A 144,179-nucleotide genomic window follows, 5' to 3' on the forward strand; every position below is an offset into this window, starting at 1 on the left:
GAAAGCTATTTGAGTTTATCGCGCCATATATATATATATATATATATATATATATATATATATATATATATATATATATATATATATATATATATATATATATATTACAAAATACGTCTTTCCCGAACACCTTGGCCTTGACACATTGGTTGTAAATAGATGTTAAACACAAAGTCTCGTTGTTGTTGTTGTGACAAAGACAGTTGTTGTTGTTGCTGTTGATGTTGCTGTGGCAAAGGGACTTGTTGTTTTTGCTGTATCTGTTGTGTTGTCGAAGGCAGTTGTTTTTGCAATGGCGAAGGCAGTTGTTGTTGTCGTCGTCAAAACTTGAGCATAAATTACAGACATGGATGTTGACTCTTTGACGTCTTCTGTTATGATGGCAAAAAATGATTTTATTTTATAGACTATTCCACGTGATCTCATTTACATTTTGCTCTGAAGTGAAAATTGTTAACAGAAAAAGAATATCTCCCCCTCATACAATTTCTCTGAAGTACATGGACTCCGGAATAGTAGTTTCCGGTGTCTTTGAACTTCGGAATCAAAGGTCTCCGGAATCCTTGGACTCCTGGTCCAGGGATTTGGAAACCTATCCATCAACGGAGGCGCCCCCGGGGTCAGTTGCTGAACCATGTTCGAATAAAAACATCAGGTCCTTGTTTTTCATGCACACTGAATATATGTTATACAGACTTTTAATGCATTACATGTGATGTTCTATAATGGACACATGAACAGTTTTATAACAGACATATGAAAATAAGAAAAATGCACTATACATCAAGTGTCGTACAGCGTCCATGTGCTAAGGTGTGAATACATCCAAGATATGTCTTTTATCGGCAAAGGGATTAAGACTAGTTTTGTTAAGAACAACAGTGTGCAGTTGGTGATGGAAATATCTATTCCATTTTAAACAGTCATGTTTTGTTATCGTGTTGAATATCAGATTGTACGACTGTCCTACTGACACCCTTATAGCTCTTTTCTTTTCTTTCTGGCGATATATTTCTTTGTCCTCTTGAATGATCTTTTTTCTCGAATATAAAGCTATACATCTTAGGTTTTAGACCTACAAATTCCATCATGACATGTCAATGAAATTCGTCTTTTCCCCACCATTTTTTTTTTGTTCTCATCGCTATGGAGAAAATGTGTGACTGTAAAGCAGAAAGCAGCGCAAATATATTGCTTTTAACTGACATTTGTGTAAAAGCTGTATCCCGTTACCATGGTCATGGTATACCTAAGTATAACTATCCTTCTATTCGAAACTTCCATACCCCCTCCCCGACACTCCTTAAGTTAACTGGTATGGATATGATTTTTTTTGAATATCTAAAATGTATAAATTTGCTGGTTTAGAACATTAAATTGAACAATTCTAAAAGAAACGTCGACGTCGTGGCGCCAGGAACAAAAAGAATTACAGGTAAAGTAAAATAGTTTTGTTACATATAGAACTTGATGACCTTTGGGGGTGTTACTTTTAAAATGTATGCCGCAAAATACAATTCAGTTGAATACGTGGATAAAACAGGTACATGTACGTTTAAATGTTCCATAAAGAGATTTTTAATTGCATACACTCTATGAATCAGTAATGAAAACCTCACAACCAGAAATCTGATTAAGGTGACGTACATGTACATATATAGAAGCAGTCAAACCACTTTCAAGACCTCGCCAGTCTTAGTATTTTACAAGATAGTTTGTACTTATCCTTGAAAAAAAAACTCGATATATTTATAGAAATAATTCTAATAGCTATTAATTTAGTCATTTTAAATTTTATCTTTATCGTCATTTAATTCATAATTATCATATTTGTCTCATATAGTTATTTAGAATTCTGTTTAATCTCATGTCACTAATAAGGCAGCAATCATATTCTTTGCTTATATATTTACTGTAACATTTCTTTCGGGTGGGTGGAGAGGGGCATTCTATTGAACAATCAATATGTACAAAATCCGCTTCAATAAAAAATATCAATTGCATTGCATCCAGGGAGGGGGATGTTTCATTTCGAAGTCGATGTGAAAGAATTCAATGCGTATGTATTACATACACATGCATTAATTTTTTCTTTCTGAAAAAAAAAAAATCGGAGCACCTAATTAAAACTGTATTGAACAAACAATCAATTCATTTCTATCTCTATCTCGTCAATTACGCTGCTGCTCATTTTTTTAAATATGTAAATTTAAGAAAAAATTATATTTAATCTTTCTGGCAAATGTATCTGAATGTTGTATTCTTATCATCTACGCATAGTCATTTGATAAAATACATGTATACAACATTGATGTTAGGAACTATTTCCCCGTAAATTACTATCCCCGAGATTTTTTAATAACCCTTATTTACGCAGTTGTAAAAAAATGATCTACAAAAAAAAAAAAAAAAAAAAAAAAAAAAAAAAAAAAAAATTGTCCTCTCAAAAGATTTTTATCTTGCCGCATCCATTCTCGCTTAGTGATAATTCTCAATAGAAAATTTATCTAGGGTGAAATTCTGGTATTTTTTTTTAACGTCCATCGTTTGTCGCTTACAGGTGCATGTATTACGTGTCTCCTATCGCCAATGAGCAACAACGAAATATTTCGATTACTGTGAATTTCGAATATATAAGGGGCGGTAAGACTTTTTTGAATAGCATACCCCGAGCAAACATGAATCGAACCCTGGTTCGCTTTTGGGGTTCGCTCTGGTGTTAGGTTGTGTCTAGTCGGTTATGAAGTTGTATTGAAAATCATACATCAAGACTTTTGACATGTCCGGATCGTTTAGTAACTCGAGCTCCACACCAGTCTTTTAGGAGCGGCCTGCCAAGCTAATCCCGGGGCCGTGTAAAAATGTGCCGCATCCAGACCAACACAGACTACGAAAATTTTCGAAACCATCCTCGAGCAAGTGAATGTCCATATTTATAACTGTAATATATCGTCTGGTCAATGCTTTGTTCTCTTTCAAAAAACAGATACTGTAAAGAAAAAAATGAATATCAGTGTTGTTGTTAACATTCGACAACCCTGATATTTCATATTTATACTTGTAATGTTGTAATGAGGTGGCATCTGTTGTGTGTTTTTGTTACTATTGGAACAAACAAATGGGGGTGGGGGTGGGGGTGGGGGGAGGGGTGAACAATAGAACAGAGAGTTTGTGGAGAAAAATTGTTCAAAGGATTGGGTGAATAATGGGAACAATAGAACAAAGGGCAGGATGTTTGTTTCCATGGTTACTTACGATGTCATTGACTCCACATTGTTGCTTTGTTATTTACTATGTTGCATTGTTATTTACTATGGTTATGGATGGTGTAAATGATTTCATATTCTTTCTATTATTATTGCTATGGTTATGTATGACGTAGAGTAAGAGGTTCCCGATTCCCACCTATATCTCATGCCGACTAGCTGTCATCCCCCACACACATTCAAGGGTGTGCCTAAGTGTCTGGCTACCAGAATTCGTCGCATCTCTTCATCCCCTGCCTTATATCAGGAACAGAGCAATCTCCTAAAGTCCCATTTATGCAATAAAGGCTACAAAGCCCACAACGTACAAACTGCTATTGATGAGATGACAGGACACGACAGACAAAACCTCTTACTTTACAAGGAGAACGAAAATAGCAGCAGGGTCCCTCTGGTAACCACATACCATCCCGTCCTTAAGAACCTCAGCGGTATTCTTAAAAAGAATCTGCCAATTCTCCACTCTAACAAAAGAATGGCAGAGGTCTTTAAGGAACCTCCATTGGATGCCTACAGGCGCCCGAGGAATTATAAGGACATGGTAGTTAGAACCAGATTGGACAATCCATTACCTAACATAGGCTTTAGAGCTTGCTCTGGCAGAAGATGTCTTCTCTGTAAGCACAGCTCTGACACAGACAGCTTTAAAAGCCCCGTTACAGGCCGCAGCTACAGATTTCTAGGGAATTTGTCTTGTCAAACAGAAAACTGCATATTTCTCAGCAGCTGTAAAGTTTGTTCCAAACAGTACGTTTGGGAAACGGGAGATATCCGCAGGAGAATCAATAATCACCGTTCGACCATTAAGACCAAAAAACTCAATGAACCCGTTGGGGAACATTTTAACCTTGAAGGTCACAAATGGGAGGACATGACAATAGTGGTTATTGACCATAATCCGAATTGGACCGATGCTCAGAGAAAAAGCAAGGAAAAGTTCTGGATGCACAGACCGAAGTCATTCCGCCCTAATGGCATCAACAAACTAAATGACTTCACCAGGATGAACGTGAATTAGACCCAATTCATGATTGTAACAAACAAGTTCATTATCTCTTTATAGTGTTAACTGTACCGGTAATTCGCTTTATCAATTCTGGAACAACCCACGCATAGATTTTTTGCTTATATTTTTGTTTATTATTTCTTTTATCCGATAAACATTCTAAAACATTTCCAAATTACATTTATAATAATTTGACAATTTCTATTGTTCGTGTCGTTGGTCATTTTTAATGCTTTATATAAATTTCCATCCTTGACCTTGCATCTATTTAGTAGATCCGACACTTAGGAGATACAGTGTACAGTGTTGTTTTTTTGTTTTTTAGTGCTTTCTATATATATATATATATATATATATATATATATATATATATATATATATATATATATATATATATATATATATATCATACACATATTAAAGTACATATTTCTTTGCATAATTTATCATAAAACAGTTCACATGCCTCAGACTTTTCTTATGGTAATGCTTTTTGTAAAAGTCTTCCAAGAGAATTCAAAATATCTAATTCCTCACAATTTAGAATCCAGAATAATTTTTGTTTATCGGGCAATTTTGTAAAATGTTTTGCTTTAGATGAGATTAAGTTAAATAGGTCTTCTCTTTCCTTTGTGAATTTGCTACGGTGAATAAGGAAATGTTCTTCATCTTCAATTTGATTAAGCATACAATTTTTACATATTCTTTCTGTTCTTGGTGTGTTATTATATCTGCCTTATTCTATAAAGAGTCTTTGTGCTGATACACGTAATCTACAAATTGGCTTTCTGTATTCAGGTTTCAATAAAGTTAGATATTTTTCCAGTCTAAAATTGTTCTTCAGAAACAAATAAGTGACAAGTTTACCCTCTTTTAGTGTTTCATTTAAGTACTGCCAATCCATAGAGTATTTTTTTTCTTTGATTGTTTTAATGAAGTTACAAATTTACTCTTACTTTATGACATAATGTTTGGAATATCAAGAATTCTTAGTAATTTTTTAATTGAGGAATACCATGTTGTTCTTTTTGGTGAGATGAAGTTCCTTACTACATATGAATGCATCTTTTAATAAAGGAAAAACTGATGTCAAATGTTCTAGTCTGTAGCAGTATTTAAGTAATCTGTTAAAAATATCATAATGTAAAGGATATCTACCCAATTCTGAAAGAGAAGCATGGTTCATACTTTTCCTATTCAAACCTAATATAGTTTTACAGAATTTGATTGTTTTTGTAGCATAGTTGCATCAATACATCATCAGATTGCTTTATTCTTTTAATTATTAACATTAAATATTCCCCATATTTCTGAGCCATAAAGTAATATAGGTTTAATAGTGTGATCAAAGACATTTAGACTGGTGGATATCCCGGGATTTAAGCTAAGGTAATCTTTTCGAAGTTTGAAGAACGCTTTTAGTCCTTTTTGTATCACTCAAGTTTAGCCATTGAGAAAGTCCCCGAGGCTGTGAAATGGATGCCTAAGTATTTATAACTTGATACACATTCAATATTGAAATTTTTGTAGTGAAAGAACAGTGCACTTATGGGCCCCGGTAAAATGTGAAAAAATGAAGAATCAAATTAAGCATAATTTTTTATCTCAGATCATTAATTGATATCTAAACCATAAGATTCAACAAATTTTATCGCTGAAATTCATGATTATATAAAGAGCAAAGCCGTGCAATATGGTAGGGGTCAGCCGACATTCATGATTTTCTATAGTAAATCGAGGACGGTCACTCATTTCAAAGCTTTTGTTTACTGTCAGCCTAACGTTGTACAAACTTGTGCAAATAACAAAAAACGCATTATACATTCATAAAACTTGTGTAAAAGTAGGAAATTTGTACAAGATTAGGCTTTTACTTAAAGTATTAAAAATGCATGAAAAGTTCAATGTTTTTTTCTATAGCAAGCGAGAGCTATTTACCTGTATGACTTTTGTTGAACCCACCCGTGGAATAAATTATGTAAAATACCGGTAGTCACGTGAGTTCTACCCAAGTAAACATTCCTCAAAGGTGCTCACTGTAAAGATAGCCACGTTTTGTATCATTATATCGACGACGTGCCGCATAAAGAAGTTTGTATGTATTTGGATTTATGAACACGGGAGGGTTAGGAGAGTTTAGTGTCGTTAAAATGTCATCATACATAAAAGAGTCAAACATTTTTAACATTCATGCAAGACAATGGTACCGGTATTGAAAGCCACCTAAAATACACTTTTTTCATTTTGAAATTTAAAGGAGCTAATGTTAATACTTATTGTATTATTTCAAATGCAAGCGTGCAAATTTTTTAGTTTGATCACTATGGCTACAGGCATTTATACAACTTCATTCGATTTTTTTCTCAGGTAAAATAGCGCAAGAAGTATCATTCGGAAAACGTGCCCGTCAATGATCCACCATCAGATTGTTCAAGCGTCCGCTTTAAATGTCTCCCCCCCCCCCTCCCCCCCCCCCTTGATTTAAATAAACGAAACTCAAAATAGGTTCGGTACGACTTTTCCGGATTTTGGGTATCTATAGGCATTTAAAAATCATCATTTGTTTCAAATCCATGCTGATTTAGGTGATGTTTTAACGTGATTTTAATTAGAAATATCCACTTGTATTTAACTATTACCAAAAAAGAACAATTTGGTAATATATTCTAAAGTAAAACGGCACTGAAAAAGGGTCCATTAAACATTGCTTGAGTGCACTTGTCCTTTATGTTTAATTGTTCTCCCAGCTTTATTAAAAATAATAATTTTAGTTTTATTAGAATTTACTTTCATACCCCAGTTATCACAATACTTTTCTAAAGATTTTAATTTTTGCTGAAGTCCTTGTGGTGATGAGGAATGAAATATATGGAGATAACGAACAGTATTCAAGCTCAAAAGTCCATTATACAATACAAAAAAGGAGCAGAGCAAACACGGACCTCCAAACATCAGAGATGTCATGAAGGTGCCATGAAGGAGTGAGCATCCCCTGCCAACCGGTCACACCCGCCGTGTGCTCCTTGTCATGACCGGGAAATAACGGAAAAATCCGTCGACAATTCAGTGTGTAAATAATGGCCTAACAATTAGTATGAAAAACGTCAGTCAGCATTTGACTCAATGATAAATTGTATTTGCTGACAAGGTCATTGTATCGACCATAGAACTTACGAAATGATGACTTTAAACGAGACAGCTGATATTCTTGTTTCATCAACTTATTTGTCAGTAATTTACCTCGTTTAAGAAATTGAAAAAAATTACTTTATCATCTGCATACATTAAACAATCTATATTTTTTGAGTGTAACTTGACAGAGTCTATACAACTTTGTAAATATGATGGGAAATCATTTATAAACATTTTAAATACTACGTGCCTGTCAACTCTCCTGTTAAATTGACCTTAAATTTTTGAAATTTAAAAAATACATAAATAAATAAATTAAATGTAAGGCAATAACAGGACTACACTCTTTCAAGCAAAAGTTTATCAGTTTATTAAACCTTTAGTGATCGTATAGTTTATATACAACATTTTTTTTAGGAATCGCATCTGGGTGTCCTCCCATAGCAAACATTTTGAAAAACTACAGGTAAATGGCTGAGTGGGAAAGGGGTGCAGGTAGAGAACAAAAGAATTTAATTACAGGTAGGCTATATAGTCTGTTTTTTGATATCAAAGAAAAGAAGTGAATATTAATAATAATATTTTTTTTTTTTTTGTAAAACTCTTCATGAAATATGTATTTAACAAAGTATATGCATGGATTAAAAGTTTTTGTGTTTTTGATCTAGTAAATTAAAAAAAAATCAATACATTTTATCACTTGTAAAATTAATTATTGATTAGGCTATATATAAAAATTATTTACAGTTTTATTCTAATAGTACTGATTTTAGCTGTGCTGATTATATCACAATTTGTCTTTTTATGTACTTCCTGTCTACATTTCATTAATAAATCACCTGTCCTTAATTCATAGCTAGCTTAGCTTAAATGTATCCTAGAATGCAAGAATTACTCATATTTTCTAAGTTCCATATCAAGAAACATTAAATATGCTACAACATTCATTATTGGATTTTTTTAATCACAAATATATGAAAACTCAATTTACAGTTATAACAGTAGAAACTGTCTATTTTAAATAGAAATAATAAATGAAAATTTCTCTGATCATTTAATACTTTACTTCTTTTTTTTTTTATTCATTCTTATAAAAATCATCTTCAGTTGAAACCATATTTTATCCACAAAACTTACAAGCATACAGTACATTTATTAAGTGAAAATCAAAGAGGATTCGGAAACAAGTTTGGAAACTTTTATTGATCAGTCTCCGGATAATTTGTGGAAAGACATGTAACAGATCCTTTTTTGGGGGGTATATAGTACAGAATAATGCGCTTGAGATGATTATAATTGAAAAAAGTGGAGTTTGAAATATATACCCCCAATTTTTTGTTAATCGGATTTAAGCGATCGAAAGGCCTGTGGGCGAAAGTAATGAATACATATACACTGCATGTATAATACAAAATGATGAGAATTCCAAAAAATTGTTTATGAGAACATACACTTACCGTAAACTAAACTGACCTGATAGATTAAGCTATAGATTAAAACAGGAAGAAACTAGACCTTTCAGTTAAAACTGAAAGACGGCTTCAGTGACTTTTCAGTGGCCATTCAGTCACTGAATGGCAGGTACATTCCAGTGACCTTTCAGTTACAATTCAGGTACCTTTCAGTCACAATTCAGCGACACATTTCAGTTATCTTTCAGTGACTTTTCCGTCGTCTTTCAGTGACCTTTCCGTCAACTTTCAGTGACCTTTCAGTCGTAATTCAACGACCATAGGCATTTCATCGGCTTTTCATTAGTTTTATCAGTAATTATTCCTTAAAAATTTTTAAATAAAATTATTCACATCTTTAAATGTGTTTTTGTTTTCTTATTGTGATACAATTCAGATACGTAGTACTGGTAATGGTTAGATGTTCAATTGTCTCTAAATTGTTTACTAAAATGTTAAATTGTGATCATTAACTATAACATTTATGTCTAATTATAATTTTATTAACATTAAAGATTCCAATTGAAGATGAAAATTGATAAAGAAGAAGAATTTATTCAAATGATGAAAAATAATATTCGTATCAGAATTTAATTAACGGGAATAGAATTGTCTTATTTTTTCTTACTGTAAAATTTCTAAGTCTGTGATGAATATTTTCACAAGCTCATTCAATTTGATAAGTTGTTAAATGAATAAACAGACAGTCAATCTGAAAAAAGGATCGAAGATATCCGTCAAAATGCTCTTAAAATGAAGAGGAAAAAAAGTTTTCTTATTTTTTCAGCTTAAAAATAGTTTTTTTCATTATTTTATATCCATCTAACACAGTGTATAATGCGGTTAGTTTTCAAGGAAATATCTAGTTATGAAAGACGAGACAAAATTATTTATTAATGCCTTTTCTGGAAGAAACTTTAATACGTACTGTAAATTTTCTTTCTTAACTGTTAAGATCGCATAATATTTTAGCTTCTAAAAGATATCGTTTTAAAATTATTTTACATAAACAGAATTAATAATTTATGCCTCTTGTGGAAGAACCTTTAGTTAACATTGTAAATTTTGTTTCTTGATTGTTAAAATCGTGCCATAATTTAGCATGTTAAAAGATATCGTTTTAAGAATTTACTGGAATCATTTCTTTGGAAAAAAAAAACAACAAAAAAGAAAAACAGGTGCCCGTCGCCGATAATTATCATCATCCCGACAAGAGATGTGTACATAATTAGTCAGCCCCCAAAAACGCACAATTAACATAGAATATACAAATGTATACAAGATATATACACATTCCCAGCTCCTCGATACAACAGGTGAACTGGGTGTCCCAATTCGATTATTGATTTTAAATCACACGTTATTGAACAAGACGCCGTGGCGTAATGGATAAGGTCACGGACCATCAAGCGGGAGGCTGCGGTTCGACTCCTGCTCTCTGCAAGAATTTTTTTTCTAATATTCACTTTTTTTCATTTTTGTTGTTATTGGAAATAGATTACTTTAATACCATTATAATAAGAAAAGTGAAATAAAATTTCTAAGTTAAAAAATAAGCCCATTTTTTAATAAAAAGATACAACTGAAAGATAACTGAAAGGCCACTGAAATGTATCTGCCATTCAGTCGACTGAATGGTACCTGAAAGACCACGGAAAAGTCACTGGAAAGGATCTTTTCAGTGACCTTTCAGTGGCCATTCAGTTACCATTCCGTCAACTGAATGGCGTAATTTCATCCCGTGCATGCACTTGACGCTGTAAACCTTTGTATATTGGGGACATATTGGGGACATTATTTATCAATGAAGAGAAAAGTTTAGAACGTCAAGTGCCATTCATTTAAAAATATCTTGAACCAACTTGCGAAGGTTTAACCCATCGGAAACCCCAACACCGTAGTAAAATAACTTTCTACTTTCGTTTTATGGAAAGATAAAAATGTATATTTTTAACATATCTGTGAGCAAGAGAACCCGGTATTGTCCATATGTAGAATGAAAAATAAAATATCTGTGGTTCAAAATAAAATTCCTCAATTAAAAAGGTCCTTGTGGACATTTTGAATTGAAATTTTCCTTTATAGACCCCCTGATTTTAATAAACAAACATGGCGAAAAATGTCTCTTGGTAATATGATTTAGATGCATTGCTCTTCAAACCAATATATGTACAGGTAGATGGAGATTAACATTTTATTGCATGTAGTTTTTTAGGGATAGAAAGAAACGAGATAGAAATATTCCGTGCTATATAAATTGATTATCGTTTTCTTTGAAAATCTTAATGTGGTTTTCGATCCACTAATTGATTCAATATTTTTGTCACTGTTTCACAAATCTTGCATTTTCACGAGTATCTTTTTTTATAGTATTTATACCTCCATTAATATTCTATCTTATTATGATATTGATATATATATTTAATTGTGATCGCATTGAAATAATTGTGTGTGCCATTTGTGGGCGCTTGATTGGTGAATAAACACATACATATATCAAAAATAGATGAGAGAGAGAGAGAGAGAGAGAGAGAGAGAGAGAGAGAGGATGAATGTGAGTGAGCTATTTTACTTAATTTTCAGGAAATGATACTTCTGAAATGATAATGATTAATGAAGATGTAGTGAAAAGCGTAAATTCTTTTATAAATAAATTACTGTTCACGTCTTATCAACATTATAATGTGTCTCATGTCTCATATAGTTTTATTGGTTTTACATTCAATATAAGTATGGTCGTCCGTCTTATTCATAAGAAGCGCATAGATCTATGACAACTATATTTATTGTATCCGATTAGATTGTTTTGTTAATTATAAGCTCATATGGTATTATAACTGTCAAATATAATTGAAACAGTGATGCGTTAGTGATTAGTGATGCAAAATCTATAGACTTTGCGCAGCATTAGCAGTGATTAGTACTTGTAATTAAAAATACCTTTATGAATCTTATAAAGCCATTGTTTTAAATTTAAAATATTTCCTTTCAGATTACCATTGAGCGGTACATGTGTATGCAGATCAACCTTGACCAATTAGAATGAGTAAATATGTATAAAAATTTACTTATTTTATGTTCATGTTCAAAGTATAAAAAAGACATAATCACAACGGACTAAAGAACAGAGTGATAAAAAAAGTAAATGAAATAAATTCCTAGATATCTTTTTTTTTATAGTAGTTGTACCTCCATTAATATTCTATCATATAACGATATTGTAATATTATTTTAAATGTGATCATGCTGAAATATTTGTATATAAATTCCTAGATATATACGTTTATTTATTGATTAGGTCACATTAGATTTATCATCTTGACTATCACCTTCTTGAATAGTTAAATGATGGCGGAGAAGAGAGATTGTGAAGGAAGGACAGGAGATGAGGGAATTGTAAGTGTGTATTTTAAGACAATAAGACATCGGAAAAAAAATATTTAATTTTGTGATTAACCAGTTAGTTTTTGTTCTAAACCTACACATGTATGCTTAAATGATTAAAATACTTTAGAATTCATGTTCCATGCAAGGTTATCAAGAGTCAGAATACATGGAGGTTTAAGACATACGTGTATATGGAAAAAATAACTAAAAATTCTAAAACGTTTTTGCCAGCCACGGCATGATAACAGCATACTTGTTCATATGTAAATGTACAGAAAACACAGTCAATTATACGTAAAACTTTTCAGTAAGATACAGGTCTTTATTAAACAAACTGTAAATTATGGCATAAATTGGTATTTAATCAACAGGACGTTAAAAGAAAACGATTGAAGACAAACAATTCTGCTGGCACTAGTAGCAACATTTCTGATGACACCAGTCGTATGTCCGACATTACCGAGCATCAGTCTGGACATGAAGATCGACCTCTGACCCCTGGTGAGTATGACCTTTGTCATCTGTTCAACAATTTGTTGAGTATTTTTGAATTATTTCCATTAATATTCAACCAATTTCGATTTTTTTTTATTTGTAAATATTTTTGTTTATTCATCTTACAAAGATAATAATTTAGAAATAATAAAAACTATTTTTACATTTAAGTATAGAAAATGTAGAAATTTGAAACTAAAAAAAGATTTTTCTTTCTTTATTCCAACCCATCATATATGATAAATCATTCAATATTTTTCCCCCTTTGGAAATTTTGTTGTCAAATATGAAATATGATATTTTTTTTTGTAATATTTAATATAATGTTAAAGTTTTCTTTGATATTTTGTGCTTTTTATTCATAACTAAGACAATTATTTTTCTCACAGATCCGTTATCAGATTTAACAGAGAATCAGCGTATCATTCTCTACACCCTGTACCTGTGTTGTAAGGACGGAATTTTAATCCGTCTGAATGATGACGATGACGTCTCTATGGGAGACATTGATGTCAGGAAGACATTGGAGGAGCTGGAGGACAGAGGACGGATGGAACATGTCAGAGAATCGTTTAACAGATACAGAACTCTGTATAACATCCCACTTGACAACCAATATGAGATAGAAGAATCTTACAAACAGAACTGTCTGTTGAGTGACATAGACAAAGACTTCTTTATACATGTGGCCTCAAATTACCCCTTATGTCATTATATAACAGAGTCCCCTATCATAAACCGTGATGTTTCAAGAAGTCAGCAAGACAGTAGATCCATAACATTGATGAGACTGATGATGGATGGGAGGATGGACGCAGTACTAGAAAGTATGGCAAGTACATACCCTTCACTTACTTCTTTAAAGTTATATGTAAGAAAAAGTAATTACATGTAAATCTGTAGCACATATATATTTTGATTACGTTTTAATATTTCCATTTCTATTTGTTTTCTTCGTGATAACTCTTTGAAAGTTAGATGAGTTGATTTCTTGATTATTCTACGGGAATGTAAATTTCGCCAAAGGAAAGGTCAGGAGCCAAGAAGGCATAATATGCATGTAATTCTCGTGCGGCTGTCTTTGTGTCTGACGCTAAGGAGGCCTAATATGTATGTAAATCTCGTGCGACTGTCTTTGTGTTTGACGTCAGTGGGCGGGGATTATTGAAATTGACATGTGAGGCCTCGTGTAATTTAAATCTATTAGTCTACATTTTTAAAATCTAAATTTACAATTTTATTTCACAATGAAATGGAAATAAAAGGAATCACTGTCTAGTTAGAAGAGTATGCCAGGGACATCAACGATACTTCGAAACGTAATGAATCCGAGATGTTTCGCGCCAATTATGTTTCTCCCCAATATGGTTCTCGGCAGGATGTTTCGCGTCCATTTCGCGCGAAACATCTACGTTATTTTTACTATATTCTCTCATATTGTAATCTATCATAAATTATTTATTAGTTATAAAAGAACTTTATAACGTTGTTATACAATTTCATGACTTAAGAATATGTATTGCCAGAAGTAACGGATCGTAAGGTGCTTGTTAGGTCTTTCCACCTTTCTGTGGGAAGACCTATTGAAATTGTTTTGCTTATTATTATTATTTTTCCGCAAAGTGCGTTTTTGAGTTTCAAGATTTATCTAAAAGATTCTTAGTTGATGAGAATGTACTCCTTATATAAAACATTTTTGCGGTTTAGCCTACGTATATGAACTTTGACCCCTTGAAGAGTTATTACCCCTTTTGCAATAGAAGCTTGTTATCGCTACTCCACCGAAACCGTAAACCGCAGAGATACCAAACTATCACAAATGCCTTCGACTTACTTCAAAGACGCTCTGACCTGTTCAGTGCAAAAGGATCCATCGACCCCTTTAAGTAGTTATTGCCTCTGAACGTTTTTGATGTTTACAAAATATTAAAAAATAATCTACGATAAGTCATAGAGACATTGGGCCAACTGCATTAGATTCTTTGACCTTAGACGTTGAAATTTGGGTCAAGGTCAAAGATCAATGTCATTGAAAAGATAAGAAATTTAGCTCTCTTTTTATCTTTTTTGTCTTGTAACATATGTAACATATCTTTGCCCCTTAAATATGTCCTTTTAAAACTAATTGAAAGATTTCATTCTTGTCCGTAAGTCTGACCCCTATAATAGCTATTGCCCCTTTCACTATACACCTTGTTATCGTTACTCCTCCGAAACTGTAAACCATAGAGACACCAAACCTTCACTAATATCTTTCGTTTCTCGAGACAAAACTTCGATCTGTCAGTGCGAAAGGATCCCATGACCCTTTTTGTGAGTTACTGCCCTTTTATATATTTGCACTTAATGTTGAAGCCAAAAACTTTAAAACAGAGAGACATAGAAACATGGGACCAAAGTAATGTGATTCTTGACATTTGACCTGGAATATTTTGTGAAAGTCAAAGGTCAAGGTCACTCTAATTTAAAAAAATGATTTTTGCAAATTGTTAACAAAAGTCATTTCTGGTTTCTTTTTATATGAAATTTAACTGAAGAGAGTTAAATATGAAAAATATATTAAATCTAAAGAAGGTGGAAAGACCTCTAATTCTTCGAGAACAATTAGTCTACTAGTTTGTTCAGAATGTTTGTTCAACAATTCAATGAGGATATGTTCCCGTTGAATGGAATGTGTTCCCGTTGTAGTTTTGTAATTAGGTGGAGATCAAAAGGTTACAATTATTTCATTAAAGCGGTTATCTGCTTGCACTTTACCGTTAAACTTGATTAGAAATTAAGAAGTATACTGTAAACCAACTATTATTCGCGTCATCTTTTATTCGCGATTCGGCAGTTGAAAATCAATCCGTGGCGATTAATTTCCGCGTCTCAGAAAGCATTCTCTACAAATACAAAGCAAAAAAATTGGTTCGCGGAGATTTATGTAGGTCGCGAAACTCGCGAATATTTCTCGCACGCGAATAAAAGTTGGTTTACAGTATTTTTACGTCACCTGAGTTTACTCAGGTGACCTATTGCTATCTGTTTTCGTTCGTCGGCGTGCATCGTGCGTCATCATTCGTGCGTTAACATTTGAACATTTTCAGCTTCTTCTCTGAAAGCGCTCAACCAATTTCAACCAATTTTGGCATATAACATCTATAGGGGAACAAAATTTGTGAAGGGGAAGAAATTTTGTGAAATTCATAGCCCCTGCCCCCCTGGGGCCTGAGAGGTGGGGCAAAACCACTAAAATTAATGTAATCTTTCAAAATCTTCTTCTTTACTCCTGGACATCAAGCAGTCAAACTTATAAGCATTGAGCCGTCTACCAAAATTTTGAAATTCATGGCCCCAGGGTCAGGGGTTCAGATGTAACTCTGGTAACTCAGGGGTTCTGCTAAGGCGGGGCTCTGTTGAATATATAGTGAAAATGCATTTTTTCTTTAAAAGTCTTCTTCTCTGCTCCTTGGTATTAAGTCGATGAACTATGTACATAGTAATCACCAGGAAGTATGCCTCTTCCAACATTGTGAATTTCATGGCCCCTGGGTCAGGGGTTCTGGTATTAGGGCGGGGCTCTAATGATTATATGGTGAAAATGTATAAATTCTTTAAACAATCTTCTCCTCTGCTCCTGGGTATTACACCAATGAACTATGTAGAAATAGTTATGATGAGGAAGGGTGTTAGGGTGGGGCTCTATTGATTATATTGTGAAAATGCATTAATTCTTTGAAAATCTTCTCCTCTGCTCCTGGGAATTATGCTGATGATCTTAGTATATAGTTATGATGAGGAAGGGTGCATCTTCCAAAATTGTGAATTTTATGACCCCTGGGTCAGGGGTTCTGGCGTTAGGGCGAGGCTTCTCCTCTGCTCCTGGGTATTATGCCGATGATCTAAGTATATACAATGTAGTTAAAATGAGGAAGGGTGCCTCTTCCAAAATTGGGAATTTCATGGCCCCTGGTTCAGGGGTAACATGAGTGGGGGGGGGGGCTCTAATGATTATATATTGAAAATGAATTAATGCTTTTAAATCTGCTCTTTGGTATTGATCAAACATTTATGATGAGCAAGGGTGCCTTTTCCAAAACTGTGAAACGTGTGGCCCCAGGGTCAGGGGTTCCTGTGGGGTGGGGACACTACTGATTATATAGTGGAAATGCATTTTTTTTTTGTTCCTCTGCTCTGCCTCTGGGTATTAAGTAATCAAAATAAGCATGCTAACTGTAAAGTTATGATAAGCAAAAGTGTAAGGGCGGGGCTCTAATGATTATATAGTGAAAATGCATTAATACTTTGAAAATCTTCTCCTCTGCTCCTGGGTATTTTGCATATGAACTAAGTACATAGTTATGATTAGGAAGAGTGCCTCTTCAGAAGTTATGAATTTCATGGCCTAGGAACAGGGGTTCTTGTGCTTTGTTGGGACTCTATTAATTCATTAGCAAAAATGCATCAATACTTCGAAAATCTTCTCCTCTCTCTCTGAGCTAAGCAAACAAACTAAATGCAATAATATAAATGTAAATGTATTAAATTTTATTGTGAGTAAATATGCTTTTTCTTTGCTCTTGGGTATCTAGAAAGCAAACAGAGTATTCAGTTGTAATAAGTAAAACAAATGAGAGTTACTCCCCTTTGCTAGCTTGTGTTAATCAAGAATTCCTTGTATATAATTTAATTAACAGGTTATTTGATTGAATGGGAATACAATGAAGAAATATATATATATATATATATATATATATATATATATATATATATATATATATATATATATATATATATATATATATATATATATATATATATATATATATATATATATATATATATATATAAACAAAATTAAATACGATGATTTATTTTAATGCGCAAAGCATGCTCAAAGTCAGATTCTTGCATGGAAAGCAATATGAAAGATTGACATGAATTTATATATTTATCAAAAGTTGAAAATGTACACGATATGTTTATACTGAGGTGATCTGTTTCATAGTGGATGAATTATTATTAGGTAAAGTAAAGGTTGAAAAGATACTGGATAAAGTTGTTTTATATTTTATCAAAGTGAACAAAGAATCACAGGGAGCCATGGTGACTTGTTGTAATCAGTGACAAGTGGCAAATAGAAACGTTACATAGCCAAGTCTCTATGTACTGAATAGTAGCACTAGGCAAGTGACACATATTGAAAACCTTACACAATAGAATTCTGTTTTATACTTCTATGGATCCTTTACAGTGTTGTATTATACTCAGGTGACCATTAAGGCCCTTGGGCCTCTTGTTTCTTTATATCTCTGTGAACAGTTACGAAATAGTTGTAATAACCAAATTATTGTTTTTTTTTTCTTTATCACGCATCCTAAGACGAAGAAGAGAACTTAGTGATTGATCAAATCTTTAATAATTCTGAAGAATTTGTCCAATTTTGGAAGAACCATTGTATCCGGAGAAACATACATCCTACAGATTGGTCCAATGGAGTCTGTGATACAGAAGTCACAAGATATTTCTCAGTATACTCAATCATTTCCGGATACGAAAATGGTAAAAAAAGAACATATTTACATATATAAAAATATATATAGCATATATAAATATATTATTTATAAACGATAGAAATTGTTGAAGGGGGAAAAAAATAAGGAAATATCCCGATTTTTAAATACTAACTTTCTTATAGTTATGTAAACCTGGAAGCATTTTCTGGTTGTTTAGACTCAGAATTGTTCAATCCATAACTTCCAGTGTAGATTTAGTCAAAAACACGAATATTTTATTGGAAATGTAGGGAATAAAAAAAATCACAGTTATGTAGATAAAAAATTATTCAAATTATTTACCCCGGGTTAGTATGAGACCACAATGGGGAGACAAGTTTACAAGTGAATATTCTGAAAAAATCTTTGTTGATAATTTCCGAAGGAAGAAAGGTCATATCACATATGGCCCACATATAATTTTTATATGCAAACATCCTTAGGCAGTACATTTAAAAGTTTGCTTAAAACATTACTCCAGGTACATAGGGCAGCAAGCATCGAGCATTTCATGGAAAGTAAAAAAAAATATTTTGTCAAAAGCTTTTGGTATATAATTGATGTTGTCCTACCTAATGCTCAAACACAATTAGAAATTGTTTTGGACATATTAAGGGACTGGTATCCAAGGAAATCCATTTCCGTATTAACAGGTTCATAAATCCTCATGAACATCAATGATTTTTAGCCATTTTTCTATGAATGTGTTTTCTGTACATGATAAGATAATGTATTTTGATTACCTTATTGAATAAAATAATGAATCACCTTATTTCCTAAAAACTACAAAAACCAAATTTCTGTAGTGATGTTAGAGAGGTTAAGCATTTGAACGTGTGCTTGTAGATGTATGTGTAAACCTAGAAATGTTTTTACAAGTACGCGTAACTCACATTGTGTTCTGTACAACAGACTGTACGTGTACCGGTAAGCGTAAAACGTCATTTCAACAAGTCACTTTACAATTCATTTTTATCAAATAATTCTATGACTTTGATTAAAAAAGATACATAGATGTACGTAATAAATTCTCAACATCATAACAAACACCACCTGAAAAATATATATTATATAATTTGATTTTTAGAAGCTACACGTTCTTACCTCCGTGTACTTATGAATCTACACGCTGTGCACAACTTGTAGAATTACGCGGTAGGCAAAACTGATGACTTAAATCGCAATTAATTAGGGGATTTCCCTAGCTACACGTACACGTAGACGTACACGGTCATCTGCTTAACCTCTCTATCATTGGCATGACAACGGGAATAGAACATGACATCAATGCTTCTTAATTTTGAAAAAAAAAAAAAATTACATATCTTTATCACTATATATGCAAAATCTACAACCACGGCTTGAACAATGAATTGTGTGCTCTTATTAGGGGTCATCTATATGTCATGTAGAAAAATATATTAATAGGTAACTTTAATAGAAACTAGAGTGTTCCAAGGAAAGCATGTGTCGCCTGCTTTGTAGCTTCATTAAAGGTGTGAATAAATCTAAGGTTGGTCAGCTTTTAATTTTCTATAGGCATGATAGACTGATAGTTCATGCATTTCCCTGCAAAGTAAAAATGGCATCCATGGATAGTATGACTACGATAGAATCTGACAATCAAAGAAAATATGGTTCAATAACCCTCAAATGAATAATCAAATTAGAATTAATAGAAATAACTATTTTGTCACTTTATCAATATGTGTTTCCAACAGTCCTCCAAAAGAGATTTCAGTTTGTCTTTACTACAAAGCGCCATTGTTCAATACCGATCCCGATGTATTTTATGGTATTAAAATATGTTTGTGTGGTAACTGAATATTATACAGTCTCCAAGTACTTTTCATGAGCTAAACGTGTTTCCAATAATCATTCAAAAGAGATTCCAGTCTGTCTTTACTGAAATTCTCAGTCTGCACGATTCATTGTAGAATACCGATCCCGATGTACTTTCATACTATTTAAAAATAAAAGTTTGTCGGGTAACTGAATATCATACGGTTTCAACAATAGTACACTATCATGAGTTCATAAACATGTATTAATGCTAATCATCTATAGCCTACCTCTCAAAATTCAAAAGTTATAAGTTTAATTAAACTGCCCGAGATATTTCTTGCAAAGTAGGTCAAAGGTCAAGGTCAAGTGAATTGTAATGCTAGTATTTTTCATAGTGTCTTATGACAAACAGTGCACATGCTATAAAGCATAGACTTACCTCTTAAATATAAAAAAATATGCTGTATATCTGCACTATGAGCTTTTTTGAAAAGTATGTCAAAGGTTAAGGTCAGAGGACACGAAGTCAGTAACCATGGTAATTTACAAAAGCCATAGTGCCAAGCAATCTCTTACAGTTTTTTGAGATATAGGGTGTGACAGACGGAGAGACGGAGAGACGCCGGGTAAAGTGATCCCTTAGTGCCGATCTGCTCTGCATGCGACACAAAAAGTTACAAAAGGTAAAAATGTGTATCAATCTGGCATTTAGAATCTTTTTGAAGGGGTGGGGGTAACTGAATACACGTACAGTATCCATTATACTGCTTCTGATCAAAGCTTACTTAAATATTTACTATTGTTGAGTAAAAAATGCACATTCAATTTCTGAGGGAATGTCTTACCCCCAAAAACGAAACTTGAAATGGGGGTATAGTAATCACCTTGTCTGTAGTTTTTAGGTCCATCCATCCATATGTCCGTACAATCTTGTCAGGTCCATAACATTTCAATAAGGAGTCATTGAAAGTTCAAGCTTGATATTAAGATTGCTTATGACCTGGAGATGTGTCGTGAACTGATCCAAGGTCATTTGAACATGTTCAAGGTCATTGGTAGTAGAATACTGCAATTTGTGCCCACTCAATAACATTCCTATGAAAAGACTTGAAAGTTTATACTTAATTCAAGATTTATTTATGAGCTGTGGGTTTGTCATGACGTTGACCAAAGACCATTTGTGCATGTTTGACCTTGACTGAAGGACATTTAGCGTATTCAAAGTCACTAGTAAAAGTGTACTATTTGTGTTCGGTACATAACTTCGAACGAAGAGACATTGGCAGTTTGTGCTTTACACAAAAGTTTTACTACCTATGACTTGAGTATATTCGATTGTCATTTGGGTATGTATATGCGCATTGGCAGCAAAGGTGTTAAATTAATGTCATATCTTTGTAATAAAAAGCATTTTATTCTAATGAATAGTTTGAAAGAATATGCTGCAGAAATTAGGGGTTGTATCATTATGAGCTTGCTCACAATAAAACTAAATTGTTCAGATATGATGTGCTCAAGGTCACAGAATCAGAACATGGACACAAGGGCAAATATGAGTGAAAGTGGTATATCTTTCATTTAATGTAATCATGATCACAAAATGCCTTTCAAAACATACATTGATTGAAACTGGGATATTGACACTTAAATGAGAGTCACTATGGGAGCTCAAATAATTAAAGTAGAACTATTTCAAGCAGGCATGTAGTATTAGGGTTGAGGTTAGGAGGGGCAGGAGGCTGCAACCCGCCTACATTTTTTTCCAAACATAACCTTTATAATTGAAAATGTTCAATGAAAGGCTAATCAATTTGCCACCTCCCCTTACTTTTTGTTGTGGCATAGTTAAATATGGTGGTTTATTAATGTATTAATGGAATTTGGTTGTGAAAAGAAGTTGGAACCTGCATAATTTTGAAACTAATTGATCTTTAATATCCTTGTTCTATGATACTTCAAAATGCAGAATATAAAGATGTGTCTCAAATTCATCTACTATCTTATTACGAAACTGCATGCCAAGTATTAATTAGTTATTAATTTTGCATCAACAAAATTGTGCTTACAGTCAAACAAAGAATGTAACTTTTGGATTGAAAATTTTTATTTGATCTACTTTCATGAATACAATTTATGGATCTGTTTTCTGGCTACCTGAGGGTAACCACTATCCACCGACTTTCAGCATCACTGGTCTGTACTGTTATAATTTATTCTCTGAATCTGAAAAAGTGAGAAAATTAAAATGTAATAATATTATATAGATTTGCCTTCATATACTAGGCACCATTTCCAGTTGAGCTTGTTTTAATTGTTTGTTTTTAATTCTTTTAAAATTTTAATTTAAAGTCTGAATATCAATTGATTTGATTTACACGATTTTTTGGGGGGATATAAACAAAAAAGATGATGAAATATGTTTCCCATGTATTCTGTATTTCAAGAATTTTATGCCTTTACACTCCTATCTAGCTCCTAGAGAAAAACATCTAGCAAATCCTATTTAAGCGCATAGTGGCAAGCCAAAGGTTTTGTGTCATTTCCATTTCCACAAAACCCAGGTAATTGTGCAAAATAGAATTGACAAAAAACCCTTTGCTTGTGATGATGATTAATGCAAAGCATCTTTATTGATATTAAATTCTAAGAAATCTCAATGTTTAATTGTTTTATTAAGACAAGTTTATGTTTGTACTATATGTGGTAACATGTTCTTTTTTCCTGTCTAAATCTATATCAACACATCCCAAATGTAAATGTAATATGTGCATAGCTTTGCTTTTCTTACATCATCCAATTGACTTCAAAAAGCTGAATTTCATTCTACAAACAGAAGTACAGAGCACAAAATTGAGATCATATTGATTTTAGATATTCTTGAATTTAAAAATCCTGCAATAAAAGGTCAACTGGTTCTAGGTTTTAAGGTTGTCAAAACACTAAATTATGTTTTCATTTCTTTCCATTAACACCCCCCCCTCCCAGGAAAAAGGGGGTATAGTTATTCATTTTATCAAACTTAAATGCTTTATATCTAAAGATTTCTTTCCATTAACACAATGCTTTTTTTAAAAAAAACTGAATGGTCCTTTATATACTTATTGTACACCAAAATATTCGATATGAAAGTTTGGTTTTGGATGTTTGAACTTAAATTTTGGCACAAATGGCGATCTGTAAATGTCGCAGATAGTGCACTACCGAGTGTACAATATCATAACTATGAAATAAAGTTTTCGAATGAAAATGATTATTTCCTCAATAAAACAAGTTTTATAAAAATTAAATAAATCGCATTGAAGCGATTATAGTATTTTATGATATCTTTACAATCCCTTGTTTGACATTTGGCATGCTTGAAAATATTAAGAAAAACCCATATAAAAAGTGTCAGAAGTTGAATAGAAAAAGCTACGTCGGTCATTCGAATGGAACAGCCTCAAGATGAAAATTATATTTTATAAAGTTAAAAGGACACCGGAGAACAAAAAATGTTAATATACTGAAACGCAACATTCTATTTTAGGGGGAAATATTATAAATAGGATGTAATTTTGTATTTTAAAAGTAAAGACATCTTCAACTTTGTAAACATCGGTAATTTAATGGCTGTATGACTTTCATACCATTACCGGAAGGCAAGATTTAGTCCGCTTAACAGAAATAAAAAATTGCATGTTTAAGGTTTTGTCAAAGGTCAAGCTGTCCAAAAATTTATTTTTACAATAGCTCAAAAACTATGTGAGGTATAAAGTTAAAACCATTACAGTTTATAAATATATCATTGATTAACAGATAGAAAGTATCACTTGAAAACAAATATTTAGATGATATATTTTTTGAGAAAAAAAATTTCAAAAAATTGGCAAATTTCTAAAGAAATACACCTGCTTAATTTTGTACTTTTAGTGAAAACCATCATTGCAGAAATAATATATGTTTATCAATGAAGGGCAAGTTGGACATGAATGGTCTCTGAAAGGCTGTTATTGAAAGTTTGACATGTATAAAGACAAGACCCCTATAAAATCCGCCATTTGCAATGTACTTTCGGTTTCATATCTTAACATTTGGACAAAATAAACAAGGAAAACAACTTTCCAGAGGCTATCGACGTCAAACTTGCCCTTCATTGATAAAACATATATTGTTCCTGCAATGATGGCTTTCACTAAAAGTACGGAATTAATTAGGTGTATTTTTTTAAAAATATATGCATTTTTTAAAAAAAGAATTTTTCTCGATAAATATTTTTTTTAAGTATTTGTTATCAAGTGATACTTTCTATCTGTTAATCAATATATTTATAAACTGTAAAAGTTTTAACTTTATAAACCACATAGTTTTGGAGCTATTGTAAAAATAAATTTTTGGACATGTTGACCTTCAAATCCTTAACAAAACATTTGGCAATAATATGGGGTTTTTAGGGTTTGTATCTGTTCATCATTAGTAATGCAGCAATGTTCCAAAAAACAAATTCTCCTTTCTTTTCCGTAAGCGATGCTAAGGCTTCGTTAAAATGACTTACTACGCATTTCCATTGCTGTAGCTGGAAAATCTCAAAATAAAGGTGATGGAGAGTTGCAGATGCAAGTGTGCACTACATCACGCCTCAAGAGGCTCTTACGTATTATTAGCATGAATAACAGTCCTTGGACCTGAAGTCCGATGGTTACTACACAGCGCTTGGCTAGAGAAAATTCGACCTTATCATGTGAAAAACGGGCATTTAAAAATGGCAAAGATTATTTCTTTCGTCAGATCTCGAGATTGATTAACCTACTGCATCATAGAAATCAAGCTGCAATTTTTTGTGCATGGCAGTCTTGCACGCTGTAATTGAATGGCCGGAATGGGGGTGTTTTAACAGTCATGTATTACTTTCTAAAGTTAAAAGATAATCATTTAACATTTTTATCAAATCTCTGATGTTTTTAAATCGAGTATTACCTTACTGTATTCATTTTTGAAAATTAATAGATGAAAAATTCAAATATTTGTAGAGTTCTGCTTGTTGCGTTTCTTTTACGCTTTAGTATATATTGAAGCAATGGGGAGTTATTGAAATATATTTAGTACCTTGATTTGAAATTGGTATTTACAATTTTTCAACAGTGTTTAGAATTTGCGAGACACTACAAGAAGTAAAAAAACAATTTTTTTTATGAAATAGAATAAATATATTTATATTCATGACTTTTAAAAAAAATCTAGAGCAACTTCGGCTATGCAGCCTGTGTATGCAATGTGTTTATACTGATGACGCTTATATATTATCGTATTTTGTTTTAAATTTTAAAACTTTACTCAATTATTTTCTATATATAAATATTATGGTAATCACTTGGCAATGTGGAATAATAAAGACAAAAGCGTGTGTCCACGGACATAAGAAAAAAAGAAATTGAAAAATTCATATTACTATTATTATAGACGTTATAATGTAACTAGCTTTACATCATAGTGGGCCATGCGGTTATTCAAAGTATTTACACCTATCAATAACATAAGTGTGTATTGTTGTAATTTTTATACATTTACTAAATCATTGTCTATATTAAAATATTATCGTTAACGTTTGGCAGTGTGGTCATTATTAAGAAAATAATGTCTACAAACTTTATGGAAAATTCTCGTATTTTAGTGTGTACAAATTCTGTAGACGCGATGCTTGTCATATGTTACCTCTGTTAGTGTGTTCAAATGTCGTGATGCATTTCAACAGACATTTAACAATTAAGTGGAATACTTAATCCTTTATCCAGCGTTTATTGATTGAATTTAAAACTGCACCATTTTATTTTCAGAATTTTGGGATTTGGTTTTAAACAAGAAAAAATGGAGCATACTTATACTCATTTTGTTGTCAGAGAAATATAGCATTTTATACGAAAAGAAATTGCTGGAAGAGAAAGTTGAACAAATACAACAGACCTTTTTCACACTGAATGGCTCAGATGATGGAATATCTGACAATGCATTGCTTATACAAGAATTGATAAACAAGGATAAACTACAAACAATGAATAGAGAGAAGACACTAAAGTTTAAATCAGAGGACATCCGTCATCAGGTGATGGGATACTTTATCCTGAATTGTTGAAAAAACCGATGAGGACTATAAAAACTACATCCATCTATCGTCCTTTGATTCATTGTTTGATTATGTCCGTACATTGGGTTATAAAGGGGGAAAAGACGAAAGGTGTGTGTTCTTACCGAGGACTGTGGAGGAGACATTAACCAGCAGGATTGGAATAGACATCGTAAGGCACGTCACATTGAAAGATGACAGGATGAAAAGCAGGGTGTATGTTACTTGTAAGTTTGTCATAATTTTTTATTTCCTTTTGCCATCTATAAATGTAGTGCCACTTTCGAATAGAAATATGCTTCCAGCTTTGTAGAAAATAATTTACATATTTGTTCCTGCTCTCACATCGTAGAAAATAATATTCATGTTCGTTTCTGCACTGCATTCTAAACTTGAAACTCATTTAGTAATCAGATTGATGTAGTAAAACGTGGATATAGAATATCATTTGAGACAAGGTGGACTTCAGATTTTCTGTTAATAAGGTATCCTTTGCCCATGACATTGTAAAACCACCTGCGTCGTTCATAATACAATTGTATAGAGTTGTGTTGGAGAGCAATGTTTATTAATGATTTCATACCATACTTAACAAATATAATCAGTTTAAAATAAAAGATCAGAAATTTTATTTCTAAAGTAGACGATAACTTATTTTTATTTGGTTCATGCCTTCTTCTACAATTGGTATTGAAATAAAAACCCAACTGAATAAAGTCTAAATGGTTCAAAATAAAGCAATATGAGCTGCAATTTTGATGGGAATTTTTTTGTTATTTTAAATTGTTATTTACTATTACATTGACAGAAAAAGAAAGTTTAAAACTTTTGATGTTCATATTTGCAGCGGAAGAACTATTTAAAAGCTTTGATTGAAGCAAATTAACGTTATTGTCATCCTTTACTTTCGTATGTAATACTATACACATTACATTGCACAGAAAAGTGTCTCTGAAGCAATTTCGTGCTGCTTTATTTTGGTCTAATTGATCAAAAAGGATTAAGTTACATACAGATTTATCATAACAGCACAATTTAACAGGAAAATAAAAATCTCAGTAATGTACCTCCTACATGTGTATTGCTTAAAGACTTACGGATAAGATTCGAAGTCTACGAATTATCATGACTGTTTTGAATTCCTTCGAAACGAAATGCACTGTATTTATGTTTTTCGTACTTTGATGGCAGCAGTAATCTTTGAACTATTAGTGAATATGTCTCTAGAGTTTCCGATCTTCTAATTATTCCTTTTTAGTAAATATTCCAAGGGAAATTCTGAATTGGGACTACGATGCAAGGTGCAGATATGTAGAATGTGCAAAGAAAGGGACACAAACGATTCACAGGGCTCGTGCTATGATTGTTGGATGTGCTGGTGCTGGAAAAAATACCCTGCTAAAACGACTAGAAAAGAGATCTCTTGAAGAATTAAAACAGGTTAAATCTACCGTAGGCCTAGAAGTACATGAGGACATCTTCGAAATTTTGGAGGACAAAGATTTCTTGAAAGGTATTTTTGTTTTCTTTCTATAGTCTAAATATGAAACCTCATCTCCATAATAATTTCACCCCCCCCTCCCTCCCCCCAAAAAGAATGATATTTAACATTGCATTCTTTGAAATACATATATTTTGTTGTCGAATTTAAACAACAAAAATATATTGAAGGTAAATGTTTTTTGCAAAATGTTGAAGTAAACCTAAAATAACGAAAAAGTAAATATTTTATCTTCAATTTTACCTAATTTACTGCTGATTTATTCCCAATCTGATTTTAAGAGTCAGGAATCGATGAACAGAGAAATCGTTTACTTTTTGTTAAATGTTTGAGATACTCTTAAACCCTCTAGGCAAGATAATTGTTATAATGCTACATCAAAGAAACAACTTACATTATATTTTAACAAATAGAAATTAATTATCCCCGGAGCACAAATGAACTTTTCATTTTTTATATAGGCATATTTTTCTATTTATAAACATCACATGATGACTTCGTAGTAGTGCTTCTCTTTTAGCCTATGACGAATTGACGTCTTTACAAAGGGTTTTGAAAGCTTCCTTAACATTTACTTATATAACATAACATAAAACGTTTTAGCTCACATTAATTGAAAGCTTATCCTGTTAAAATTTTCTCCGATGTCTTTCTATAAAAAGCTTCAATTCAAGAAGCAAGAAGCATTTAAGGGAGCCGACTGGGGTTTTATTGTGTGAAAACTACAATAAAGAAACTCTTTAAATTTATACCATAGGTAATTTACATTGACTTTAGTGTATATGCCAAGTTTAGGGAAAATATACAGTCTGGGTATTTTAGGGACCGTCTCAAAATACAGGTACATTTACTATAGCGTTATATTGGAAAATGCCCTTTTTGTTCTTTAAAGCAAATTATACAAAAACTACAATAGACATTTTGCTCAAATTACAATATGTGATAAGTAATATTATATTATACGTCAACATTTTCCTGTTTTTATGGAATGCTACAAAATACGACAGATAGAATGATTTCTACAAAAAACGAAATTACACGAAAATATTTGAGATATTCTCAGATTCCTATGCTTAAATTTTCAAGAGCTTATATTGTATAATTTTGCTTTAATAGCATTTTATATGACCGCCTCATAAAGAGCTTCTGTTTATTTTAACGTCAAAAACACACTATTACGACATTAGTTTAACTATCGATTGAAAAGTCGTTTTAAAAATCAATTATATAAAATCGTAATTACATAGATTTGTTGACCTGTGATTTCTCAATTCTGTTAAATTTTATTGATTTTGGGGGAAAAGGTGCTTTGAAAGTATAAATAAGCTATATTTTACTATGATGCGCGAAGTATTGCGTGGGAAACCCTAGTCGGCCCCCTTAACTTAGTCGAATTAGTATAAAAACATCCCCATGTAGTGCAAATTGAAGTCGTGCAAATCATGCCTCTTAAGGCGCGTTACTCATTTTGTTTGCACATATCGTTGCAGTTATGAGACTACATCTTTTTAAAACACAAATTCAATGCTTAAATGGTTAAAGTATGGTTAAAGTATGTTATTACTATTAGAAGTGATTTCATTGGCACCCATTATGTTCACCACAACTTTTAGTCCATGTATTTACTTGACCTTGTATCATTAATCATGATACAATTGTATGATCCTGCATCAATATGGTTTCTGTTGTGCCAACTTTATGATACTAATGTATTTTCAGTCTTGTATATGTTCGAAAGGTATATTGCTTTGCGATATATTAAACTTGATATTATATAAGAAAAAATGCATTTTTTAGATACACGATTGAGTATTCCTGGAAGATAATTACATTCTTTATAAGATTAAAATTAAAAAAAAAAAATTGACGTGAAGGTTTTCAAATTACTACGAATTTTAGCTGTAACAGAAGAAACAGAGAAGGAAGGGAAACAACTTTTAAGTGTCATGGATTTTGGAGGACAGTGTGCCTACTACGCCTGTCATCAGGTGTATCTCAGCAGAAGAGCTTTCTATCTCCTGGTGATAGACATGTCTAAGTCGTTTGAAGAAAAAGTTGACCCAGCGATGTGTGAACAAGAGGGGACTATGTTTGCTGATTGGACATACGGGGGTAAGAGTCCAATATTTAATCAATGGTTTATTTAAAAATAAAACATGGATGGAAGTGAAATATCTATTCTTCAAATTTTCTGAAAATAGAATTAATATTGTTATTCTTTCAGTGTGCTATTCCTAAAATCTTGATTTTTTAATTTCTTTGGTACATATTTACAATATTAATTTTTGCATTTTTTAAAAACTTTAATGTAAAGATTGAAAACAGTTATCATGTTCAAAACAATCAAATTGTGAGAAGATCAAACGAGGACCTCGAAAACAGAGGTGAGGTAAGGTACAATGGTGGAGTGAGTATTCTCAGTCCATCAGTAACACCCGCCGTGTGCTTTTTGTCCTGATCGGGTATACACAAAAATCATAGAGAATTCAAGGTGTAAATACATGAAAGACGTCAGTCTACCTTCGAATTAACGATAGGTTGTATTTGCAAACAAGATCATTGTATTGACCATAGCATTTGCGAATTAACAGTAAACAATTTCTTGATATCCGCGTATCAATAACTCATTTGTCAATAATCTGGCTTGTTTTAAAAAATTGATCGTATGTAGAAAAAGCTGTTGCGTATGGAATCAAATGGAGAGAAAAAAAATATAAACCCCATATGCAGGTGATTATGATAAATTGCTACATAAATAGTTAAGATAATAATATATTTTTATTTTACTTTTCTATGTGTTTAATCTCATATTCTACCTTACCCTTGTCTTGTTCAAACTTCAGTATACTAAATAGTTTTTGTGTCGCCTGCAGAGCAGAGTGGCACTAAGTGATCACTTTATCCGGCGTCTGTCTGTCTGTCCGTCTGTCACACCTTGTATCTCAAGAACTGTAAGAGATATGGACTTGATAATTTGCAGATAAATTGCTTGGCACTATAACTTTTGTTAATTGCCATGGTAACCGACCTCGCGACCCTTGACCTTGACCTTTGACCTACTTTACAAAAAAGTGAATATTGCCAATATACAGCATATTTTTGACATTTAAGAGGTAAGTCTATATAGCATATGCACTGATTGTCATAAAACTTCATGAAAAATACAATCGTCACAATTCACTTGACCTTGATGTCTGACCTACTTCGCTACTAAGAAAACTACCTCGGACAGTTTAATTTAAGTTTTTTGAATTTTGAGAGACGGGATGTTGATAAGTAGCATATAAACATAAGGCAATATTTCAGCCATATTTCGGCGACATAAGCATTTATACATGTTTATGTTGCCGAAATATGGCTGAAATATTGCTGACTCGGCGTTAAACAATAATAATCAATCAAAATACATGTTTATGAGCTCTTGATACTGTACTTTGAAACTGTATGATATACCACACAAACAGATATTTATAAACTAGGAAAATACATCGGGATCATGTAGCATTACAGTTAGAGTAAGGACCTTAAAACATGTATTAATACATGTAAAATGATAAGTAATTATTTATAATAAATTCAATTTAATGATTCATTTTAGGGTTGGGAAACATATTTTCTTTGATTGTCAGAGTCTATGCTATGCATGGATGCTTTTTTTTCTGCATGAAGTATCATGCTAGTAGTAAATAAATAGCTAACTACACTTAGATTTATAAAATTTACATCTTTAATGAAGCTACAAATCAGGCGACACATGCGTCCTTGGAACACTCTAGTTTTCAAATAAACCAAATCATGAAACAAATTACTTGTCGACCATCAAGGCCCATGGACTTTGAGTTTTCATATCCGATGTACTATTGAGAGGTAGAAGTTTAAATAGTTTTGATAATCTTAGCTACAGACATATTGTTTAGCCATATAATTACAAAAATACATAGGTATTTTTGTAAGCTTATTTCCTGATATAAAGCGAACAATGAGACCAGGTTTGAATATGTTTGTTTGGGTGCTGCGTAAGACCAATTCTTTAACCTTAAAGACAGAAAGAATGATTTTTTTTTCGCAATTACAAACAACATATTACAACATATATTGCTAACGCCTTTTGGTGAATCCATTTGTGTTTGTGTCCATTGTTATTCAATATGAGAAGAATGAGGGTGTCCCCAAGGGGCTACTCTTATCCAGTTTCTATTCTATTCTCCCTTTGAAGTATGACCGATTCAGGGTCGATAGAATAAGGAGCGCTCAATTTAACGTTGAATTTACTACTTTGATATAAACCTTACAATATTGTTACAAAATATAAGGAATAACTGTCTTTTTTTGGTATGCCAATAGTTGAAAACGTGAGTTGATTTGCAGAACGGTTGAAGCATTTCCTGCCGTTCATGTACTTGGACTACCTAACAAAGTAGACAGTGGTCCCCGATTAACATTTATACATGAAATAGAATGGTAAATATTATTAAAAATAAATCGTCCAATAGAGATAAAATACACGAGGCATTCCTTATCAATTTCTATAGCCATTACACGCTGGCTTCAGACACAAAGACAGCCGTGGAAAATTGACATGCATGTAAGACACTTTGAGAAATGTACATTCAGTTGTAAATATCGAGAAATCAATACATTTAATACTCACAGCAAAATCAGTTGGAAATGTAAATATAGTATTATCGACCTTATTTTTACACAGAGTACATCCTGTTTTGGCTGAAGTCTGTCCACACCTATTGTGATAGTAATGTTTCAGTTATCATCGTTGGAACTCATCTTGACGAAGTCAAAGGCCAGGTATTCATGCATAATTTTAACCATGTAAATATTATGTTTTCTATTCATATGCAGTTATTATTACATAAACTGTTACACTTTAATTACCGATTTTAGAAAAGAAACAAGCTTTGCTTATAAACTCCTTTCTAGAAAAAGATAATTAAACATACGAATATTTACAATGTTTGCAGAATTCAAACACGTTCTACAACAAAATACTGGATCATCTCAAGTTCAACAAACATTTGAAAGCACATTTGGACCGAAAGAGATGCTTTGTTCTGGGTTTCCATGCAGCTGCTGAATCTTTTAATGATACACTTAGAAACTTAGAAAAGTGTATTATTGAAATTTCAAGAGAGGAAAGATGGAAAGAAAGCATCCCCACCCATTGGGCTTTATGTGAAGTTGTTTTTCAAGAACTGAGAAAAGGGGGCTTCAAAATGATGTCAGTGATGGAGTTATCAAAGATGTGCTTCGGTAAAAATGAAGCAAAAAGTGCACAAATCGGCGATGTCCTAAAATTTTACCATGATATAGGGGTCATCCTATACTTTAATGAGGGTGCACTTTCTGACACAGTAATCATGGATATTCAGTGGTTTATTGATTCCTTCAAGAACATAATAACAGACCCAAACCACGGTAGGGATATTTCAGAAAACAGCCGAGATTGGTTGGATTTTTACAACAGTGGTCAAATATTAGACAGACTTTTGACAAACATATGGGTTTTGAGATACGCTGAAATGGATTTCTGGAATAGATACCAGTACAAAGAAAATATTCTCCGATATATGGAACGTCTTGGTTTAATTGCTGTTGGTACAGTTGCTCATTATATTCCTTGTACGAATAAGCGCACATTTGGAAGTGCCGAGGAAAATTATTTCCACTCTTTGGAATATAAAACTCCAGTGTTGGTCTTTCGATTTGAATTCCTGCCATATTTTTTCTACTTCCGTCTCATCGTGTCCTGTTTAACAAAGACCAGCACAGAATGGAGAGTTTTACAAGACAATGGACTTTGTCTTTACAAAAATGTTGCTTGTTTTGCATATAAACAGCACGCAGTCGCTTTGGCCGTGAACAATTCTTCTATACAACTACAGGTTTTTCAACCTAGAATTACTCCGGTTGCAAAGAAAGTTGCATTGGAAGTTCGTGACACAATCAAACATTTATTAGATGATTTGCTCAAGAATTTTCACAAAAAAAATCGACATGTATACTGTTGGGTTCCAGTGTTCAAAGCAGGAAGTATTTCACGAACATGATGATTGTTTCGTTAAAGAAGAAGAGTTGTTAATTAAGGGAACTATGGGGTGTCCAAACCATGAACTGATGAACAGTCACACACTAAGTGAATCAGCTCTTCTATTTTACTGGAATCTGGTAATAATCACTCGTGTTTTAAGTATATGCACACACTCACACACAAACACGCGCACACTAATGCACTTAAAAAACAATAACTTGTTGAAAACCTTGCACTGAAAGAAAATAACTTTATAATAAATAAATGTATTACGTGAATTTGGATACTGATTTCTTTTTAAATATAATTTTGTTCACTCGATGTATTTTCCTTTAGTTTCATATCATACGATTGAGCCCATAAATGAAATCAACATTCTAACATATATGGTTTCCTGATATAAATTCTTTTTTTTTGGTTGATTTATTGTGAAATCATGACTATGCAATATTACAATTTCAAAAAGTTCTACACACAAATATACCCAATGACAACGAAATTATTGTTCAGCAAAATCTATATATATTAAACGATGTTTGAAATGTATACGGTTCATTTGTACATCTGAAATTTCCTTTTTGCAATCCAAGCATGCTAAATAAATATTAACACACACTTTGCTATTATTAATACTCATCAATTTTATTTCGATTAACAATTTTGGATTATTTAATGTGGATAAATTTTAATTGTGAAATGCTCATTTCTTAAATATATACATATGTAGGTCAAAGGAAAACGTATTTGAATCACAGCCTCGGTGCCTTTTTTATGTGATATTGTTTCATGATATATTGTTTTTTTTTCGAATATTTAAGAGTTCCTATTTCACTAAACAGTATTTTAATTATTAGTTCTTATATGCCGTGACCTTATATACAGTACATTTTGCAGCATAGATTAAGTAGGTCTTTAGCTTTATATTACAAATGTTTGGAGTATTATACCAATGAAAAAGATGACACTTCAAAAATCTTATTGTTGATATTTCACTCTATATTCTTAAACAACATTTGGTTTTTGTTAAAAATTTATGACATGCTAAATAATTACTTGATGTCCTTAAAAAAATGATTCTTATTTTTTTAGGATGTACTTACTGAGTCAACAGGTGATTTTTTTTTTCTATCGAAAGAAATTGTTTATATTTCTTGTCTAGAAATTCATCATTGACCTTGAAATTTACTTTGAAATTGTATGTATTTCTTATTTACATCAGATCCAGACACTTTAGTGGAAAGTGGGGTTTGTGGGAATCTTTCCGGGTCTAAATTGAAAATATATAGATTTCAATGTTTTGAAAAACTCACGAAAATCGGCAGAGAGGCTCTTCAAAGATACTTTGACAAAGTGTTTCCTCCGGCAGAGCTATTTATGCTAGTTCAGAAGAAGAAAGAGAACTTAAGTAGACAGCTCAATAAAGACCAGTTTGATCTACTGTTTCCAGGTATTCCAGAATTTGGATTGTTGTTGGACGGATTCCTTTTTTCATCAGCAAAGAAAATGCTTAAGTTTGAGTTTTGATCAAAGTTTGTTCTGTCTGTCTGTCTTTTGAGTGTTGTATGTCATCATTTAATTTCTTTATTACAATGCTAAATTTCAATAATTTCAACAAAAATGTCACAATTTTTTTTGAGTGATAGGGAATACTACAACGTAAAAGACACCATTCTAACTGAATTCAAATCAAGTCAACTTTCTAGGTTCTGCACAGATATTTATATACGGATAATTTTCAAAATGTTTTCTTAAAATCCCCTGGCATATAAGAGAAGACTAATATGCACTGAAGTATTCCCATATGGTATAGAGTTTTCATTTTTATTTTTAAATTTATAATCTATACAATTGTATGCCTATTATTTTATACATTTTTATTTGTATTTTTTTTTATATATAACCTTTTTGTAAGATACAAAAATGTGTCCTTTATAAAAATGCACGCTTTAAATTTAAGCAAAGAAAAGCCATAGTCAATTATGTGTATTATTTAGAAGTTCATTGATTTAAAAAAAAAAAAAAAAAAAAAAAAAAAAAAAAAAACTTTTTTACTGGCTATAGCCAGTAAGGTTCTTAGATTTAACCAAAGTTTGGTAGGTCTTATTTTAAAATAGTTAAAATTTAGAATGTCAATTTTTACTCAGAAAAGAAGAGCCACATATAGATATGACAAAATAAATCAACCTTATGCAAAATAAATAAATAAATAAATAAATAAAAAAATAAATAAATAAATAAATAAATAAATCATTACATTATAAAGGGATCTTTTACATAAGCAGATATTCTGAAATCTTAAAGTATTAACTTGTAATCATTCTTGTGTAATGTATAGAATGGGGAACATTCGATAGATCAAGATTTATATTATTAGCTGAGAATAGTTTTGTAACTCTTCTTTGCAAGAGAACGTCTCTATATGAATGAAAAATTCGCGAATGGGACGTAAAACGACAAACAATCAATCTTTGCAAGAGATATAACGGAGTGTTACATCAAATTATTACGGAAGAATAACTGTGTAGTGTACTTTATATGTTCTTGTACCCCAGTGCTAGGCTGAATAAAACTATATAACACAGGAATACAGTTAAAATTAAACCATGGCAAAGTAGTATAAGCATATCTTTTTAAGCCAAGCTCTTGATAACAAAGGTTCAAAATTTTAATTTTTAATTTTATTTATTTATTTATTTTTGTTTAGCAAGATTAAAGCATGAAACTTTAATCTAGAGAAGAAATTTAATTGATTTATCTATAAACATTCATTTTTGCTCTTATGAGCGTTAGCCCGCGTGGCTCAGGGTTAGAGCGTCTGCTCTAGAGTCGCGAAGTAAGGAGTTGATCCTTACGTCGCGGGTTCGAATCCCACTGTGGGACGTGGAGACCGGTCCTTCGGATGAGACCGTATAAACCGAGGTTCCGTGTCGCAGTAGGTGCTGGCACGAAAAAGATCCCTCACTGCTCAATGGCCCTCAGTGCCGAGTATAGGACAAAATTTGCAGCTGTCCACCGGCAAGTGGTGGCGTCTCCATATGAGTGAAAAATTCTGGAGAGGGACGTTAAACAACATACAAACAAACAAAAATTAATGAGCGTTGTGAAGATCTTTTCTTTTTAAATTATATTTTGAATCTGGATTCTATGTATCTAGAAATATATTTAATGTACCTTGAAAATAAATGTAATTGATATGATTTTGCAGTAGATAAATCGATTCCAACCTCTTCTGCATTTGATGTGACAATTATGTACAAACTGTTGAGGAACTATGGACCAAACCTTCCTACCCCGACCAAAGGCTGGGGAAAGCAACCAGAACCAGGACAAAAATCCGAAACTGATGACGTGGAGAGAATTCGAGTTTATAGGAATGAGGTTGAACATAAAACTCCAGCAATCAGTGTCATGGAGAAAGAGGACTGTCGTGTGAAGTGGAGAGACTTGTGTCAGGTGACTACCGTCTGTATACTTAATATTAAATAAATCTCTATATTTAACAACTGTGGATAAAAGGTGAAAAACGAAAGATTTTTACAACTATTTTCTACAGGTATTCGGTGTTACATATGTGTTAATTTAAATAATATCAAAATTTATGTTATTCTCATTATTGCGTTACAGTATATAATCAACTAGTAAGTATCTGGTGACCCTTAATGTTGCTTAATACAAAAGAGAAAAGAACATCTTTTAGCTTCTGTTAATCGATTTATAGGCTAGAAGGCTTGCAAATGGTATCTATTTGTGCAAGTTATAGTGATGAATAAATATGCATTTGATAATTTATTACTCGCGCTTTAAATGTATATGAAAGAGAAGGGGTGGGGAGAGATTAAATTAGCATTAATATTATTTATAAGAAAATTTTAAGATATTTACTATCAACAAGCAGTATATATTCTAGGGAGTTGAACGTGGAAAACTTTTATTTCTCATTAATTATAATAAAAGTATTTTGATGGCCTATTCCATTACACAACTGTAAAAATAATAGATATCTGTGACAATTTTCTTGTAATCTCGACCTATCAATTTTATTTAAATAAATTTCAAAGTAGAAATCTTTTATAGAAGCAAACATTGTAGAAGTTTATTTTTTACAGGCATTACTACGACTTAGCGAAGGAAGCCTGGAACAGGATATAATGGACCTGAAGCACCAACCTGAGAATGTGATAACGTCATGTCGCGTTTAAACCAGAGTTTTCACATCATTGCCGGAAGTATTCTCCCATAATAATTTTTCTTCTTTATAATTACCCTAGTGAAGAATTTTGTGTTTTGTTTTCCGTGAAAACTGTTAATTTTACAGATTGATACAATTGCATGTTACGCATGATGGACATGTATAGGCATAACAAATTTGTCTGTCTATCTGTCTTTAGTGGTCACACCTTCCAATTACAAAAAATAGACCTCTTTTTTTTTTATTGTATCCTCTCATAGGAGAAGAATATGTTTATTGAAAAACTCTAACCTGGTAGAGACCGTAAGCTGTGTTCTTATATAAAAGCATCCTTCTTTATGGGAAAAAATTGTAACCATCAATGAAATAGAATCAATCTACGTACAAGTACATACTTCAACACACACGACATCTATGTTTTTTTGCAGTGTGATATCATTTATTGGCGGAATACAAGTTTTTGTAATTACTCTGCACTTTCGGGTAAGCAGTTCAATTTTTCGTATAATAAACAATAACTTAAATAGCGTTCCTAATCAAAAATACGTTTACAGAGAGAAAAGCACTTTTCATATAATCATTTGAAATATTGATCAAAGAGCAGCATTGTGAAAGGACAGATAGCATGCATGTGCAACATTTAAGAAATTATATGCTGAGCAATATTTTATGTTATTCTTTTTGACAAGAAAAAAAAAAGACTAAATGCAAAATGTACGTAATTTAGAAATGGTACCGAAGATATAAGACACCTTATTTTTGAATGTGATGATGTACGAGTACAAAGAGTAAGGGAAAAGTTGAATAATATAATATGAATTTTTTTTATCAATGATGTACAACGGAAATATATTGTTATAGGATTCTACTTTGAAACAAATGCAAAAAATACGTTTTTATAATACCAATATTTTATATTTAGCGTGTAGAATTTAAAATGGAATGTAGAATACTACATGTGAATACTCTACATGTCAGTGTTAGAACAATTTATCAAAGATTCATCATACAAGGATATGGATTTTATGCTGAACTTTTCAAAATGAAACGTTTAAAGTCATATATGGCTTATTTTTGATAAGTTTTGACTAACTAAGATTAAAAAGATCTTTCTATTTGTTTTATTACTTTATATAAAGTTAGAACTTTACTGTAAATTACACAGTTTAAATCAATCGCATTTCATAGAAATTAGAAATTGAAAACAATAACCGATTTATTTACCGACTCCGAATTTAAATATCAGACACAGTTTTAAGTCAATTTAACTATAGAAGCGTGGAGTTATTCAAGTTCAAAATTGGTGAAAATTTTATTTGAACGTAAATAGCAATATCAAGTTCATCTACGCTCGAGATCTCGTATATTTATTTTATAGCTCAGGCTTTGTAATGGACGATGGACTGCTTCTAAAGAAATGGATAATCGGTCATACATTCAAAAATATTAAAGCATTTATAAGTAGAAATAATCCCAAATAATAGAAAAGGGTTCTTGTAAAATATTTTAGGGAAGAAATATGGAATTTTTCCATATTAGCAGACAATGGTTGTTAAGGTTATAATATTTAAAAAATCAAATTAACTTTCTCTATCTTTTCCTACCTATGTGTACAGCACATATCTATATGACTGAAAAGGATATTTGGAAGACAATGGTTCTGTCTAAATTTCTACATTTTAAAAAGTTCAAATTTTATTCTATAGATGGAGCTTTGAAATAAAACTTCTAGAGAAAAATGTATAAAAATCTGAAAAATATTTATTTCTTTGGATACCTACCCTAATATGTAAATTCCCAATTATTGTTCCAAAGTATATTCATAAACAACTTAAAAGACTTTCAGTTTTGGCAAACACACAATCTCTAACTGGATGCAAGATGTGCATGTTTCACATACAGCTGTAGTGTTCAGTATTGCCATGAAGTAATATAAACAAAAGTGTTTTCCTTTTTTGTAACCATAGCAACAGTGTTCTTTTCTTCATCAACCTTGATCAATATATGATATTCAATTATATTTCTATCAGATTACTACAATTAATGGTGAGTTCGATAATATTATTCTTAATATGTTGTTGCCCCGGTAACAGTACATGCAGCATAAATCCTAATTTTTCATGCTATCGGTGTTACGGAGATCTGAAGATAAATGTTCGTCAGTCTTCATTTTCTATTTATTTCAACCATGAAAGTTATTTATAGCAAAATAATTCTAGAAGCTTTCTACACAACTTCAAGTATTTTTATTGTTTTTCTTGTATTTGTGATTGATTTGATTATTTAACACCTACCGGTACTATCAGTGAATATTGAACGTTTTTAGTATTTTAAATTTATGCTAGATTTATTTTCTAAACAATTTCTTTATTGCATAAGTGGCAATAAGGTGAAATGTTTTTGATGGAGTGGCTAATTTGGCTTTCCTAGTCTTTATCAAGGATCAAAAAAGATTCAGAGTAGCTGAAAATTTTAATTTTAAATTTCTTATGGTTGTAAGCATTGCAACCACGACATGTGGCATACAGGTTATGATTGGTTTTTGTTTCTGGTGTCAGACTTTTATAATTTACCAAGTTTCATCACAATCAGTGACCATGCGTGCCAAAAAATGTTAGTGGTTATAGGTAATTGCTCTTAACATACCTTGAATCGAATGTTACTCAATTAAAATAAAGACGCATTTTTAATCGTGTCAATTTTAATCTAACTGGTACGGCATTGGATTACTGGATTGACAAATCTTTTAAAACGCTTTTGATTACAGTTGCAAATAAATACCTTTGACAAATCAACATTATTAAACAATCTTAAGGAGAGAAAATACCATTATCAGAAAATCAACAGAATACTCAAAAGTATATCAGGTTGGAAATCCAACAAACGAAGGACTGATTGACACTTTTTTGCAATTTAGTTCTGTATCATACTTCCTGTTGCTCGGGATAAAATTGCCCAACTGATAAGTTCTTTTTTTTTTTACTGCAAAACATAAGACGATAACAAATGCAGCATTACTTCAGATCAGAACACGTCTTGGAGACAAGTCTAAAAGTCAGCAAAAGAACTTTGGGTGCGACGAAAATGGTAATTTCTTCTTCTTTTTTTCTCTCCATTATTTGATAGCAGAGTTTCAGAAATAGTAAGAACAAAGGATAGAAAAAATAGAACTAAAAGTGTTATAAACAGTTGTATCATTCTATCAAACATATTTATTCATTATAACAGAAAATTTTTAAATCTGGGTTTTATATTACATATCAGAATAAGGCAATAATATGCATTGTAACTCGTCTAATGATTGTATGAGTTTAATTTACGTAAAAGTTATGATAATTTATATTTCTTACACAGTAGAGATAAGTATGTGAAATAAATACCTGTAGTGAAAAAAAATATTAAATGTTTAGTTTTCGATTTAAGATAGCTTGAAATGGCTCTCAGCAAGGTTTCTGGTGGCGAGGACCACTTTCTCAGGCTTGCATTTGTAATAGTCGATGAACTTACTGAGTGTCTTAAAGACATTTTGTCATCTCAACTGCCTTCTTTGAAAACCATCGAAAGACTAATAACAGATGACTCCCTTAAACAAGAACTTTCTTCTGACCAAATTAATATTCTGCTACAGAATCAAAACAATGGATTTGCAGAATGTGATATAACTCTACTCTGTTTATTACTTAAAAATCTGTGCCCAAATATCAATCCACCATCACAAGGGTGGGGGAAGACCTCTTTTCCTGGAAAATCGGAGATAGCTTTGGGGGACGACATCGAAAGAATTAGGCTGATCAGAAACCAAGTGTTTGTTGATAATGAAACATTGGCAATCTCAGAAGATGAAGCTGGAAAATACTGGGTAATGATAAATGACATTTGTGAAAGGATCGGAAATACTACTGGCAAAAATAAGTCTCTGCAATTGCTGGCTGCAAATCATCGCCCAATAAGCGGGATGGAGGAAATGTTTGTTAAAGAGGAAAGTAGAGAATCGTGCACAGTAGAGGAAATAGAGTCTAGGATGAGAGAACTGAAGAAAATAGGTATTATTATTACATGTATATTTTTGCCCATCAAGACATTTTATTCAAGAATAAATACCAGAAAATAATACATTACAGAATATTACAAAAGAAACGGGGGGGGGGGCATTGTTTTTACCTGTTTATAAATGAGCCTTGAGGACCCTGTATTCACTATTTTTTCTTAATTTTAAATTGTTAGTGAATACAATCTACTGTTTAATCATACAAATTGTTCTACAAAAATTATTTTCACACTGAATTATCTACACGGCGGGTGTGACCGGTCGACAGGTGATGCTTACTCCTCCATGGTACCTGATTCAAATTCTGATGTTTTTGGAGGTCCGTGTTTGCTCTGCTCCAAATCTTTATTGCTTCAATGAACTTTGGCCTTGATTACATTTCTTCATCTTCACATTTCACTCACCCCTGTGTTTCCAGCATATATAATAATTCAAAACAGAAAAGTCCATGATAAAATCCAAATGTATATATCATAAACAATCACTCTGGTTAGTCCTTGCCAAATTCACAATTTTAGACTGTGTAGGTTTTAGACATACATAAAACTATATAAAGAATTATTTTCAGAAGAGTTACAAGAACTGTATTGAAGCTAAAACTCACATGAATATTTCAGAGTCATTTTTCCATTGTAATTAAAAGCAGAGAGTGGATAAAAAATCTAAAAATATTATTGTTGACATACATGTAATGGCAGTAAGGAAACCTTTGCGTCTTTTCTATTTCCACTAACTAGAGGCCGCTTACCAAGGGCAATAGCTCAGATAGCCTGTTTATGACTTTTTTGCATAACTATTTTCTGTAAATCGAATTTCGCTCATTAATTTTTTTTGTAAAGTAAAGCGCTGTTATTAGTCCCCTACCGGTGGAACCGGATGGGACAATAGGTTTCCTCCTCGTCTATCCGTCCGTCTAGCTGTCCCCCCGTCCGTCTGACTATCCCTCCGTCTGTCTGTACGTCTGTCTCACTTGATTTTCCGCATAAGCACTTGCAGATATTGAGTTGATTTTTGGTATGTGAGTGTATCTTGCTGAGTTACAGATCAAGTTTGGATTTTTGCGCTTCATTGATTTTTGAGAGAATTACGACCTTTTTAATTTTAAAGTGTTTTTCGCACTTTTTTCTAAATGCTTGTAGATACTGAGCTGACTTTTGGTATGTGAGTGTATCTTGATAAGTTACAGATCAAGTTTGGGTTTCGTTCCGCTTTACAAATGCTGTATAAGAATAAAATTAAAGTTATCGTTATTGAAATAAGACTTGTCTGTAATAAAGTGACTGACAAGGTAAACTTGAACAAACTGGCACCCTGCCAAATACTAAATCAAGTGCAAAAGGGGTTACAATAATTGAAATTGAGAGCGTCCTTGTTTGTCACTGACACGCAGAGTTTTATATTTTAAAACATCTTTACAAAAATTGTTAGTGATTTCAATTGAAATTTTTTAGTAAAATCTCCGAAAACTCCACTATCCTTATGACCAAATGAAATTATATGATAAAATATAGATAGATATTGATCGAAAATTTGACATCATTTTTCCTTACTATAAACATAGACCTTTGAATCAAACTTCACCTAAAATCAATTAAAAAAACTTTGTTTTTGGACATTTTTTGTTCATTTGCATAATTTTACAGCAGACACGCTCACAATATACCCCTCCGCGTGACCAACTGACCAGATACATGTATGAAAACAATATTTCCCATGCACGTGCCCTAATGACCAAGCATCAGATATGAAATTCCAGCGCATATAATACAGTATACTGCTGTTGATATTGAAATGCTTACCATTTTTTTGAGATACTTCTAAAATGCTATATGTTCTTCTACAACAGTTTTGCTTTATCAAAGAAAAATTCCAGGAAATTGCAGAAGTGTACTTATTTCTATGTTTTTCTTTAGAGTCAGCTGGATAAAGTTGCCTCAGATGTAAGTGCACTTTTAAAATCTACCCTTCCTATCGTTTTTGGTCCGGTTTTAATAGAAAATGATACATAAAAAGACTACATCAAGATACACATAATATGTTTCAGTCTTGGATTACAATTAAAAACTGTGTCCTTTTTTTCTTAAAGTAGACACTTCTGTGATTTCTATTTTACAAAATGCCACATCTCCCACACTTTTGTATTTACACTAGAACTCAGAAAGCAAGTAAGCTTTTTCCTAAATGCAATCTTTGAGAAATGTTTTAAGTCCAGGTGAACCGTTTTGTTTCCACTGATTTAAGAACATGCCATTAGAGAAAGAAATATTTGAGACTTCTGGTTAAATATTGCAGTGGATCAGAAAACGCATTGTGCTGTCGTGAAGGTCACAGGTATCAGCCAGGACAGGGAAGAAGAAAAGTTACTTTTACATGCTGAAAAAACCTTCAACAATATCGTGGACTCTTTACAAGAACACCTAATGACAGGACAGACTGATAAAGTTTACGATGTTTTGAAGAAATATAATAAAGCAGCTAACAAAAAAGACATGGATCCTATGATGGATTCAATCCTGCAAAGTATCATGCAGAAAATATCCTCAAGGATTTCCGAATATGCCAAAATGAAGGAACGGCATCAATTAAAGATCCTAAAGTGTTACATGAAGTTTATTTTAGAACTGGAAGACAAGTCTGGGGCCAGTCTCTGCTGTCGTTATTCTCATCCACGATGTCTTTTGGTTCACATGAATTTCCAATCGAGCGATTCCAAGAAACGATTTCTAGAGGACGGACAATCTGGATGGTTTGCTAGAGGACTTCTTGATGTTTTGCTGTTCCCTCCACAACTTTCTCTTTCCGAGTTGAAATCAGAAGAACTTTCAATTTTTCTTGGAAACACTATTATTCATCATGAAAAGGAACTGTCTCGAGTGAGTAAAAAAAGTTTATTTTGTTCTCATTCTCTTTTTTATGTATAATTGAAACATTTCTTTTATTGTTTATCAATAAAACACTTATGTGTTCTACTATCAAGCTATCGTGTACAAACATTTTTAAATCATATGTTGTCGCTGTAATTAGACAATGTACCTATTGTAGAACTTTGGAAAACTAGTTGCCAATTTGGACGTTCTTAAAGATCATAACGTTTTACTTGAATTCTTCAAACCTTTGCGACAGGAATTACTGAGAATCGACGCGTATCTTTTAAGGTAGGCAAAAACTCGACTACAGCAGTATACTATGCAATGAGACATTTTACTTCTGTACATGTAACATTGTTCATGTAAACTTAACAATTATTTAAGTAATATTGCAAGAAGAAACAAATAACAGAGGGAAAAAACAAACAAAATAAGAAATACTTTCAAGAAATCAACAAAAGAAAATTAAAAAAAAATCTTAATGATCATATATGATCATATTACTGTAAATATTCAGATTATCTGCACATGCCAGAATAATACAAGTATAATACATTAAGTTGTGTGATATTTCTCTATATACATATAATCATATGCATTTATCTTCAGTGGACATATGTCGAATCCAGAAATAGAAATAAGTCTACAGGAAATAGAGCTTTGGAAACAATATGGTATGGAGAGTGCTAAAGACGGTCATCTATGGCTGTGGGTAGTAAGTCTTAATTAAAATTAAGAAAGACATACTAAGACTGTTGCTTTTTCCAGATTTTTTTTTTACGAAAAGGGATGTTTCGTGCTTATATTCGACCATATCGAATGAGAGAGAAAGTAATAACATTTGCAAATACAAGAGTAACATACATGTCCGTTACGTTACCATGACTGATATCTCTGTTTATTTTTCTGACATATATAGTGGGAATTTTTTTTCAAGAAGTCAAATGATCAAAAATATGAATGAAAAGTAGTGACTGCTAGACTCTCTAAAACCAGGCTATTCAGTCAGAACCTCTCTTTTGATATTTAGATATACATTGAGGGCGACATTTCTGCTAGTATAGGATAATACAAGAATGCCCTTATTTAAAGTTAAAATACATTAAACATGTATATGATATTTTTTTAAAAAAAAAACGTAAGAATATCTTGATATCTGTAGGAAACTGAGATTTACAAAGACGAAATAAATTTTGTCCAAAATACAGTGGAAAAGATAAAGCAAAATATAAAAACAGAAGCATCCAGTGTGCCCTTTTTGTTGGATCAATTACTTCACGTCTTGGACAACAGAATGAAAGAGGAGGGTTTTAAAAAGTTAAATAGGTAAGATATATTTCAACTCTATTTTCATCCACGGGATGAGCCTACACCATTCAGTCAACTGAATGGTGACTGTAAGTTATGGAGAGGTCACTGAATGGCAGAACTTTGCCAATCAGTCACCTTTCAGTTAACTAATGGAAGAGTTTAAATCTGTGATATTTTATGGAAACAAATGACAGTTGAATTCGCGGTTATTAATATATTATCCGCATTTTAGAGGAAATGCAAGACAAAATATTATGCATAGTCAAATATGTTGGCTCTCTACATTAATTGTAAACTTCTTCTATGGTATAATTTACATGACGTTCAATATCATTAGACAATCTTTATAGCACATCGTGCATCGTCATTTTAGAACAGCTTTGTTCATTAACAAAAGAGGAAGGATGGCACATCCGCTAGACTGGATGCCGAAAGATGTATCCTCAGGACCAAGGAAATGCAAGGAGGACAACACTTTAATTTGCCTGCTATAGATATCGACGACTTTCAGTCATTTGAAACTGATGTTTTCAGTTTCTATAAAACATCCAAGTTAAATGGTACACCTAATCCTTACGAACTGCAACATCCTAACGGAAATCAGCGATCCAAAACACTTGATGAAGTGTACACAGCAGGTGTCAAAGATAGCGTTTGGAACAAGACGGAAACATTGAAGTTGGTAGGACTTTTGTTTTGTACTGATACATAGATAATAATAAGAAAAAACATCACATTAAAATGGGTATGTTAACAATTAGTCTATATTGAAAGGATGTGAATTGTTTGATGTTTTGGTTAATATTTATTTGAATTTGTTCTTTCCTCATTATAGAAAAGCGGTGTTTTATTTAGAACCAAGGATGTAAAAGAATTTTGTCTGATTTGCGAATTCAAACGAAGGGATTTAACCATTCCCCCAAACGGACTGAATTATATTCACGGATCAGACAAACGAGTCAAGATTGATTTCCCTCCAGATGCAGTAGAAAAAGCTTCTAATCACTTACAATTACAGGTACATAACATGCTGAAAAATGGATTTGTTCATTGAATTATACTTTAGCTTATGTAGATTGATGAAACAGTTTCCAAATATATCAAGATTTACCTATTCAACACAAATTCTTGCATATGTATTTAATTACAAAGCAATTCGAATTCTCTGTAGGTTATTCCAGTTAGGTCCTCAGAAATGAAAGTCAGTTGTATATCTCCAGACGAAGATAACATTTATGCAATCTCAAAAGCAGTTCGCCTTCATGGCACTGTAGAGAAACCGATTACAATAGAACTGCCTATAGAAAACTTTAAAGATGGAGACCAGGATCAGGACACGGAGTTCATCTTCTTCCATATTGTTGGAGACCAAGTAGAAACATTCCACGAACAGCAGGTTCTCGAAAAGGATGGAATAATTTAGACAAGTGTTACATCGTTCTCGGCGTATGTATACGTAAAATGGTTTTAGAATCTTACCTAAATTTAAAATATGAATATAAACGATTTTTATAGAAAGTTTTCTTTGTTTTTGTTTTCAGAGTTGGGGCATACAAACGAAGCAAAAGATCCAATAACTTTCCGAGCACTATGAGTCTGCGGATGTGTTATTGTAATATCTTTAAATGCAAATTCTTAACATTTTACAAAAAAAGTGGAGAAAATAGTGGACATCTGTGGTGTAAAGTCGTTAAAAAGGAAAGATGGGAGGAAATTATGAATAAGAGGGAATCCTCTGACCTTTGTATGATTGAACATTCTCTTTCTTCAGATGTTTATTTAGGTGATGGAGAACGAGTGCGGATTGATTTGAGCGGAAATGCAAAATTTCGAGGGGATTTTCGGAGGGAATGCTTATTTCTGAATTTCCATCCAATATCGGAAGACATACATGTTTTCCCGCCTTTGGAGAAGAAACTGGTCTCGGGTGTCTATCCTGGCTGCACAGTCTATTATACTAGAGACACAAAACTTAAGGAATGTCTTCACAGTGTCTCATTTGATCCATGGTCGTTTCGACCCAAGAAAAGGCTGAGATCAGGAATCTCAAGGTCAAATAGCACCTGTACAATAGAATCAACAAATTCTTCAAGGGGAGGTAAATATTGATTTTTAAAGAAAAATGAATATGTAGCTATTTCTAATACCTCTGTGATTACATTTTGTGCAATTACATTATTCAGTGCGGTATAAACTCATCGTCGAGAAGTTTGACTATTAACGACAACGACAACTTTGGGTGGCTCTTCATTTGATCTTAAGGTATAAGCGTAGCGCAGGGGTTTTACCATGAAGCTGACGTCCTATTCCAGGATTGAGAGCAATCATTCATGAGATGGTGGTCACAAACGTGGATTTCTCCAGTTACCTCGCATGCCTCCCATGCAAATGACCTCATGTTTATATCTCTTTATATTTTTGTTCAACACAGGACCACATCCGGGGCTTAATTCGTCAGTCATGCAATGTAAACGATTTTATTTATATATTTATTCATTTGAATATGATTTCAACCGATCTTTAAAGTTTTATTTAATAATTTTAATGTATTTCCTAAAAGCATATAGTTACAGAGGTTATTTCATAATTTTCATTAAGAAAGATAAACAAAAAGCGTTGTCTACAACAGTTTCGTCGTTATTGTTCTCAAACGAAATTTAGCATGCATTTTTGTGCATATAACAGGGTTGTTAATGCATGGTCAAAATCATTGTAAGACGCAAGTACATAGACATTTTGTTTCTATTTAACAATAATTGCAGCTTACGAACTCTAGTGAAAAGATAAAACTTTATTTTCTCTTTATGATATAATGTTTCAGATAATCTGAAGCAACTCACTCATTTAACTGCATGTGTTTCATAGCAGTTAATATTGCATAGATAAATCATCATGCATGATAGATGTTCGATATAGGATACAGAACGTTTTATATTAAATGTATGTCTCTGAAAAGATACCTCCTTTTTCTTTAGAATGTGACAGTTTACAATCGGAAACCATTTTCTTCAAAGGTATATATAATAGCTTTCTCTTCCAATTTTCCTTCTGTGTTTTCTACCCCTTTGATGATAAAAATGAAAAAGATCAAGTTGTATTCGCTGTATTTGAAATTTCAATATGGCAGCAGTTGAACATTCCTTTTTCTTTTGCAGAGTTTGATCCTTCCAGCTTTGGAAACTTTCTTAGCCAGTATAGTATTGAGAACCATAGCGATGCCTTTTCTCAAAATGGCGTGGATTGCATTGCAGTTTTTATGAAGATGAAGCAAGAAGATTTTATAAAGATGGGGTTATTATCTGGCCAGGCTTTGAAATGTTGTTCAGCAATAACGCATTACAAGAGCATAATGAAGTAACGATTAACATTCTAACCAGCTTGAGATATACTTGTAAACATTTGTTCTGAAGGCTCTGAAGCATTAAGAATTAAATGATATATATATTGAACCAAATGATGATAGGAGAACAGTGCCAAATTCCCTAAAATCTGTTCTATTTTCACAATTTTATAACATTCGCACCAGATTCATCATTGTCATTGGTCATTCAATTATTTTATTTCAAAAACATTCTAATTGTACACACGAGTACCCCAAGGTCAATATTACAAAGATGTTTGAGTTTCTGATTGACAATATTTATGTTGTTTTGGGGGATCAAGTCTCTGTATAATCTGTCGGACTTCCCATGGGTACAAATTACGTCCCGTTATGTGCAGACCTAGTTTTTGTATTCATATGAAGCAGAATTTATTTAAAAACTTCTACATGAAGAGAAACACTCCCTTTCTGTCACCTTCAAGTAAACTATTAGATATATCGACGACGTTTTGTCAATTAACAATATTCATTTTCATCCCTACGTTAATTCGCTATATCCCTCTGAGCACCAATTAAGACATACTTCAGAATCAGACTCATATGTTTCATATTTGGATATCTTACAAAAAGAGTATATTAAAACCTAGCAACAAAACTTTATGATTAATGTGATGACTTCAACTTTTCTATAGTCAACTTCCCTTTTTTATGTAGCAATATACCATAATCACGTGCATATGGAGTTTTATGCCTCCCAGGTGATTCGATACCCAAGAACATGCTCTACATACAAACATGTCTAAAACGTGGCAAGCTATTGACAAATAAGTTGATGAAACAAGAATATCAACAATCTCGTTTGAAGTCAGTATTTTGCAAATTCTATGGTCGATAAAATGACCTTGACAGAAAATTCAACCTATCATTAACTGACGTTTTCCATGCAAATTGTGGGCCATTGTTTACATACTGAATTGTGTATGGGTTTTTCTATTAACCCGATCATGACAAGAAGCACCGGGTTAGTGAGACCGGGGTCCCTCCATTGTAACCCATCCCACATCTGATGTTTTTAGAGGTTCGTGTTTGCTCTACTCCAAATTTTTATTGTTTGAATGGACTTTTTAGATTGATTAATGTTTCGTTTTCTTTATATTTCATCAGAAAAGCGTTCGATCAATTCAAATTTCAATTTCTATGAACCTATGAATGATAGGTTATTCATTTAGATAAAATATACATATTTAGCCTCAGATTTTCCCTTACAGTGTATTTTTTTTTCAAATAGTTTAGACCGTGAGTCACGGTAGCTCGGTAGAGCGCTAGAAATGTTCAGTATATAAATGAAAATGATTTGTTTTTTACATACTGGAATTTTGTAAGTTTTTCCCATTTGTTTAAATTTATGATTGAAATAATATAACTTGACTTACTATATTGCGAATAGATTGTGAATAAAATATGGATCAAATGTTATCAAAATAAAGAACATTGGCATCTGAAGTTTTTCTTTTTTTTTTTTTTAAATATTGATGGTCTTTCCTAAAAGTTTATGTGTTTAATCTATGCAGAACAATATAACACTATCTAGACAACAGAGCCAGAGACTCGAATGATCTTTTCTGATCGAAATTTGTCTCTTGTCTGGAAGCGTTGTTATTGTCGTTGTGCTTTTTAAACATGTTTATATTCATTTAAAGAACTCAAACTCGGCATTCCTTGGTAAGGTGGATTCAAACTTGCTCATTAAAAGGTGCGTTGAACCTTCCTATACGAGTTGATATATTAGTTACTTTTTTTTCTGAATTTCTCACCAGCTGATCTGACAGTGAGGGATTGTTCGGCTTGACTGGATAAAAAGGAAGACAGGAATAAGCCGAAATATTTCTTCAAACCATGTTTACCTCACGATTCTAGCACACTTTCTAAGTATCAAGCTTAGTGTTGCTCTTTTGCGTTATTTTGTCACGAATGGTAGAGCAAAGGCAATCTGATTAAAGTAAGGTTTTTGTTACATTCCGAAATTCTGATAGTCGCCGTACTATCAGAATTTCGGAGCGTAACAAAGATCTGATTTTAATCAGATTGGTTAGATTTAAAGCCATTATTTATTGAAACCAGAAGGAGGTTTCCGAACCATTGCTTTTTCTGTTGAATTCTTTAATTATTGATTGGTAAGTTGCGCTGGACGAGGGTTGGGGGGGGGGTATCAATCAACCAAAACCTAAATCCACTTCATGTGACATTACTGTCCGTACACAGATGTATGTCTTTTTTTATAATTTAGAACCAGAAAAGTACTTTGATGAAGAATTGTGTTGAAATTAAGGATGCAGTGCAGTCTCAAAAAATCTACTTATGACGTTTAATTTCATTCTTTAAAGTTCATTAAGGTAAACATGTTATAAAATATCTTTAATACACATGCTTGAATGAATCCTATAAATCCTATGATAGCAAAAAAGATCGGCGAACGATTATCATTGTTCTGTCTACTACCGCCAAGTCAATTTTCAAAAGTAAACATATTTGAATGATGTTTCATATTTATATAACTTGGATTGGGAAAACAGAGAGATACGTCTTTAATTTGGTAAAAGTTCTTTTTTTATATATAGAAATCAACTTAAAACAGTTTCCTATTTACAGGATGAATTCTGAATTTTTTATGAATTGTTATTTAAAAAAATTATACATGTACCAAAGGTTTTGATATTTTACAGGGGTGGGGGCATATGTTTACAGACTAAAACCAGGAAAATAGTCGTTTTATTACCAATTTCAAATGAGGTAACAAATAAAAAAAAAAGTACCTTATCAACCTGATATATTGAATTTTACATTAAATAAACAAACGGAGAAATTTTAGATTTATTTATCCATTTCCATGAGTATTTGAAAATCTGTTGATGTTTTAAGCCTGATTTCAATTACTGATAAAATTTCTACCCCCCTATGCAGTTGTACATATGAGCAATTGCAACATAACTTTTTGACACTGTTTTTTAATTATTATTATTCCTCCATTACTAATGAACTTTTCTTTACATTGACGTAAGCTTTAATGGCCAAATTGACATTTATTTGGAGACTTTAATAGCTACCGCAAAGCGGTTTATAAAAAAAAAATCATACTAGAAAAAATAATACAAAAATAGTATAAAAATGTATTTATACATGTACATGCACAAGAAATATAACTGAACATTATAATAACATAACCTTTGGATTGGGTAACATATATTTTAGTGTTTCTCTAACATATACTATACAGTAGTGCTCCCTGAAAAAATGACGCCTGTGACCTTTTTTTTTATTACTTATCAAGGTATTTCTGTTGGGTTTTGCCTCCCCCCCCCTTTCACGGATTTTGCTTCCTTGCCTAAAATCAATTGTTTTTACATAAAGTAAAAATAATGCCTTGTATTATGATTTTTCATTAGTATTTCTGTTATAAATGCTTGTCACAATGGTTTATGAGTGTTACCCAGTATCCTACTAAAAGCCCCCCCCTCCATTTTTTCATTTATTTTTTCATATATAAGCCTTTAATATTTCCCCCGTCAACAAACAATTGAATTATTTGCCTGCAAGGAAATGAGGAAATTAGATTTTGTATTTGAGAAGAAAATATTCCTTCTTCCTACTTATTCCTTTCTCGTCTCCACCGTTAAAAACTTCTGAACCTGCCATTTTTGTTATTATTGATTACTAGATTTACTCAAGCATGCGTATTAAAGATATTAAAGATAACAAAACAGGCAATATCATCTATGAGCTGTGGTAGTTGGCAGTAAGCATTGAGCAGTTGGCAGTATAAGCAGTAAGCAGTTGGCTGTCGTATATGGAATTCCATAATAATATATTAAAAAGAAAATTGAAAAATAAACAATGCTCATAAATGTACACTGTATTAAGTCAAACAAGCGCAAGGAGGAGATCCGACTATCACTTGCCCCTGTTGATATACACTGATGCATAACGCGTTAGTAATGTGCCGAAGTATCGCATATATTAAGTTGTTAGATTCTAATTTTGGAAATTACAAGAATAAAAACACAATACTTCAAACTGGCGAGGAAAAGAAAAGATGAACGTTCAATAATATCTCATTTCCTTTACATAGGTGAAATTGAAAACTAGTCAATTGTGTATTGCCTTATGACTTTATATATAGTCTTAACTCTAAATTGAAGTGCCTGCTTGAGACACTCAATTCTTTCTCTTTGACAAAGTTTACGTTACTTAGGATCATCTAAGATTGAAAACATAGAGCGACTTCGCTATTTTTTTTTTTTAATTCAAATTTGACATTCTTTAGTCTCTACGTTGCTGAGCTATCGACACATTATGTATGGCTAACTTTCAAATTCCACGATCTCCCTTTACGATAATTAGGACTTGGGTCACCCAGCTTAACCTAGATATTAGAGATCACTTTCAAAATTCCTCTCTTCCAGGATCGACATGTGAAAAAATGTTTGCATAAAACAAGCAAAAACTAATATACTATACATACTTAAATCAAACGTAACCTATTCTGTTTTATAAGCGAAAACAATGAAGTTTTATCTAGCATATTTTTTCATCCTTTTTTTTTTGTTACTAAGTTTATCATAAATGTGTTCGCACCAGATAGCAGGACACCAGACACCATGAAAATATGTCCACTCCAGATACGTGAAGTGCTATGGCAATACGTGACCCAAAAATTTGGAGATAAAGACTCTTTTCAACTTGTCAATTCAAAATCATTAGCAAACACCTCCATGATAAGATTGATGGTCGTCTGACGGCCTCATCTGTCCGTCGTAACCTATTTCGAAAGTTCGAAAGTCCTCCAACAGTATCGGGAAGATGAATTTTGACGACATTCTTATTAAGTTGGGGGAGTTCGGGAGGTATCAAAAACTCCTTTATTTTCTGGCCGTGTGTCTGCCCGGTATCAGCTGTGGCGTGTATATGGTCATTTCCGTTTTTCTACTTGGTGTTCCGGATCATCGGTCAGTATATTTAAATGTCCACTTGGCGCTAACAATTAATTATCCGTCAAAAACTTCTTGATAACTTTATTAAATAAATATACTGATCATTGAATTTATAAAATTATCAATAAGAATTTTTCCTTTCATTCTGTTTTAGAAAAAAATAAGATAAAAATGGAAATTGACGGTTAATACGAATTGACTACAATTTGAGTTGTTTTAAATTGCTTTGAAATAATATTTACAAAGTGTTTAGTTCTTCTGTATAAATAAGAATGCTTCAATAGAGTTTTTTTAATTTTATTTTTTTAAAATTAAATCATGATCATGATAAGTATTTAACCATGGATTCTGTCACAAAATCTTCAGGTATATTTAAACTGATTATTTAGAGGCGCACATTCTTAAATGCCAGTTCTTGAATTAGATTGAACTATAATAAGTCGGAGCTTTGCTAATTGCTTAACGAATGGACCTTTTTGATTCGACCTCTTTGTGTCGGAGCTGTATTTTCAAATTCTAAGTTCTTTATTTCTTTGTTCCAAGCGACACACTAAGTACCCAATACTCATGTTATTACTAAATATATACAAAATTACAGGGTATAACAATATGTTGTCCGATTTTTTAGTGAATATACAGAGACATACATCAAAAAGGTTTAAATACGAGGACAGTATACAATAGAGCATTTCATATAAGCAACATATACAGTATAATGTTGTGTGTGAATAATTAAAGTATTTATAAATCCAGCAGTTCACTTCTAAATTTGTTTGCAAAAAGTATATATTTTCAAGGTCACTCATTTCCTTTGTATTTGAACTGTTCAACAGCTGTATAAGTTTAAAAGCAATAAGGAGACAGGAGTACATGTAATAGTTTTTGATATTTTGGGCAATTAAGTATAAAATAAAATGTATTCTTCCGAATCATTTGTTGTACAAAGGTCACATTTTTCTACAATTCCTTGGGATATCATTTTATCTTCCTCTTTCAATTTTCAAAACATGAGCACATAATCTTATAATATGACAGCGAGCATTATAAATAAATAGCGAGTATACATATACATATACATACATACACATATATAATTATATATATATATATATATATATATATATATATATATATATATATATATATATATATATATATATATATATATATATATATATATATATATATATATATATATATATAACTCTTTATATCAGGTAACTTTTTAAAGTTAAATTTAATTAAAATTAATTTAAATTTAAATCAAAATTAAATAAAATTATAAAACTTTTTTAATTACAAATAATCAGTTATCCTAATGGAGGCTTGACATAGATATTTTCCAGGATTACAAAGTTTCTTTACATTTTGTACACTTAGAAGATGAATTAATTTCCAAATACAACGTTTTATAAGGTAATACATTTTTAGAAATACTTTAATCTATGGTCTTGATTAAAAGGTCATCGTAGTTTATCTTCAAACACATTTAACCCACACAGTTTACAATTTGTATCTATTTTTCTAAGCTCAATTATATCTCTATAATAGTTTTAACATTTAGATTATGATCGGAAAGCCTAATTTTTGCAATTTGCATTTTGTACATATCATTGACAGCTTTAGGTATAAGTAATGTTGTACATCAAAAGTTGATGGAACAGACTTTAGTTGGTACAACACATAGGCCGTGGCAACTCGGGAATTTTATTCAAACAAATTCTCAATTAATTATAAACATCCTTAAAATATATAATTTTTAGAGGAAATGTACTCCGAGGTAAAATGCTCAGCAAAACGTTTGGATAGATGAAAACAAGATCAATCATTTCTCAAATAAATGACGAAAATATTAATCACTGAAGGTCAGTGTCTGATTTACTGATCATTAACAACCCCCCCCCCCCCCCCAAAAAAAAAAAACACAAACAAACAAACAAACAAAATACAAAACAAAACAAAAAAACCAAAAAAATCTTTGGTTCTTGAAAGCCTAATCGGCTTCACGGTAATATGATTCTATAGAAAGGAAAAATCCTGGGTTTTATAAAAGTTCATCTTATTCGGTATTTATTTGAAACATTTTTTTCCCGGCCTGCACTTTTTAAATTCTTAATTAGACATTGTCTTGTAAAAAAATTACTTGTTCACCCCATCTAAATTTGATATCACTCACTTGATAATTGTATAATAAATCCACATCTTTGAGTCTGCAATTTGTCCTCCTAGACCTCGTGATGTTCAAAAAACAAACACACAACCAAACCAAACAAACAAACAAACCAAACAAACAAACAAACAAACCAACCAAAAATAATATATGTGTGTTCAATTGTTAACATGGAATATCAAGAAAATTAATAAAATCATCGAAATATAACGAATTATGTTTACAAAATCACTTTCATCTTTGTCGGCGCAAAATTGTTTACATTATTGTGTGGACCAGAACAGACAACGGGAAATTGAATGAAATCGGGATAGAAATCATCAAATATAGGGAAAACACGTGCTAAAAAAGAATCGTGATCGAATATTATATACACCTATTTACTGCCTATGAGGACAATAGCAAGTTTATTGTCCCCCAAGACAGCAACAATTTCCCGAGGCACAGCAGAGGGAAACACCGAATAAAACTTTACTTATCTCGCGTTACGCTTCGGATAAAACCAGATAAGTTCCGAGGTGAAAAGTGGGGGAGTTCGAATGCTACCGGTGAATTTCACCATGGGCAAAAAACACTAAAACTATTTCACGGTAAAGGACTGTTTAGAAAAAAATAGCTGGACTATATTTTTATATACAATTAATACAAGGAGGTGTAATAAAATTGATTAGCAATATTTAGATCGTTGCGCGTTTTCTGTCTCCACCAAATTTTCGGGTATGAAAACACATATTACACACAACGCATTGGATTAAAAAAAAATCAAATCCAAACACAAAACGTAGGTGAACCTATACTTTTTTTTTCCATTTTATAGGTGTGCATTGCCTTTCATCGAAAACGACACATACGCTATTCAAAGCGAGACCCACCGATCATTGATTGATCTGTATATTCCCAATACCGATCCCGATGACGATACATTGCTATACGACAGATGTAGTTACTATGTCTATGACAATACGTCATTTATCAGTCCTAATGGATCTCGACACAAAGAAAGCTGCTCAGAATGGGTGTATAGTGAGGATGTTTTTAAGTCTACATTTGCAAAAGAGGTAATGTAAAATGAAATTTATGTTTTGTCTTGCTCCTTGAACAGATAAGGTAAAAAAAAAAAAAAAAACAGGCATTAAGGTCTCTTAATTTTCTAAATGCATATGAAGATGACAATCAGGCATTAAGTTCTTCTAATAATTTTTCTCATGAATATAAAAAAAAAAAATTACAAAGGAATTTCAAATTTAATTACAGATTGAAAGTTAAAAGGCAGAATACTGATACACTCTAGCACAGAAGACAAACAATAATTTGTCGTTATAATTTACAGATAAATTTGGTGTGTGATGACCGCTACAAAACATCTTTAGCAAAGTCGCTGTTCTTCCTCGGCGTTCTCCTCGGTGCTCTCGGGCTCGGGATCCTGTCTGATGCGTGAGTAAAACAAAATGTAAATCAAATATACGCACGTTTATCTGTACCACAGGGTTTGAAATTAAGTCTTCTTTCGCTGAAATTGAAAATTTATTTCTTCGAAACTTAATTAGCTACCACAAACAGCAATTAAAGTTTATTGTTCATATTTATATGGATTTGGAATGTTATAAGTATGATTACGTTATGCGCCAAGATCAGGGTTTTGTTTTCATTTTACAGCATTGGCCGGAAGAAGACCCTCTGTCTGTCTGTTATTGCGATGATGGCTTCCACAATAGGATTGGCCTGGGCCCCGAATTACATTGCGTTTGTATTGATCAGGATCTGTGTTGGTGCCGCAACATCCGGGGTATTCATGACAGGATTTGTGATAGGTAAAGATCATGCATAGTATAATTTGCTTTCATTTTCTTTAATTTACATTCCTTAAATTGTTAATATTTTTTAATTATTTAATCTACACTTACAAAAAAAAAATTCTTTCACAAATGTATTCTCTTTCAAATCAAGGTATGGAATTGGTGGGGCCCGGCAAGCGACTTTTTGCTGGTGTTGTGAACGAGATTTTTTTCGCTGTGGGCCTTGTTCTTCTAGCAGGCGTGGCTTATGCACTCAGAGACTGGTTTTGGATTGAGCTATCTCTCTCTATTCCAACTGTTGTTTTCATTTCATTTTGGTGGTAAGAAAGTGTTTTTTCGAAGGAGACTTAAAAAATAGTAGAAATCACGTCACATTAAACTTGATCGCTTCAAAGTAGGCGCAACAACAGTAAGCACTGACACAAAAGGAATTCATTCTTTACTAACCTTTCTCTATTCAGAGGTCTTGTTTTTGCGTTGTAGCTGGTTTTTCAGGAGCAATCGAATCAGAACAATATCATAAAAAACATATAAATCATTAAATTCGTCAATAAAACTAAACTTTTATTTTTGTTTTATTTATTTATTTTGATTTTTATTGGTTTTACCTTTTATATTGCCTTAGATATAGAAAAGTGTAAATTTAGAATAAACAATTTAAAAATCGTAATACATGTATTTGGTGACTATCAAAATTGCTCTCTTTTTTTTTTCTTAATTTTAAAGCTATATTATCATCATTTTTGGCTGAATAATTAATTCCTTTTCATTTTTTGAGGAAATTAGCATTTTACCAGAATCACCAAGATGGTTACTTAGTAAAGGACGAATCGACGAAGCAGAAGAGGTGTTACGAAAGGCAGCAAAGGTTAATAATGTCACACTTCCGGAAAAACTGTTTGACGACGATGTCATGAAGAAGCCCGAAACTGCCGCATTGTGGAATCTGTTTACTTCAAGGGTCCTACTTTTCCGAACATTAATAATATTCTTTAACTGGTAGGGGAACACATCTGTCGGCTCATGAATTGTTTATTTTTAGTAAAATCTATGGTATTTTAATTTATATTAATTGCAAATTGATCTTTTGTATAGGATGGTTGTTAGTATGACGTATTACGGCTTGTCGTTAAACACCGGAAATCTCGGTGGAGATTTTTACGTCAACTTTTTGATATCCGGTGTGGTAGAATTTCCCGCATACGGCCTTTGTCTGATCTTGCTGGACAGATGGGGAAGGAAAAAATGTCACTGTACCTCGATGCTTCTAGGGGGAATTGCATGTTTATGTACCATTTTCACAATCAGTTTCGGTGGAAAAGGTAGAAATACGTATATGTGTTGGGGTTTTTTTGTGTGTTTTTTTTTTTTTTTTTTTTTTTTTTTTGTATTTTTTTAAATATTGTTTTTCTAGATAAACACACAAACAGAAAAATTATTGAATATCTATTGAGCGTAGTTTAACATTAGTCCAGCAATAATGCTATCCTTTATTGCGTTGGTAAACTTTATTTTCAATAGAATTCCAGTGGTTGACAACGACACTGGCTATGATAGGAAAACTTGGATCCGCCGCTGCTTTTGCTGTTATCTACGTTTTCTCTGCTGAGCTGTATCCCACGGTGGTCCGTAACGCCGGTATGGGAGCCAGTTCCTGCTGCGCGCGCATCGGTGGAATATTGGCGCCATACGTAGCAGACTCGGTAGTTAATTTTAACAAATGTTTAAAAACTAAAAGTCTTGTTAATCTAACCCTACTCACTTTAATTTTCTATCTCTGAGAAGACCTAGAAAAAGCCCTACTTGTTAGTGTGAATTTGTAGAATGCTAAAGCAATACTGATTATGTGTGTCTGGTATGATAACTTGTTATAAAAAGCTTAATTTTTACTTTTCAGGGTGTTTTGATCGGTGGTCAGTTTGGTCAAGCTGTTCCGCTGGTTATATTTGGTGGTGCCTCAGTGTTGGCTGGTCTCCTATCCCTAAAACTTCCGGAAACACTAGACGAGAGTCTTCCGGAAACTATTGATGATGGCATTGCATTTGGAACGTAAGGATTTTTGTTTTACAACTCATCTGTAAGACACTCATGCACACCTTCTATTATCATTACCACGCACACTTTCTATTATATCATTACCTACATTTTCCAAAATTACTTTTAGTACAAAAGTATAATTATTATCTATCAAAATAAAAAAAAAAAGGCGTGAATATTTTACAATGTTATTATCTACATCTTGCAACCTTTTGCCCAAATACGCAAAAATGTTTAATTATATCATGACGTATGCTCGACCATACACAGGTACATTGTATACATGCAATGATTATTTGTTTAATCGTACAAGTCTGTTCTGTAATTTGCTAATAAAGACATTGTTGTTAATATTTCAGGCCAGAATATAGGAAGAAGTCCCTCTTGTCCCTAGCGGTGGAGGCCCCTTCCCCAGATATTGGAATGACAAAGCTGTGACACCGGTTTAATATAGCGGAAAAATGAATACATGTAGCACGAGAGCTGTTCTAGATCTATTGTGACTATGTACACAAATACTTATTAAAATAAATAAAGTTGTCGAGAGCCTGAATGATTGTTAACCAAAAATCAGCGTTATAAAGCATGCACGGAAGATTGATTACCATGATGTTCTTTTAGCAGTCAACTTATACGTAATATTCAAACAGAAGACTAAACAATGACAAGTGTCTCCCTCTCTCCAAGAACCTCATATCATATAATCCAATCTGTAAACAAGGATATTAGACAGGGAATTATTTTTTTTAAGAAATTATGTCCTATTTATTTATTTAAATACGGACTGTCAAGTAAAAAGTTTTATTAAAATTTGCTGATACGAAAATGTTAATTTAAAAAAATAAATAAATAACATTATCACTTGGTGATGAAAATTAAGTTCAGACCAGTTTTCCTAGTTCTATTTAAAGGAAGTAATAACAATCGACTACAATATTGGTCTTTCATTCAGAGGTGTCCATTGCATTTTTTCATTGCCCTTTTAAACCTACAGAGAATGCCCACAGAATAGTACAAATCAAAATATGGGCGAAGAGTAGAAAAAGGGATTTTGAAAAAAAAAATAATAGAAGGATCGATGTTAAATCAATAAAGGCGAATATCCGTGGTAACTGGAAGAAAAATGTCTGCTTTACAGTTGTGTTCCTTGAGGAAATAATATGCTTATAATGCATGTTGTTTTTTTTTAAACTCCAGATCCTGAATAATCCATACAAATAAAAAAATAACTTTTGCCACTTAACTCTAAAAGGCTTGCACCAGAGTTACTGCATGAACTTTAATATTGCTTCACATATGAGATGATGTCCGTAAAATATCACAAAAATTTACATGATTAGTAATCATCGTGAATTTTAATTAAAAACATACTTTCGTTTTCGATAATCTATCCTGAAATATCAAAAATGAAAGTAAGATGGTGGACAAATGCGTTAATCTATGTCACTTAGAGGACAAGTTTAGTCCGTTAATAATGAATACATGTATATTTATCGAAACTTGATTTATTATTTATTAATAAAAAAAAAATATAAAAATTTTCCAATGTGTTCAATTCAACACCGAAATAAACAAATTTTCACTTATATACTTTTTTCTATGAATATTCTTGATTTTTACCGAGGTGTGTGAAAAATTCCACTGCAAAGTGAAAGTGGATGGTCCATGCATGAATGAAGTTAAATAAATGTTTTTTTTTTTCCTTTTTCTTCTTAGATGGTTTTGCTTTCGATACAGTGACTTTGTTAAAGGTTATATTGCAGCAAAATGACTGGATACGGTGCGAGAAACACTCTATTATACGTTGTTTGACAATTAAAACTTTTATCGGTTTTCAAAAATTTAACAGAAATGTCTTAGAAAAGTCTTCATTTATATATGCACTTAATAGCGGGTCTACAATTTTGCTATAATTGCAAAGCTTCATATGCCACAGGCAGACATTTACATGAGAGAGAGAGAGAGAGAGAGAGAGAGAGAGAGAGAGAGAGCGCTACAGCTAGAGAGAGAGAGAATAAGAGAATTATCGAAATCTTTAGATATTGGCTCATAGCATTGCTATTCAAGGGGGGGGGGGGTTGCCAGAAAATAATTAACAAGCAAAAGATTATTGACCAAAAAGATAAACATATCGTACGGGGTATGTAATTAGGGGAGTATATTCGTTGGGAGGATTTGAATGTTCTCCAAGAATAGAGGAGGGTGGAAGGGGGGGGTTAATAAAAATTCCATATTCATTAAACAGAAAATGATTATTCTGAGAAAAGTGCAGAGGCAGACCCCGCACTCTTCCCGATATTACGTGTCTAAGAAAACGTGTCACCTGGTATTCATTTTCATTAAAATTCTAATTAGCAGTACTTGCATGCATATTCTTAAGATACTTTTCTACAAAACCGATATCATGTTCTAGGACCTACTGGTATGATTGTTGGTCTAAACATTATTGCATGCTTTTGTTTTTTAAGCAAATTTAAACAAATTTTCTTTTTTGCGAAATTACATTCATTAAATTGTTAGTGCAAATGACTTGGAGAAATATGGCATTGTTTGTTAACAGTGGCATCAATTTTTTTTCCAACGCTCGCGCGGGACTTCATCTAATGGTATGTAAATTTGAAAAGAATGAATAGTCTCTCTATACTAAATGGTAAAAAAGTAAATTGATTCTAAATCTCTTCATAAATTCAATAATTTAATATTTGTTTCTGGAAATTTCAAGAATGCAAAAACTCAAAATTTTATCATCAAAACGTTATAGAAAGGTAGTAGACGCATACAGCACGTTAAAACCAAGAAACGGATTCGAAACATTTGCGTAGAAGATTGGGCAGTATATATACGTTTATAATTTATTAAATTAGATATGTTAAATACACATAGTTTCCGTGTTTTGAAATCCCCCCTCCGCAAGAATTCCTTGATTCATTTTTCTGTTAACATTCCTGCGTTAATGCCAACAGAAGTACCCGCTGTTCTTGCTGTTGTTAATGTCTCGTCAACAACCGATCATCGAAATTCTTATAAAGAACCCTTCCCTCCAAAACAAAAGCAAAAACATATATATAGCTTTTATAATGTAATTATTGATTATAAAGAAAATGACGAGGTTATAAAGTTACTTTCACTGGTATGACCTTGGTACGTCACGATGATTCATGTCAACCGTAGGGCTTTTGAGTAAATATATATCACTTGGCGTCTACAAGGTGCATGCTTCCTCTACAAGATGGTAATCTTAATATTTTTACAGAGACTTATTGTTAAATACAAAGGAGTTATATTTGAGTTATGTTAAATTAAAGCCATGACAAAGAGTATTTTTATTTACATAGATCTCTCTTCTAAATTTGTCTTAGAGTTATTTGCGTATGATGTACGTTTTTTTTTTTTTATATCGATGTGTTACAATTAAGGTGTCCTTTTGATTTGGAAAACTGTGTGTATATTGTGCAGCTTTCTGACGTTTTCTGAACGAGATAGTGGTCTTGTCGATACATGTATATGTTTTAGAGCAGGTTTCCTTCCAGAGGAACACTAAGGACCCCTATACACTCAAGCAAATTATTTTTTTTAGACATTTAGAAAATTATATGTATGAAGGTGTCAATTTTGAGCTTATCCGTTTCATTTTCACCATAAGGTACCTTGCATTTACCCCCAGGGAAAATGGTTAAAGATAATGAATACTGATGAACAAAAATTATTATTATTCATATTGTTCACTTATGTGAAAAAAAATACATGCAGACAAAGTATCAAATTAAATTAAGAGCCTCTAAATTAATTTCATACTTTGTCTATCTTGGTCTACTAAAATGTAAAGAATGCTTGAATTCATTACAAATTGAGGAAAACACTGTAGATTTCAAATTCTTTTATTTTGGATCTAGGAGCAGAATACTTTAATTGGATAAAAATACCACAGAATCAGAACTCCTTAGTGTGTAGTGTAAGTAGGGGTTTAAGGCTTAACTATGTTAATCTTCTTGATTAGACACTGCGTTAATTAAGCGTATTAGTTTTTTTCTTTTTTCTTTTTTTTTTTTTTTTTTGAAAGGTATTTTTACAGTACCTTTTTTCGTATGTTTTTCATTTCCAAGTACATGTACCTATATGTATACTGCTGACCGATGCTTTTCATGCGGCACGTGAATTATATATACTAAGTACATGGGTGACCGCGATGGACAAAGTAATTTCTTAGTATTGTATTGTCTTACATTGAAAACATTATATTTGACTTGTCACAAGGAAAACTATTTGATAGTTTGCTTTGCAGGCTGCATTTTGCTGGAGATTGAAGATCAGTTTTATTTCAAAGGAAAATAAAAATATTTGTTTTTGTTTTTGTTTTTTGTGTGTAAAACACAACCGTAGCAAATGTCAGTGTAATGCTTTGTTTAACAATTGAATAGACAACACATTTTCCTATCCAAGGATTTCTGTAAATGCTTGGATCAAGCCCATTTATGTGAACTATATAAACGTTTATATGAAGCCTATTTATTACCGCTAGGGTTAACATCCGGGACTTAAACTCATCGTGATGTTCTTTTGTCAACAGGCGTTCCAGGTTGTTATGCTATAGTAGAACATGTAGAGTGCATACTACGTGCAATGTGCATCTAATTGTAATACACAACTGCTTTGCAATGGACTTTGATGATATTTTGAAGAAAATCGGAGAGTTTGGCCCTTATCAAAAGCGAACGTTAGCTTTGTTAAGCATAACATGGATTATTATCAGCCCCGTTATGATATATTCTGTCTTCGGGGTCGCGACCCCAGACCACAGGTTAGATCTATCATTATTATCAATATTATTATTATTTTTAAGAAATCGTTCAATATTATGTCATGTTCTAATTTTTTTAATTTACCAGTTCGAAAAAAATGGGATGGACAACCAGAGAGCTACAGTGCCACCCATTGAAATAGTGTATATTTATTGCGCACAACAAAGTGCGTTGTTTCTCGATTTATTTCAGAATCTCCGTATTTTTAATCTGCCATCTGTAAATATTACAAACCAAGTGTTCCTAACATATTTGTATACTATTTCCACAACAAAATATTCCCCATAACCTATGTTAATAGCACTCCTGGTTCTGAAATTGAGACCATCGGAAATTGTGCTTCTTTATACTGCCATTTTGGGTGGAAAGACAATTCGGTCCAACACGTTTCGTGCAGATGTCAACTATTAGAGGAATTTTTTGATATCGATCTTTTATGTAGATCTAGTTATGGAAAGAATTTGAAGAAATGAATCCAGGACTGAGCGTGACTTTCTGTGCGCAATAATTGTTTTTTTTTTTCTATTGGTGGCTCTGTAGCTCTCCCGTCTGTCAATATTTTTTTCCGGAGAGCTACAGTTCTCAGCTAGTCTTTACTCCCACTCGGTAAATTCGACATTTAGAACACGACACGACACTTAGAAGCTGTTGTTTACATTTGCAAATATTTTTCTTAGATGAACCTATTGAAGTGAAAATATGTTCAATATTCTGCATGAACTTATTAGGGGGTCAGAGGTCATGGCGTGACTGAATCACATAACGAGATGATATCTTGTCTACATATTTCTGTTACCAGCTGGTTACGGTGACACAGGTTTCGGAACTTCTAAGCCGTTAAAGCGATGAAAAAGATAAAATTATTGAAACATATATAATTGTTTTTTTCGTTCAACAAATGATCATTAGATCTCTCTTTGGTGTGAAGAATGCTTTTAATTAGCCTAAAATCACGCTTACTTTTTCAACCCGAAATTTTTTTGAAGGTATGTAAACTGAAGACGATACCACCGCTTTTGACTTCATATACTCGTATAAAGAACTCATACAATAATAGTAAGATTATTCTCAGTAACGATCATTGGTTTTTTTTTCATAATAAACAGATATTTCCTGAACTGGACTGCGGAACATCAATGTAAGTATTCAAATGATGGAGCGAGGCGAACTCTCAAGACCAAACAGCTTCTAGGTCATTGCGCGTCACAACATAGCAATACGGCGGGCCGTTCGTGTAATAAATGCAGTTCTATTCAGAATTTCGTCTCAAATGTAAATAGTAATAGTAATATAAAAATTTATATAGCGCTCTATCAATTTGAGTCCTCTAAAGCGCTTTACAATTAAAATATATAAAAAGAGACAATGTTTAAAATACATAAAAAAGACATGTGAATAAAATGTACATGTAAGCCATATTTATATTAAGAAATCACAAATTAAAAGCTAGTTTGAAAAGATGTGTTTTCAGATCCTTTTTAAAACTGGGCAATGAAATACATTCTCTAAGTTTAAAAGGCAGAGAGTTCCAGAGACTCGATGCGGCCTTGTCTTAACGACGGTCTCCGTATGTTTTCGTGCGTGTCCGAGGTACTTGGAGAAGATGCGAGGATTCTGAACGTAGTGATCGTGGCGGGTTATAAACAGTCATGATGTCTCTCATGTAGACTGGAGATAGGCTACGAAGGGTTTTGAAAGTGTGTAGAAGGATTTTATATTGGATCCTGTATTGAACTGGGAGCCAGTGAAGATAGATCAAAGTTGGAGTAATTTGGTCTGATCTTTTAGAATTAGTTTTGATTAGTTTTACGTGATTAGTTTTGCGGCTGTGTTTTGCACTCTCTGAAGTTTGGCGATGTGTTGAGAATGAACACCATATAGCAATGCATTGCCGTAATCTAGTTTAGATATAACTAAGGAATTCACTAGAGCTTTACATGCTTCGTCACTGATAAACGGACGGATGCGGCCAATTTTGCGAATGTTCATGTATGCAGAACGCGAAATTGAGATACATTGCTTTTCCATGGAGAGGGTTTTGTCAAAGAATACACCTAAATTTTTGACAAAAGATGCATCACTAACGATACAATCACCAATCCTAACTCAAGACTCTTCATATTTTTAAGTCTATGTTTCTGTGCAAAGACTATGAGTTCAGTTTTATCTTCGTTGAGTTTGAGAAGGTTGGCACTCATCCATCTACGTATGTCTGATAAACAGCATGAGTGTCTTTGGGACATATCGGTCCAATTATCACTTGGTTCAACAATGATGTATATCTGGGTGTCGTCGGCGTATATATGGTTCGTCATTTTATGACGTTTGCAGACTTCGCTGAGGGGTTTAGAGAATAGACAATAGAGTCTCGGACCCAATACCGAGCCTTGGGGTACACCGAATTTTAGAGAACAAGCGTCAGACAACGATGAAATAAATAAAAGTGATAAACAACAATGTTAAAAAGTTCACTGGGAAATGAACTTGGTTGGTACGTGATAAAATCTTCTGAGAACCCCTTCGAGCTTCACAGGATTTGATCACGTGACCAACCAAGTTCATTTCCCAGAGAACTTTTTAATATTGTTGTTTATTTCTTAATTAACCGTGTAACAATTTAGCATTGACTAATAAGATTTTCAAAGATTTTTGACTGCGTGTTCAAAGCTTTAAAGTGTGTTGATAAAATAGCTTTTTAATAAGTTCTCCTTATTCTGATGAATAGATCGGAGCTACTGAATGAAGGAAATTTTTGGATCTGTTTTATTGACTTCAGTTTACCGTATAGCGGGAATCTTTAGCGGGATACTAACTTTGGCTTCTTTTATAGTAACACGCTAAAATTGTAATCGCTAAATTTGTACCCTTGCGTATATTGTATACAAGAAAAATAACTTTGATCTGTCTGTTATTAAACAATATATCTTTCATCTGGTAACGGTATTTACTCAAACTTTTGCGTAAATCGGTATTCAAACGTGTATTAAACTTACTAAAAACTCATCTAAAAGATGAACTTCCCTCTTTTGCAATGTCACGGAACTCTGTTACTGCCAAAAAAGTTCTGCCAAAATTAAGGACATACTTTTGAGCAAGCAAAACGCAAAATTTCACCTGCTAAAGAAACCCGCTATACTGTATATGCTATTTATAGTTTTAAATATTTCTATTTTATCGGCTTATACAAAATGAAAAGTACTGTTATACCTTTAAAAATTGTTTCCTATATAAATCTATGCTTTAAAAAGTCTAACATTTTCCATGTTTTTCTGAGCCGTCCAAAAAAAAATCAATAGTGGACACTGAGTGAAATATTGGATCTGTCGATGAGATAATGGACTGCTATGACGTTTTTTACGTCACTCTACGTGATCAGCTTTATTTTATCAATTATCGCAAACATGGAAGCCAGCGCAAGATATGTCAAAATTACAAGTAAAACGTATAACAAAACATTTAAATTGACTGTGTTCTCAGGCAAAATTTGATTTATTTACAGGTGTGGAATTCCTGATTTTGATAATGATACCTATAGAGTTCAAAACAGTCAACACCAGGAATTAATACAGAAATATATTCCTATTGGTCCAGATGGTTTATACGATAAATGTCACATGTATCGATTCAACCAATCGACACGTTCGGTTTTAAATGACAGTGGAACTTTGGAAGAATGTTCTTCTTGGGTATTCGACAAAACTCTCTTTGATGAAACGATTGTCACAAAGGTATACGTATATACGAGATTAAATCCAAAATCAATATCACTACATCTTAAAGCTGACGATACACGACATCTATCTGCACAATGGAATGAATATGGAAATGAACTTTGAACTAGTTCAAATAATAAAACAATTAAATTGAATAAGATACCAGTAAAGATTATTAAGAAACATGGAAATTAAGATTTAGTATATAATTTGTGGATGAATTGAGAAAGAGTGCCAAAAAGTAACGTCATAAACATGATGGTTAAGTTTTTCACGTGCGGCGATTATGTATTTTATATTTTGAGAATTATTTATGTATATACGTATATTATGCAAAAGTTCAAATGAATACGTATGTTAGTTTATCATTTTTGTTGATGGCTTCCTATTACTAAAGCTTTTATAGGACTAGTAACATTACTATTGGATCTAACTTCGTAATATCTTTTTTCCTTTTTATTTTCAATTCAGATTGTATATTATTAAATGTATAATTTTCTAATACATCATATCAAAGATGTATTCAGGCCCCTCAAAAATACAAAGACCTTTTAAATTTCAGATGAATCTTGTCTGTAAGGAGAAGTATAAGGCTTCTCTAAGTAAAACGATCTTTTTTGGAGGAGTTTTGGTAGGATCGTTTTTGTTTGGACTGCTATCGGATGTGTAAGTTAATTGTTCATAGAAATATTGTTTGTTATTTCATTCAAATAGTGAACATTTTTAATATAGTAAACACAATAGCTAACGATGGAAGACTTTTATTCTGTATATAGTATTTCAATCCGCACACTTGCGACGAAGGCGAAAGGGGTGAAAAATTTTCCTGACTATACAGTGCATAGCACAGAGAATATGGATGGATGACAAATATTTATGAAGAGCCATATCAACCATTTATTCATAAAATTAGATTTTACATCAGCAAAAACGTTCAGGATAGTGTTTTTATTGAGGGGGCACAAGCATATAGTAGATGTGTTTTCTATAGTATTCTATATATCGGCAAAATTATTGGGGGGCACGCCCCACCCCCACCCCCGTGCCCCCGGTTCCTACGGCCATGATACTTGCACACCAATACAAGAGAAATCAATGCGCGAATTTCAATCTTTTTCCTTTATTGCAGTAGAGCCATTTAATTTATGTCTTTGAATCGTTTACAGGCTTGGACGACGATTTGCTCTTTTAATCGCACTTTTAATAGTATTCGCTTCAAATATGGCGATGGCATGGGCAGGTAACTTTGCAACCTTCGTCATTTTGTATATGTGCGCTGGAGCTGGTGTCGTGGGAATATTTATGACGTCTTATGTTCTTGGTAAGATAGTCTAATTGGCACAACATTCCATTAAAAATTTTATTGATTATTCACATGTATGTATTGGAGCTGCAACTGGGCAACTACGAAGTTCCTCATTTTAATTAGTTATATCATAGATGTGTAATTAAAAAAGGCGTTAATTAAGACTTTTCAGATGTTTCTCTTTAGAACTGTAATAAGATAACACAAAGAAGATTTCTGAACGTTCATGGTTTTTTATAGCTGCAGAACTGTAGCTCTCTGGCTGCAGGCGGGGGACCGAATATAATACAAGAAATACCTAAGCTTGTGATTAAAAAGTGCCTCCGTAAATCGAAGGTTTTTGCAATGCTTGGATCTGTAGCTCTCTGGTTTTCTCAACCAGAGAGCTACAGTTCTGCAGCTAAGTTTTTACTGCACTTTGAATGTCGTGGGTCAAAAAATGACATGGACTGTATTTTACAGGTATGGAATGGGTTGGCTTTTCTAAGAGAATATTTGCTGGGTGTGTTGTTCCTTTGATTGGGCCACTGGGAGAAATGTATCTTATTCTAATATCGTATCTAACACGTACCTGGCATTGGATGGCTATTTTCAGCGCTATTCCTTTTGGTTTATACATTATACTCTGGTGGTAGGAATTTGGATTAGTATTATTTACAGTGGAGCATCGTTAATCCGGACGCCAATAATTCAAAAGCTTTACTTTCCGGACAAAATTTGTGGGGAACAATTTATATTTAGATATACACATGTACCAAGTGTGTTTCAGTAATACGGACTCTTCTTTAATCCGGACAATTTGCTCGGTACATAAGCGTCTGGATTAACGCGGCTCGGCTCTTTATTAAAAGCTTGAAGATCTAATGATTTAATTATTTTATCTTGACCCTCTTTATTTTTTAATAAGGAAGCGTATCATATGTAACATGCAAATTTATCTGACACAAGAATTGCTTTTTGTCAGTGTTTATTTTATTTTTATTTATTTATTTTTTTTTTTTTGGATAAATGTACCCCTTTTTACAAATCGAGATGAATTTTCCCATTGGACTCCAACAGGAAAACTGTTTAGCCGATATAAAGAAAAATATGTACATTTTTTCATTAATAAGCATAAATTAAGATCAGTGGACCTCGATATCTATTGTAAAAGTTCTTGTTGAAATGCTAGATTTTTTAAGAAGCTCTGAACACTGCACACTGAAGAGTTTTAATTACATGATATGCAGTTGTAGGATCTGCCCTTTGAAATAAGATGGAATAAAAGAAATCTAAAATAAATGATAAAATTTGAAATAGAGTAAAGTAATGTTAACATTATACAAGTCCAAGATAATTAATTGAATACATTATTTGCATGTATTTTTTTTTTCCAAAATAAGTAAACAACAGTAATTTGTGTTCATGAACACTTCACTGTCTAACCATTTCCCTGTGGTAATATTGCAGATACACTATATTGAAAATAAACTAGCTAAACTCAGTATGTACACATTTATATGATACACAAAGAAAAATCATTTTTCATCAGTGTTTAGAACTTCCATAATTTACCGTCAAGCTAAACAGTAGAAAGTAATAAATAAAATATCATAATCTTGGTACTTGAAAATCATTAAAAATTTTAATGGTACTTTCTTAACCGCACACGAGTCAGAGTCTCGTGTCCTGTACAAAAAAAAATGACATTTCTTATGCAAAGTTTGTATGACAATTAAAATAGTCATATTGCAGATTTTATTTTAAAAAATGAAATTTGTCAGAAAGGACACTTCGATGAGCAGCTAGAAGTTAACATAATCTTAACTTCTTTCCAAATTTTTCAACAATATACCTGTACATGTAACCATACAAAGAAGTACATTTAACTGAAGGTTCATTCCCGAATCTCCACGATGGTTGTGTGGAAAGAACAGGAAAAAAGACGCCGCCATTCTGTTGAAGAAGGCAGCAGAATGGAACCATACAGAGTTTTCTCCAGAGATTTTGGACAATATTGCCCCCAAGGAGAAGGAGGCAGGCAAAGTGTGGCTGTTGTTTTCTGACAGGAAGCTCGGACTAAGGACAGCTATTATCTTCTACAACTGGTAAGTAATGGTACGAGATTAAGCTCAATTGATATTATAATACATGTAATATCAGGTAATTAAATTCTCATTTCACATCTTGATTTTATACAGATATTTTAAATGTTAATAATGACGTTTGCTTCATACCTTTTAATATGCAACAAAGTAAAATATGTCAGAATATATCATTCGGATATTTTTCTTAAGTACATGTATGTTATTTTGCATTTATTTGTCAACACAACGTACATTTCTCTTCTGCTAAAAAATATAAATAGAAAATGTTCTACTTGATTCAGAAGTTAATTTGGAATAAGTTCACATTTATGATTTTCCGAAGGTTGGCGGTTTGCATGGTATTTTATGGACTGGACCTGAATACTGCTATGCTCTATGGGAACTTCTACATAAATTTTCTTATATTTGTGCTGTTGGAGTTTACTGGGAATATACTCCCTTTGTTCACCATCAATAGATTTGGTAGAAAGAGAAGTTATGTATTCTACACTACTGTCGGTGGTCTGTCGTGCTTGAGTACAATATTAACAGTGAACTATTTGGGAAAGGGTAAGACGCATTCTGAAACAGGCCACTGTGATAATAATTTTTTTGCGTTTTTATATATAAAGCATTACTTTTTAAAAAAAAAATGACAGGAAGATTGTTTTCTACTTTTTCCAGTGAACTATTTTTTGCACGAGGTAAAAGTAAACAAATTTTATTAATCTTTGAAATAATTGAATTTGCAGACCTACAGATACTAACCACTGTTCTTGCTATGATTGGGATGCTGTTCAACACAGCCGGATTTGCCACGCTCTACATTTTCTCAGCGGAGATATTTCCGACTGTTGTCCGTAACGTTGGGATGGGAACCAGTTCTAGCTGGGCCCGTGTTGGCGCAATGATTTCTCCTTTCATAGCAGAAACGGTAATACTATGCATGTTATTGCATATATTTCTATAGCGATGAAGATGCTAAACAAATAAATTTTCAATATATATGGAGAAAATAAAAGATGAACAAAATATATATTTTAATCGGAAATGTTGTCCTTTTACTTAAAATCTAACAATCAAATACGAAATGATATCGTCAGATATACTAATATGAAATCAGGAAAGATAAATTGCGCATGTGCAAACATTTAGATGATTTGTAATACAATGCAGCGTCACCTGGTTTATGGATCCACTGGAGTCGCTATACCATTGGTCATCTTTGGCGGAGCTTGTCTTATTGGTGCCGGACTTAGCTTATTTGTCCCGGACACTCGAAATAAAATGATGCCAGAAACCATTGAAGATGGGAAGAACTTCACTATGTAGGGTTACAAAGTTTACTGTTTCAATTCAAACTAAGAAAGAATTTCAAGATTTGTATACTGGTTTTGAATATACTTTTTCAGGAAAATCGTACTGGGGAAGAAGAAAAACATGCAAGACAATGAGGAAAATGCCACAACTAATTTTTAACAAATAAAAATAAGCAGTTTTTTTAACATTTACAATCATGTAAATGATTGCGTTCAAATCCTGTAACAATACAGTGGTAAGCAGAGGTACCGTTGATTATATTTTCAAAGGGAAAAGACTTAAATCTTTTCCAATCATCAAGTAACAGAAAAAGAATCGAGATATCTGAAAAGCAGTTCTGCAATTTCATATCATTGTGAATACAATGTCCTTATCCACTTCAGAAGCCTAATAAATTGAAGAATAATTAAACTGTGTCATAATATACTCATTTTAAAGCAGAGTTCAATTTGGTTTTTTCTTCAACAATGCTTTAATTGAAATAGCTTTAAGTATTTGACGACACATAAATCATTTCTAACAATATCTGTTTACTTGACACACGACGAGAAATAACAGACACAAAGCATAAAATGATAAAACAAATGACAATTTACTTGAAAATATTTGACAAGCTGAAAAAGGGGAGATTGTCCAAAGTAAAAAATATCCTATCTCATTGGATGAAGGGGATTCCATCTTTCGACAATATTTTTTTAATATATTAAAATGGTAGGATTCGACCATACAACAACTAGATATATAAACGTGAAGGGCCATCTGGCTTTTCAATGAATATTTACAAAATAATTAACAGTAATAGGTTAGGTTCGGGGAAAAAAGTGGGGGTAGCCCCCGTCCCGATGCTACGTGCCTGAGTTAACTGTTGTCATGATTCATCATAGATGAATTGGTCTTGGACTACTCATTTCTCATATCCAAAGTCAAAAGAAAACACACATTCAAAATACATTCAAAAACAAACATCCACATTGTCTCGTAAAATGGACTTAAACAGACGCTAAAATTTATGGCATTATGTTATAATGAGGTTTACCTTTTTTGGAATTGACGGTACAAGTTTTGTATGTAATTGTAATGTGTGTCTGAATGTTTGTCAACACATGGTGGTACCTCGTTCCAGGTCGGAGGAATTTTAGATATTTCAAATCCGACTCAGTCGTTGATTTTGATGGCCTTGATGCCATTTCCGCTTAAATTCAGTAGCTAACAATCCGAACCCGATAAAGAAGCGTATTGTCTTCTTTAAAACTTAAGTTATAAGTTGGAAAATGCCGTGCTCCAATCTCCCAACCTGCCAAAAGTTTAGGATCAAGTAACCCCTTTTTGATGGCACCACATCTGGAATTTTGATGGAATTCTTAATTTTAGGGGTCAATTTTTACATTATATGATGCAAAGGATTTTATGTGTTTTGATGTTTTTTTTCTAATTTTTTTCTTCAGTTATGATTGATGTGTATTTTATGTTTTTCGTCATTTACGTACACTTGAATAAATGACTTTTTTCATTTAAAAACTACTGTTATTTTTGTTCTTACTCCCTCAGAAAATTTTGCTCAGTTGACTTGGCTTCCTACTTATAAAAATAACAAAAGAACATATCTATCTATTTTTATATTGATATAACTTTCTACAAATGGTCCGACACTAATCAGAGTTGTGCATGCCCAGATCATGAAAATGCAGACCTGGTTTCAAATAATATGCATAGTTCACCCAGAACCGGCGGTTGCTTTCGCTTATCATTGCATTCATCGATGAATATCTCCTTCAACTCTCTACACGAGACGTATTCATTATTTATAAAAGTTTATGTTATAAGATTTAAAAAAAGTCTTTCAGCATTGTGAACTCTTGTCTTTTACGGCAGTAGCTGTTCAAATGGCTCTTCCATCACTATCATGAAAAAGGTAGATAGCGATTTGTGATCGATCTTTAAATAATCACTTATATACAATATAGATCTGTAAACAGGGTATATAACACGGACCCCCGGAAATCCCCGAGGTGGGATCAGGTCAGAGACATTTGTTTTATAAAACGGTCACCCCCTACTTTTTCTTTCTTCCAGCTAACTTAGGTACCTTACTCAATTTCAATCACTCCTAACTTCAAACTCATATTTTTTTTTCAATTTATCAATCATTAACATACTTCAACAAGACATAGCTCGCTTGTCGAGACTTTTTTCTTTACCAATTAATCGTTCAGAGTTCTACTTCGAACCTTTTTATTGTTAACTACTCGATTATTCCTTGAAAATTATCTCGCAACATTTTAAAAATTTTCAGAGGATACATGTACATCTGTACATCAACTTCTGGGTAGGGTTATAGTGTACATGTTGTGTACGATAAAACCAGACACTTCAGAATGAAAAATTTGAGAAACTTCAGCATCCTTTTAATATCAACTTCAGAGCAGGGACCTATATACTAACGTTAGTATATAGGTCCCTGCTTCAGAGTGCTCGTGTGTAGAATCAGTGTGATTTTTAACAAAGTCATTTTTTATGACGAATCACATGGTATTAAAATTTCCGAGTTCTATTTTCATCGAAGAAGCACTGAAAGAAAATGTAGAAATTTTGAAATATAAATCAAAATACTGGAAGAAATTGTTTTGCAATAATATTACACGTCTGAAAAATTCTGCATCTACCGGTAGTCAGTTCCAGTCGTGTTTTTGAACGTTGCCATAAGAAGAGAACTTGAGGAAATATCACAATAATTATTTTATACCATAAAATTATGTCCATTATTCATTTCTTGTTCCCCCATCCGTTTATAATTTATCAGTTCATAAAACGTATATATCATGCAATGAGTTTTACAGATTTTACAAGACATTTTTTTTTCGATCGTTGCACATTTTTGAAAAATGTCTTTATCAACGAGTGCCTTGAAGCTTTAGCATAATTTCGTTGTTATTTATTCTAATAAAGTATCACGTGAACACAAACACCGAATTTGCAAGATCAAGTCAACAGCAAGAAATGTCAAAAGGTATCCTGCTCAGAGTAAATATTTACTTACAATTAATTATAGGTATTGCAGGCACCAAGCAGTTCCAAAACCTTATGTCATATTTCTGGCTGGACTGTAATTATAGAATGTTTCCTGTGTAAAAGATCGTGAAGTATAAATGCAAAAGTATATACACTTATCGTCAATTTCACTAAGACTTCGCAGTTTTAATCTATAATATTTAAAAAAATGTTATAAATGCATGTGCATCTATCTAAACATTTCTTAGGCAATGAAAAAACTTTTTTCTAATGTAAGAATTTAAATTAATCAAATTTTATTATTAAATTATATTATTTCTGTCTCAGTTACTAAATGGAAGATAAATTAGTGAAGGAACATGCAATTTAAAGCAATGATATTCAGAGCAAAAATAATTTTCTAAAATTTCAAAACGCTAGATTTCTACGACAGCATACACAACTTAACCGCGTTTCTTTTTTTAGCTCACCTGAGCTGAAAGCTCAAGTGAGCTTTCTGATCACATTTTGTCTGTAGTCCGTCTGTAAACTTTTCACATTTTCGACTTCTTCTCCAGAACCACTGGGCCAATTTCAACCAAACTTGCCACAAAGCATTCTTGGGTAAAGGGGATTCAAGTTTGTTGAAATGAAGGGCCATACCCTCTTTCAAGTGGAGATAATTATGAATTAGTGAATAGCATCTTTTAAAAATCTTCCTCTCAAGAGCCACAGGGCCAGGAAAGATGAAACTGATGTGGAAACATCCTCAGGTAGTGTAGATTCAAGTTTGTTCAAATCATGACCCCCGGGGAAGGGCGAGGCCACAATGGAGGATCAAAGTTTTACATAGAAATATATAGGAAAAATCTTTAAAAATCTTCTTCTCAAGGACAGCAAAGCCATGATGAGTTATATTTATATGGAAGCATCCTCAGGTAGTGTAAATTCAAGTTTGTTCAAATCATGACCCCCGGGGGTAGGGCGGGGCCATAATAGGGGATCCAAGTTTTACATAGAAATATATAGGAAAAATCTTTAAAAATCTTCTTCTCAAGGACAGCAAAGCCATGATGAGTTATATTTATATGGAAGCATCCTCAGGTAGTGTAAATTCAAGTTTGTTCAAATCATGACCCCCGGGGGTAGGGCGGGGCCATAATAGGGGATCCAAGTTTTACATAGAAATATATAGGAAAAATCTTTAAAAATCTTCTTCTCAAGAACAGCAAAGCCCTGATTGGTCATATTTATGTGGAAGCATCCTCAAGTAGTGTAGATTTAAGTTTTTTATTCAAATCATGACCCCTGGGGGTAGGGTGGGGCCACAATGGGGGATCAAAGTTTTACATAGAAATGTTTAGTCATTTTGATATGGAAGCATCCTCAGGTAGTGTAGATTCAAGTTTGTTCAAATGATAACCCCGGGGGTAGGGTGGGGCCCAATGGGGGATCAAAAGTTTTACATAAGAACATATACCTAGAAAAAAAATTTCTTCTCAAGAACAGAAAAGCTATGTTTAGTCAGATTGATATGGAAGAATCCTCAGGTAGTGTAGATTCAAGTTTGTTCAAATCATGACCCCTGGGATAGGGAAGAGCCACAATGGGGGATCAAATTTTTACAAAGGAATATATCGGAATTTTTTTTTAAATCTACTCAAGTACAACAAAGCCATTTGTTAAATTGACATGAAAGCATCATCAGGTAGTTTAAAATTCAACCCCCCCTCTCTCCCCCCCCCCGTAATTTTTTCAATACTGAACTGATTTGTGCTTTTGTCTAGCCAATGTGCTCAGGTGAGCGATGTGGCCCATGGGCCTCTTATTTATTCCTAGAGTGTTTTTTTCTCTTTACAACACACATACAGACCTGCACGCATTAAATACAAACATTTTTTTGTGTTTGTCAGTACATTGAGAATTATGCCTTAGAGTACAATTGAAAAGAAATTTAATTTCTTAAACTTAGAAAATCAATATTCATTGTGAAATCTATGGCTTACAACAATAAGAAACTTTTATTAACAAATTGTGCATATGTTGTTATTTCCCGAAAGTTGTTTGAATTGCATTTTCGTTATAATCATGAAAAACTCTTGAGTTGATGTATCACCAGAAACATAATGCCTTGTAAAATGACTCTACAGAATAATCATGAATAAAGAGTGTTTGAAATTCTTCAAGTGCAACTCCAAATATGTATGTCATTCAATTAATATCCTTTAAAGCTCCAAGATCATCAGCCTCAAGCATGTCGAAAACTTATGTTTTAAGAGACAGCACTCCATTTGCAATCGTGTACTATTTATAAAATTCAAATAACCCTTGCTCTCGTGTAGCATTTCTTCATCACCAAGTTATCCCTCTATAGTGGCAGAGGTTTCTGTTGTCCAGACGGTGAAAATTGTAAGCCAAAGCGGTCAAAAGGTTCACTGCTGAACAATGAAGTTTGACGATATTTTTAAAGAAATAGGAGAATTTGGCCCATATCAGAGACGTAATTACGCATTGTTAATTATAGGATGGATGATAACGGGTCCTATAATGACTTTTTCTGTGTTTGTTTTAGGACTTCCAGATCACAGGTTTGAGTACCTTAATCTTACTTTTTACTTATCTTATTTTTTTTCATTTTATATAGCAAGCATTTTTAATACATGTACATGTATTTATAATAACTGTAACTTAATTCTATTCTATGAACACTACCCAAATATCAAAATTTGTCGTATAATTTATTGCTTTACACTTTAATTTTCAGGCATCTTTTTAAGAAATCTTTCGTGCACGCTCCGTCTGATTAAAAGTGTTATTTTATAAATATTGAAATTATTTATTGATTCATGACACTTGCATGCATAATTAAATTACATTTTTTCCTTAAAAGATATGCACTTTATAACAACAAACTTTGTTTTAGACAATGTTCTATTGACATAAATTTCTCAATTTTTTATTAAGTTTGATTATTCGTAGAAAGGAGCTTTTGATTTTCTTCTTATCCCCAATTATTTAATAGTTAAAACATTTTCTGTCCCACATCTTTTTTTTTTCAATTCGTATGGAACCTCAAGCGAAAAGTAGGAAATCCATGCATGTAATCACATGCTTTGGTTTGGTAATTTTATTTCATTTTTCCTCCTCCTGTGCGCCTGGTCCAACCTCTAGTTCTTGCAGGGGTTATTATCTTTGTCCTGTTTGCGACTCGTATTGTTTGCGGCATTTGTGAGACTGGCTGTTCGTCGTCTTTACCGTTTTCATTATGGTGTCACATATAAATAAGAAACGATGTGTCCACAATTTTTACTGGCACAGAACATTGCTGATTTGTGGAAAGTGTTTAAATAACTAATATTATGAAACAGCATAATCCATAGTTGGTCAGACTTTGCACGGGGTTTATATGCGAGTATAAAAAAGGGATCAGAAAAAAAAGAGGCCTTCAACCACCCACCTCGTGGGTTCTGTGGTCATGAAATGTAGACACTAAAAGACCATGAAGTAGTATTTGTTCATCGAACTTAAAAATTGTTTGGACTTTTTTTCTGTCAATTGTACAAAGTATATTTCAAGGCATGGCAAGGTAAAAGTTACATTATGAATTTAATGCAAACTTTTGGGATATTATCTGACTTCAAGTTTTTCTGTATACATGTACCTGGTATATATAGACTGTCATAAATTGTAAGAGGTGTCAATGATTTAAAACGAAAAAAAAAATGTAACAATTTTGAAAGTACTGTAAATGGTAAAAAAAAAAAAAAAATACATGTATTACATATTTGCGTACGATTACCTATTTAGGTTTGTTCAATATTGTAAGAAAATCGACTATATTTCAAAAATGTTAAAAAACGCACGAATTGAATAAGGCCTTCCTCATCATATTTATGACTAGCTGCATTTCAGTACTATGTAATTTACATTTTGTGAGTGGTAGGCCAATAAGCAAATTCATATTTCTGAGTTAAAGCACTGAGTTAAGTAAAAACAACCTATACACTTAGACCATATTATTTCATTAATACATTTATGCTGGTTTTAATTTTTTGAACGTTAAAAATAATATACATGTATCAAGAGGGAATATAAAACACATACCTATAAATGTACTTATATATTCTTAGATGACCTTAATGTAATTTCAAATACGACAACAGGACTGCAAGATCGGGAGCAGAAATTAGGCCTCCTACTGCCGTGAACACAATGATAATACTAATATATTCATTACAAAATAAATGTTAGGTAAAGTATCCGGACAACAATCAAGAGATACTCGGAATCTTGTCTCTGGACAATGAAAAATAATATGCCTTCCCAATTGGTATTCAAACAATTTGCATGATATATTAATTGTTCACTCTGGAGAACGCAGAAGATGTCAAGATAGTGTGTCCTAAATAAGAGTACTTATATATGCAAGTGAATATTTAAATAATCTTTATAAACTCTAAAGAGCTTATTGTATATCAGAGTAAGAAAACACTGAAATATCTTTAAATTTGAAAATGGACCTACACAAACACATGAGTACAAGTCAACCCTCGTATTATCTGAAACAGATTTTTCATGTACAAAATTCTATGTAGGTGATTGATGCCTAATGTAGTGCGCTACTCGATAATTATTTTTAAATTAATGTTTCTGTAAACATAAAAATCGTGTCTTACATTAAATGCACAAAAATAAATGAAATTTAGTAAAAGAAATGAATAAATGAAATAATTTGCTTTTGGTTTTGATATAAACATTTGTAATTAATGTGCTTGTTAAATAAAATTGACTTATAGGAAGAAAATAATTTAACAGAAACAAAGCAAAAGGTCTCTGATATAAATGATTTTTGTTTTGTTTTTTATTTGTTTTTCTTTTCTTTTCTTTGTTTTTTTTTTTTTTTTTTTTTGTGTGTGTGTGTGTTTTTTTTTAATGTGCATATATGTCACAGGTCATAATCTCTACGAGACTATCAAAAACGTATCAATTATTACTATTATTTTTTTTTTTTTTTTGGACGCTGACACTTCCTGATTTTCAAATAACACCAAGGCGGGAAAATGATATACCTTGAATTCTTAAATCAGGGGTAGAAATCCAACTACATGCATTTATCTCGCAGAATACATGTTTGCTTGAATGCTGATGTAAAAAGATTTTTTATGAAATATTCATAAAACAAGAGCTATTGACATATGTGTAATTCTGAGGTGTCTTGATTTTTAAACAAACACCATTCAATGAAGTATTTATAGAACAAGATAATATTTTTAGATGCAAAATTCCTGAGCTTGACAATGACACATACGCCGTCCAGGGAACACAGCACAGTGTTCTTATTCACAATTACATTCCTTTAGATGGAGATGGAGAGTATGAAAAATGTTCCATGTACGATATCAGCCAATCAGCGACGAAGTTTGACAACAAAAGTCGACCAATTAACGCTACAAGAATAAAATGTACGGCTTGGGTTTATAGCAAAGATGTCTTCTATGACACCTTTGTTATGAAGGTAAATCTGCAAATTTTCTTAAACTTTCTTTATGGACAAGAGACTCGATATACACATGAATTTTGTGTTTCCTTATCTTTTAACAACAATATAATCTTTTATTAAATTTTTTGTGGGACTTACCTACATAACACTGAATGATTGCCTTTAGTTACTATAATAATTATGCTGTATCTCTTTAAAGGAAAATCTGGTATGTGATGATAAATATAAAATTTCGCTCTCAAAGACGATTTTCTTTGCCGGTGTTTTGACGGGATCCTTCGTGTTCGGAATGATATCGGACAGGTGAGTAGCTTTTCTCTCGTTGAATTTACATTCAAGGCCAAACAATTCTGAGAATGATAATTCTGAAATTAAATAAATCATTTATATTTTTATCATATTAGGTATTGGATTCTTTTAAACTAATTTACACTGACACAAAGATTAGGGAATATATTTTAAAAGTTTCCTGCTATCGACATACCTTAATGTTAAGTTAATGTTTTTTATCATTGAATTGATTTTAATAATAACAAATACAAGCTGATTTGCTTTTCATGTATTGATAGAATAGGACGCCGGAAGACGCTTTTAATTTCAATTCTGTTTGAGCTGTCATCAACCCTTGCATTGGCGTGGTCATACAATTACGTCATGTACGTCATTCTATGTTTCTGTTCTGGGGCAGCATGCGTCGGATTGTTTATGACGTCATATGTCATAGGTATTTTTTTTTATATACAACTTTATTCAAACCTAGACTTATGTATCATTGAATTGTTTTTTTTTAAGGTCACATTGCAAAGTTTCCATATTCTTTATATATTCTATCACTTTCATTCTGTGATAAAAATTATGAAAGAAAGAGAAATGATTTATTTGATTTAATGAATTTAATTCAGGAATAGAATGGGTCGGACCCTCAATGAGGACCTACGCCAGTTTGATTATAGCATTCTTTGGACCCGTAGGAGAGTTATACCTAATATTGATCTCCTATTTCGCTAGAGACTGGTTTTGGATATTTATTGGAATATCTCTTCCGTTTGGAATAGACGCACTTATTTGGTGGTATATCTCAAGAAAAAAAACATTAAAATATTGCATAAAAATGGAAGCTGTGAAATAAGGGCAACATGTGACAAGTCTAAATAAATTGTGCATAAAAATCTGACACAAATGTATGAAAAATGCACTTTCATTGTTTTTATTCTACAGGGTATATATTTTATTTGCTTCATCATATTTGATTTTATAACAGGTTTATTCCCGAGTCGCCGCGTTGGCTTTTTAGCCAAGGGAGAAACAAAGATGCCGCCCGAATTTTAGAAAAGGCGGCAAAATACAACAAAAGAGAAGTTTCCTCAAAGATGCTAGAGGATGTTGTGATAGAGAAGAAAGAAGCTGGAAAAATATGGCTTTTATTTTCGGATCGACGCCTCGGTATAAGAACGATCATCCTATTTTATAACTGGTATTGTTTATATTGCTTAGTACTAAAATAAAATTATTGTTTGTGCTAGTGTACATATCACGCATGCGCAGGTAACATCGCCTGAAGCATATACAAGTGAAATGTACCTGCTCGATGTACGAAAACAACATCTATATGATGAATTTATATGTGCATACAAATTTAACAATTATGCAAAGATTATTTATCACTCGCATATGGGCAACTTCCAGTGCATAAAAATATTAATCAGTATGATTATTACCTGTCTGTCAATCTCCTGTTTAGAAGAGTCATACTCTCATTAAAAAGTAACATCTACATAATACGTGATTTCTCTAATGTTTTTGAATTTGTATGCATCTATTTTTTCCACTAGGATGGTTGCTAGCATGGTGTTCTATGGCCTCTCTCTGAACACAGGGATTCTGTATGGCGATTATTACGTTAACTTTCTCATTGTTGTGCTGGTGGAGTTTCCAGGCCATGTTCTACCTTTATTGATGATTGACAGATTCGGAAGAAAAAGAAGTCACATTATCTATATGGCTGTCGGTGGTTTAGCTTGCCTGAGCACCATATTTACAGTAAACTTTGGCGGAGAAGGTGATTTCCTTCTCTATGTACAGAAAAATGTCAAATTTAATTAGCGATTGGCTTGAACAAATGCAATATTCAATACTCATTATTCTATATTTTATCACAATTATATAATGGAACGTAATGTGATAATCTTTGACATTATGACATAGAGAATATTTTACTACATAAAAGTTTTGAATTTACTGCATACATTTTTAATTTTTTTCCGTCGCAGATTTACAAATGCTTACGACAGCTTTAGCAATGGTTGGTAAAATGTTTGCCACTGCTGCTTTCGCAACGATCTATATAATCTCTGCAGAACTTTACCCCACGGCAATTCGGAATGTTGGGATGGGTTCCAGCTCCTGCTGGGCTCGAGCTGGTGGAATGATTTCACCATTTATTGCAGACACAGTAAGCCAAATCACTACTCATCAAAATACTTGTGTTACACAATGTTAAAAACACAGGAATTGTTAATACAAAGATCTACAAATGAATGAGGCAGCAAACATTTGTCGACTGATGAAAAAAAGCTGTTGTAATTTCGGAAGTCTTTGATACTAAATGGCTATGGTCATAAAATTCCCTTGTCGGAGACACTCAATGAATGCTCTGATATGTTAGATGCTTCGATGAATTTTTATTTTGTAAAATGAGGGCAATAAAACTTTTTAAAAGATTCTTTATGTGTAATAAGATTTGAGATTGTTTGCAGATTGGCGAATTCCCTAACTATAGCATATCCTAACTTATTAGAGAAGTATTCTGAATGTCAATGTTAGAATCACCGATTAGTCATATTCAACAGAAAAAAATGATTTGAACACCCCCCCCCCCTCTCAATCATTTTTAGGTCATTAACACATGCGCAAGTAATATATAACGGATAGCCGCAATTTATTACGGCATTCCCTCTCTACAGTGTATCACAAATGCTGCTTCAAAATTAAAAAAAATATATCAAACTTAGAGTAAGTGCGTTATTTCAAAATCGTAAGACAACATTGCGCCATCAACTTTATTATCACTCTCTCAGGCAGATTTAGTGGGCGGTACTAGCGGAACTGCAATACCATTGGTGATATTTGGAGGGGCGTGCCTCATTGCCGCGGGGCTTACCCTTATTCTTCCGGAAACGCTACATCAGCTGCTACCAGAAACCATTGAAGATGGGAAAAATTTTACAACGTAAGATTAAACTCTTAGCAAAAATGTGTACACGTTAGAAGTACCAAATGAATATATTAACAAGTTTGAATATGTGATTATAAGATTGAGGTCAGACGACACGTTCCTCAATAGCATATGATTTTATCCTAGAATTTATCATAGATATGTTGCTATTTTAACAAGTTTCCTCATAAAAAGATTTAAGAACCTTACCATGCAGGCATTTATGAAAGATTCCAGAGGATGATGTTCCTATTGGAAATTACTTGAATTACCAATAACGCAATTTTTGGTTTATTTATTTATAAGACATTTTAAAACAGTTACACCAAACAGTTAAATCACAAGATATTGATAATGATGAATAATATTTGATATATTACAAAGAAATACAAAACGTATACCCCGGTATTCAAGGAACTTGTCGTCAGACAAAAAGTTGCGTATTCTATTGTTAAATATATTTTTAAAAATTAATCAATCAAACTTTGCACTTTCAGGAAAGAATACAAAGAACGTTCAAAACAATACAGAAATAGACTCACAAAGGAACTTGTACTCAACAAAATATAACTTTTAGGAAAAGATTTACAGACAGAGTTCTTAGCAAATTGATGCGTTTATATACAACCCTTCACGTTATCTATGTACAGTATAGTGATACCTTTAAAAAATATACAATGAATAGATTGCTTAAGTTTACTTTTTAGTTTTCTATAGATTCTATTTACATTTTGTGATGTTAACCCAGTGATTAACCATATATATCTGAAATTTGATAGAGGCTCACACACTCGCAGATCGCACATGAATTGTGTGTCTCCTAAAGCATTGTTTAGGAGTCAATGTATATAAAAGAAGCATTCTATCAGTCTAATAAAGTGTAAATAAAAAGTATAACTGTCAAGAATATTTTAAAGGGGTTTGGACACAGATTCGTTCATATTTTCTGTTAATTTCAGTATTATATCTTGACTTATATGTTGCTAGAGCATTTAACATCGAAATACTTGTATAATAAAAGCGTGTTTAGAAACTTCTTTTATCTTTAAATTAGTAAAACTACCAATTTTTGGGCGCGTTTGATTGACACATATCCTCGCACTTTCACAAAGTAAACTTTATCCATAATATTCTAAAAAAGTAGAAAAAAAAATTGTCTAATAATGAAAAATATGAAAACCATAATCCAAAAAATTCAGAGTAAAAATGTAAGAAAGCAAAACCAACTCACTAGCATTGTCAGTCAGTGCTCAGTGATATGTGCAGAGTAAACAAATTGAACACATCCTGTAAAACGTTAATGTTAACAATAATAGAGTTTGAGCGCTGTTTACAAACACAGACGTTTGAGGTGGTGTTATGAAAAATGTCGTTGTCATTGAATTCTAACAATATTCACGTAAGTTCAATGCATGAAACTGAAGTTATATTTAAATAAAAAAGAAATTCAAAATTGCAAACAATGTAACTGTGTTCAGGCCTCTTTAAGGGGTGGGGTTTAGGGTATGATGTTTTATATATATATTCGAGTATATGATAATCCATGCATAAAAGACCTAGACTTCAAAATTTGAGGAATCTACTTTTCCCCCTAAAGTACAAGGTATGGTAGCGGCCGAATCTGGCCCCTTATTTCATGTAAAAATCAGAACACAGTTAGAATTGTGATAGTTTGTAGGTAAGAGCTTAAAATGATGCTTGTTTTAAAACCAGCACTAATTTTGATTCAAAGCTTACACGGAGGCCACAAGGGGGTGCAGAAGTAGAACATTTTCCCGAATTTCCTCAATTCTGATGAAATTTTGTCAAATTTGAGATACTTTTAACTTCCGGAAATATAGAGCACAAGCTTGCCTATGTGAGAATTTTATACATAAGATGCATCTGAAACTAGTGTATGAAATATATAAATTTGGATAAAATTGCATAAAATTTAGAAAATTCGGAAATTGACATATTTTCTGACCTTCCTGTGTCCTCTGTGTATCCCATAACTTAGAACCAATACTCATTTTGTGGCAGGGATGACAACAGGTTTTGATAAACTGTTGCATCATTCTAAAAGACACCTCAAACCAGGGGCCAAAAAGGGGTCTTATCCTATCTTGTCCTTTACGTTTGTAAATATACATAGACTAGAACTAAAAAAGAAAAGATTTGCTTTGGCTCTTGGCAAAGTGCTTTCTATTTAAAATTAGTATCGGTTGGACATTTTTTTTTACTGTTGCCATGACAACAGAACCAAAAAATATATGTAAATCTGATTTCGTGCTCTTAAAGTGCTCATAATGCATAAAATTGATGTGTCTCCCCAAGTTTATGGGGTTTATTATTTCGTCGATGACTGTCGTTACAAGTGAAATAAAAAGGGTTAATTTTTAAAAGTTTAATTTTTGGCACAGATGTGAGATAGTGGTTGCTTTTTGTTCTTTCATCTCCAGTATTACACCGTTTGGGTCAGTTCCATGTAAACGGAATCAGGTCAGTTCGGGATGACATATGGTATTGCTTGTAATAGCAAAATATCTAGGTTCTAGTGCGGTTATACTATGTAAAATTTAATAGATCTAAGGCGATGTGTATTTATCAAATGATCATGTCAGAAATGTAGACGCTATTTTTACGCTTGATTCTTTAATATACATGGTAAAATACTTATTAAGCTCTCAACCGTCTACACTGTTAGTTTAATATAATTAATCAATGAAGATGTCAAATGATTGGCTAAGTATAAAAGAGACATCAGATTCTGTAAGAAAATCTAAATTTGCTTTCCCCTTTTGATCTTTACATGTTCTAATATAAATCTTACCAGTGCTTTAAGATGTTAATTTATTGTCCATTGGATGTGTACTGAGAGTGCAATCATTTTGTGAAAATAAATCTGACATAGAACAGTTAATAAAACGTGTCTACATAAAGATTAAGTTTCAGCAACCTTCCATTTATGTGGTTTTACAATATATCATTCTGTCTTTTAGACACTTAAAGAGGCATTGTCAATCATAATTTTGTAATTTTCCATGTATATAAATTTTATTACGTCTGTTTGTTTGTTTGTTTGTTTTTTTTTTGTTTTTTGTTTTGTTTTGTTTTTTTTTTTTTTGTTCTGTTTTGTTTTTTTATCATAGTTCTATTATTTAAGAAATAAGGTATCATTTTTAAACATCTATCGGGCTATAAATACGGGTTGGTCACGAGATCAAATTCCATAAAGCCCGAAGGGCTTTATGGTAAATTTGATCTCGTACCAACCCGTATTTATAGCCCGATAGATGTTTTAAAATGTTACCTTATTACTTATATTTACATTTGTGACTTATTCATATTTTATATTTGCCTGATTATAATCTTTAACGCCTGAAACGTTCTATTTTTCAAACCCAACGGCACGTGTTTGATCCACTGATTGCGCGTCTACCCTTTATGACGTCACTGAGAAATTACGTCGAACGTTTATGACGCGAGGAACCCGTGTTTATACGGATATAGATACGCGTTGCTTTTAATAGTGTTATATAAAAGAAAACATTTGCAAATGTAAATATTTATTGTATAAACATCTTTTAAATAAAGTTCCATGTCTTTAAAAGATATTTTGAGAAAAATATTTCACGTCGACGAATTCTGCAACCTGTACGTTCCAGTATCGTTTTTTAACTTTTTTTTGTAATGTATCTACCATATCATAAGTGGAGAACTAGGAAATATTTGTTCTAAAAATGCCTTAAAAACCTTATTTTGTTGTATACGGTCTCTTGTCCCCCATCTCCCAATAATGTAACTCTAGTAAAGAAAAAGTATGTCTTATGCAACGAGTTTTCAAGATTTCACTTGTTACAGATTTTGATTAAAATGTTTATCAATGAGAGCCTTTAGCATAATTTCGTTACTATTGATCCTAATAAAGCATTATGGTAACATCAATGCGAAAACCTCAAGTTCAAGTCTACAGGAAAATATGTCAAAAGGTACCCTGCTTAGTGTAAATATTTACATACAACAAATAGGTGCTACAGTTCCAAATCAAAAGATACGCTATGTAATATTTCTGGCTGGACTGTGAATTATGAAACCTTTTCTGTGTAAAAGGAAAATATAAATGCAAAAGTGTATTCAGTTATCTTCAATTTTTTTTAAGACATTGCATTTTTAATCTTAAATTGTAAAATCTTGTCATAAGTACACCTTTATAAAATATTTCTCAGGCATAGTCAGAAGGTTTAATGTAATGTTAGTTGTAAACTAATCAAATTATAGTATTTCATATAACGTTAATTGCACATGGAAGATGCAAATAGTGCCACAATTGCATCTCAAAGCATATTCAGAGAACAAAACAATTTTTCTTTAATCCCATATTTCCTCGAAGCTCTTACATTACTTAAGATTTTTTTTTATTCTCGATGAGTTTTGGTCTTTTTTAATGCACAAATAGACCTACGCACATTGAATACAAACTTTTTGATCTTAATATTTTCGTGTTTGTCCATTGAGGATCAATTGGAAATTTCATTTCTCGGGTTTAGAAATCAATACTTATTGTGCATGTATGGGTTTTTACACTTTGCCCATCTGTTGTTATTTCTTAAAAGATGGTTAATTTTGTGTTTTCTTAATATTATTACCTCTGGGGCCGATATGTCAGCAGAAACATAATGCCTTGTAAAATGACTCAATAAAAAAATCATGAACAAAGAGTGTTTTCAATATTCTTCAAGTGCAACTCCAAATTCATATGTATGCCATTCGATTATATACTTTAAAGATCCAATATCATCAGCCTCAAGCACTTATTCATAACCATTCAATTTAAATCGTTCGTGTTGTCGTGTAGCATTTCTTCATCACCTAGACATCCCTCTAGTGTTAAAGACTAGTGTTGTTCTGGCGATGATAAATATAAGTTAAAACAGAAGATCCTCCTAAAAACAAGGATGTTTGGCGATATTTTAAAAGAGAATAGAGATGTCGGTCCGTATCAGAAAGGGAATTACATAATTATATTCATTGTTAATAATAGCATGGATGATAAGGTCCTGGAATGACTTTTCTGTGTTTGTATTAGGGCTTACAGATCACAGGTTTGATAATTTTATTCTTCATTTTTTTTAAATTTTAAATTCCGTTTGAAAAGCAAGCCTATACAGAAGGTAATTAAATATTAAAATACCTGTAAATTAGTTTTATTGTATAACTATAGCACGAAAATAAACCTTTGCGTATAATATACACTGTACATGTTAATTTCCGGGTATTTTAATACCATTCGTTGTCTGCAAAAAGTATATACATAATTTTTTGCACGAAAATTTTTCATTGATTCCATTTAACATTGACCATTTTACTTCTCCAATGAGTCTATTTGCAGATAAAAGACTGAACAGCCTGAGGTAATTTATCAGTTTAACACATATCGTTGATAAAATTATTTTTCAGTAAAAACAAACCAATAAACACCGAATTAATGATTTGCATAGCTCGGGTATGTTAAGACTACACACTATTCTACTAGTCTCTGCAATATGACGTCATAGTAAGCAATATGACATGATATTTAGAGAAAACGATTTTTTAATATTTTATATTTCAGATAAAGATTTATTTGAAGTCCTAGAAATGAATGGAAACATGCCAAACAGTAAATGCACAAGGATACTAGACAGGTCTTAGGACTTTGCAATGTTGGAGTATCCACTATATTGAAGTGGCGCAATGAAAGTTTTGACCTGATAACAGTTTAAGAATCATATGAATATGTTTATAATTAAAGTTGTTTGTCTGTCATATGGATATAAAAAAAATTTAATCCCCCCCCCCTCCAATCTAAACGTCCAAGAGAACGTATAAAATCAATCTAGCATCCGTCCAAACATGAGCAATATTATAGATAACACACTAGGCAAATTTTACAAACCGATGATTGTCTACAAAGTTGGACAAAAGATCTCGTTATTGTTTTTTTTTTTCAATATAATGTCCCTTTTTTGTATAAACAAACGAATCCCACTCTTTCTTAGTAAACATAAACATATGAATGGACACCTTGTCAATTATGACGTTTATGTGTCAACAAATTCCTGAGCTAGTTATTAGTTTTTCAGTGGGTATATAGGCTCCCTTAGAAATCTTTCTTGGTCCTACCTTGAGTACATTATATTGTCAGTATATAACATACCTATTCATTTATCAGCCGCTACCGCATGTAGTTTACATATATACACTGTAGGTTCATTTATGTCTACACTGCACACACTAAAAATAAGATAAAGTTCTAGGAAAAGTAAACTGTCCAGAAGGGGACGACGCTGTGGTCTGATGGGATTCTTATTATTAATCAGGTAGGTAACAAGATATTAATATTTTATATATATTATAAGGATTATATGTCTACTAAATTTATGAATGATTGATCAAAAAAGTAAAAAAAAAAAAAAAAAGGAAAAAAAAAAACGCCTGCTTTAAATAATGTCAGTGACTGTACCTTAACCACACAAAATGTCCGAGATACTCGATACTGACCTTAGACTTAACATTGGTTTCTTTAAAAACAGAAAAAAATCTTCAGCTCAAGTTTTATTGCCTAAAAAGTATTATTTCATAAATTTCTTTAACAAACACAAAGAACTAAAGTTTTTTTGTCTGCCTTTAAATTGTATATTTTAAAAATATGATGATCGTAGGGATAACGGAGCAATCACGAAATCATATATTGCAAAAATCTGTGTTTCCACTATGCTCCAACTCCTGAATAATTGACAAACTAATTCTATCGTTTATGCCATGATTTCATCTTATTTTGAGTTTATTTTCTGCAAAGTTTATTGAATTCGATATAAATACGCATATTATTAAAATCCATCATGCCAAAGAAAACTGATTATGATGACAAAATTTATTCCGTTGGAAGGCCTAGCAAAAAAAAAAAGTGGAAATACTTTCCTTATTTCTCGATAAATACAGCTTCCATTATTACATATTTCCTAGGGATGCTTCCAAGAGTACAAACAGTCTGATTTGCTGAGCAACTAATCAGAATACTTCGGACACCAACGGCAAAAAAAAAAAAAAAAAAATTATCGAGTACTGACCCCTTCCTCCAACAATTTGCTCGATTCTGTTGTAAACAATTGTTAAAATGTGGTTTAAATCCATTCCAAAGAAAAGAAATATTGCATTTCAAAGTGCTTTATGTGGGGCCCTCGTTTAAGAAAAAGAGTGCTATTTTTTTTATTTCACGGCTTTTTAAACGTGCGGCGTTTTTGTAGTCCTCGACATGTACATATAGGTATAGCTAATTTAAGATTGATAACTGTAAAATTGCTGTCATGAAAATCTTTACGAGTTTCTATTTTATTTATTCAATTAGAACATTCAGCAAGTTTCGAAAAATGGTTGTGCATCTGACCGAAGAATTAAGGGGGGGGGGCGAGTGTCGTCACTCATTTTAATATGAGCACAGAAATGGAACCCTGTCTGGAAAATCCAGCAAAATAAAGTTCTCGCGAATAAAAAGTTTACAGTTAAAGCAAGTCGAGGAATATGGTAGACAGAGGTAAATTTTCAACCAATTTTATATATATACAAACAATGCTCTCATCAATTTCTTTACCATAGAGCAACTTTCGCAATATATGTGTATAAGAAAACTTTCTGATAATAATTTCATGAAACGTGTGTCCATTTCTGGGTGTTTTTTTTTCTGAAACAAATACCAGTCAGTGAAGTATTTACAAAACGAGAAAATATTTTCAGATGCAAGATCCCTTGCTGATGGCACGTATGCAATATAGAAAAAAAACGTGCAGGCTTGATTCAGAAATACATCACATATGACAATGGTTTGTATAAAAGTGTTCCCTGTAGGATATCAACCAATCAGCGACAGGGATCGACAACAAAAACTGACCAATCAAAGGTACCAGACTCAAGTTTACAGCTTGAGTTTATAGCTAAGACGCCTTCTATGTTTCGTTTGTTCATTAAGGTAAATCAATCTTCAGTTTTTCAAAGATGAAATGTGAAGATAGCGAATAGTAATCAGGCTCAAAGTCCAATCAACCAATACAAATTGTGAGGAGAGCATACACGGACCATTGAAAACAGAAGTGGGATCAAGTGTCATGAAGGAGTGAGCATCCCCTACTGACCGGTCACACCCACCGTGTCGTGTACTCTTTGTCATGATCAGATCCGTAGGCAGTTCAGTGTGAATTCGTATGAAAAATGACAGTCAACATTAGACTTAACGATAGATTGTAGTTGCAAACAAGGTCGTATAGACCATAAAATTTGCGAAATGTTGACTATCTTTTCTTCCATCATCTTACAATGCATTTACAAATCACATCAATTTTCTGATGTGATATTATTAACTTGTCATTTTGTTTTAACAAACCTCTGTATACATTCAAATTAACGTATTTTGCAAGTTATCTATGTTTTCTGCTAGTGGACATGTTCGTCGATGAAATATGGAGAATCATTATCAAAAGTCCATTGAAACAATACAAATCGTGAGAGCAAACACGGACCTCTAAAAGCATCAGATGTGGGATCAGGTGCCATGAAGGGGTACACATCCCCTGTAGACCGGTCACACCCGCTGGTTGCTCCTTGTTATGATTTGGAAAAATCCGTAGACAGTTCATTGTGTACATAATGGCCTAACAATAAGTATGAAAAACGTCAGCCAGTATTCGACTTAATGAGACCTTGTGTTTGCTGACAAGGTCATTGTATCGACCATAGAACTTGCGAATTGTTGACCTCAAAGACTATTGATATCCTTATTTCTTCAACTTGTTTGTCAATAGCTTGCCTCATTTTAGAAATTGTTCGTATGTAGAGCATGCCCTCGCGTATGGAATCAACTGGGAGAGATGAATTCAATATGTAGGTGATAAGGGTATATTTCTACATAAATAAGGAAAGATTACAATAGAAAAGTTGAAGTCATCAAGTTTAACATAAAGTTTTGTTTTTAGGTTACCATTAACGTCTTTTTTCTAATAAAATATATTTATACAAAACATATGCGTCAGACTCCGTGGTATCTTTTATTGTCTGTTATTGATCCCACTTCTGGAATTTCCACGGGTCTTTGTTTTATGCCCTCTTCACAGAAATGTATTTTTTGTAGATTTGTTGAGATCGATCACTGTTCGTTATCTTCACCTTTTTCATTATTTCAAGTTCAATTGGATATATCGAGTCGACATACGAATGGAAGTTACATGTACTATTGTTAATAGATAATACGTCGTCGACGAATCTAAATGATGAGTTGAAGGCCACAGCAAGAGATATCATTTTCTTATGTATAAGTTTCTGAATAAATTCTGCTTCAAATGAATATCAAAATAGGTCTAATAATAAAGGGACGCATTCGGTACCCATGGAGATTTCGACAGATTGTTGGAAGACCTGATCTCCAAAAATACATAGATATTGCCAATCAGAAACTCAAGCAACATTTTAATATCAACTTCAGAGTACTTGTGTAGTACACTCAAAATGTTTTAACAAAATCATTTCGCAAATGGCCAATGACAAGATAAGTAAATTTACCAGTCTATTTTTATTGCTTTATTGCAAAGGCAACTGTCTATGGTGTCAAAATTAATGCTTGGACTTTAATTTTCGTGGGGAATTATTGTTTAAAGTGCTGAAAAGTCGTATGTTTTGATGTTATTGATTTCGCTTAAATTTTGTGATTTCAAATTTACTAATAGTTCCTTGGAATTTTTTTAGAATTCAGATTTCATTTGCACCACTTCGCGAATGTATTGTTTTACAGTACTCTTGAAGTTTCTTCTTCCTTGCTCTAAATATTTTAGTGAGGAGTAAAGAAAGAGGCTTGTTAGAACATTTACTGGAAGCCGCCAAACCCTAACCCCCTGAAATACAACTAAAATAATAAGCTTTACAAACAAAGATAATGTTTTTATCTCCTTTTTAGGGTTAGGAAATTTAAGGCCTACCCTACTTATTTCTTTTTAAAACGGATATTGCCTTTTGAGACGTAAACGGGTTTCGGGTGTTGCAAGTGACATATCTTTTTTTCAGAATAAGTGAATCATTTGAATTATTTTTATGAATGTTTCCATTTCGACGTACCTATATGCATACTTCCAAATATGCTTCTGATGCTTCACTAAACTTACAAATGCATATTTGTACATGATTGATCAATTAAATTTAACAGCGGGTCAATTTCAAAGATAATACTAAGCTAGTTTTACATTGAAAACATTGCATTAGTCATGTTAAAAGGAAAGTTTGAAAGGGGGGGGGGGCTTTAAAGTATCCTGTAAAACACAATCATGGCGAATGTTAAGAAAATGTAAAACAAAAATGCTTGGTGTGCAAACCTCTGAATGGACATCACATTTTTCTATTCAAGGATTTCTCTAAGTGATTTATAGATCAAGTGCATTAATGCAAGCTATGAAAAAGTTTATGGGAAGCCTAATTATTGCCGTTAGGTTAACATCCGGGACTTAAAACTCTTTGTGTTCTCTTTTGTCAACATAAATTCCAGGTTGCCTTGCAAGTTTCGATCACATGGAAAGCGTGCATACTGAGTGCATTACGCATGTTCATGTAATACACCCTTCTTTACAATGGAGTTTGATGATGTTTTGAAGAAAGTAGGAGAGTTTGGCCCATATCAGAAGCGAGTTTTAGCTATTCTAAGCATAACATGGATTATTATCGGCCCCATTATGATATATTCTGTATTCGGGATCGCAACGCCAGACCACAGGTTAGAGTTACTTTTGATTTGGGATATTTTTTTTTTTTTTTATAATTTTTCGAAACAGCTTAATATTAACAGTTCATGGTCTACTATTCAGATTTTTAAAGGTTGTCAACTGCGTGTTCAAAGCTCAATATTGTTGATAAAATGATTTGATGAAGAGTTCTATACTTTTTATTTTAATAAACATTTAAACATACTATTAGATCGAAAATATTAAATGAAGGACATTGGTGTTTTTGTAACATTGACTTCAATATACATTTTAAATAGTTTTACATGTTACTTTTTTATCGGCCTATAACCAAATGTATTGTCACCAAGCGCTTGATGTCAAAGTGACAACAAAAATTGCATTAGTGGATCTTTCACTACTGTATATTAAATGGTCAGATATTTTTAAATCGAACTGCAATAATGTTGTATTGTAAGTATAAATTATAAGTGGTTTAAACAGTTACATTAATAAGTAGCTTAAATTTTCACCAAAATCATAAGTGAAGAACCCCCATGATATGTGTCAATGTTTCAATAACATTTTAATATGGTCTTCACAACCTATAGTTTTCACTGCATTTATCTATAACATGAATGAGATTGAGAGGTCACAAGGTCCTCTCGTAATTATTATAACCTTCACTTTTATAGATTTTGATCTTTAATCTTTGAGCATAAACTGATCAATTGTGATAGTAAACGGTTAAAGATAAGAGCAAAATGTCGAATGTGTTAAATCGTCCAGAATCTTGGCACAAAAGCAGACCCGAAAGGACGAGCACAGATTCTTTTATCCAATGGACCTTCAATTGGAAAAGATAAGGAGAAATGAGGAGAAATACCTAGATGTTATCCAAATGAGCTGAAAATAAAGATAAATTGTATGCTGTTAAAAAAATTAAAATTTGTTGAGCAGTTTTGTTATTGATTGATTGTTGTTGTTCATTTATTTTTAGGTGTGGAATTCCTGATTATACTAATGACACCTATAACATTCAAAATAGTCACCACCAAGAATTGATCAAAAAATATATTCCTATTGGTTCAGACGGTTTGTACATGTACGATGAATGTCACGTGTACCGATTCAACCAATCCACTCCCTCAGTTTTTAATGACAGTGGAGTTTTGGAAGAATGTTCTTCCTGGGTTTTCGACAAAACTCTCTTTGATGAAACTATTGTCACAAAGGTATATTATCTTACCTTATTTGAATTCAAACATTATATCAAATGAAAAAATATTCTTTCTCTTAAATGATGTTGAAGTTGTATAATGCATAAAATGTTTATTTGTCCTGTCAAATTTCAGATGAATCTAGTCTGCAAGGAAAAGTACAAGGTCTCACTGAGCAAAACGATTTTTTTCGGAGGAGTTTTGATAGGGTCATTTTTGTTTGGAATGCTATCGGATGTGTAAGTCAAAGCCAACGAAATGTCTGTTATTTTAATCAACAAGTAAAAGTTTTCTTTTTTATAAGCAACAAATACAAACGATGGAAGACTTAAATTTATGGTAAATGAATGGATGACAGACTTTCGTATGGATGAATTGACGAAGTGTCATTAAGGATATCTATCAAACATTAGTAAAATCCTAATCTACATCAACAAAAACGTGCATGATATATTTGCATACCAGTAAGATAGGAATCTCGTAAAGACTTTCAATGCTTAATCGTGGCAGAGGACAGTTTTATAGTGGCTCTAAATTCACATTCATTATTTTTATCAGGCTTGGACGGCGATATACTCTTTTAATTGGGCTTTTATTAGTATTTGCTTCAAAGATGGCGATGGCATGGGCAGGCGTCTATTCAACATTCGCCATTTTGTATATGTGCGCCGGAGCTGGCGTCGTCGGAATATTTATGACGTCATTTGTTCTTGGTAAGAAACATAGGATAATATTACGATTTCAATTGTACATTATTAAGCAAAGGGTTCCATTCATAGTTTACTGATATGTTTCATAATACCTGTCCCCGTTACATGTAGAATTGCCTTTAAAATCATTAAGAGAATATTTTCGAAAAAAATAACAAAATACGAATTAGGATGATATAGGCTGCAGCTTTAATAATTGTTTTAAAGACAAATGTCAGACAAACATTTCACAATTATTATTGACCACACACCTAAATTGGTGACGAGCATTATGACACTGCGCCTTCTAGGGTTATCCATAGCAAGGCGTTACAATATGTACTATTCGACTCCTAGGGTACCGCTTAGGACTAAGCTGGGATATCAGTGTAGTTGCCTTATATGGGATTCCTTAGCGAGGCTACTACCTGTACCAAACAAGTAAGCCGAATATACCGAGTAAGGCAAAATAAACCCACCGGTTTTAAAAAACTTCAATGACGTCACCCATTTTTATTAGTCTACGTATATTTTACCGATTCAACCATCACTAGTTGGATATTTAAAGATCCAACTGGCCATCAGTTAGATATTCAAATATCCAACTGCCTATTGCTTGGATATTTAAATATCCAACTGTGCATACAAACATAATTAAGCAATGAACAAAAGAGATAAAAGAGTTTAGAATGTATTTCCAATGCACATAAAAAATAATTACTCCGAATTTGTCACACTATTATAATTGATATCATATGCACACGGAATTAATCACTTCGCATTTTTCACACCATTAGAATTGTGTTAAAAATGTACTTTCAATGCTCACAAAAATTAAAATTCCTCCGAATTTTGCACGCTTGTAGACTCTTGTCGTCAAAAAAATATCCAATACTTATACGATGGTAATTTTAACAGAATGTTTCCGGTCTTAAATTTTGAAAGCATCACTTTTTGACACGCTTATAAATACATTTTCACATTGAACCTTAAACCACATCACTTCCTGTTGCTGAACATTATTTCAGGAGTCCGTTATCAGCAAATCCCCTCAGTTTTTTTCTAGGTTCATCTCTGTTCTAATACTTTTCCAGCATACTTCCCAAAACAATTTAATAAATTTACAGCCCATCTATTTTTTGTCACCTTTTATATTGCAGATATGGAATATTTTTAAAGCAGGTTCTGCATAACATCGACAATCTTTTCATCTGAATTAGCATTACATGTACTAGAAGTATTGTCCGAATGGAACTCCATAAGATTCCAACACTTTTCCTAAACAAATCATCATCTTAAATGTAATGATAGATTTCCAACCTTTTGTCAAACAAAATTCTGTAGTTTTCTTCTGCTTTCATGTCAAAAGTATTCAAAACACTATCTGAACCTCTCTTAATTTACTTTGGATTTAAAACTATTCTTCATCTGATTTCATGACTGTTCAGTACAATAGAAAGGTTTGAAATGACATTAGCACCATACAGTTTCATGCTCATGAATAAAAAGGGGTGTTCGATTAGGCTATTGAATTGTGTCACTGTTGGATATCTGAATGGGCTAGATCCCATTGTATTACAGCAAAGTTGGATATATGAATGGCTTAATGTTTCTTTGGGGTCCAAAGTGGGGAAGTTTTTTAAGTAAGATAAATAACTCGATAGCGTTGAATAGTTTAGAGAAAACATCCCCTCCTCGGGCCTTCGGCCCTCGGAGGGAATGTTTTCTATAAACTATTCATCACCATCTCGTTATTTATCCATTACATACCGAACGGGGTATGAGCTTACTAATATTTTCACAGATTCCTCGATCCTAGTGCATAGCAAGCTTATAATGATTCCAAGGGTAACCCTTAACGAGCCACCACATGATCTACCAGGCATATAAAATACATAGTCAAACATAAAATAATCATACTATGATAACTAATGTGTCTGCTTGTCTGAATCATTCGCCATTCAGAGATGATTGTACATCTTTGCCACCCACCGAATACACTTTATGAGAGATAAAGCTTCTATCGCAGATTGTAAAGTGTTTGTTATAATTGCTTTTCCTACATCCGACATATGATCTCCGTCAACGCGGTATAGCCTCTCCTCCGAAAATTCTATACTAAGATGATTAACATCTCTACTTTTAACAGATGCAACCACCCAGCTCTCATAATCCTTTTCTGTTCCCGTTCTACGGAGCACGACCCCTTATCCAATTTCAGCATTAGAATATATATAGAGGATATAAAATGTTTTGTAGATGATAATTGAATTTATTTCACGAGTGGGGCAGCATTTTTTTTTATTTTCACAAGTGCGAAGCACGAATGGAAATAACAAAAATCCTGTCTCACGAGTGAAATAAATACTATATTCATCTACAAAACATTGAATTTTCTGTTTATTACATTTTCTTAGATTTTCCCTTTGCCTCTGTCTTTTCGTAACACAGTATCATAGGCTGTGACGTCAAAGTTGAGCGGTTGAAACGTCATATCTAAGCGATTGCGAGAATGAAAAACGTTGTAAACATGGATTTTTAACGACATAGGCCTATTTGGAAAAAAACTTTGGCAGTATAAAGATTAGTCTCTGTCAGGACGGCTAATTAACTCTATCTTATAACAGGCCAGAGGATTTTTTTTAAATACTCATCGTGAAGGGGAGGAAAATCATCGAAAGTTTTCCCGCACTCCTGTTGTTTTCACACGGTGAGAATAGCATTTTGATATTCTTTCACACTGTGTCAAAATATCGCTTTTTCAGTAAATAAGTTATAGTATTTCACTGTTGAAAATGTAATAATAGATCATATTACTATAGTATTTTACAAGTTGTTAATCTATTTGCCAGTACACATGTTGCGTTCTATTCTTGTACACAATTCCTCTCTTTGAATTGGCGTGATATCATTTCCCTCTAAATGGATTATCAAGTATGAGGAAGGAGGAAATTTCGCTATTTTTTTTTCAACAGAATCGGTAACCCCCCGCCTTCTCATTCACCGTTTGCCAATCCAAGTTACCTGAATGCCTAAATTATCCAAACGTAAGTTAGCAGTCATATTTGCAGTTGGTTGTATTGCAACGTTAAAACTGACACCAGACTGGGTCGGCACATGCGCTACAGCAAAGCTAGACACCGGCTTGGATTGGACAACAATCAAGCGCAACCATAAATCTAAATTTCATTTTGACCAATTTCAGTAAGAAACTGTTTGATCTACTCTGAATTGCTCATCGTAAATCATCCAACCCATATCAGGAAAATTCCTCGCTGTATAGCAAACAATAAACATATACTGCACGAGTTTCGATGCCCTCCCTGAATGTTTTTTTTTAATGTAGTCATGCAAAAATACAAAAAAACCCATCTATCTCTATCGATGGTTGTTATTTTTTTTTCATTTAGCATTTTAAGCTACGCCCCTAGCTCACTCTTTTCATTAGAGACAAAACTGCTCCCGGCAGCAAACTGCTGCTGTTCTGCACTGCCCTTTGTAAGCAGGGCTTAGTTCATATAACTACTAACTCATATTTAAATGAAGCCGAGCATGGGCACCTCTATCGTCCCCAGCACAAGCCTCCATGTTTGGCATGGTCCCGAAATTATCTGCTGCTGTCACGACAGTTTCCCTAGAGCAGGCCAAGTACTAGTGATCGCCCTAGGGGCTGAATTAGCTTTCTTCAAGAACGTGGATATTCCGCCCGAGATCCAGGAATCCATTGTGGTCTCCAATGGGGCTTGGTGAACAGCTGCTAGGCGCCTCCTTCAACCTCTATCTGTTTGCCGCTTGGAACCTCTAGTTCTTTGATTTGTTCTTGCCCTAGTGTAACTGGCAATAGCATTGGTCTTCATGGATCTTGCGTGCGGCAAAGTAAAGCTTTTAAGTATAACCGTTCAAGGAAACTTATTTAAACAATTATTTCAAGTGCAGAACGCCAAAGAGGTTTTGAGAAAGAGGAGGAAATCGGCATGTGCGCCCCTCTTTTATGCTCGCAGTAATCGAGGGAAGGTGTCAAAGTGACGTACACCCTTTTGTTTTCGGAAATCAATTATATACTTTTAATTTGCAATTGCATGAACGATCGTAATTTTAATAAATTTTTTTTTAAATAAACCATCATTCTAAATTTATCGAAAAACAAGAAACAATTTTACCTGTTTAAAAAGTCAGAATTTTTTTTAAAATGTTATATGTCATATTTGAACTTCAAACATCGTGGATTTAGCAAGCAGAATGTAAAACAAACTTTGTTTTAAAAATGATTTAATTACAGAATGTTTTTAAGTTTTGTGTGAGCTATTTGTGCGTAAATCACACAGACTTTTCACGTAGGCATATTTCATGAAGCGCGCTAGCGCTTCATGAAAAATATGCTTACGTGCAAGTCTGTGTGATTTAAACACCAACAATGCACTAAGCTTAAAAACTTTCCTTATATTTACATTTTTCATGTTTAAATGCGTCAAAAATATACTCAATGTTTGAATTTCTCGCTGCCCTATATCGTCATATTTTTATTAACGTCTCTATAGCTTCATTATGACGCCACTTTAGCGCGAGGTTCTCCGTGTATATTTCTACGGGTTAGTATACACAAAAATGGCTTTCAAATCAATTTCACAGTTGCCTATGAGAAAATGTAAATATTGAAAAGTATTGAGAAGGAAAAATATGAAATCGTATACCAGGCAAAAAAATATTGAGTTCAAATTTTCTGAATTTATTAAAACCTTCTAAATGAATTATCTGATGCATTTCTATACCATTTTGTAATGAGGGACAGATATTATGAAACAACCTGTACTTCCATAAATATATATTGAAGCTGTGATCGGAATATCAAAAAATGATTCATTTTTGCCATTTCATAGGCATTTAATTCTTTAAAAAAACTGTTCGCATTTTTTTTTATTGTTATGGGATAAGAAATGAAATGACATACTTTACAGGTATGGAATGGGTTGGTTATTCCAAGAGAATTTTCGCTGGTTGTGTTGTCCCTTTGGTTGAACCGCTGGGAGAGTTGTATTTTATCCTAATATCATATCTCACACGTTCCTGGCATTGGATGGCTATTTTCAGCGCTATTCCTATTGGTTTATACATAACATTTTGGTGGTAGGAATTTTATCGTTAAGTATTATTCAAATCTAATGATCTATTTTTTTTATCTTGACCCACAAGAGTTCATAGGTTTTATTTTGTATGTTTCGAAGCAAATCTTAAGTCAAATGCAAATTTTATCTGATACAAGAATTGTTTGTCAGCTTTTATATATTTTTGACAAATGTACCCTTCAATACAGATGAACTTTTCTATTAAAAAAATCCAACATGGTACGTTTCTTTATCCTGGATAAAGAAAAGGTATCTTCACAGTTCATGATTCTTTTGATTCTAATCATATATTATAGGATCAGAGGGACATTAATATCTATTAATTTTGTAAAAAAAAAATTCTTATTTGAAATAGTAGGTTTTTCAATAGCCGGAATTAGTAAGAGAAATCTCATAATCATGCTGTATGAAAATTCTTCAGTCAAACAGGTATTCTACTGACCACACAGAATTGTAGAAATAGCACTGGAAGTCCTCTCCCTTTATTACAATATACATATAACCATACACAAACGTACATTTAAACAAAGGTTCATTCCGGAGTCTCCACGATGGTTGTGTGGAAAGGGCAGGAAACAAGACGCTGCAATTCTGTTGAAGAGAGCAGCAGAGTGGAACCATACCGAATTTTCTCCAGAGATATTAGACAATATTGCCCCAAAGGAGAAGGAGGCAGGCAAAGTGTGGTTGCTGTTTTCTAACAGGAAGCTCGGACTGAGGACAGCTATTATCTTCTACAACTGGTAAACTACGATATATAAAAATCTCAATTAATATACAATTATATCACAAGATTTTACCAAAATCAACAGCTTAAAAACTTACGATTTTTCAACTTTATACACAACCATTCCCCACGATAAATTAAAGTCCAGGCTTTTTGATACCATTGACAGCTGCTTTTTCAATGAAAATGGAACTCGTAAATATACTTACCTTGTAATAATAATAATAATAATAATAATACTTTATTTAAAGAGGGTAACCCGATTAGTGCAATGCACTAGTCTTCCTCGGGGCCCTCTAAACATATTAATAATAATACAATTACATGTATGAAAACATTGTACACTAATTAAATAATACAACATGATGGAAAAATACAAGTACAATTAAAAGTTTAGGACATGGAATTACGTTACTTAAACAGTGTTGCGGCAAGTTATAATAAATTTTTTCACATTTTTACGAAATGTGTTTACAGTTGGTGAAAAACGTATATACAAAGGTAATTTGTTCCATAAATGAACACCGGAATAATGAAAAGAATTTTTAAATTGATTTGTTCGATATTTCGGTAGACGAAGGTCATAGTTGGTTTCAGATCGTAAAACATAATTATTAGAAGAAATAAATTCAAAAGAGTCTCTTAAATAATCAGGTGCCATACCATGAAGTGTTTTGTACAGTAATACATATTTATGAAAATCAATCAACTCATATATGGTCAGCCATCCAAGTTTTTCAAATAATGGTAGTGAAGGGGCATCATAAGCCACATCTAATATAATCCGGGCTGCCCTTTTTTGCAATTTAAAAACTCTATCTATGCCAGCACCTGGCGCATTACCCCAAATAGTTAGACAACAATTTAAAGAAGGCAGAATGTAGGCATTATAGAATAGTTTTCTTGTGTGTAATGGGAGAATTTTTTTAATTCTGCGTAAGGTATATAATTTATACGTCAAAGATTTACAAACTGAGTCAATATGGTAACTACAGCGCAATGAATGATCAATATATACTCCCAAAAGTTTTTCAGATTCAACATTTTCAATTAATTTGTTTGAAGCTTATAAATTTAATTCAGGAGAATTTATCTTTGATTTTCTATGTTGAGTTCCCATAAGCATACATTTTGTCTTATTGGTATTCAACACCATTTGATTTTTGGAACACCAATTTTCAATCTCACACAAATCAAAGTTAAGGGCATTCTCAATACCTTCTACATTTTTATGATGTGTATGTAAGGTTGCATCATCAGTAAACATATCAATATCTGTTCTATTTACATGTAAAGGGAGATCATTTATATACAATAAAAATAATAGGGGACCTAAGATAGATCCCTGGGGCACTCCTGCTGTGACAGGCAAGAAATCAGAGGAATATGTACCTATTTTTACACACTGAGACCTTGAGGTTAGATAAGAATGAAACCATTTAATAGCCATTTGGTCAAAGTGATATGATTGAAGTTTACTTATAAGGATATCATGATTTACCAAATCAAATACCTTGCTAAAATCAAGGAAAGGTATGCCTACTAGATTTCCTTGGTCCATAGCTTGTAACCAATTATCTGTTAGTTTTGTTAGAGCCGTTTGACATGAATGAAATTCTCGAAATCCAGATTGTGATTTAAATAAAAGATCAAAGCTAGAGGTAAAGTTACGTAATTGATCGGCTATGTGTTTTTCAACTAATTTTGATAATGTTGGAAGAATGGATATGGGTCTGTAGTTCCCTGGACCTGCATGGTCGCCATTTTTGAAAATAGGAGTGACTTTTGCTTGTTTTAAACGGGATGGAAATACACCATTAGTAATGCTAGCATTTATAAGATGTGTAATAGATTTGCATATAACATTTGCCGAAAGTTTTAGTAGGCGAGGTCCAATAAAGTCAATGCCTGCTGACTTGTTCACATCAAGTGTATTCAACATATTAAATACTTCAAACTCACTTATTTGATTGATACTGAAAAAATTTTCTTTCCCTAGTTTAGTTTCTGTAAATTGATTTAATAATTCTGAATCAAAACTTTGTACTGATATATTTGCTAATAACTTACAGGATATTTCTGTAAAGTGTTTGTTAAAAATATCAACAATATCCTGTAAATTTTCAAAATCCAAACCATTTTGTGTAATACGGTTAGGTGTAAAATTTTTGGAATCGGATGCCAAATGGTTTAAATAACTCCACATTTCTTTAGGACTTGAACTTTCTTCAATTGCTGATTTGCAATACTTTGATTTGGCTTGATCTATTAATTGTGTGACTTTATTTTTCCAAAATTTGTAATTTTCTGAATTTCTTTGTAGATGGTATGTATCTCGTAAAAGTCTAGCATCATTTATTTCCTGTGTAAGCCATTTAGGTCGAATTTCAGTCTTGACTCTTTTAGTTTTTACTTTGGCATGTTTGTTAAGAATATCATTAAATAATTCATAAAATTTATTCAATATTTCGTTTGGGTCTTTTAGTTCAAGAAGACTGTAAAAATTTGCATTTTCTAAATCTCTTAGAAGCTTATTTTCATTGAATTTTTTAAAATCTCGATATTGGATTTCAGTATGTTTTCCCTTACGCTGTATGCAGTTAGTTTTCCGTGTCAAACATACAGGGTAGTGGTCAGATATAGCAATAGGGGGCACACTGGTTTCACATATGTTTTCTGGTTTGGTTGTATAAAAATGATCAATTAAGGTACTTGAGGTACTTGTTATTCTAGTTGGAACAGTAATTATCTGTGAAAATCCAAACTCCTGTAAAGCAGATGTCCAGTATTGTGGGGGGTCTTTCATTAAATCAATATTAAAATCACCTGCTAGAATTATTTCAGTATCATCACAGCAGGAGGCACGGTTTACCTCCCTTGCTAGGTCCTCTGCCCAGCAGGAGGGGGCAGATGGTGGACGATAAGCAGAGCAATAAAATATAGGTTTTGAAATTCTTAAATTTATCTCTAGCCAGATTGTCTCAATATTACTGATTTCAAAATCAGTTCTACGTTTATATGAAATATCATTTGAAATGTATATTAAAATTCCACCACCTGCCTTTATTACACGATCTTTTCTTTCAAAAACGAAGCCCTCAATATTCAATTCAGAGTTGCCTATCTGCTCGGTCAAAAATGTTTCACATATACCTAAAATATCTAAAGTTTGTCTATTTTGGAGCAGTAGTTTTATTTCATCAATTTTTGGAATAATATGACAAATATTTAAATTTCCGAATCGTAAACCTTTTTTTACCAACCCAAATCCTTGGTTCTTTTGTGTTGTTTGAATATCATTTTTATCGGTCAAAGGAACTGGGTTTTTTACTTGTGAAACAGATTTGAATGAGCTAGGCATAGGAGATATGACAGTAGTTTGTATAGCTGATCTCTGATTACTTTTAGAATCTGTGTTCAATTGAGTCTTTCGTTTAACATGTGGTTTTCTTGACAATTTAAAATTTGTAGAGTTATTACAGTTATCAGTATGGTCGTCGCATGAACATTGAAAATTGTTACATTCATTACATAAAATACTAAGAATAGAAAATATACTAGATTTTGGTAAAGATTTAGTTTGGTTGTGGACGGCTACACATTCATTGCCTGATACCTAGTACATGTATGGACAGGATTTCGTCTTGTGTCCTAATTCACCGCAGTTCCAGCAGTCAAGCTTTCGTCCGTGTCTGCAGTGGCGTGATGTGTGTCCGTGTTCACTACAGAAGTAGCAAGTCACAGACTGATAAAAGCTTGCATTGGAGTCCGTATTGGTTCGACCGGAATTCACACGCAGAATTGAAACTTCGCTGTTAATCCGTTTAAGCAGCATTGACGTCCCCTTGTCTGAAAGATGAATACCGTCTTTCCAATAATGCATACGGTTTACCTCCTTGAATTCACTTTTGTTGGAAATAAAGACACCTCCATATTCATCACATACATATTTTAGTGTGGTATTCACATGAGATACATCCACATCCCGTCTTGGTAATACTTCGGAAAAATATACTTTGGTTCCCGGAGAACGATGTTTGATGTTGGAGATGATTTCCGCGGCATCATGTTCAATGGCGTCCATGTCTCGATGAGATGAGGCATCATTTCCCCCGGCTTGGATAATGATGTGGGAGTATTCTGCTACATTTATTTTGAGAAGTTTAGCTTTGATGTGGGAAAGTTTAGCCCCTCTATTTGTTCTTACATGAACACCCTTTTGTAGTCCTCTTGTTCTTACCCGTTGTAGGATTGAACTGTCAATTATAAGTTTTGTATTACCAGATTTTTCCTTTTCTTCAATCATGGATCTTGCAGGTGTATGTATTGGGTGGTTGTGTGGTTCAGTGTTTGTACATTTTGTTTTCTTTTCCGGTAAAGAATGTTCGCACTGAGTGTGTCTAGATATGGAATTCGTTGGTGCAGATTTTAAACCATGCACGTCTGTTTCCTTGTTTTTCACAACCTTGATTGATGTCTGAGTGTTTTTGTCAACCAGTATTGGTTTGTAGTGATCGTCTTCTTTTATTTGACATTTTAGTTTTTCTTTTAATTCTTGTAATTCTTTAGCTAAATTACAGATAGCCAGTTGTAGGGATTGAATTGTATTCGCACACTGTGTACAATTTTGTACATCACTTGACTGACTGGTCGACACAAGAGAAGCACTTTTAACTGGAGTTGATGCCATTTGTGGTGACGATTGGCCCAGAACATTACTAATATTGTTAGTATCTTTGCTCTTGATGTCGTGAATGAATTTGTTAAGCCAGGTATTTGCTGACGAACCTTGAATGTGTAAGACGCTAGTCCCAGCATAGACTGTGGCCGTCACAGAATCACAATCAGACTTGAAAATTTTTCCATTTTTCCCTACTTCTTTAATTGGTTTTAGTTCCTCATTTAAATAGCTCAAAATAGTTACATATTTTTCTTGTTGGAAGGACACAGTTATACTGTATTTGTTATATGTCACATTTAGGAAGTGTGGTATACTCACATCAGTAGTAGTGATATTTTCATCTCCATCAAATGATTGTGTAAGTCCAGAAAAGGATTTAAATAAGCTTGAATTAATACTTTGATCCATATATTCATTAGACTCAGCCATATATTTTGGCAAGGAAAACACAACACAATCACTCATAGTAATTCAACATAGGTAACAGGTAAGATTAGAGCTGCCCCCCCCCCCCAAAAAAAAAAACACGTCTTATCAGTTCGGCTGCTTATCAAAGGCTCATTGTCATTGGTCATTTGCAAAATTATTTTGTTGAAAATACATTCTGATTGTACACACAAGTACTCTGAAGTTGATATTAAAAAGATGCTTGAGTTTCTGATTGACAATATCTATGTGGTTTTTGGAGACCAGGTCCTCCAACAATCTATTGGAATTTCTATGGGTACCAATTGCGCCCGTTATTAGCAGACCTTTTTTGTATTCATATGAAGCAGAATTTGTCCAAAATCTTGTACCTGAAAAGAAGAAAACACTTGCTGTGGCCTTCAACTCGACATTTAGATATATCGACGACGTATTGTCAATTAACAATGGCTATTTCCATTCTCATGTCGTTACGATATATCCTGGTGAGCTTGAGATAAAAGATACCACAGAGTCTTACACATCTGTTTCATATTTGGATATTTTACTTGAAAAAGACGTTAATGGTAATCTAACAACCAAGCTTTATGATAAACGTGATGACTTTAACTTTTCAATCGTCAACTTCCCTTACTTATGCAGCAATATACATTCATCACCTGCATACGGGGTATATATCTTTCAGTTGATTCGATACGCAAGAGCATGCTCTACGTATGTACAATTTCTAAAACGAGGTAAATTATTGACAAACAAGTTGATGAAACAAGAATATCAGCTGTTTCATTTTAAGTCATCATTTCGTAAGTTCTATGGTCGATACAATGACCTTGTCAGCAAATACAATTTATCATTGAGTCAAATGCTGACTAACGTTTTTCATACTAATTCTTAGGCCATTATTTACACACTGAATTGTCGACGGATTTTTCCGTTATTTCCCGATCATGACAAAGAGCACACGGCGGGTGTGACCGGTCGGCAGGGGATGATCACTCCTCCATGGCACCTGATCCCTCCTCTGATGTTTGGAGGTCCGTGTTTGCTCTGCTCCTATTTTGTATTGTTTAACGGACTTTTGAGCTTGAATATTGTTTGTTATCTCCATATATTTCATCAACCTATCGTTAATTGAGACAAACTATCATTATGAATTTTTACACTCGCTAATTTAACACACAGATTTAATATCGTTAAACAAAACATTAAATAATGTGCATACTTATTACTAGGACATTTTTTAGAAACATTACATCTTCTTCTTTTCGCAAGGATAATTGAAATAAAACTTTCCTACTTCGTTTTGAGATAGATTTCGAATTAGATAAATATTAAAAATTTTACAGGATAGCAGTTTCAATGGTATTCTTTGGACTGGGCCTAAATACTGCTATGTTCTATGGGAACTTCTACACAAATTTTCTGATATTTGTGCTGTTGGAGTCAATTGGAAGCATGGTTCCCTTATTAACAATCAACAGATTTGGTAGAAAGAGAAGCTATGTATTCTTTGTGACTCTTGGAGGACTGTCGTGCTTTAGTACAATATTTACAGTTAACTTTTTAGGAGAAGGTAAGCTAGTTTTTTTTCGAAATCAGGAATATTAATATTATCTGTTGATGTTTAAAAATTTAAAACGATCTTCTTCACGTTTTTTTCTATAGTTATAAAGCGTCTTTATTGATGTACATGTATTCGGGATTAGGATAAGGTTGTCTGTAAAATATCACAATATACCAGCTGTAGTAACTTCTCTGAACTACCTAGATCTGGTTATAATAGCATATGACGTCAAGTCACTGCAAACTTTAGCTTGCTTGAAAGAAAAGTGTCATAACTTGTACATTTCTTTCATATGACATATAGAATTTGTTTTTTGTTGATGTTAAATTAAGATGATTGGATTGTTGTTTTAAGCTTCAGTGTGCTGTTACGATGGTGGACATTTGAAATATAATATCGAAAAGCTTTCTCCTGTCAGATATACAACGTATATAAACTATAGCTAAAAATACATGTAGAATGTGAAATTTTTCCCGTTGCATGTCCTTATACAGAGTGAGAATATATAGATCGTGTATATATTAGTATAACATAAGGGATTAAAGGGTTTTTATCACGTCTCAAAATTTTTGATATGACAAAGTTTACATGCTATTAAATCATATATTTAAAAAACTTTGCTAGAAAATTAATATTTTTGTTGTTTCAGCGATTCAAAGTTTGAATTTCTCAATATGCATATTTTGATCGCCGATGCTACGCGCCATTGCTCTGACGTCATAGGTGTCAATCCTGGTCAAGCAAAGTACCTATTGTGTATACAAAAGGGCTCACTTGTTGTGTCTATTAAACCTGTTAAAAAATAATCAAGAGATAATTAAATAATTGACAGCTAGTAAGGTATAATTTAAAGCTTTAGGATGCATAAATATGCACAAGAAAGGTTTTAAGAAGAATTTTTTTTTCCACATTTCCTGGACTTGGTCGAGAGATGAAAGGGGGGTCTTTTTCTGCAAATGCGATGGCGTTTATCTCCATTCAGAACAATCGTTTTTGTCCGATCGATCTCGAATTTTTTCTGTCCTGTAAAATGTTTTAATGAAAGATACCTTTAAAAAAATAAATGACAAACACGCATTTTTTAAAAGTCGCACAGAATCTAGCAGGAATGTTGTGAACTTCGTAATGGCGTACGGCGCCATTGAAGAAGTGTCATTTCTAGTACATGATATTCACTGCTGGAACAGATAGAAGATATACAGGATTTATTTATATATAATTAATTAAAATAATAATGAAGGAGAATTTAAAATTCCCATATTTATAAATGTTTACGAAGTTAAACTTTAGTAATTCGTTCTATTTAGTCGAAGTCCCGAGTTGTCAGCGGCTTCGTCTTCGGTGACCTCTCCTATACTGTCGGCATATTTTCTGGTTATTTCTTTCTGCTAGACGTTCATACATAAAAGATTGACCGTCCATAACCAAAGGAATATAGTCGATGTCAAAATTTCAACCGGCCATATTGTGTATTCTATTTATTTAGCGTAAAAATCTATTCAATATATTTTTTTCTTACGATAAGCTTTACGAGTTCTACTGACCATTGACACCTATGACGTTTCAGTACCACGTGACCCCCATCTAATTAGTGGAGGTTGTTACTTCGAGGACCCTATATTACGGGCGTTTTATCGTCTTAATTACGACCGTTTTCAACATTATTTCATATTTAAACGATAATTATATGTTTTAAGAATATAATAGTGTTTCATTTTTAAGAAATTTAGATACGTGTTAAAAACCCTTTATTAAGGATAAATTGAAGATATTCTGCGTGAATCTCTAAGAGATTCGTGTCCTTTAACAGAATCTTACCAGGAGATCGTATGTACGTACAACAGCCTATTTTGTATAAATTGCGATGAAGAGTATAAAAAGGCCCTTATGTCTGTGGATAAGTTGAAGTTCTCCTGAAATATTTACTTTACAAGTAAAATTCAGATTTAACCCCCCCCCCCCCCAAGCGCTTTCTATTTGCAATAGAACACGATTAATTAATTTTTGTAACAAAACGTTCACAAAATTTTGTTTATCTTTTGTGACGAGTCGATTTTTGTGCAACATTGAGGAAAAATTATAAGTGTCCGCCAGTTGATCAACAAAGCCATGTGACATGATAAATATAGGATCTCCCATGATTTGTAGTTGGATATGATTTTTATCCAACGAGTTGTGTGTTTTTTATCCCCGAGCCTTGGCGAGGGGATAAACACACACAACGAGTTGGATAAAAGTCATATCCAACTACAAATCATGGGAGATTCTTTTTATCCCATGTTTAATACTTCACAACCAATGTTTTACACTGTTTTATATAGGACTCCACTTTATTTTACTTCATCGCGCTAACGCAAAAACCATTGTGACGTCACAACTGTGGATTATGAAAAATTTATCCAATGAGTCATATCCACGGAATAAAGGGGTAAACATGGGATAAATATGCTTTATTATAATACCTGATCAAACTCTCTTATTGGCTGTACAAATTTACATATTGAAACTTTGAACAAATTACAAATTGAACTTAAAACCTAGCACGAAATGAAAGATTGTTTCTAATGCATGTTAAGCCTTGGGACAGCCTTAACAAAGCTGCGTTATTAATCTTATATGCATAGATTTTTTTTCAAATTAAGGGATTTTTTTAATTTAGGAGATACAGAATATTCTCTCCAGTTGAAAATGAATAAACATTGCATGAGATATGCCTTTTACGAAAAGTGAAACAATCATCCTACAAGACATTTAGAGATACCTATAAATAGAGTTTTTGCCTCAAACTAGGTTTTGGAGACAAAGTTTACAAGTTAGATTAACTGATCTTGTGTTTAATATACTAATTGGTTTTGAAAAAAAAGGAATCATTTGAAAGATGTCAATAGATTTTTAAAAATATTTTCCATTTCCTTTAACATGTACTTGAAATGAAACACAAAATGAGACTATATACGTATTTTTAAGTAACTGACTTTATTGAGTTTTAAGAGATTTAGTAAGTAACGTTTGAATTCTGTACCTCGTGTATGTTCTGAGTTTGTAATTATAGATTATTACTACCATTTCCCAAGAAGCATTAAAATATTCTGTACAAATAGAAGAAGTTGAGATTAAAATCATCGAACAGTATCATTATTTCCGGTATTCACGTCATTTTTTTTTTTTTTTTTTTTGTTTCAATTTTTGAAACAATTACAGACCTACAGATACTAACCACTGTTCTTGCTATGATGGGCATGCTGTTTACGACGGCTGGATATGCCACGCTCTTCATTTTCTCAGCGGAGATATTTCCTACTGTTGTCCGTAACGTTGGGATGGGAACCAGTTCTAGCTGGGGCCGTGTTGGAGCAATGATTTCTCCTTTCATAGCAGAAACGGTTTGCATATTATTGAATAGGTACTTCTTAAAAAGCCTTGAAGATACTTAAGAAATGAATTATTTATATTCAGAACATAAAATTTAGTATAAAACTCGATTTTGTAAGTAAAAGGTGTATGAAAATATGGCATCACAATTTTTAACGAGAATATAAAAGTACATAAACCAAAAAATGTTCAAAATAGTGTCCTCTTACTTCAAACTTAACATTCAAAATACAAAATTATACTGTGACGTCAGATATACGAGTAGATTGTATTGTATTGATCGGATTGTCCAGTAAAATCGTAGACACGTCTATAGAAAGAAAGGTAATCAACACTGCTTTCTAAAATTTGCCCTACTCCTTAGTACATTTTTCCCTACTCCTTAGTACATTTTTTCATCAATATACATAGCAAATTTAAATAAATATATGCTCAAATAAACAAAATATGGTATTTTATATTATGTGTGGCATCGTCTTACAGCGCACGTATGATAACGTCAAAGTGTCTACAGCAACGTCACGTTTCATCTTTGTCTAAACAAGTTGGAGAAGCCCCATTTGAATACCGGGAATTTCACCAATGCACACACCCGAGTTCCCCTTTATTCCTCCACAAACAGACGATGGACCAATCTCACATAAATGGAACCTTTTGAAGACTTGTTTTATTAAGTTATAGAAGGTTTTTGTTTGTTTGTATGTTGTTGAACGTCCCTCTCGAGAATTTTTTCACTCATATGGAGACGCCACCACTTGCCGGTGGAGAGCTGCAAATTTTGTCCTATACTCGGCACTTACGGCCATTGAGCAGTGAGGGATCTTTTTCGTGCCAGCACCTACTGCAACACGGGACCTCGGCTTATACGGTCTCATCCGAAGGACCGGTCTCCACGTCCCACAGTGGGATTCGAACCCTATAGAAGGTAGTATCACTTTCATTGAACTAAATAGACAGTCTTTTTCGATGGTCTGAAGGGGTAGCATCTTTCATTATTGCCAGTAGCTGATTGAATGTATGTTTTGTTCTACCCAAGGACTCAATCATAAACTACCGTCACGGTAGCTCACACGGTAGTTGGTAGAGCGCTCGCTCCGTGATCGGAAGGTCTTGTGTCCTTCACAAAAAAAAAATCACGGCCACAGCTGACCTAAGTCGATTAAAAAAAGGTAGCAACTATTCCCTTGCCAAGCGCTTGGCACTTTGAAGTGAAAGTTGCGAATCTTTCGGATGAGACCTTAAAAAATCCGTAGCCTCGTGTCATGGTAGGCGTTGGCACGATAAAGAACCCTCACTGCTCAATGGCCCTGAGTGCCGAGTAAAGGTCTAAATTTGAAGTCCTTCACCGGTATATAGTGATGTCTTTATATGAGTGAAAAATTCTCGAACGGGACGTAAAACAACGTACAATCAATCAATCATAAACTTCCTGTTAAAAAATGCCCATTCCAGTATAAGTGATATTTTTGTTATATTTTGTTATCTTATGTTATCATTTACAGCCTCTTAAGGCGTTATTACTTATCTACATATGGTTGATCTGCTCTACGGTGCGCCGTAACGTCATCAAACGTCGCCATTTTTTGTGTGTTGCGTAAGGCACTGTGATTTTAAAAATTCTCGGGAAACTGCCAAAAAAGCAAATGCCTTGAAATTATCCGAATGACGACATATCAGATAGTGAATTAAAAACATGATAAATTTTACCCCAACCTTGTCTATTTAATACTTTATTTCCAAATAATATTCGCATAATCCTCGACAAAAACCAATTTTTCGGTCGTGCGCTGTAGTACCATACCCTTTGCACATTCCAGTATTAATAACAGAATCTTAATTTTTGCTTATAATTTATCAAAAATATTAAAGTTTACTTAAGGATGATTTTAAAAAAAAATCATTTGCTGAAAATTCAGCTTAGTTCATTGATTTTCGATAAAAACGCGATGTCCACGATTTCATGAAAAATTAAGAAAGGTTAATGCGCATCTGCAAACACTAAATGATGATTTGTAACGCAATGCAGCGCCATATGGTTGATGGTTTCACTGGAGTCGCTATACCTTTGGTCATCTTTGGTGGGGTTTGTCTTATTGGTGCCGGTCTGAGCTTATTTATCCCGGACACTCTAAACAAAAAGTTACCGGAAACCATTGAGGATGGGAAGAACTTCACTAAGTAGGGTTACAATATTTTTACTCTTCCAAATCACATTTAGAGACAATTTCAAGATCTGGACTTGTATTAAGTTTCTGAATCTTTTATTTTGTAGGAAAACTTATCCGGAGAAGACAAATAGAAAAAAAGAAAATGAGGAAAATACTACAACTTATTTTTAACACATAAAAATAAGACTTTTTTCACATTTACATGTAGCTGAAGATTTTGCTTGTAAAAATTTAATATTGCAGTGCTAATAGGGCAACTGTTCATTATTTCAACAGGAAAATACATTTCTTTCTTCTCCATTTCTCGAGCAAAGAGAAAATCGAATTACTTTTACATGTCTAATAAAAGCGTGTTTGTAAACTTCTTTTATCTTTTTTTTTAAACTACCAATTTCGTAAGGCGTTTAATTGACACATATCCTTGCACTTTGAAAAAGTAAAATTTATCCATAATACTTTAAAAAAGTAGAGTATTAATGAAAAGTATTAAAACTATAATCCAGAAAATTCAGAGTAGAAATATGAGAAAGCAAAACCAACTCACCAGTATTGTCAATCCATGCTCAGTGATATATGCAGAGTAACCATATTGAACACATCCGTTAAATCTTAAACATTAACAATACCTTTTAAGGGGTGGGGTTTGGGATATGAGGTTTTATATACGCGTTAATCCGGACCCTGCCCCTTCCGGATGATGTTTTTTGGGAACTGATTTTTTTCCACGATATTCTGTCTCATTTATCCGGAAATTCGCGTTCCGCATCCAGACGGTCGATTTCTAATACAAAACGTAATAATACATTAAAAAATGACTCGTTTATCAGCACAAGATTCTTAGGAGAGTATTGTGTAATGGAAATTACATGTATCAAAATAATATTCATTGAAGTTGTGAATAAGTTGATGATGGGTATAAATAAAATATGATGTGTTTATTTAGTAATTAGAAAGCATGTCGAACGTTCATCTATTACAGAACAAATCATATTTTAGAATCCCTCTCTCTCTCTCTCTTTCTCTCTCTCTCTCTCTCTCTCTGGATCCTTTTTAATGATTGGGAAATTATGAAAAAAGCAATATAAGAAAATGTGTACAAAAATATACAAAAACATGAAACTGATGTTTCAGCATCAAAGGTAATTATTCAATCTGTCTAAGCTCTTAACTTCGATTTGGCGGTTTAGATTTGGACAATGTCATCTTTTTGGTGTCATCCGTACATTTAAAGGTCTTTAGAGAAACGTTCCTCATTCGTGCTGATTAAACTGATTTAGATTTTAGAAAATAATAGAAGGCTATTAATTACTTTTTCTTTATCATCAATCAGAAGGACAACAATATCCGTAAAATTAATATAAAAAGACTTGCCAAAATATGTAGCTGAAAGTCAATAAATTCTCAAAAATCCAGATCAGAGGGGACAATATGGACTTCATGCGACTGTAATAAGAATTCACATAATTTAGTAAGAATGGTACGTTGCTTTCAGGGCATTAATAAGTAACCTTAAATTATATTTCATATATACTTTTGTTACAACCCCCGCTTGAAAAGCGGGAGGAGTATAGTGATGGGGATGTCCGTCCGTCCGTGTGTCTGTCTGTACGTTCGTTTGTCCGTCCGTTACGCTTTGGACTACACGTTGTTTTCTACAACTCCTCCTATATCACATTATAAAATGTTACTTTGATAAAATCTTTATTAAATGGCGCCATTGTGCGCCTCCTATTTTACTTTTTGATCGGACAGACATTTCGGGTTTCCAACAGCACAACATAAAACACAGCCATTCTTTCTATAAATTTGAGGGTACCCATCTCTTACCCTCAAACTCCTTCTATACCACTGAACAAAATTCAATGATACTTTGACAGAATCTTTATTACATAGTGCCATTGACCACCTCCTATTTGATTTTTTGATCGGACACTTTCGGGTGCCCCATAGCAAAATATGGACTTTTCAATCATAAACATATGGGAGGCGGGGGTATTATTTTGTGAGCTTAGTGCTCACAGTATCTTTACTTACATGTTGTTCCTGTAATACAAAAAAAAAATGAAAAATGCAAAGAAATCTTTTATTCAAAATTCATTTAAAGCTTCATATCGACGAAAATATTTTTAACACACACAATGTATTATACCTAATGCATCTCGCTTCAATCTATTTCTTAAATTATTTTTTTTTTAATTACACGGTTTTCATAGCACACACCATTGCTTATATAGAATATGTAAACATTACTACAACTATTAGTTTTGTTAAATGACAAATCTATACTGGATTAATGACTTATATTCAGATTATGACATATACTGAAGGATTAAACAAGAAATATACAGGTATAAACAAGATTGTACCTGGAGTCTGCCTCACCTTGCCCTTTGTCTTATGTCAACAAGTACAGAATCTGTATACCTTAAAAAATATCAGGTCATCATCCTACAGTCTTAATAACCTGATAATCTATCCATGTGTTGATTAGGTTGAAAATACCGACCTCGTGAGGGAGACCGTATTTGTGTAAACTAAAAACTCTTAAGAGTTAACAACTGAAGATTAATATTAGTTGTCATTATAAAACCCTATCGTAAATGTGTTCATGTGCTGTGCACATAAAGCATTGAAGCATATATTGTGCACTATCAATACTTAGTATCGTTATAACATCGCAGCTATCTAACTAACTGCCGTTCTGTTGCAGAAATGTTCAGGAAGCTCAAAATATCGCAAGATTTCCGAGGCATAACACTGCTTTCGCTAGTGACAATCAAATGATTCAACGATCAGTATGACGAAAGTACAATAGAAAGTTGTATAATTAAGAATGTTTAGAGAATTTTATCTGCTTCTAAGATAATCCGAAGAAAATGGTTTACTTTAATTACAAGAGTCTGCTAAGTGAAAAGTATCAATAAAAATGTAACACATGAGGACTAGCTCCTTTTAAATCTTATTAGCATATCTTTTTCAATAACATTATATACAACGTCATTGAAATAAATTTAAGTGTTAAAATTCATACCATCACGTGATTTTACTCTGTAAAAGAACAGCAGAAAATATTCCCATATCTTTCTTATTGGAAATCGTAAGTAACGAAACGTAAATATATTATATTATGGGGATATAACATATAACAAAATTTTTACAAAACAGAAATAAAAGCCGTTTTGTGAAGATATCAAGCAAGAAAAAAGAAAATGAAGCTTTATGGTCTATATTTCTCTTTCATACACAAATTTACCAATGACTACAAACCTGTAGATTACACATCAAATATTTGATTTTTTTCATGTTGAAGAATGAATTTGTTTTTATAAGTTAAGAGTTTTCTCTTCTAGAAAATCACTTTCCCTTTTCATTTAGCAAAATAAATAAATAGGATACTGTAATGCAACATTGAGTGTTTAGTTTCTTTTCTGCAGAAGGTAACTTGCATTTTAAAAAAAAGTAATAATTTTGGTCGTGGTTCGTGGTACATAGAGAGAGAGAGAGAGACAGGCAGACAGACCGAGGGAAAGAGAGAGAGAGATTCTATTGTGCATGTACGTATAATCTGTCGACTACTCCAAACGTCTCTGGAGATAATGTCTCTTGAAGGAAGATCCGTCAATAAAATAATGAATGAGGTGTATTTAAACACTTCTCTGAAGTCATGTTACTGTTAAGTATTATGAAAATAAACTTTAAGGAAAAGATCTCGTACAAGCATGAAATTTTAGTTGACATAGATAATTTAATTTTCATTAATGTGTAATCAGATGTCGATTTAGTTTAAATATCTTCTCCACAGCAAATCGGAAGCGTTTCTTTATCTCCAAGATGCCATTCTAAGGCATACATCTACATGTGTAGATAGTTTGTATATTATCTGGATAGTGTTTATACACAGCAAACTCGGTCAAAAGGTCTTACCTCTGAAACAATGAAGTTTGATGATATTTTTAAAGAAATAGGAGAATTTGGCCCGTATCAGAGACGAAACTACATATTGTTAGTGATAGGATGGATGCTTACAGGTCCTATAATGACTTTATCTGTGTTTGTCTTGGGGCTTCCAGATCACAGGTATGATATTACATTAAAATGATTAATATTATTCCTTTGATAAATCATTGACATGGACTATACATAACATGAATTTTTTTCAAGCATACGAACTCTTTGTTCCCTCATTATCTTGGGTTGCAGTTACTTTTTATAGTTCGCTTATTGATCAAAACATTTTGACATGTTTGATGGCTTCAGCAGATGACATCATTAATAATATTTGCTGTCAGAATGATTTATATATTATTATTTGTATATGTGTGTGTGCTTCAAACTGTACTGATTTCGATTGGAGAGAGAGAGAAATAATCTTTCTCTTGGTCCATCAATTAACCTAATTCGTCTTTGTGACATAGATATAGACCCTCCTATTTGATAATGATTTATGTGTCATTAAAAATTATACCATTCCAAGGAGAAAATCTTTGTATACAAGCATGTAGATTTTTTTGTTTCAATGCTTGTGATGCGTCTGGTGAGAGGAGTGTGCTTATTGTAAGTGCTTTATTGCTTTCACTTTGTTTTGTGATTTCCAAAGTGTGTGCGTCTATGTGCTTCATCTTTCTTGATAAAGCATTTAGCCTTTATTTCTAGCTTGTTGCAATATGAAAAGGAAAACCCAAAAGCATCGGTCTTCCCCTTTTATTATATAGTCTTTCAAAAACAAATTAAATGTTGAACCTTCCCTTTGCAACACAAAAGAAACATGGACAATACAGGCTCCAAGGCTAAGTTGCAGCGGCAAAAGATTAATGGGGCTCGTTTTCCTTGGCCGGCAGTTCTCTCTCACAAATTCCAGGAATGTTAAAACAAGTCCACATCTCTCTTACTAACTGTACAGTTCTAAATTCCTCTGGCATGCAAACATTCTAAAATCTAATGACAGTATGCTGTTTTGGGGTCAAAGGGTTCCCATGCTGCTAAGCTTCTCGTTGCGTTTAGTCAAATAGCGTCACTTTGGTGCCTACAGCAGTTCTTCCATTTTCGCAACCAATAAATGTTCACAACGTAGCGTGTTAACCCTACGCTGTACACCAGCGAGATTTATGTTTTGCTACTTATGATAAAATCACTAAAAAGGGTATTTTCTTCGCCTAGCAAATGGAGAGAAATTGGAAGACGCTGCTAGAATTAACACCAGAAATCAACTGAATGATAAAAATAAGACTCTATCTTAAGCAAAGGAAACTTTTGATTGCCCAGGTATGCACCAATGGAGGGAGACGATTAGGGGAACGAATACTTCTAAGATCAAGTAAAAGAGGTTATACAGAAGCATGATTGAAAGATTTATAATTGTAAACTTAATTCCAAAGTGGGAAAATATATTGCAAACAGGAAATGTATGTTGGGAAAACATTGCATAAGAAATGAATTATGATGGAAAATGGATGTATGATTTTTTTTGTACAAATAGTTTTACTTTTGCATTTCACTAACCAGCGTGTTTAGCCAGTCATAAAACTAGTCGTAAAGGAGTGCTTTATCTAAGACATAAGCCCTTGATTACGCAGCGTTATACATGCACAAAAAGAAAACATAATCGTTATACCCATATCTACATGGACCTCCCTTCATAGAAGTTGGTAAGAGAAAATCATACAGATAAAGGTTCATTTGTCAATAGCTTGCCCACTCAGCCCTCGGGGAACAATTCTACACATTCGTTGCACTTGTTTGAGGGGTGAATGAGTAGTGGACAAGTTGGTAAGTTTTTCGGTTGTGTGGGGGAGGTGTACTTACTTTGGCTTGTCAAGGTCGGAGATTTAATTTTGTTTATATAAGTTTGTGTGCTTACCCAAAACCGAGGAAGAATTCCTAGACCTCCGCATGTTTATATATGTATGTATTGTGTTGGAGTACCATTTCGATTTACTACAAACATTCATATAATTAACACTGATTACTTAAAACCTAAATAGTGATACATGCAATAATTGATAAGGAAACAATATATGTTTTGGATCTTGTAGATACAAACACCAAAGGAAGTTTGCCTTAATCAAATAATTATGAAATATTAGATATTAGCAAACTACTAACTTTTTAAGTACCAAAATAAAAACCAGGATTTATAATAGGAAGAGAGAAATAAATGTACGTGTATGTAAATGCATTCGTTCTCAACAGGAACATAGCACTGACTTCCAATGTGGCTGGGGGGAACGGGTCAAAAAAAAGAAGAAACCAAAACATGACTTGCTTGAATTGTCCAAACCCGAAAAGCCTCTTTTCTGAACAATGGATAATGGAGTTTCTCTTTCTCTTTTCGCAACAAGGGAAAATAAAAACGAGTATTCCTTTTAAAGGAATGATCGGCATGGGATCATGAAGTCAGCATTATGAAATGTCTTAAAATATTTTTTTTTAGACATTCCCTTTTGTCTTAACTGACGTAAATTAATATTTTTCAATGAGTATGTATGTATATATTTAATTTCACAATTCTTTCTCAAGTGAGTATGACGTGTAAAGGCATACCAAAGGACAAGGTATGATAATGGTCGAATCTGGCCCCTTATTTGATGTAAAAATCAGAACACAGTTAAAATTGTGATAGCTTGTTGTTAAGAACTTAAGATGATGCTTGATTTAAAACAAGCACTAATTTTCATTCAAAGCTTACACGGAGGGCACAAGAGGGTGCAAAAGTAGGACATTTTCCTGAATTTCCTCAATTTCTGTGGAATTTTGTCAAATTTGCGATACTTTTCACTTCGGGAAACATAGAGCACAAGCTTGCCTATCTGAGATTTTTATACACAAGATGCATCTGATACTAGTGTATGAAATGTACAACTTTGATAGATAGGCAAGCTTGTGCTCTATTTTTTCTGAAACAACATGTGCTCTAAAATCGATGAAAATTTGCATAAAAATGAGAAAATTTCGGAAATTGACATATTTCTGACCTTCCTGTGACCTCTGCGTATCCCCTAACTTAGAACAAATGCTCATTTTGTGGCAGGGGCGACAACAGATTTTTATTGATAAACTGTTGCACCATTCTAAAAGACACCCCAAACCAGGAGCCAAAAATGGGTCTTAGCCTATCTTGTCCTTTAAAATTGGAGAAAAGATTTTATCCGAGCAATGTATATATATATATATATATATATATATATATATATATATATATATATATATATATATATATATATATATATAGTAGTATGACACATTATGTTGCCTTTAAAAAATTATCTTGTAGCTGGAAAGATGTAACGTTGATATTTTTGCGAAACAGGATAAGACACATGAAATCAAATGGGTTAAATCTTTGTAAAGAAAAATAACTTTGCAGATAAATTAACTTTAAAACTTTTTACAGAACTATTGATGCAAGGGGAATAAAATTTTAGTACTCATGTATGTTTTCTGCTCAGTTTCTCACCTACTGTTCACGGTAGCTCAGTCGGTAGAGCGCTCGCTTTGTGATCGGATAGTCGTGAATTCGAATCTCGACCGAGACTGACCTAAGTCGATACAAAAGTGGTACCAACTGTTCTTTCGCCATGCTCTCGACACTTTGAAGTGAAAGTTGCGGGTCCTTTAATTTACTGAAAAAATGTTTCCCGCTAAACGCCAAACAAATTATGAACCGTGTGCAAAACCAATCGATACATTCTATAATTAGATATAGCGTCATCGTAGGCAGATGGTGTGATTTCATGTTATGGTTTGGCTATGTATCAAGCACTTTTTTTAAAAATCATCATTACGTTAAAATTCAAAATACATCTAAACTGAAATGGTGAGATTTGAAGTTTCTTTATAAACGATAATATGCTGAAAAACCACAATGCTATAAATAGACAGAATAGGAAGGGTAGCGCTTTCTTAATTCGATCTGACCTGCATATTTTAATTGCTTTCCGAAACACCAATGAACGAATAAACGTCACCCTTAAGGGAAGTGTACTTCCGAATCAAATTCTTACGCATGTAGAGAAAAATGTAAGTTCATTCACCATGTAACTGAATAAACGTTTGCATTTCAAGGTAAACGCATCATGAAGCTGTCAGTGCATAATAAACAAAGTAATGGAGGGCGTATATGTGTGCGCAGATAGTTAAATCTGCCAGATACCTCATATGGAATCAACTATGATCGACCAAAGCCGATCACGTATATCTATACTTATAAATTAATAAATCTTGCAAATAAACTCCGAAACGGATGGACCAGAGTTTTTACTTACTCCTCTAAGAATACACTAGATACAATATGATGTCCGTAAACTATATTTAGATTTCACTCGCATTGTAATTATCGTACATTAAATTAAAAGTCTACTTTTATTTTCTATAAACAACCATGAAATAGCAAAAACGTGAGTGCGGTGGCGTTTCCGGTTGGCGGATCTAAGTTTCTGGCAATTTTCAATGAAACTGACAACAAGCAATCGTTTATTTATTTCATGAAACGTCATCACCGAATTATTCAATCAATACTTGATTAAAATGCCATAAAAGAAATAAGTTGTGATAACCGATTAAAAAGGGAAATGTGCAAATTATTTTTGTCATTCACCGATCTTAATATTGGCGGAAGCTTCTAGAACATCATATAGCATCGAGCCCGATGTTAAAAAGGAAAACGAGACGATTATAGCTGCAGGAACATAAAAAAAGCTTATGTGTGAATAATCATTGAAATAATGATAAATCATTGATAACATTATAAGTTAGTGAATATATTTATATATCGAAAGACTAAATTACATATATGTAGTAGGTTATCCTAATAAATTTATCGGTAAAATGTGCATATATTCCTCACTGAGAGCATCGTGGCAACGAACGCGAAGTACAATTTCTACTTTGTAATAAAATTGCTTACATGAAAAGAGAAAATTAATGAATAAGATATTGCTCAAATACAATTAAAGCTGTAAAATTTTGTGCTTTAATCAATACATTTCAGTTTTTTTTTCTGAATACAGTCTTTTGTATCAAATAATCGGCCTATTCATAGGGCGTTAAACAAAAAAGCTAAGTTTAACACTGGTACTTTCGTCTTGGTTTATATACATGTATGTACTTTACTGATATATAAAAAACGTAAAGTACATTTTTTACATATCAATAAGGTACATACATATTTATAAACCAAGACCCAATTACCTGTGAATTTTTAACCCCCCCCCCCAAAAAAAAATCAATTTATCAGTAAAATGTGCATATTCGCTGCTTTTTATCCTTGACGGAAATGAAATAAGAGCATCTGAAGTACAATATCCATAACGTAGTATAACAGGTTTCACAATAAACGTCAATTAATGAAATTGCTATTTTTTAAAGTTTTTACAAAAGGGGTGGGGGGTGGGGGTTGGAGACGCACATGCGGGATTTTGAACAAAGTATTTCTTCCTGCTATAAGCCTGTAGGCTGTCAATAGAAACTACAATATATTTTCTGTCGGTAGTGGTAAAAATTAAATTACCCGCGCTTGCGCGGGATTTCATCTAGTATTGAACAAAAATAGAAGATACTGAATTTAAGATCAGCCAGTTAACAACTATTAATAATGGTTTTCAAGTAAGGAAAAATCATGAATTGAAATATTGGTGTTTATTAAAAATTTAAAACACTGCTCTAGACTGAATATCAATGTAAGGAAACTGAAGCAATTTAGATAGGAATGAATAACCCAATCTAGGAATCTTCCCAGTTAAATGGTCGAAAGGTCAAATGTTTCACTTTCGGTATTTTCCTCAGTTCAAGTGGCAAACAAAATACATTTGCTAAAATTTGAATATCAATTTAGATGAATTAAAAGCAACTTTGAACTTACGGAAAATAGCAAATTCAACACTTATTAATTGTATATTTCTAATCGTAAAACACTAGCAACATGTTAAAAAAATCCCAAGCACGAGTGCTCCAAAGTCCCACAGAAATGAAAAAGGAACTGTTTCGAAAACTTAATGAATTTCTTTGGCATGATGAAAAACATAATTAAAAGTTCAGAAACAAAAACAAGGTTTGGAAATATTAGTCAATCTAAACTGAATAATTTTATAATTACCAGAGGTTGTTTAAATAGTCTACATGCATGTTGGTCATAATCACAATTCTATTGAGACATGTTTGATACATGATCAAAACTTCGATGCAACGATATAAATACTGAAACGATTATTTTTAAAGAAAATCTTTAGACCAATGATAACCTTATATAAATAATGAGTCAGTGTTCCTACTAAAGACTGATATAAGCAATTTATCATACGTAAAGGAGATATTGAGGTGATAATAATGATTTTTAAGCTACGAAGAATAATGTAAACTATTTGATATGAATATAACTTCTTCTGCTGAAGAATTAGAATTCCATATTGATGTTAAACATATTCTTTGAGGATTTTGTTTTAAAAGTTTTATTTAACAAAGATTCTTTGATCTTGAGTCTCAACAAAAAAGCAGTCCTCAAAAATACATTGCAAGGACTTTAATTGTGTTATGGTAGAAATTTGAATAGCCTGCCATCATTTGTACATAAAATGAGGAAATATTGAAAACCATTTCCTTACCGAATAGAAAAAAAATTCTATATTCTTTATACTCTTCATCAGTATAAACTAATTTAAAGACTTTTATCCCAACAAACTACTGTATAAAAAGAAAAAAAGATAACACATATGTATATAATGTTAAAAAAAAGTACTATAGAAGGCCAGTTTTATTATTTTACTTCTGCTATACATTTATGTAACTACTTTCTAATATGGTGGAATTATCTACATATTCTTCACAAAGTACAACAGATGTGTAGAACAGGTATATGTCATTTGGAACAAATTTGTAAAATTATGTGATTACATTCCAACATGGTGGAAAAATCTATATATTCTTTACGAAGTACAACATTGTCGAAGCAAAGAGGTGTAGAGCAAGTATGTCATTTGGAATAAAATCGAAATAACTTCTGATGCATTTTATGATGTTATCCTATCATAACATTCAGTAGGGTCTCTACGAGGAAAGATGGTAGTTTGAATTACTTTGTATTGGTTTCTAAGTTTCATATACATCAGTAATTCTATCCAGTTTTGATATTATGTTAACATTTTTAAGTCTTTTACAAAATAAATAACTGGTTCCGAAGCAGGGCATTTTAGATATTTTTAATAAAACTAAGTAACCAAAAGTCAAAGCAGCGGCTCAAACAGGAAGAATTGTAAGGAGAGCTTAACAGCGTTGTGTTTCTCCTCACACAAAGAAAAATAAGATTATGATAAAAAGAAGACATGATTTAGTGTTTTAGCCGACATTGTTTAATCTATTAAGGTCTTCCGTCTTCACGAAAGACCTTATAGTGATTCTACTGTTTCTTATTATTAAGGTCTTCCGTCTTCACGGAAGACCTTATAGTGATTCTACTGTTTCTTATTATTATTATTATTATTATTCTTATTATTATTTTTTTGACTTTCTAATTTTGTGCACGCGATTTCTCAGAGACTATTGAGTGGATTGGGATGAAATTTGCAGGGAAAACGTGTCGTAGGCTGAAGTTATTTTATCCGGGAGCAAATTCCAAAAATCACATCCGGTGCCAAGTTATGGACCATTTCCTGATTTTAAAATGAAATTTTGTCCAGGGATAATCTCAAGAACGGCTAAAGATATCAATGTCAAACTTTCAGGAATAACAGATCGTGATAAAGACTTGCCGGGAAGCTTATTTTTGTACGCCGTCGGCACTTCCTGTCGCTACAGGAAGTGGCTTTCAAAAATCGATTTTTTCAATTTTTTTGTTTTTAAATATTTTTTTGCGATATTAGTAGGGATAATAAAGCGTCTTATCGGATTACTAAATATATAATTTGTTTTAATGTTGATTCAAACATACTCTAGGAATTCGCTTTTTTCGTTTTAAGACACTTTCTAATTTTGTGCACGCGATTTCTCAAAGACTATTGAATGGATTTAAATGAAATTTTCAGGAATAGTGTGTTGTAGAATGAACTTGATCTATATGAGAGAAAATTTGGAAATTTACTTCCGGTGCCAAGTTAAAGACCATTTTCTGATTTCAAAATGACATTTTGTCCGCGGATAATCTCAAGAACGACAAGAGATATCAATGTCAAACTTTCAGGGATTATAGCTCGTGATAGATACTAGCCGGGTCGCTACTTTTTGTTCGTCGTCGGCACTTCCGGTTGCTTGCGGAAGTGATCAAAGAAATCGTAAAATTTCAACTTTTCTTTTTTAAATCAATACTTACATCACGTTATTGCATCTCTTTTGTAGTTTCGAAATATGTTAGTCCCACCGGAAACAAAAACGTCAACTTCCGGTTATAAGAGAAAAACTACATAATTTGAGTATTTTCCTTTCCCATTAATATCTTCTGTAGTTATTAATGTCTTTTGTAGCATTTGAAATGAATTCTAAATGTGTTATTTAGACTGCAAATGTCTAGAGTAACGTCAAGTATCTTAAGCTTTGTAAAATTCTCTTCCGGTCGCGTGTTTTTCTGTCCTCAAAATGAGAAGTTGTCTAAGCAAGATCTCGGAAACGGTAAGAGATTAAGACACCAAACTTATATGAGCAACAGACCTTAAGATGTAGGCAAAACCATTTGGGTTCAGAGCGTCAGCCGTCACTTCCGGTCGTCACAGGAAGTGATCAAAGAATTCAAAATTTTAATTTTTCTTTTTTTAAATTAAAACTTGCATCACTTTATTGCATCTCTTTCACTGTTTTGAAATATGTTAGATTCCACCGAAATCAAAAACGTCAACTTCCGGTTTTAGGAGATAAACTACGTTATTTTTATATTTAACTTTCTCATAAATATTGCTAATCGATAAAGTACTTGAAATAATTATATGCATGTTGTAGATACTGCAAATGTCTAGAGAAAAGTCAGAGATTTTTCTAAAATTCACTTCCGGTCCTTGTCTACCTGTCCTCAAAATTAGAATCTGTTCTCAAGATACGGCTCGGCAACAGTAAACGACTGAAATCTAAAACTTTCAGGACTGATAGAAGGTCATCACTTTATTTGAATCGTGAGAAAATCTTGTATCGCCGTTACTTCCGGTCGTGACAGGAAGTGATGCAAAAAAGCGAATTGTTAATGATTAGCACGTTGGATTTTCACGTTGACGACCAGGGTTAAATCTCCAGAGTGTCTGAATTTCTTTAAACACTTTTACAGCTTGAATTTTCGTTTTGTTTTCAGAATCGGACGGAAGACCTCTCATTGCTCGCAATGAGTTTCTAGTTATTATTATTTTTCTGAACATCTAATTTTGTGCAAGCGATTTCTAGAAGGCTACTGAATGGATTTTAATGAAATTTGAAGAAACAATGTGTTGTAATCTGAAGTTATTTTATCCGAGAGAATTTTTGGAAATTCCTTTCCGGTGCCAAGTTACGGACCATTTTCTGAATTTAAAGACATTTTGTCCACGGATAATCTCAAGAACGGTAAAAGATATCAATGTGAAACTTTCAGGGATTATAGGTCGTGATAAATACTAGCCGGGACGTGACTTTTTGTTCGTCGTCATTACTTCCGGTCGTTACCAGATGCGAATTCAAAAAGTAGATTTTTGAAACTTTTCTGATTTTCAATATTTTTCTTCGATAGTAGTAGTGTTAATAGAGGCTCTTCTGAAAATGCTTAATATGTAATTTGTTTTCAAATTGATAAATCTAAACTCTAGATATTCGCATTTTAAAATCTGAAGCGGGTCCAAAATGGCGGCTGTCTTCGCAAACTCCGACGAGTAGGTCGGCACTCGGAGCTCCTCGGAGGGCTCGTTCCTCGCACTCTAACCTCGGACGTCAATGGTGTTCTACCATGTTTCTGATACAGTCATGTGATCTTATTCGAAATGCCTCCAAATGTTACACCTTTGAAGTCTGGGTTACTTTAAAGCACGCCCAACACTTTGTTTTGTTTTCAAAGACTACTTACATGATGTTGTGATCAAAACCAATATCCAAGGAAGAATTAGACAAGTGAAAAAAAATGTTTGAAGAACTTTATGCAGAGTAAAATATGAAATGAGTTACAAGGCAGTTTCCGGCGGAGAAATGTAATGGATTTGATGCATATTTCTCCACCAATCACATCCGAGGTTTGTATGGAGCGTAGCGGAGTCAGTCGAGGATTGCCGATTGGCAGGTTGGAGTTTACGGAGACAGCCGAGCGTCTTGTTGAACGAAACTACCATAAGGATCAATGAAATATGAAGGAATTGTTGGATCTTTCAGATTATGACCTCCAAAAGCAATAAAATGAGTAATTTGTACCATACATACAATAATATATATGAGAATGGAGACATTTCAATAGAACATACATTTCAAAGAAAAGGCGCGAAGATTTACTCGTGACGTAATGTATCTTAGTAGAAAAATGGTCTGATGCAGAAGTGCAGAAAAAGATTACACGGGCACGTTTGTATGAAATACGGGTATATGGAATTGCATGGAATAAAAAGTTGAATACACAAAGAATAAAGGAAGTAAACAATATCATCAGTTCATCAGTAATTGATTATTTGTTATTGTTTAAACTCAAGTAACGAATTCCGATATGAATCTGCTTGCACAAAATTTGGCTAGCTAGCTCTCATTCTATAATTCCACACTATATATAAAAAAAAAACTTTTAACCTCCCTGACGCTAGTTACTTCAGGCAATGATACAAAGTAAACATCGACCATGGCTGGTAAAATTGCGTTGGTTTAGTGGCTTCCATATAGAATTTTCACGAAGGCGATCTGGGTTTAATCCCGAATCTGTTAGCTTAAATTTACGTTTTCAACTTTATAAATGATGTTGAGTGGGGTTTTTTGTTAGAGATGATAGAACATGATTTATAGATTGGCGAAGGGACCTTTTCATGCGTTGTCGTTAGTTCCGGTCGCTTCCGGAAGCGAATTTAAAAAATCGATTTTTTCAACTTTAATATTTTTTGTTTAATATTTGTAAGGTTAAGAGAGCCTCTTTTCAAAATACTAATTATATAATTTGTTTTCGAATTGATAAATCCAAACTCTTGATATTCATTTTCACTTTGAAGCGGGAGTTGAAATGGCGCAATGGTTAGCACGTTTGATTTTCACGCTGACGACCAGGGTTAAATCTCCAGAGTGTCTGATTTTTTTTTTTTTTTCACTTTTTCAGCTTGAATTTACATTTTTATTTTCAAAATCGGACGGAAGACCCCTCATTGCTCGCAATGAGTTTCTAGTTTTTTTTTTATGTATGTAATAATGTCTTTTTTACGTTCAAAAATCTCTTCTTCTCAGCGAATAAGCGTTTCTTTATCACCAAGATGGTGTTCTAGGGTATGCATGCTTTGTTTTGTATTATCTCCAATATGGTCAAAAGGTCTTATATCGAAAGGGTAAAGGTAACACACAGTGATATAACTCATAAATTTAGTAAAGAACACAAATCGAGAACAGGGCAAAAAAGGGACCATTGGAAAACAATGAAATTTGATGATATTTTTAAAGAAATAGGAGAATTCGGTCCCTATCAGAGGCGGAACTACGCATTTTTAATTGTGGTGTATCTATTAACGGGTCCTATAATGACTTTGTCTGTGTTTGTCATGGGATTTCCAGAACACAGGTATGATATTACAATAAAAGTCAATCTTTATTTAACAACTTCAAGTACATTTGAATGTTTTGAATTTATAAATTTCATATATTATGTTTCTAGCATTCGTTTAAGTAAACATTAAATGTAAAACTTACTATTTTCTTAAGCGTTTCTGCGATCACATCTTTGTATCTAAAGTTATCGTCCATAATTTGCATATTAGTCAACAAGCTCTCTGTTTGTTGGCTTCAAAAGGCATGTTTGTATTATCTTTTGCTTCAAACATTTCATGCTTTACATTGGAAGTTATTATTCAATAGTTTCAACATTGTTCTTTGCTGAGTGCGTTTGCTTCTGTTCACTTACCTGTCTGTTCAATTAAAGAGAGACTAGGGTACATTAATTCTTTTAGATTCATTTAGTCCTTCAGTGTTAGCTTAAAACTTTATACATTGACATTTCAGTACAAGTACTCAAGAAAAATGATTAACAAATCGAAATTCTAAATGTCAAGTCTTCGGCACAGAAACATATACTGTAAAATTGGTTAAATTGAAGGGTTGAAAGTTTGACGATTTCAGTACATTATAAAAATGGCAGGTGGAAACTTTGACGATCTACTAGTACTTAAGGTCAAGATCTAGTAAATGAGTTTAGACTGTCTTTTTGGTGCTAGATCCATTATGACGTCATAATTGATTTAAACTTAATTTTCCCCGTACTTTACGGCTATTATAGAATTACGTAGAAAATAAAACATTTTCATGGAATTCAATCTGAAATCATGTCAAAATTAACCCCGATACCTATATTCAAATTAATATCATTTTAAAGAAGAGGTCAAGAAGATATGAAAAACTGTTTTCTGAGAGACTGTAGGCAATATTGATACATTTTCTTTTTCTGAGGAGGAAAAAACTCCCATATTTTTACCTGATTTCCTTCATTTTTCATTGAAAATAACAGTTTAAAGTATCGTTTTTCGTTGAGTTTACCTAAAAATTATGCCCCGATACACCTAATTTCGCCAAGCTATATTTGTAAAGGATCATTGAAAGAACTTGTTTCTCAGATTTCAGAAATCTGAAGGCACCTTTCATTTAATAGATCTTGACCTTAACAGTGCTCTTCAACATGAATGTGAAAGGTGACGAGTGGAAACTTTGACGATTATTAGAAATTAGTCAATTTCGCTTACGTTTCCACATCGTCAAAGTTTCCACTTTAACAGTACTAAAATTCCTTCATGGATTCTTCACTCTTCAATTTTAATGACTTTCTACATTTTTTTGTATTGTGTTGTTTTTCTGCATCAAAAATCAACCCAATGATGGAAATGGGAATGTCGTCCCTATGAATTAATGCAGAAGTACTAAGTGATTGTAGTATTTAAAGAGACTTGTTAGGACAAAGAAAATCTTGTATTCAGACGTGGGTTTTAATAATTTAACATCTATAATTTTTAACTGAAATGTCATATTTTATGGATTAGAATTTGTAACTGTAGAAGAGTTGATACGTTTGTGATTTTTCTGCAGTTTTTTAAAAGGATTATTGTAAACATTACACATCGTTGAAAAAGTTTGCTACATCTTGACACGTGTTTGCACTGAGACATGTTGTTTTTACTGTTAGATAAAGCTTTTTTTCATTTATTTATGTGATTTTTCTCTAATATGCACGTGCAATTCATTTCAAGTAAGTTAAACTTAGATTACTCATTTCTGCTAGTAAGATTGTCATAATTAATATGAAAGTTACATATATAAAATGATACTTTTTTCATGCATCCATTGTGTACTCACATTTTAATAAAGTACAAAATTGTCGAAGCAAATGGGTATAGAGCAAGTATGTCATATAGTATTGGATTTATTGAAACCTGGAAAAAAACATGAAAAATACATTATTTAGTAAGAATCATTACAGAAAAATGTGTAGTATGCTAATTTTCATTGAAAATGAAACAATTACCTCAAAAGTATTTAGTAAAGTATTTATATTTTAATATTTAAGATGTCAGATTCCCGGAATCGACAACGACACTTATGCAATTCAGGGAACACAGCATCAAACACTTATTCACAAATACATCCCTTTAGACAAAGACGGTAAGTATGAAAAATGTATCCTGTACGATATTAGCCAATCAGCGACGGAGTTTGACAATGACAGCCGACCAATCAACGCTACCAGAGTGAAATGTACAGCTTGGGTTTACAGCCAAGATGTCTTTCATGATACTTTTGTAACAAAGGTAAAATATATAGAGAAGCTGTGGTAGTAGATTCAACTAGCAATGGTCACTTGACCTTTTGTGTAGTCAATGTTATGTATTTATGTCTTTGGTTATTCTTTTAGTTTAATTTAATGCTTACACTCAATTACACATGTTGTGATTTTCATATATTAAAAATTTCGTAATTTTCTTTTTTTTTTTTCGAATTTTAGGAGAATCTGGTATGTGATGATAAATATAAAATCTCGCTGTCAAAGACGATTTTCTTTGCCGGTGTTCTGACGGGATCCTTTATGTTTGGAATGATATCAGACATGTAAGGAACTTATAATCCTACCATAGTTTTATCAATGAACATGCAGATATGAACGTAATCGATCAAAGAATTTTCAAAATTTCAGTTGACTTTAATCATACTTCATGGAGGATGTAACTACGGGATTGATCGCTTGAAATCATTAGCATTTTCATCAAATATGGTTCTTCTCTTGTGTTTTTTTAGACTTGATATTTTCAAAAATTAAACGGCATCAGGTCAATTGCAACAAGGGCTATGGTCATAAAAATGATTTTGCTTTGTGCTACTTTCTTTATAACTGGCTTTACTACTCGCTATGTTGTGGAACTGATTGGTATTATTTGAAAAGATGCGTCGAAAAAAAAAATCTTCTCATTAACCATTTGACAAATGAAAATATCTGAAAACTCATATAAGAGCTTCGATTTTTGGTGAACGTCTAAATTTGTTTTAATAGGGTAAAAGAAATTACTTCTGAAAAAAAAAAAAACCCCAGCAGTTTGACAGTAAGTTAATTTAATATGAAAGCGCTTTGATGAAAGTCGTGTCATTAAAAATTTTATTTAAAATACTTTCAGCATTAGTTACATAGTGTTAGCCATAAAAGGGGTTCGAAGTTTAAGGAGAGGAATAGAAAACAAACTAAAATATATCTTCTTTAAAATAGAATAGCAAATAAATAAACAGACAAAATTGATAGATATGCATCTCCATCCAATGGAGATTAAATTATGTCTGACAGTAAGTCATTTTAATATGAAAACGACAAGAAAGTGGTGTAGTTTATAATTTTGTTTAAAGCATGCACGGAGTTACTTTATTACGGTTTGCCATAATAGGGGATCGGAATTTCAGGAAGAAATAATAATTATAGAAAACTTAAAATATCTCATTTAGAATAGCAAGGATATGACAAACAAAATTAAAAAATATTCATCTCCATGCAGTGAAGGTTAGTTATGTTTGAAATAAGATTATGTGAGTTTAGCGTTATCTCAGAAAGGGCACAACCTCTACAGCGAAATATATATTGGCATTGCAAACTGGACGACGACAATTTTTAACTTGCTTTGAAACGTACATGTACTATAAATTAGAACAAGAAATCTTAATGTTGATACATATTGTTACCTTTAATCTTTTTCATTTCATAACAGTTTAAGTATTAGGATATTCATTCGCCCTGAGAAAGGAAGTGACTAATTTCCTTTTTCCTTTTTTATACCACAGAGTCATTTTGAAGACATGACATTACAAGCTATATTAGCTTGATCATTTACATTGATTTTTGAATAAATAAATGTCTCAAACTATTAAACTTACTTTGGTGTCCAACAATCTTTAGATTAGGACGCCGGAAGACCCTTCTTATTGCAATTCTACTTGAGCTATCGTCAACACTAGCTTTGGCCTGGTCCTATAATTACGTCACGTATGCCATTCTACGTTTCTGCACAGGGGCTGCATGTGTTGGGATGTTTATGACGTCATATGTTATAGGTTTGTTTTGATTTTTATATTTTAGTCTAATGACATTTTTTGATGGAGATACTTTTTGTTGACTCCCTTAAAGAATATTGGCGCTGACATTACGGTATGTTCCTGGCAGAATTTGTGCATAGCAAAATATTTGTTTTACATGTCCAAGCAATTGTCGGATATTGCTTTAAGTGTGCAAAATGTACACTTATATTATATGGAGGGTATACATGACATACATGAATTATGTTAACTTAACCTTTTAACCTGCCTAAAAATTTTTCACAGATAAACATACATATCCTTTTACCCTTCAATCAGTTAGATATTAAAAGCAGTGTATTTATTCATAAGTAATAAAATCTTCCCTGTTTACTTGTATTTCATTCGTACCAGCACCATTTATACAAGTTAAAATGGAATACAGTAATTGAATTGAGCTGTGATTCTAAAATGATACTGAATACTTCCCATACTAATATATATATATATATATATATATATATATATATATATATATATATATATATATATATATATATATATATATATATATATATTGGATGATGCACAAAATGTCTTCTGTACGAAGATAATGTGCTGAAGATCAGAAAGCGAAGCAATGGCTTTTACTGATAGCATAGTGATAAATACATTTATTATTTAGTCTAAATGTTGTAAATAATGGTTCCGACAATTATGCAATATTGAGCATGAGAAACGTTTCCCACGTCTATCAGAGGATAATTATCATTACATAACGATGATTATGAACCACATGTAATGTCTTACACACCAGTAAAGCTTAACACGGTAGTTATGGCTTGTAATCTGGAAAATTTGGAACATTTGGCAACAGATTTTGCTAATTATGAAATTGTCGTTACTTAATATCTGAATCATATTATGTTGGGACTATATAATAAAATATTTATGAACTCTTAAGGTTGAAATTATGGTTTTATATTCCCCAGAAAAATACTAGCATTGACTTTGGCTTGGCCGAGGTCAATACTGATATTTTTGGGTGACTTTTTTATCAAACCATATTTAACCTTCACTTTCTGATTCCTTCTGAATCATGTTATATATCATTCAGTGATGCGTTTTTTTTTCAATTAAATTAGGAATGGAATGGGTTGGTCCCTCTACGAGGACATACGCAGGTTTAATCATAGCCTTCTTTGGTCCAGTGGGGGAGCTTTACTTTATCCTGGTGTCATATTTTGCCCGGGACTGGTTCTGGATAATTATTTCTGTAGCTATTCCGTTTGGGATAGACGCATTAATTTGGTGGTAAGTTTCCTTGAAATACATTTTTAACACCTTAAATACATGTACAGGTCGTACATCTTACATCCAAAATTCACCACCATACAAAGGTCCCGTCAAACACATCTATTTCCTAGTCAAGAATATGAACCAGTTTCGTTGCATTATAACTTTAACATTAATCATTTCATTGAAACAGGTTTATTCCTGAATCACCACGTTGGCTTTTTAGCCGGGGGAAAAACAAAGAAGCCACCCAAATTTTAGAAAAAGCGGCACAATACAACAAAAAGGAACTTTCACCAAAGATACTGGAGAATGTTGTGATAGAGAAGAGAGAAGCTGGAAAGATATGGCTTTTATTTTCGGACCGGCGCCTTGGTATCAGAACTATCATCATATTCTATAACTGGTAATTTCCGACGATTTTATCTCGAACATGTTCCATATTGTGGCCTCGGTTTTTATAAGAGGTATTCTGATTCGTCAAGGCTTCTTAGAGATACGGAAGGATATTTAAGATAAAATAATGCAAGATAGATAGATAGGAATTACATTCATTTCATTTAAATATGAGAGAGTTGGAGGAACAATGAGTTAGTAAATAAAATGTAAATAACATCAATTTTACACCTGTTGAACAGGAGGTTACTGACAAATTCAATGCATAATTATTCTTCATGTAAAAATCAACTATTTTGTTTTCAAATAATTATATCAAATTAAAAGATAGTACTTTAAAAGACTATGCTTTTTTAAACATGAAAGGTAAATGACTTTCTAGGACCTCTCTCTGAATATAGGTATTCAATATCAAAACTTGATATATACATCAACAATCAAAATTCAATGCAAATGAAATCCTTACTTTTATTAGCTCACCTGAGCCGAAGGCTCAAGTGAGCTTTTCTGATCACTTTTTGTCCGGCGTCCGTCTGTCTGTCTGTCCGTCTGTCTGTCTGTCTGTCTGTCTGTCTGTAAACTTTTAACATTTTCGACTTCTTCTCAAGAACCACTGGGCCAATTTCAACCAAACTTGCCACAAAGTATCCTTGGGTGAAGGGGATTCAAGTTTGTTAAAATGAAGGGCCACGCCCTTTTTCAAGGGAAGATAATAAAGAATTAGTGAAAAATTAATAGCATCTTTTAAAAATCTTCTTCTCAAGAACCACAGGGCCAGGAAAGATGAAACTCAAGGGGAAGCATCCTCAGGTAATGTAGATTCAAGTTTGTTCAAATCATGACCCCCGGGGGTAGGGCGGGGCCACAATGGAGGATCAAAGTTTTACATAGAAATATATAGGAAAAACCTTTAAAAATCTTCTTCTCAAGAACAGCAAAGACATGTTGAGTCATATTTATATGGAAGCATCCTCAGGTAGTGTAGATTCAAGTTTGTTCAAATCATGACCCCCGGGGGTAGGGCGGGGCCACAATGGAGGATCAAAGTTTTACATAGAAATATATAGGAAAAACCTTTAAAAAATCTTCTTCTCAAGAACAGCAAAGCCATGATCAGTCATATTTATATGGAAGCATCCTCAGGTAGTGTAGATTCAAGTTTGTTCAAATCATGACCCCCGGGGGTAGGGCGGGGCCACAATGGAGGATCAAAGTTTTACATAGAAATATATAGGAAAAACCTTTAAAAATCTTCTTCTCAAGAACAGCAAAGCCATAATGAGTCATATTAATATAGAAGCATCCTCAGGTAGTGTAGATTCAAATTTGTTCAAATCATGACCCCCGGGGGTAGGGCGGGGCCACAATGGAGGATCAAAGTTTTACATGGAAATATATAGGAAAAACCTTTAAAAATCTTCTTCTCAAGAACAGCAAAGCCATGATCAGTCATATTTTTTTGGAAGCATCCTCAGATAGTGTAGATTCAAGTTTGTTCAAATCATGACCCCCCAAGGGTAGGGCGGGGCCATGATTGACTATCAAAGTTTTACATAGAAATATTTAGGAAAAATTTTTAAAATCTTCTCAGGAACAGCAAAGCCCTGATTGATCATATTTATGTGGAAGCATCCTCAGGTAGTGTAGATTTTATTTTGTTCAAATCATGACCCCCGGGGGTAGGGTGGGGCCACAATGGAGGATCAAAGTCTTAAATAGAAATATATAGGATAATATCTTGGAAGCATCCTCAGGTAGTGTAGATTCAAATTTGTTCAAATGATGACCCCTGGGATAGGGAGGAGCCACAATGGGGGATAAAATTTTTACAAAGGAATATATGGGAAATTTTTTTTGAACATCTCAAGTACAAGAAAGCCATTTGTTATATTGACATGGAAGCATCATCAGGTAGTTTAAAATTCAAGCCCCCCCCCCCCCCCCGCGGTGGTAATCTTTTCAATACTGAACTCGTGCTTTTGCCTAGCCAATGTGCTCAGGTGAGCGATGTGGCCCATGGGCCTCTTGTTTTCTTTTAAGGATGGTTGCTAGCATGGTGTTCTATGGCCTTTCTCTGAACACAGGGATTCTGTATGGCGATTATTACATTAACTTTCTTATTGTTGTACTAGTGGAGTTTCCAGGCCATGCTCTTCCTCTGTTTATGATTGACAGATTCGGCAGGAAAAAAAGTCACTTTGTCTACATGGCTGTCGGCGGTTTAGCTTGCCTTAGCACTATTTTTACAGTAAACTTTGGAGGAAAAGGTTGATATAAATTTGAAACAATAGGACACAATTTCGAAAAAAAATGTTCTCTTGGAATTCCTAAAATATACAATGTAAATGTGATTTGTCATTTATTTACATAAAACTATATTTTTCTAGAGGTCATTTTTTGGTAATTTTCTTTTTTCACAGATCTGCAGATCCTCACAACGGCTTTGGCGATGGTTGGTAAAATGTTCGCCACTGCTGCTTTCGCTACTATCTATGTTCTTTCTGCTGAACTGTTTCCCACAGCCATAAGGAATGCTGGAATGGGGTCCAGTTCCTGTTGGGCTCGAGTTGGAGGAATGATTTCACCATTTATAGCAGACACGGTGAGAAAACACAAAGTTTCCATTAATTCTTCAGATGATAAACATTATTCATGAATTGATATCATCATAAGTATGTTCTATCTAATGCTCAATAACAGAAAATAAATTGATTTTCTTAACATTGATTGATTGATTGAATGTTGTTTTACATCCCATTTGAGAATTTTTCACTCACGTCACCATATACCGGTTAAGGGCTTCAAATTTAGACCTTTACTTGGCACTCAGGGCCATTGAGCAGTGACGGTTTTTTTTATCGTGCCAACGCCTATTGTGACACGGAGCCTCGGTATTTGAGGTCTCATCCGAAAAACCGGCAACTTTCATTTCAAAGTGCCGAGCGCTTGGGGAAGGAACAGTTGCTAGCAATTTTTTTTTTTTTTTTGACTTAGGTCAGTCGCGGCCGTGATTCGAACACACGACCTTCCGATCACGGAGAGAACGCTCTACCAATTGAGCTACCGTAACGGTGATTTTCTTCAAAAGTGAGGAATATTGTTCATTGAATATCTGTGTATAACCTTATCGTGAATAATTTTAATTAGTAAATACTTTACTACATACTTACAAATATGGTGATTCAAGCTTAAAATGTACAAATCCTAGCAGATTTGATTTTTTTTTTTTTTTTTTTTTTTGTAAATGTATATTGTCTATTGTGCAAATATTTTAAATTTAAATAAAAGATTAAATACCGATGCCATAACCAAATTAAACTTTCAAACACATGTTAATGTTATGGATCATTGATCTGAAATTAACAATTCATTTAGAATAAATCGCAAAGGCATGTACTTGCGAAAAGACATTTTTATAGAGTTGGACGATATCTTTACACCTCCCTACCATACACGTGTTTGTATTATCCCATTTTTTATGCATGAACTCACAATAATGAGTTGTCTTTCAATGAGATTTCAATAGTTGTTGGTTATTGGTTACAAAGCATCATAACCTGTATTGCAACATCCACAAATTACCAGGGTAACAGAAGTTATAATATGGAATGTAGTGTAAGTTTATAAATGTTTTCTGTTTGAATCACTTAGGCAGATTTAGTGGGCGGTACGAGCGGAACTGCAATACCATTGGTGATATTTGGAGGGGCGTGTCTCCTTGCCGCGGGACTGACCCTCATTCTTCCAGAAACTCTCCATCAACTTTTACCAGAAACCATTGAAGATGGAAAGAACTTTACAACGTAAGAACAAAATCTTAGATCAAGTACTGTATGAAAAAAAAAAATTTTTTTAATCATATTTAGAAATATTTTCATTTAAAAATATATATAGACTTTCATTATTTAGCTGAATTGTTTTTAATTTTTGCTTTTTTTCAATTCTAGAAAAGAATACAAAGAACGTTCAAAACAATACAGAACTGGACTAACTAAAGAGATAGAAATTACCAAGTTTTAAAATTCTGTAGATTGATGATCAAATTATACAAAATTTGTAATCATAAGTCTTAGTATGATGCATAAAATACACATGTAAACTATTTAATATGTCCAAGTATTGATATTTTTACACTAGATAAAGAAAGATTTTAACATATGTCTTCAAGATTTCTTTTCAATAACTATAGGAGAGAAGAAATAAAAAGCAACAATCATGAACAAGCTGATTTTATAAATTACTATATCTAAAACTGAAATTTTAACATCGTCAGCTTGTCGTTTAAAAATTCCTACAGATTCAGTATTAAAGGATTATATGCACCGAGATTTAATGAAAGTCAACCTCATGGACATCTGAAACAAACCTACATTTTACAATTTTATAGGCATTCCTCTACCACTAAAACAGTGTCTACAGCTGAATCGACTTTGAAAAGAAGTCCTTCGGATCTACCTTGCCGAAATGTAGATAAAATACAAATTTTCAGTTGATTTTGTATGTACTAATTCACGCTTACACTGTTGAGAACTCCGAAACGGTCTGCCATCTGTCACCGTGACGTCATCAACTCTTCTGATGCTGTAAATGATAATTTTTCTCCTTCCTAGTTAAGTTCCCCGTGTGATGCAGTAGAAAGGGCAATTTGCTCTTGAGTTGAGGAGTAAAGGGTTAATCCAAGAAAGTACGTCACGAGTCTTAACTCCATTGTGTGATATAGAGGCCGGGACCTCATAAACTGACAAAATGCACTCTCACTGCTCAATGGCCATATGTACCAATAACAAATCCTAATCGCAGCCTTTCACGAGCATTTTTTTTGTCCCAACATGAACGATTTCTCAAACCAAACAGCCTTAGTTGCAATTATTACAGACATACGTAATATGTAAAAAAAAAAAAAAAAAAAAAAAAAAACTTTGCTCAGTTTTTTGAGATTTTTGAAAAAAAAAAAATCAGTACTCGCTCTTTGCCCTCATTTCATTTCATAACTGTTTTCTATATTAAATTACTTTCAAAATAGTAATGTTATATAATCAGTTTATATAGTGAATTCCTCTTACTTATTTTGGTTGACATTTGACGTCGGAAAATGAAATTATTATACATGTAATAGTAGTATCCGTGTATTTTACAGCACTCGACCTTATGATTAGCTGGTAATCTATACATATCAAGGAAGCGGAGTATTGCGTCATCCCATTGAAATGGGAGAAAAGAGGAAAATAAAAATAATCTCAACCGATAGTGGTATGTGCAATAACCTTTGATAGTGGCATGTGCCTAATTCCCCCAAGAGACTGTCTGCAAGCAACGCAGAGCTAAAAATAGATTTACAAATGAAGTCTCAATGTAAGTTTTGACCACTATCACCCCTATTCATATCCTTAGAGATGCTCAAAAATGAAATATTACTTATATTTTAATTTGACTGACTTATAAGAAATGTTTTCGCAGTTAGAATCTCAAACTCGTGAAATACTCGTATTTTATGCTTCAAAGCCAAACAGTCTGAGCATTTATGAAGGCATATGATATTGACTTGATCATTTTAAGGTTTTATTCATTACAGTGAATATGGTCATGTGACGAATAAGATATATTCAGTGACAGATACATACTTCTAAAAGATAGGAAAATTATACAAATAAATATTTCATATTGATTAAGGATTTGTAGATACATTATGTATGAAAAAGGTGAAGTGTAAAATGATCGATCTTGAAATTCAGTACAAATTAATCAACATGACAGCAAACACGGACTTTTGAGATCTCCGGGATCAGGTGCCCAAGAAGAGATGGCATCCCCTGTCAACCGGTCACACCCGACCTGAACTCTATATATATTGATCAATTAGACGGAGTACTCAAAAGTCTTTTTTTTTTAAAAATGGCCGAACAATAAGTATGAAACATGTCAACCAAAAGCATGGCCCAGTGATAGGATGAATGGACAAAAAATGTCATTATAACGACCATAGAATTTTCGAAATGCTGAATTTAAACGAGATTCTGAAATCCCTGTAACATCAACTTATTTGTCAGTAGCAAGCTTCGGTTTCAAAAAATTTGATCCTACTCATGGCATGCTCTTAATCGAATAAATTTGGAGACATTAACACTTCGTCAGATGATTGTGGAAAATTACTACATAAATAAGGAAAGTTGACGGTAGGAAAGATCAAACAATATCGATTCTCATACAATTTATTTGTTAATTAGCCATTATCTTATAGAGTCAGTAAAACATCCAAATATGAAACAGTTGTGACAGACTCTGCTGTGTCTTTTATTTCGAATTCACTGGGATACACCTAGTCGATATATGCATGAAAGCTTCATCAAATATTGCAAAATTAAGTTTTTTCCCTTCATTAGATATTTGTACTAAGAGAGAGAAGATAAGAATCTTAATTGGCGATGGTGTCATTGCAGCGGTATTACAAATTAAAAAAAAAACACTTAAAACATGCAGTATAATTCCAATGGGTATTTTAGAAATGGCTAGGTGATTGCAATTGGTGACCAAATAAATGAATAATTAATTCAGTATCGATAGATAATTTAAATCATTAAAAAAAACAATAATACATGTTAAACATGTATAGGGATTCGACCTCTAATTTTTTTTTTTTTACTTGTTTGTTCGTTTGTTTGTTTGGGGTTTTTTGTTCTTTTTTAGGGGGATGGGGTGTAAACCGTCCATTTTTTTATCCTCAGATATTCACTTTCCTTTTTTCCATTCGTTTTTGGCACTCTACATTCATACATTTTATTCTTCACTGTTCAAACATACTTAAATACTGCATTAAGTACAATACATGT

General features: G+C 32.9%; 7 protein-coding genes across 7 annotated transcripts; all 7 read left to right on the forward strand.

The window, feature by feature from the left end:
- Positions 1 to 26,183: 26,183 nt before the first annotated feature.
- Positions 26,184 to 33,832, forward strand: LOC133186313 (probable serine/threonine-protein kinase pats1). Its single transcript, XM_061321546.1, has 5 exons — positions 26,184 to 26,383; positions 27,415 to 27,669; positions 29,557 to 29,769; positions 32,363 to 32,460; positions 32,634 to 33,832. Exons 1-5 carry the CDS (start codon positions 26,359 to 26,361, stop codon positions 33,717 to 33,719), a joined length of 1,677 nt encoding a protein of 558 aa, XP_061177530.1. The 5' UTR covers positions 26,184 to 26,358; the 3' UTR covers positions 33,720 to 33,832.
- On the forward strand, positions 33,763 to 38,760 carry LOC133186223 (uncharacterized). Its single transcript, XM_061321457.1, has 5 exons — positions 33,763 to 33,837; positions 34,790 to 34,811; positions 34,920 to 35,147; positions 36,906 to 37,153; positions 37,807 to 38,760. The coding sequence occupies exons 1-5, from the start codon at positions 33,763 to 33,765 to the stop codon at positions 37,897 to 37,899; spliced, it is 666 nt and encodes a 221-aa protein (XP_061177441.1). The 3' UTR covers positions 37,900 to 38,760.
- A 15,525-nt stretch (positions 38,761 to 54,285) lies between these two features.
- On the forward strand, positions 54,286 to 60,929 carry LOC133186432 (organic cation transporter protein-like). The gene is made up of 10 exons (XM_061321684.1): positions 54,286 to 54,440; positions 57,413 to 57,653; positions 57,926 to 58,029; positions 58,252 to 58,406; positions 58,543 to 58,711; positions 59,178 to 59,390; positions 59,487 to 59,713; positions 59,913 to 60,094; positions 60,289 to 60,440; positions 60,788 to 60,929. Exons 1-10 carry the CDS (start codon positions 54,295 to 54,297, stop codon positions 60,864 to 60,866), a joined length of 1,668 nt encoding a protein of 555 aa, XP_061177668.1. The 5' UTR covers positions 54,286 to 54,294; the 3' UTR covers positions 60,867 to 60,929.
- Positions 60,930 to 65,034: 4,105 nt separating this feature from the next.
- Positions 65,035 to 74,059, forward strand: LOC133186433 (organic cation transporter protein-like). The gene is made up of 10 exons (XM_061321686.1): positions 65,035 to 65,226; positions 68,727 to 68,955; positions 69,503 to 69,606; positions 70,107 to 70,261; positions 70,709 to 70,877; positions 72,121 to 72,333; positions 72,656 to 72,882; positions 73,065 to 73,246; positions 73,489 to 73,640; positions 73,725 to 74,059. Exons 1-10 carry the CDS (start codon positions 65,084 to 65,086, stop codon positions 73,789 to 73,791), a joined length of 1,641 nt encoding a protein of 546 aa, XP_061177670.1. The 5' UTR covers positions 65,035 to 65,083; the 3' UTR covers positions 73,792 to 74,059.
- A 5,006-nt stretch (positions 74,060 to 79,065) lies between these two features.
- LOC133186314 (organic cation transporter protein-like) lies at positions 79,066 to 85,353 on the forward strand. Its single transcript, XM_061321547.1, has 9 exons — positions 79,066 to 79,208; positions 81,895 to 82,135; positions 82,320 to 82,423; positions 82,690 to 82,844; positions 83,023 to 83,191; positions 83,382 to 83,594; positions 83,953 to 84,179; positions 84,391 to 84,572; positions 85,198 to 85,353. Exons 1-9 carry the CDS (start codon positions 79,066 to 79,068, stop codon positions 85,351 to 85,353), a joined length of 1,590 nt encoding a protein of 529 aa, XP_061177531.1.
- Positions 85,354 to 95,959: 10,606 nt separating this feature from the next.
- Positions 95,960 to 116,190, forward strand: LOC133186224 (organic cation transporter protein-like). The gene is made up of 8 exons (XM_061321458.1): positions 95,960 to 96,102; positions 97,050 to 97,284; positions 97,405 to 97,508; positions 103,612 to 103,824; positions 110,262 to 110,488; positions 113,681 to 113,862; positions 115,878 to 116,029; positions 116,124 to 116,190. Exons 1-8 carry the CDS (start codon positions 95,960 to 95,962, stop codon positions 116,188 to 116,190), a joined length of 1,323 nt encoding a protein of 440 aa, XP_061177442.1.
- A 15,356-nt stretch (positions 116,191 to 131,546) lies between these two features.
- Positions 131,547 to 141,375, forward strand: LOC133186225 (organic cation transporter protein-like). The gene is made up of 10 exons (XM_061321459.1): positions 131,547 to 131,689; positions 133,679 to 133,919; positions 134,114 to 134,217; positions 135,545 to 135,699; positions 136,806 to 136,974; positions 137,150 to 137,362; positions 139,393 to 139,619; positions 139,773 to 139,954; positions 141,004 to 141,155; positions 141,300 to 141,375. The coding sequence occupies exons 1-10, from the start codon at positions 131,547 to 131,549 to the stop codon at positions 141,370 to 141,372; spliced, it is 1,659 nt and encodes a 552-aa protein (XP_061177443.1). The 3' UTR covers positions 141,373 to 141,375.
- The last annotated feature ends 2,804 nt before the right edge of the window (positions 141,376 to 144,179 follow it).

The sequence above is a fragment of the Saccostrea echinata genome, unplaced genomic scaffold (genome assembly GCF_033153115.1).
Source record: "Saccostrea echinata isolate AGI-Se365-2 ecotype Australia unplaced genomic scaffold, CSIRO_AGI_Sech_v1 ptg000013l, whole genome shotgun sequence".
NCBI classification, from domain to species: Eukaryota; Metazoa; Mollusca; class Bivalvia; order Ostreida; family Ostreidae; genus Saccostrea; species Saccostrea echinata.

Coding starts and splice junctions, on each gene's coding strand:
- LOC133186313 (XM_061321546.1), top strand. CDS start 26,359: ATGAAAAGCAGGGTGTATGTTACTT. Junction 26,384..27,414: donor AAGCAGGGTGTATGTTACTT/GTAAGTTTGTCA, acceptor ATTCCTTTTTAG/TAAATATTCCAAGGGAAATT. Junction 32,461..32,633: donor TTGACGAAGTCAAAGGCCAG/GTATTCATGCAT, acceptor CAATGTTTGCAG/AATTCAAACACGTTCTACAA.
- LOC133186223 (XM_061321457.1), top strand. CDS start 33,763: ATGGGGTGTCCAAACCATGAACTGATGAACAGTCACACACTAAGTGAA. Junction 33,838..34,789: donor TTCTATTTTACTGGAATCTG/GTAATAATCACT, acceptor TTATTTTTTTAG/GATGTACTTACTGAGTCAAC. Junction 37,154..37,806: donor AGTGGAGAGACTTGTGTCAG/GTGACTACCGTC, acceptor TATTTTTTACAG/GCATTACTACGACTTAGCGA.
- LOC133186432 (XM_061321684.1), top strand. CDS start 54,295: ATGAATTTTGACGACATTCTTATTAAGTTGGGGGAGTTCGGGAGGTAT. Junction 57,654..57,925: donor AGTCTACATTTGCAAAAGAG/GTAATGTAAAAT, acceptor TATAATTTACAG/ATAAATTTGGTGTGTGATGA. Junction 59,391..59,486: donor TTAATAATATTCTTTAACTG/GTAGGGGAACAC, acceptor TCTTTTGTATAG/GATGGTTGTTAGTATGACGT.
- LOC133186433 (XM_061321686.1), top strand. CDS start 65,084: ATGGACTTTGATGATATTTTGAAGAAAATCGGAGAGTTTGGCCCTTAT. Junction 70,262..70,708: donor TATGACGTCTTATGTTCTTG/GTAAGATAGTCT, acceptor TGTATTTTACAG/GTATGGAATGGGTTGGCTTT. Junction 72,334..72,655: donor GCTATTATCTTCTACAACTG/GTAAGTAATGGT, acceptor GATTTTCCGAAG/GTTGGCGGTTTGCATGGTAT.
- LOC133186314 (XM_061321547.1), top strand. CDS start 79,066: ATGAAGTTTGACGATATTTTTAAAGAAATAGGAGAATTTGGCCCATAT. Junction 83,595..83,952: donor ATCATCCTATTTTATAACTG/GTATTGTTTATA, acceptor TTTTTCCACTAG/GATGGTTGCTAGCATGGTGT. Junction 84,180..84,390: donor AGTAAACTTTGGCGGAGAAG/GTGATTTCCTTC, acceptor TTTCCGTCGCAG/ATTTACAAATGCTTACGACA.
- LOC133186224 (XM_061321458.1), top strand. CDS start 95,960: ATGGAGTTTGATGATGTTTTGAAGAAAGTAGGAGAGTTTGGCCCATAT. Junction 97,509..103,611: donor TTTGGAATGCTATCGGATGT/GTAAGTCAAAGC, acceptor ATTTAAACAAAG/GTTCATTCCGGAGTCTCCAC. Junction 103,825..110,261: donor GCTATTATCTTCTACAACTG/GTAAACTACGAT, acceptor AAAATTTTACAG/GATAGCAGTTTCAATGGTAT.
- LOC133186225 (XM_061321459.1), top strand. CDS start 131,547: ATGAAATTTGATGATATTTTTAAAGAAATAGGAGAATTCGGTCCCTAT. Junction 134,218..135,544: donor TTTGGAATGATATCAGACAT/GTAAGGAACTTA, acceptor AACAATCTTTAG/ATTAGGACGCCGGAAGACCC. Junction 135,700..136,805: donor TATGACGTCATATGTTATAG/GTTTGTTTTGAT, acceptor CAATTAAATTAG/GAATGGAATGGGTTGGTCCC.